Raw genomic sequence first — 144,179 nt, 5'->3', positions numbered from 1 at the left:
ATAGGGTCTAGTCTCCCATTCAGCTGGTGAAAACACGCTGGAAGGATAACATCAAAATGTAGATTGGAATGCAGGTGCGAAAAACTTCATATAAATAAGATATTTAACAACTGAGAGGATACCATGACTTGTAACAGGTTGTATTTTAAAGACATTTTGAAGTTAAATGTGTCATGTTCCACATTCCATTGAACACCAAGTGCTTTTTCCACAGGTAAGTGTTCTTTGTCCAAGTCTAGTTGCTTTACCTCTGTGACTTTGTGTTCTTCAGGTATAATTCCAAGTATGAGTCTGCTACTGCTAATCCAATTGGTACATTTGAAGCCTCCTTTGGAACAAAGGACTTTCAAGTCAGTATACAAAGCAATGGCTTGCTCTACACTTGGCACAGACTTAAGGTTGTCATCTACATAAAAGACTGTATCAATTGTTTCTTTGCAATATTTCTCCATGCCATAAAGATGTACATGGAGTGGTGGTGGTGGTGGCGGCGGCGGCGTAGTGGCTAAAGCACAGGGCTGTTAATCAGAAGATCACTGGTTCTAACCCCATGGCAAGGCACTTAACTCCAGGTTGCTCTGGGGGGGGTTGTCCCTGTAATAATTGCACTGTAAGTCGCTTTGGATAAAAGCGTCTGCCAAATGCGTAAATGTAAATGTACAGTCATTCTAAAGACTGTAAGTGCCTTACTGGTGTCATCATTGGGCCACCACATGACATGTAGGAAGTCTGTATCTTCTCTGGGCACCTTATCTTGGTGAAACATCCCTTCAATATCAGCCATTAATGCAACTGAAGAATCTGAGTAACACTCCTACTAAACTGCTGGTAAAATCTAGTCTGTTTTCTTGGGTGGTATACACCACACCTTTCAATCATCTTGGTTTAGTAATTCATTAGGTATGGCTTCTGCATATCCCCTTAGAATCACTTGATTCATGAATTCTTTGTATTCTTCAAAGAATCTAGATTTTGCTCAAAATGTTTTCAATAGATGCAGTGCCCAACTGTTTGGCATGGCTACCTTAGAGTTTCTAAATGGCAGCTTAAGGTAGTAATTATCATCATTCAGAGTAACTGATGCTTCCAAAAAAAACTCATAAACCTTTTGGTTCAGTTTATTCTTGACAACGCTCAATAAAATCCTGGTTGTACTTCTGTTCAAATAATTCTTCCAAACTGATGATGGATACTTTTTTAGCACAAAAAATAGGGTGACCATTTTCAGTTTTGTTTCCATTGTTACTAGTGATGAGTCGTTCATGAATGCTTCATTCATTTTTAACTAATCATTTATGTGACACAGATGAACGAGTAGTCTCGGAGAGTGATTTGTTCATTTCGTGTTGGCCGCGCATGCGCAACCTCCATTCGTTTGTTAAGTGAAAACCACATGGGCGCTGTAAAGGAAACAGAAATTATTAGTTCACCTTTCAACTCTTTTCATCCGAGTCATTAGTACTTTTGTCACGTAACAGCCGTAAACGCTATATACGGCTGTCACATGACAAAAGAACGAACGACTCGGATCAGATGAATCGAGAGGTGAACTAATCATTTATGTTTCCTGTGTGAGCAAAGCATAGCGTTTACGGCTGTTACGTGACAAAAGAACGAATGACTCGGACCAGATAACTCGAGAGGTGAACTAATAATTTCTGTTTTCTGTGTGAGCAAATCATAGCGTTTACGGCTGTCACGTGACAAAAGAACGAACAACTCAGACAAGAAGATTCCAGAGGTGGACTAATCATTCTGTTTCTCATCATTTGTCATTGGCTGCATTATAATTTCTTTCTTATTTTCTTTGACTATAATGAAAGTTTGTGTAAGTAGGCGTGTTGGGGGATTTGGCTATTGACATTTTTTAATTTAATTAAATTCTGCTCAAATGAATGAAAATGCTTGATTAAGGATTTGTTCATTTTGCTGAATGAGACTCAAAGATCCAAGGTCTTGGATCATTTACACCAATCAGTAATCCAGTTTTGGCATCAATGTGTCACCTGAGTATCTGGACATACTGACAGCTAGAATGCCAAGGATCTGCAAAGCTGTCATTGCTGCACATGGAGGATTTTTTGATGAGAAATCTTTAAAGTAGTTTAAGAAGTTCTGAATATTTCTTTCAAATTGTATTATTAATTTTTCATGTTATTAATGTCCTGAATATACATTATGATGAGTTGAATGCCTCTTTGGTAAGTAATAGTACCAATATCTCTCCATAAGAGCTTAATCTGTACATTATGTGGATGTGTTTCGCTAATGCTTGGGTAACCCCATCTGGTGGCTAGGCAGTTACCAGGGTGATACTCAAAAGGCTCCTTGCTAGCCTGAGTCAGATGACCAACGCAGAAGTCTCTACAATGTTCTGGTGCAGAGATATGTGTTTTTCTACTTGGTTGCTAGGGTGAGCTAATATGATTGCTAGGCAGTTAACAAGGTGATACTCAAAAGGCTCCTTGCCATCCTGAGTCAAACAAACAAAACCAGAAGTCTCTACAATGTTCTGGTGCAGAGATATGGCCTTTATAACTTGGTTGCTAGGGTAACCCCATCTGGTTGCTAGGCAGTTAACAAGGTGATACTCAAAATGCTCCTTGCTAAGTCTCTATGATGTTCTGGTGCAGAGATATTTTGTTACTTGGTTGCTATGGTAACCCCATCTGGTTGCTAGGCAGTTGCCAGGGTGATACTCAAAAGGCTCCTTGCCAGAATGAGTCAAATGAGCTACTATCTACATGTTGCTAGGCATTTCTATCATGTTTTAACTCTTCACTAGGTGTCACTAGTGTTGGGCCTCATGGGCTCAGAAAGGAGACAAAGGCAGGCCTACACACACTCAAAGCCTGATTACAAAAAACGGCACCAAAATTAAACAAAGGGAGTCCAAACAGACCACAGATTCCATCAAGCCTAGGTGTGAAATTCAGAAGGATCAAACTCTCAACTCCTATTGGATAAAATGCACAACAGAATGCATCCCTCAAGCATGATGTCATTGAGAGTATAAAACCCTGGAGATTCCTCCTAAGCTTGCTTCCAGAGACAATATTTTCTGCATCTAGTTACATCCCTGCTGTTCCCAGGTGTAGCCTCGCTGCCCAAGGAAGTAACGTACGTTCCTGAAGGAGACCACCGAGCAATGAGCATCTCACCCTTTGGCCTGCAGAAGTAAAGAAAGAAGATTTCTCTTCCTTCTTCAATTGAGTCGACTTCGCTGATATCACCACCAACCCATCCAGAATCAGCCGCCGAACTGCCCGCCGACAGAGTGAGCCGAGTCCGCTCATTGCTGCTAATGATACTCAAGGTATTACTGTAACTTACTGTTACCACAAATTAGATTTACTGTGTTGTCGTCTAACTACGTTGGGCTGTTTATGCATTTCCGCCATCGCGGGTGAGACCGGCACAGAGGTTATCGTTTATAGAACCAACGACCGCGGCAGATGGATTACGAGCCTTACGATTTTAGGCTTGTCTGTTACCATATCTAATCATGTTTCTGTTTACAACTGCATTGTATTGATTATTAATTGATATTACTGCATCAATAAATTTTGTTATACTTTAAAGAGAAGTGTTTTGTTATTGTTCTGCATACACCTGTGCCAAGAGCTGGCAGGGGATGTCAGTGCTCGGATTCAAGCCTTCATTGCTGTTCTATTTAATGTCCATGTTGTCCGGAAGAGAACAATCCTATATTGAGACTGCTATACTGTCTGGTTATTAGTCCCTGATTCAATATTAATTCTTGCTAATATTCTTTTGATTTTGATAATTGATAGTTACCTTTGATGATTGTTGATTTGAAGGATTAAAAAGCTAATGTTGTTTCTAATCAATGTTCTATTGATTTTAATGATTAATAATTATCTTTGCTAATTATTAATTATAGCTAATAACCAAACCCACTCCTGAATGAAGCCCCAACACTAGCATGAGTTTGCATGATGCTAGCATGTTGTTAGCACATTTAAGCACTCCGCTAGACATTGCTAGGATGTTGCTAGCATGTTTTAGCACTTAGCTACATATTGCTAGCTTCTTGCTAGGTGTTGGTGGCATGTTAATTGCTTGCTTGCCATCCCAAGTAAAATTATCCCATTCTCATTCCTCTACAATGTTCTGGTGCAGAGATGTTTGTATTGCTATTTGGTTGCCAGGATGCTTTGTATGGTTGCTAGGGCATGGCTAGCCAATACCAGAGTTATTGTTTTTGGCAAATTACTAACCTGCTATGATGTTTCCTAGGTGATAGTTCAAGAGCACTTGCCATCACGAGTCAATAGAGTCCACCCCCATGTCTCTATGAGATTTTGTTCCCATAAGTATGTGAGATTATAATAGCGATGCTTTGCTTCGCAAGCACCACTAATATAAAGTTTAAATAGTAGATCAGTAGGTTGGCTTTTTCAAGCTAACCTAAATAAAATCGATCTTGACTACTATCAGTTTTTCCTTCAATAGAATGCTCAAAAGCTCTTATGAATGATTTGAATTGAAGAGGATCTCCATATAACACTGGTATTTCTCTGGAAGGTAACAATGAGAGTGTATGCTTTTTAACCAGAAGTTCAGTGATGTCATTTTGTTTACGCGTGACATTTTCAAAAACTGAATTATCATCATCAATGCCTTCCAGTTCAGTTACTGATACCCCTGGTGATTTGCTCTGGGTATTAAAATGTATTGTGTTATGCTGTTGATCACTGGGCACACGACCATGTGAAGATGTTTGTCCAGATGTTTGATCTGCTGTGTGAGTAAACATAGAATGATCAGCAATATTAAAAGCTTCAAAACATTCAAGAGTTCTTGACTGTCTCCTTAGTAGGTTTATTTAAACGTTTGCCATTTCTTTTTTCTTTTGGGACTGAACTGTGTATTTTGCTTTGATAATGGAGGTTTCTTCATATTCATCCAACACTTTGAGTTTTGCAGCATTTACGGACAGTTAAGCTTCCAATTCCAGTTTCTCCATTTTTGCTTTAAGATGATTTTTTCTTGATTGCAGTAGCCTTGTCCATAAGAGCTGCACGATCAGCTTCAGCTTTAATTCACACAGAAGCTGCATGTGAATGTTTACTAGAAGCATTTGAAATACTGTCATTAGGGTGCACACTTTCCAATTTCAACACTTCAGTTGTAACTTCTTCAGATTCAACAGCCACATGTTTCAACCGTGGTTCCATTTCCTTCATACATTTTCTGAATTATATCAGCTTTGGTTCATACAAGTCTGTGTTATCCACTTTCCTTCCTGAAACAGGTAATGACTTATGCACAGACACCTGCATTCCCATAAAAGCAGCCATGTGATTTTCAAATGCTTCAAAATGATTGCAAACAACCTCCACACTTTCACCAGCATTTATCATTTATATGATTTCATTCTACTTTCGCGTGAGCACACCAAGCTTTGCTCTATGCAATCCAATCAATTTATACAATTACTCTTCATTAACCCCTTTGGGTAATTCATCGTCTTTTGTCACTTCCTCACTCCATTCCACTGTAAGCACAATGGCGGTCTTTCATACACAAACTTGTGTGCACACAATTTCTTCATAACATTGTACTGCTCTTGACACAGCAAAGCAAGCATGCAGCAAGCCAAGCAAAAATGTACTTTAGTTTTCAAATAAACTTCCAGTTTACTCACAGGTTTGCTGGTCAAAATGCATGTCCTGCTCCAGGAACATGCATGTTTTCGACTGATTGATTTTATTGTTTTATCCCCTTTTCTCCCAATTTGTAATGCCCAATTCCCACTATGTGGTGGGGCGGTTACTTATCTCAATCCGGGTCAAGTTGCCTCCACTTCTGAGACCACCAATCCACACATCTTATCACGTAGCTCGATGTGCATGACACTGGGAAGACTCCGCATGTGGAGGCTCATGCCTCTCTCCATGATCCACGCACAAATTTCCATATGCCCTATTGAGAGCAAGAACCACTAATTGCGACCATAAGGAGGTTACTCCATGTGACTCTACCCTCCCTAGCAACTGGGCCAATTTGGTTGCTTAGGAGACCAGGTTGGAGTCACTCAGCCCACCCTGGATTCGAACTCGTGACTCAAGGGGTGGTAGTCAGGGTCAATACTCGCTGCACTACCCAGGCCCCCTGTAGGGCCTTTCTTGATCCTTTTGTATTCCAAATTTAAAGTGCACACTTGGTTCAGAAGGTTGAGGGATTTCAGAAGAGTCACTGACTGCAGCCTGAGCATATGGTCCTTTCAAGCTTCGTTCTGTTGTGAATCCCCTGGACCTGATCTCTGCATTTGACATAGTCAAGTGCCCATTGACACTTGACTCTCAGCCTGAAATCTTACCTTCAGCACCCACTTTATGATCAAAATCTCAGCCTTACTCTTTGACATTTCCACTAGTATGACTGCTTAGTTGTACTTGGATGAAATGAAAGGTCTAGGAACCATTTGTGCAAGCACCTTAAGTTTTGTTTGAACTGCTTGTGATTTGTACCACAAGAACTATCAAACAAGGGTCAAGTAGTCTACAAGGGAGATTCTAAGATTTCAGACTCATGGGCGAAGCCCTCCATTGCATGAGATAATGTGATCTAGAGGTCTCAGAGGTCATGGGTCCTATTTTTATATGAACCAATTTAAACTGCAACCATTTGCCTTTCAATCTATATATTTAACTGTGTTGCATTTTATTTAGTGATTTCACAATGTAATATTTTTTAATGAAATAAATCCAAACAGCACATTGACAAAAGCATATCAAAATTTAGACAAGTATGGTAAATATCACTCTCTGTAGTGCTACTTCCATTTGAGAGAAAGCCAGCTTGCTTCACTGATTCATGATTTCCCACATTGGCTATAGAAAAGGAACATCCGCATCTGGGTACTGTCTTTAAACGTGAGAGAGCTATCTTTGATATTGGTGTCCTGCTACATTTCATTTGTGTATCTTAAAGATATGTCATTTTGATTAATGATAGCAATCATTCCATAAAAAAGTTGTTTGTTAAAACAGGGTCTGTGAGTACCAAAACAATAGTTTCCAAGCGTAATCGACATGCCATATTTTCCCATACCGAATACAGTTCATTGATTTTAATAACATGCATGAATAGCTGAGCGTCACACCAAGGAGATGAAATGACTGTAAAATATTTTCTTTCCTGTGACATTAGGAAGAAATTACTTGTTGGACACTTTTCCCTTTCTCTGTTCTGCCCACAACTCGTTTTTGTTCTCTTTGTCTTCTGTCTGTTGTGACAGAGAAGCAGATGATTGAACAAGAGGAAACTGTTGCGGGAGAATGACTTTCCATTTTCTGTACCTATACCATGTTAATAGTAAGATCCTTGTAGATCCTGAAATTAATTTTCTTTTCACTTACAGGGAACATTACACCAGTTAATTCAGCCATGGAGGAATATAAGTGGCAGGATATGTTTGAGAGGTTAAATCAATTTATTGTGTCAAGAGAGAGAGCTTCATCTCTAGTGGAGAGAAAGTGATATAGAGCAAGAAACAAAGAAGGCTTTGTGGATAAAAGTCCATTGTTGCCAAAGGTATGCCAGAGGTTCACCACTACCGATGAAGAGCTGCCAAACATTTGCGTTGAATCTAAAGCGCATTTGCATGTGAAAATAACAAGCAACAAATTTGAGGCTAGTTTAGATTTTTGCAAGACTATTAATCCCCCCATGCCATGGCTATTCAAGACAAACATTGCCTAGCCTCATATGATATTACTACAAGAAACATCTCCTGTCTCCAGTGTTGAGGCCATTCATTCTCTTACAGCTGGAATGAGACTAAGAAATGATACAGTTTGTCATTTCAGATTGTACTTCACATGACACTACACACACACACACACACTACCATAGGTGACTGTGATGAAGATGATGATGACAGATTGAGCTATGAAACAACACCTCAAATTGCATTCTGGGAAACGGAATGCCCAGTGAGTGGAATAGGCAATGCTGTATGTCCTTGATCGGAGACCGACACCTGATGATGCCACAGAACCTGAGGCTCAATCAAGGTGAATAATGCGACGTTTGGTCCATTGCTGAAAGTTGTGGTCTGCAACAGTATGATGGAGACAGATGAGAGCACGAGAGGACAGGGGAGATAGGGAGAGGGCACCATTCTTTGAGCTGATCTGAGAACAGATTTGATAGCCACCATTGTAGAGTGGCGTGGCGTGACACATGTTGGACTGAATTATATTTTGAAAATATATTTTTCAGCATTTTCATTATGTGTACATGGACAAAGGGACCAGTCATGAGTTCAAGATTTGGCTGGTGAGCATTGACCAACTAGCCCCTGCTGAGAAATGATGATGATGTATAGGGCAAAAAGCATCTTGCCACTTGCCACTTCAAGAGTCTGAGGTAGACTGAAATAATAAAGCTGTATAACTGTAAGAAAAATAAGACAGAAAAGCAGGTAGACACACACACACACAAAAAAGCACTGTTCATACATCGCTTGATGTCGATTGTTATCGATACAACGCATAAATATCGATGTAGACATTTTTTTAAGATGTACCTTTATTGGGGGCCTGGGTAGCTCAGCGAGTATTGCTGATGACTACAACCCCTGGAGACACAAGTTCAAATCCAGGGTGTGCTGAGTGACTCCAGCCAGGTCTCCTAAGCATCCAAATTGGCCCGGTTGCTAGGGAGGGTAGAGTCACATGGGGTAACCTCCTCGTAGCCACTATAATGTGGTTCTCGCTCTCAGTGGGACACATGGTGAGTTGTGCCTGGATGCCGCGGAGAATAGCGTAGGTCTCCACGGTATCACGCTCATCACGCTTTTTATATTGTTTATTTTATTGACCTTATTTACATTGTAACTGGACATTACATTGTAACATGTAACCTTGTTACATTGTCCCAATGTGTATACAGAGAGCTGAATAAAATAATCAAATTATATTTTGATTGCATTTGAGGGTAAAAAAATATATAACATTTATTGATTGTGTATTATAGGCACATAATATCGGAATATCAATCACAGTGCCCTGAATCAAATCGTATTGGATCGCAGGCCAAGAGAATCGATTCAAGATCGTATTGTGACGAAATGTCCGATTATCTAAAGGGAAAAACTAAATTGTAATGTTATAATTTGGATAATTGATCATAATTATTTGATGATTAAAAGAGGTAACGGTTATACATTTGATTAATTGATAATCACAATTCAATGATTTATCATTATCAATTATTGCATTACCATTAACCACATTTGTCGCATTTCATATGCCATACTTGCCTGCACTTGACGGCATTGTCTCATAGGAGATGTTTGATTCAAGCTCCAATGTTAAACTAAAGTTAAACTTTTTTCAACTTTCTGAAGTCACTGGACATGCCATTATATAGTCGCCAATGGTCACTGTCGCTTGTGTCGCTCATGTTGCTGGAAGTTGCCAGCTCTTTTTGAAAATGAATGAGATCATGTCATTTTATAGCTGCAAGTTGCTGCATGTGTGAAAGGGGCTTAAGAGGGATCTGCATAAATTGTATCTTATTTTTCAGTAATATGGTCATAATAAACAAATTGCATTACTGTGGTGCCCTCAATGACTTGTATTACAAGTATTATACAGCTAAATAATATGTCCATATACTGTGAAGCCACAGGAGAATGGCTCCTGTTCCCATCAAGGTTATCTTTCTTTTTTTGTATTGTGATAAGCTAGTGATAAGAATTACTTGACTTGTAAGGTTGTGTGTTGCTGTGGCAACAGAGGAAATTGTATTTGAAAAAATGTTTGACTGTATATGTAGGACAAATAGCAATGGAAACCTATTAATATATTAACTCAAATAAAGCTCTAATTTACCCCTCCTATGGAGCTTTAATGGATAAAGGTACTGTAGCTATAGGGCAGGATCTCTTTAAAAAGTGAGGATGGAGATGGAGAGGTGGTGGGATGCTGGAAGGACTCTCTTTAGAGTCAGGTAAGCAGTTGCTAATGCACAAAAAGAGTTTAGCCTAAAAAGTCTTATGTTGTGTACCATCTGCATAATTCATGAGTAGATTTGCATAGTCATTTGTAGGGCCATTTCATTGGCTGAGAGGGTTGAAGGTTAATTAACATAAGAGCCCAAATTACCTGAAAAATGGTAGGGAATGATCAGCTTGACTTCTCCATAAAATGCAGAGATTCCCATTTTATACAATAAGGTGTCACTGATTAGAGCCCCCTGAAACAGTGGAGTTCAGATGGAATATTCGGACTTTTCTAGATATTATTCTACACTAGTGATACCTCCTGAAGATCAAAATGTGTACTTTGTTCACTTACGATCCACTACAAGAAGAACATATACACTCTGGAATGATACTATGAGGGACACAAGGTAAGATATAGACAAATGTCATTAAGATCTCTTAGAAGAAACACCCAATTATAAGGGTTCTTGGATTTCTGAGTAGACAATTGGCTGAACCCCAGGCTTTTTCTAAAATGATGACTGTTTATAGATTTGATAATTAGAGACAATTTAGTGTGATGTTCAGTGGTTTATCCCAAAATTTGATTTTACAGCACCTATACACTTCCTGTTTGTAAAGCGTGGTATGTGTGGACGTGTTATAAACCAGGCTTGTGTAGCTTCTGTAAATCCAGTTTAAAGTAGTTTGAAACTTTGAAAAATACATCTCAAGACCCCTGTATTCTGTTGCGCACTATCCAGCTCTATTGGATGTAAGAATGTGTCATTTTTAAATGGCTCTTACTAATTTTTTCCTGCCTGCTCTCGGTAAATGCGGTTTGATGGGCCGTGTTGCATTTACTGTTGGGCTGCGCTGACTGCCCCCTTCTAACTGTAGACAAAAAATAAAGGTAGTACAAGCTTGAATTGATCTGTGTCACATCGTCATTGTCTTCACTCCTGCCACTTCGTCTTCATCATTACCCCTCTGTTCATAAGGACACTTATTTTGATACTGTTATTGTCTTCTGTTTTAGTTTGCCCCCATACTACAATTAACATGATGCACTGTTCTCATCACATCGATCTGTTCCCTGTTCACTCATCAGTCATCTGTATGTGTGTGTATATATTTGCCCTCATGTACTCTTGTTCTTTATCAGTTCTTGATCATTGTTATTATGCCTCCTACACACTACACTACATCGTGGTTCCATTCATATTACACAACTGTCATGGAAGTCTTAAGCGTTTTCAAATTGCATGACGAATCGGCGACAGGGGTGAACACATTACAAAACATTTCATTATTGACGAATCACAGACGACACTCCCTGGACTCCAAATTACGTTCCGCAACAGATTACACATGATAAGTGATATGAGATACGAAAACATAATCATACGTTATGCATTTCAGAATATTTAATTATATATTTTATTAGTTACAATATGAATAAGTACCTCCTACTGAAAAATCGACCTATTTGCTTACCTGACTGTCCAAGAGAATTTGCGATTTCTCTCCAACTCTTCTCTTTCACCCGGTTGTGGTAGAGTTCAAATGAAACATCAAATAGGCACTGGAGCTCCTGCCAATGTCCCACAAATGTTTCCTCCATTTCTTCAGTCCAATGAGACTTTCTTGATATCGCAGCCATGCTAGTTGATGTTCTGTTGCAGGTACATCAGTATCAATATTACCTCATCAGTCATCCCTGTGTATATATTTGCCCTCATGTTCTCTGTCAGTTCTTGATGAAGAAGTTGATACATTAAAAATGGAGGAATACAAAGAACTAAATATATACATCTAACGTTACATCACGTTAGATGTATATATTTAGTTCTTTGTATTCCTCCATTTTTAATGTATCACCTTCTTCGTTTCCATTAAACAAAGCCTGTGATTATATCCATTGCCTCATCTCTGCAAAACATTACAATCTGATGGTAGGGAATTTCCCAATGACAGAATTTATGTCCGGGAGAGGGAGCATGATTAATTGCATGATTATTTTAACATGTCATTTTTTTTATATAACTAATCGTACTAAATTTGTATTTAATCGACAGCCCCAACAACAATACGCAAGTACTTAATACCAACTGTAGCACGTGCTGGTAACTTTCCCATGGTAGGAAACTTTTTTTATTTTATTATTATTTTACTTTATTTTTTTTATAAGAGTTCAAGAATCCATCATTCATTAATTTCTCCAGTGCCTCCTCTGGCTACCACCTTTTAAGCTGACATAACGTCCTTAAATGGGGAAGGAAAATGGGCAGTAAATCTTAACAAGCACCTGTTGTAGAAATAGGCTTATTAGCCTTGAGCAGCCGCTCAGCATAAATAGCAATCAGACAGTGCTAATAAAGAGACATATTACCACTTCACCGCAGAGGTGAAACTCTTGTCCCCAATACTCTACTTGATTGGAGTTGATTAAAAAATATATTATATATTTTTTTTTCTTACATTATCACAGCAGAATTCTGACTATAACATAGAAGTGGTTCTGGGGGTCAGTTCCAGGTCAGTTTTTCAAAGTAAGGCAAAGCCCAGAGAAATTTCTCAGATGCCTGTTCTTCCACACATGAAGGGAATTTTTTAAGGATTTAATTTACTGTTTTGAAGTGACACAAAAATCTCAAGTGTCAGACATTCTCCTTGGGTTATTCTTGACATCTGGCCCTCTGTCAGTCATACAAATCTCACAGGTGAAGCTGCCAGGGAAGAGGTCACGTGTCACAGGGCTCTTGAATATGATTGATGAAGGATTCATCTCCAGCTCCCTTGTAAAGTAGTCAAGACACCAGCCAGGGAGTCAGCAATTTCTAGGGCTGACCCTTTCTCAAATCGTTCCAGTGTACTGAAATATTAACCCCTTAAAAATTCCCAAAATGCAATTGAAAAACAAGTGAGCATCCCTGCTCATTGTTACTTACCATAAATGTCATATCTTCCGTCTCTCAGGCTTTTACAGGATGAGCACAAGCATTTTTTAAGTCAAAGCATTCTTTTCTGTTTTTAAAATAACTTAGTTAATAATATTCTCATCACTAATGTGCATGAATAGGAAACAATCCTACAAACCTTTAGCCAACAAGTTAACAGGTATTAAGAGTTGTTTGAAGAAGATTAAAAACATCCCTTTCCTATTTTTATATGTATATGTTTGTTCATTTATTTATGTACAAAATTTAACAAATTACATATACAATTATATGAGCATATTACATCCCCAGCCCTGCTCCAACAGAGCCCCATCCCCATTAAACTATTACTGTACAGTTATTAATCAAATACAATTACTTCAGGAATTACTTATATAGACAATGTGACCAAGATTGCAAATAATATTCTGAAAAAGAAAAGAAAAAAAAAAGAAAAAGAAAATAAATACCTACATGTAACATGGGGTCGGCAGTATTAGACTGTACTCTCAACACCATCCATTTTAGGATAGGATCAACACTAGGCTTAAACTTGGCAGGTTTAGTTTTAGATCAGTGAAGACCTTAAATTGGATAACTGTATGTCGTAAACAAATTGAAGAGGAATGAATCCTGTCTAAAGCTTCCCTCCAAGTTCCATCAGAAAACTGTATCCCCAGCTCCACCTCCCACTGATTCCTTAACCGGGTCAAGGGTTCCAAATTATGACAATTTAATAGGGAGTAAATTGCCCCAATAGACCCCTTGGAACAAGGCTTAAGCCTCAAAATGGTGTCCAGAAGAGAGCTGGGTGATTGAAATGGGAAATAGTGGTGATAAAAGCTGAAGAGTTGTAAGAATCTGAAAAGGTGAGAGTGGGGGATATTAATCTTTAACATTAGCTGGTCAAAACATAAGAAAATATTATCAATACATAAGATCTCCTATTGTGTTGATCCCTCCTCTAACCCATGCATCAAAAGTTCCACCTGTTACTGATGGTGTAAATAAGTGATTTCTCACTATAGGAGCATAGACAGAAAGGTCCTTGAGTGAAAAAAAACTTCTGAATTGTGTCCAGATCTAAAAGGAATGCTTAACAACCGGGTTTGAGGTATACAAAGATATAGGCTCAGGCAGAGGGAGTTTTGAACAGAGAAAGGCATGTAGGGAAGCGGGGCCACAGGATAAGTTCTCTAATTGTAACCATTTGGGAGCAATGTCATAGGATGGGGACTCCTTCCAGTATAACATGGTCCTTAGATTAGCAGCCCAGTAATAAAACTGAAAATTAGGGAGAGATAATCCTCCATGTTGACGGTGCCGCTGTAACATCCCTTTACATGTACGAGGGTTTTTCTTATTCCAAATATATCCAGCTATTAATTTGTCTATGGACATAAAAAATTATGTTGATAAAAACACAGGAATGCATTGGAATACATATAAACATTTAGGTAGCATATTCATTTTGATTGTATTAATTCTTCCTCCTAATGATAAAGGTAGCAGATTCCAATGTTCCAGGTCTTGTTTCAGGCAAAGTAGTAGCAGGGGGAAGTTGACTTTAAAGAGGTCTTTAAAATCATGTGTGACCCAGATTCCCAAGTATTTGATTTTATATGTACTTATTTTAAGGGGGAATGCATTAAATGCTATCAGCTTGGCTGTAGCGTCCACTGGCATAATCTAAATTTTTTGTAAAGTGTTTTTGGTAGACTATTTAAGGGGTTAGATAGGTATAAAAGCATGTCTTCATACATTGAAGAAGGAATGGCGATCATCTAATACAATTGAGGGTAAAACAGCTTCCAAATGGCAGGCTAACATTTTAGAGAGAGTTTTACTATCCACATTTAGGAGTGAGATAGGGTGATAGGAGCTACGCTCTAGATCTAGACAGCAAAATAGGGGCAAGTTGTTTAGTAAACTTCGTAAAGAATTCACTTGGGAACCCATCAGGTCCTGGAGATTTTCCATTTTGCATCAAGTTGGCTGTGTCTATAAGCTCCTCCATAGAAAAGGGTTCTTCTAGAGCGTGCCTATATCATAATTTATCTCAGCTATAATTCGATCAGCATTCTTTTGACGGAGTTGGTGAGCAAGAATTTTCCCAGCTTTTTCATACGTCCTACTCTGTGTTTTATTAATAAGGTTTTCAGTGTGTTTGGTTGATAGGAGGTTGAACTCGATTTGAAGAACTAGTCATTGTTTGAATAAATCATTAGATGGGGCAGTGGCAATTGGAATGGTATACTTGGCCTACCCATCCTCCCCCAATTCGGAAATTATCAAAAGTTTGCAATTGTGTTTCCTGAAGAAATGCTAACCCTACGTTAAGTGTTTTGAGATGCGAAAGAACCTTTTAACAGGGTGGTTTAACATTCCAGCTCACAAAGGTTACATCGCTGCTGGTTGAACTGCTTGAAGAGCTTATGTTAGTTTTAAGGAGAAAAAATAACCAAAGGAATGTTGAGATTTATCACTTTTGAGTTTTCTATAGCACTGACAAATCCCCTTATTGAAAACAATAAAAAAAAAATAAAGAAATACAAAAATCATGTAAACCCGGTACATTAAGTTCCCAACCCTTCAGAACATGGTGACTTCCAAACCCCTCGCAACAGTGACTACACATTTAAGTGCTTGTAGGAGAATACACTAGCCTAGAGCCCGAAGCCATTTGTTTTGAGAATAATGGCTGGCTAGCCGGCTCAGCCAAAACCTAAATGGCTGCTGCAGCTGCCAAACTTTTCATAGCTGCAAATGGCTGAAGCTGCCACTTCATGTCTACAGATGTCTATGTTATACTGATTTACTAGATCTCAATATTTCCAAGCAATGCATGGCTTACACTATATTTCTACAAAATGCAATACAATGTAATAAAGAAAACACCAGATTTTACTTTCACAACGTATGTACATATTTATTTTGTAGTCTGTATGCTACTAAACATTTTCAAATAGCCTACAATGTGTTGTGTTTAAGCTAAATGTATGTAGGCTAAGTTGTATACAATAACTTGGCATTATCATGGATGAAGCTTATCATATTACACCTTGAAGGAGCAAGTGATGATCGTTTGCCATTAAGCAGTAGGCCAGTGGAACTAAACATGCATTCCACCGGCACACTACCTGCGTGACGGCAGAAATCACGGAGAAGTATGTTGATTAAGAATGCAAACTTTTGTTGAATTTATGAGAAATCTACAGACGCAAACAGACGAAGTGTAGTAAAATAAAGACCTAAATGTGTATTTCGGACTTTTTTTCACCACAAGTCTGAAAGAAGACATGTTATTGAAGGCAAATATCCCAAAATCTCAAAATTGACCAGTAAAAAAAAAAAACGATGTTTTTGCCTGCCGTGTCTCGCCTTAATATAAACACACACTGTTATCAGTAGCCTATTATTTTGGACAAAGTTTTGCACATTTCACTTCAATGTACAATGAAGCATGCGTCATGAATTAGCAATGTGGAAACGGTGGTTTGTTACTGCAGTAATATCACGTTCAGTGCTATAAATCTCTCCGTTCCAGAATATTTGGTTCATAACATCAATCTTTGATTCAGGTGTTTGTGCAACCGTGCCCTGAAGATTTAACAAAAGTCTGGGTAGGCCTAAGTTAAAAAAAAAAAGTAAGTAGGAATTAGGAAAGTATGTGAGAAGTGAGATCAAAATTACCTTGCTTGCTTCTTTCCGCCATTTCACCTCAGTGCGAGAAAAAACGCATCGCTTCTTCTGTACGGAAAACGAGCAATTTTAATTGGTCGTCAATTCACTGTGAGTCTGTGTATCAGTATCAACGAGCACAAGACTGTGCTGTTATGAATCCAGTGGGAAAATAGATCTCGTGTATTGTTTATATATTTCGTGTGTGTATGTCTCTATGTGATAGAATTATTATTTGATGCAAATAATTCTAGCCGCTCAGCCAAACTTTATCAGATGGCGGCTCAATTTGGCTTACGAAATTATTGGCTGGCGGCGGCTGAAATTCTAAATGGCGCAAATGGCGGCGCCTGGCGGCGGCTTCGGGGTCTACACTAGCCCTCATAGACAGTGCCCCACTGTATATGGAAAGTAATATTGTGTAAGGCACATTATTGTGTCAGATAGTTGGTATATATATATATATATAAAAAAAATCAACCCATAGGCAAAGGTCTTGCATAAAAAACTAAACCTCCCATCAAGGGGGAAAAAAAATCATGTAATAACTCAATCAAACGAAAGCACCCCCATATTAGTAGTCATTTAAAAGTACTTACTGAGGAGATATGTGTCAGTATTAATCGTTCCCTTAATTGTTGCCTTATATATTTTTAAATGAAAGGGAAGAGAGAATAACCTCCTTCATCTAAATTTAACTGCCTTATAAGCAGCGTACTTAATGTTAATACTATCTTGATGTGAAGGTAAAAAAAATTTAAATGGCAGAGTGAAATATTCAGTTACATCATTATCACTTTTAGCATAAAGATGTCCTGAACCTAATATATATATATGGGCTGTCAATCGATTACAATTTTTAATCAAATTAATTACATGGTGTCCCGATTAATTCATCGTGATTAATCGCATATACAAATATTTGCTGAGAAAGCCCCTCATATAAATATAATTCAATATATAATGATGAAATAATGATACATAGTAATCTTTAAATATTTAAAAGTATATATATATATATATATATATATATATATATATATATATATATAAAATAAAAAAATATTCAGATAATTAAAATGCATTACATTCTTGTGGCAGAAGAGTTAATCATTAATAAGACAATACAAAATCAACTTTAGATTACAATGTATTGTTTACTATCATATTATTGATCATAAGTCAATCATTGGCACACAGTTCATAGCAATCCATTTCACAAGTGAATTTGTCAATCAGTTGGAGATTTATTATGAGGGCTTGTTTAAGGACCCGTCAATGAACATCTGCATCAGACATGCTTGTGTAGCATCTTGGATGCTTTGCATCATAAACATAAAATTTTTTGTCACTGTGTCAAGTTAAATATAGTTTAATACTTAGAACACATCTTGAGATCCCTTAGTTTATACCGACTCAACAGTTGTCATTATGGATATGTTTACTGAAAATATCGCTCTATCCATGTGCTTGTTGTTGGATAGTCAGTCTAATGAATATTGTTTCTATATTATTTGTTAGAATTTGTTATTTGTTTTGAAGCCATTATTTCTGCCTTTACGAATAAGGCTTTGGGCACATCCCTATTTGAAATGCTATCTTATTGATTAATACCAGCTTTTTAGTGAACAAAAACCTTGCTAGTACCGAATATGTGATAATTACATAACTAGGGAGCAGGATAAGATGCGTCCAATGTCTTATATGAGGAACCGTGAGAAGTGGAGGAGGGAGAACTTTTTTTAAATCACAACTTTTATTTTTTTCACTCAACTGATTTAAAAGGAAATGTGTAATTTCAATACATTGGTTGACTAAACTGACTGACACCATAGGTTGAGCCAATGTTAGGATGTCTGGCTAGTCGAGATGCTCAGACAAACAGATCAATGTTTGATCGCATCACAAAGCCACACAGTTTCAACTTTTCAGGGAAACCAAATTACAAATGGATTAGCTACAATTTGTTCTACATATTAAGCTAGGAGTGGAGGAAATATTTTAACATAAAAAATATATATATTTTTTAAGATGTTTACATACCTTCCTGCCTGTATCAAGGGACCACACCCAGCCAACCTGATGCCAAAAAATGAGTGTGTCACATTAACCAAAATATTTTCACCCGCTACATTATAATTAAACTTTTTACATAAGTGATCAGAGAAAAATTTAGAGGGGCTAGCACTGAAAGGTTCTCATGCAACCCAGAGCACACTACAAACCATGTTATTATATGGGGCAATGTTACAACACATACAAAAATGGTTAATCCCTATCCTCTTAGATATTAATTCCATCAATTGTCCATTCTATCTGAAAGACTCAGGATGATTGGAAAAAATATGAATGTTGAGATATTTATAATGTTTGGCATAAGCCTTGTCTTATGGTTCAGCACTTAAGATACTTGCTTGAACCATCAGATCCTGCTGTAAGTTGATGACGGTAGGGGAGTGGAGCTTACCCTGATGTTAATATGAATGAAAGCATAAAGATCCTGAGTCTTCTACTAGAACTACTGCTTAAGCTTCCATTTCTATCAGAAAAGACTCGAGATGATTGGAATAAATACGAATGTGGAGATATTAATATCCATCCATCCATCCATCCATCGTCAACCGCTTATCCTGTGTACAGGGTTGCGGGGGGCTGGAGCCTATCCCAGCTAACATTGGGCGAAAGGCGGGGGACACCCTGGACAGGTCGCCAGTCCATCGCAGGGCCACACATAGACAGACATACACTCACACTCACCTCCACATCCACATCCACATCCACATCCACATCCACATCCACATCCACATCCACATCCACATCCACCCCTAGGGCAATTTTTTTGGAGACACCAATTAACCTAGCCTGCATGTCTTTTGGATGGTGGGAGGAAGCCAGAGTACCCGGAGAGAACCCACGCAGACACAGGGAGAACATGCACACTCCACACAGAAAGGCCGGGGCAACCAGGGTTTGAACCCACGACCTTCTTGCTGTGAGGCAACAGTGCTAACCACTGCACCACCGTGCCGCCCTTGAGAACCATCAGATCCTGCAGGAAGGTCAGGATCCTCCACTTCAATACTCTCTCTGCTTTATATATCTAGCAAAATGCTTCCCTGCTTTGTCCCCCAACTCAAAATATAATCTTGCCCTGAATAGCCAAAACTCCACCTTCTGCGACAAAATAGTATTATCTGTATTTCAGTCAGGTCAATTCTCTGAGGCCATCAGACAACATTTGGCGCTTCAACTCTGCCTTGGCACTTTTAATATTTACAATTACTAAGTAATTAACAGGCAGTAATGGATTTTAGTTTAAATTACTTATTTTTAACATGTTTTAAAAACTAGGAGTTATCTTGTGTTCTTGCACTATTCAATGGCACAGACTTCAGAGCCTTTTGCAATGTTGCTGTTTTGTTTTACAGTAATAATTGTTAGACATGCCCTTTTCCATTATAGTTGATTATTGTGAGTTCCCCGTCTGTCGCTCACTTCGACGTTGTGTTGAATAAAGCGACACTAGGGTACTTTCTTGAAGGCCTCGGTTACCTCTGAACTTGAGAAAAGGCCAATGAGAATTTGGCAGACAGCATTTGCATGTCCCTCCCCCGGACATACGAGTATAAAGGGAGGGAATCATGCATCTGTTCATTCAGATTTCTTCTTCAGAGCCGAGCGGTTGTGTGATCAACGAGCTGAGATCACTACTGTTCCACTAACCTCTGTAGAGCATTAGCTGCAGCTTTCTCCTCTGCACGGCAGTGCAGCGTTGCCCCTGGGCGCTTTGACAGTGCTTCCTTAAAGAGTAAAAGAGTATATTTTGAGTATACACATTGGCGATGAACATCTTTTAAAGATGTGTCTTTTTAAAGATGTCTTTCCACCTTTGTGTAGTTCCTGGCTGCGGCAGATATCTCTCCACTTCTGACGGTTGTAAGAGCTGCCTCGTGTGCCTGGGCTGCGATCACACACATGCAACGTTTTATGAATGGTTCATGTTCTCAGTGTGAGAACCTAACCATGGCAATGTTGCGGTCGCACCTTTCTTTCCTTCGAGATAAAGCCACTTCAGCCACACTTCGCCTCCTTCCTACAGGATTGGGGCTGGCGCGGCTAGCGATGAAGGTGATTTGGGGACTGCAGCGGGCTCAGTTTCACCGGGTAAATGCCCACGAACCACCCGCCCCCCAGCATGCTCGTTTGCTTCCATTCAGGCTCGAGGTGAGAGCGGCTCACCTCACAGCCAGTCAGTTTTACTCCCTCAGACCGCACGAGCTGGATGATGATTTCGCCGCTGCATCAGAGAGCGTCACAGTGCGTCTGATGCTGATTACTTGACTGGGCTGCCACCTTTGGGTCTGCTCGTCCAGTCTGAGCCTGACACGCAGATGTCCACTATGCTTTTCCTTTCTTCCCGGAGGTGCATGACGAGTTGACGAAGCCATAGAGGGCACCTTTTACTGCCCAAAACTGGCTTCCTCGCTCCTCCGCTCTCACTACCCTCCTTGGCGAAGTGGCCCCAAGTGGTATCCTCCCTGTATGCCAAATCCACCAGGCCAAGGCACTTAAAGATCTGCACTTAGGTAGTCTGGTCCCTGATGTGCTGCAGGAACTGCACTCGACAACCGATCGTGCCCCCTGAGTATGGATCAACCAAATCTGCTAAATGTCTATTGACCAGTTTCAGTAACATCACTTTTTCCTCGTAGCCGCCATAGTTGTGACCATTAGCGGGATAAAGCAATGGTGTTGTAGGGAAAAACACCTGTGAAAACATCAAAAATAGCTTTTGATTCATGCCCAGGAAAAGTGTATAGAGGTCTGATGAAATTAAAGTTTCACAGACATTTAAATTCGTTTTCTCCACAATGTAAACATGCATTGGAATTTTGAAACAACAAAAAGCCACTACGGATGGCCACGTGGAATGTTCGAACACTCACAGCGGAGGAGAGGCTGCCACTCCTCTGTCGGGAGCTGGACCGGTACCGCCTGGATCTTTGTGGTGTTCAGGAGGCCTGGTGGACCGGCTCTGGCTCTTGCCACTATGAGGGGTGGACTGTCCTCTACTCGGGGCAGGCGACTGCCAAACAACAGGGAGTGGCTCTTCTTCTGAACAAAAGGCAGTGTGGGAGCGTGGCGTGAGGAGAAGGCAGCGTGGGAGCGTGGTGGTGAGGTGTGGGAAGCTGTGAGCCCCAGGTTACTTTGGGTTCGCCTTCCCATCAACCAGAGGCGAGGAGTGGTGGTCGTGGTTATTTATGCCCCCACTGAAGACGAACATCCGTGGAGGGATGCGGGAAAGACCGAAGAGTCAGATGCCTTCTATGACCTCCTGTCACAGTTGTTGGCTAAAGTGGCCCCTCGGGATAGAATCATCATGTTGGGTGATTTCAATGCCCGAGTTGGTCATGATGCTAGCACCTGGTCAGGAGTGATTGGAAGACATGGGCCTGATCAGCTCAATAACAAAGGCAGGAGGCTGCTAGATTTTTGTGCAGCCCATGGGCTTGTAATTACCAACACGCTGTTCCAGCATCGGCGCATCCACACAACATCATGGATGCATGCCGGGTCCAAGCAAGAACATCTGCTGGACTACATAGTGACTGAACAGCGGATGCGGGCCCATGTCCTTGACACCAGGACCTACCGTGGAGCTGATCTGCCCACTGACCATCGACTTGTCATCTGTAAGATGCGCCTGCCATTCTTCCACTCCGGTGGTGGGTGTAAACCCAGGATCCCTTTCAAACCCATAGTGGCCTGGTCTAGGCTGGCTGATGAAAGTTGCAAGCGAGAATTTCAGCATCGCTTGCAGCTGGGGTTGGCATCATTCGGCTTACCGCAGCCTTCGCTCGGAGGTTCGGAGAGCCGTGAGGCGCTGCAAGGATGGTTGGTGGTCGCGGGTTGCTGAGGAGATGGCGTCTGTCTCAGTGGCCCACGATCACAAATCGCTCTTTAATTCTATCAAAAAAGTTACTTGCAGCACCACACCTATTACCATCATTAGGGGAAGAACGGTGATCCAATCTCTGACCCCCAGAAACAGGTTTGCAGATTTGCTATGCATTTCTGTGAGGTCCTGGGGAGGGGAAGTCCCTGAGCCTGGAAAACATTGTGGGACAAAGTGGGGATGACCCTGCTGGGGCTGCGGTGCCACAAATATTGGAGGAAGAAGTCGCTCCTTGTGGGTAGCTGGCTGAGGTGCCATCTTTGGAGGAAGTACTGAAGGCGATCTAGAGCCTGAGACCAGGAAAGGCACCGGGCAGAGATGATCTCCCCAGTGAAATGCTGAGGGAGGGTGATGTTTGTGCACAGACTGCCCTACATGATATCATAACAACAGTCTGGACCACTGGGCGGGTTCCACAGGATTGGAAGGATGCCCTGGTGGCCCCTCTCTTTAAAAAGGGGGACCGCTCAGATTGTAATAACTATAGGGGCATCTCACTCCTCAGTGTGCCGGGAAAGGTCCTGGCAAGGATTATTCAACATCGCCTTGCCAGGCACGCTGAGGAGAGACTTGCGGAGCCCCAGTGTGGTTTCAGGAAGGGGCGGACTTGCACAGATGCCATATTCTCTGTCCGTCTGCTACAGCAGAGGTGTAGGGAATTCCAGCAAGACCTACATCTCTGCTTTATTGACCTGGTCAAGGCCTATAATACCATCAGTAGGCCTGGGCTTTGGGTTGTTCTTCGTGCTTTCGGAGTCCCAGACCCGCTGCACGAGATCATTAAGGACCTTCATGATGGCGAGCGGGCCCGGGTAAAACTACGTGGTCGGGAGTCGGAGCCATTCCCTGTTCACCTTGGAGTGCGACAGGGATGTCCTCTGGCTCCCACATTATTTCATATCTATTTTGACCACGTGGTTCGAGAAGCCTTCGATGGCTGTACTGGAGGAATTTCCATCTGGTACAGATATAATGGGAGGTTGATCGATGCCCGGGTGCGGTCAAGGGATGGCTCCCTATTGGTCAACCACATTATGTATGCTGATGATCTGGTGATTGCTGCTCACTCAGAGGAGGAGTTGGGGGAGCTGCTGATGAACCTGGAGCTTGCCACTAAGAGATGGGGCCTTACCATCAGCCCAACCAAAACTAAGCACCTTCCTGGGTATTTTGTACCATTGGACACTCCACCCCCACAGCTCACAATTGGTGATGGGGCAGTTGTGGAGAGAGTGGAGTGTTTTCCATACCTGGGAAGTGTGCTTATGACCAGCTCCGGTTTGACAGCAGAGGTCTCACCCCGAATCAGTCAAGCGGCATTATCTTTTCATCGGTTGCGTAACGCTGTGTGGAAGCTACCCGGTTTGTCACTCCGCACAAAGCTTCAGGTATTCTCGGCCACGGTCATTCCCTCCCTTCTCTATGCTTGCGAGACGTGGACCCCCCCTAATGGAACATCCTCGCTGGTTAGAAACATTTAGGCTGGCTTGCCTAAGATCCATCCTGGGTTTAACCAGGCTGGATTGTGTGAGGAGCTCACAAATCTTTGAAAGATGTGGACAAAGTCCCATCGGTGAGCTCCTCCGGCAGGCAAGGTTGCGTTGGCTGGGTCATGTAGCCAGAATCCCTGGCCACCGCATGCCTAAACAGTTTTTGTTCGGCCAGATAGAGGGGGCTAAGCGGGCGCAGCACGGGCTGGAGAAGAGATGAAGTGATGTGGTACAGGAGGATGTGGAGCTGAGTGGACTTGCCGATGACTGGTACCAGCAGTGTCAAGATCGGCCTCTTTGGAGGAGGCTTGTGAAGGATGCTGCAGGCCAGTTGGAGGGCAGAGGAGCGACGCTCACAACAACGAGCAGAGCGCAAGGTGGCTAAAGCACAGTAAGTTGGCACAGTAGGGGGCACAGGTGGTGCATCAGCCAGTCATCTCAGTCATTCGACCCGTGTCACCTGTTGGATCTGTCCCATGACCTCCTGCCAGCGGGCGTTCGACACTTCACGTGGTCTTAACGTGCACATAGCCTGGCACAAGCGTCGTGGTGACGTCACCGCCACTTAGTGGCGAATGGCGGCGGTTGTTGTTGTTGTGTGTGTGTGTGTGTTCGGGCGCACGCACGTGCGTGTGTGTGTGTGTGTAAAATGCCTGCTTTCAGGGAGTGAGCCTTGTCTTTAATTTTTATTTAAATGGTATTGATGCGGGTGGAAGTGTATATGGTAAGCGAGTAGCTACAATGGTGCGCTTTACTTGAGTTGTCTTTCTCCAGCTCTCTTCTTCTCTGCATCTATTAATCCAATGATATGACAAACAGACAGCCAGTCAACCTCAGTTACTAAACATGTCATTAATGTCTGACAATATCACAGCACGGATTCTGATTTGGCTAGTGTCAAGGAAGAAGGAGACATAATTTCATCAAGTTATGATTAGTCATTCTCATTTAATTAATAAATTATTATTGTATATATTATAAAATTCTGTCCCATAATGCCAGAAACATTGTTATTTAGCTGTATTTGAGAGGTATTTAACCATAAATCCTGTATATGTTATGTAACATTAGAGAGAGATGTTTATCTGGAACATACTGTCTTTCTACATGGCCAAAAGCATACTGACAAACCCTACTTTTTTACGTGTGTGGCTATTTCAGCTACACCCATCTAACAGGTGCATTAAAAATAAGAATATAACCATGCAATCACATTTTAGAAGAATGGAGAATACCTTTCCTTTCCCAACATGATAATGCTCTTGTGAAGTGAGAGAGACTGCTGTCTTTTATAAGTACCCTGGTTTTGTCATTTCAGTTATGTTATGGATAATGGTGACTTATAATGCAACCTGCATTATACAGTGTGTATAAGAAGAGCACATCTGTCTGTTTTATTGTATCATGCCCCTCAGGCTTTGGTAGTTTATTAACTAACATTCTCTGAGCCTCATGCTGCTCCACCACCTAAGTGGCTTCACTCCCTAGTATTTTGTTTCCTGAATTTCCTAGTACTTTGCTTCCCAGTTCCTTGCTCTCTGAATCTCTTTGTACTTTGCTCCCTAATGCCTTGTTTTTTGAGTCCACAGCTTCTCTGGCCTCGGAGCCCTTTGAATCCCCAGCTTCATTAGCATCTGAGCACTCTGAACTCCTAGCTGCCCAGACCTCTATGTCCTCTGAATTCCCTGTTGCCCTAACTCATGAATTTCGTTTTTGCCCAGACCTCTTTCTGAGTCCCCTGTTATCCTGGCCTCTTGCTGCCCAGACCTCTAGACCATTTGTGTCTTGTGTTACCCTAGCCTTAGAGTTTCCGAGTCTCTGATCATGTAGTCCATTGTTTCCTTGACCCTTATTGTCTGGACACTGTCAGCATTTCATGTCGGTCCTCTCTGTTCTTATGGTCTTCCACCAGATCTCCCATAGTGACCTGCATGTCAACCACAGTCCACAGAACACACTCCAAGCCCTGGCACACCCTGTCTCTAGGCCAACCACCAAATGAATGCTTTGAATGAATGAATGCAAAAGTCTTATCTGATGTAGGTTGAAGTCTTGTAATGCAGCAAGATGTCCCAAATAGAAGAAATCCACAAACCCAAGTAAATACGCTCAATCCAGATATCTTCCAGACTCAACTTATATCTTCCAGACTCAAGATCAAAGTTCAAGGCAGTATGGAAATACAGATATGAGTAGTAGCAGAAAGTAACATGAATGTAGCTTGAATGCAGTTTGAAACATGCATTTTGTAAGCAATGAGAAATTAATATGCACTCACATACTTACCACACTGATTTTCCCTCCTCTCCATTTGATTTTCAGAGGAGTGGGTGCACATGCAGCCCCGATAGCCCATGGACAGTTTTACACACTACAATCCCCTGTTGCAGTCATATCCCGATCATACATAGTACACCACACACATTTTGTCCAATTTGTGTCGTGTATTCTGTTATTTGTTTGTCATGTGTCGTGAGTGTTTTGGTGTAGGCGGACTGGCTGGTGGCGCCGGCAAAACCGATTGTTTGAGAGGCGCATGCTTATGATGTCACTGTTGGCGCCGTGCCAATGCACTATGCCTGAAGTCCGGCAAAACCATTTGTGCTGTTTGTAGGGGGACTGACAAATAATGAAGAAAGTGTCAGTTATATGTGTTATTGTGTTTTTGTTTTGTGTTTTATTATGTTTATATGAGGATTTGTGTTTAAGCCTGTGTCTATTGTATATAGGTGAAGTTTGATGGAATATTGATGATTTTATTTACCCAAGAAATGGGATGTCCATAGAAGGGGCAGGGTCTGCCCTATAAAAGGGGAGGCCAGACTCAAATTTGGGACTTTTTGTTAACCAAGTCAAACGCGAAGGTGCAATTGTGGTGCCGTGATCTACCGAAGGGAGTATATTGAACATACCCTTTGTGTCTATTTTTGTATATATATTTTTCATCTTTATTTTCCAGTTTGTTGTTTCTTTGACACTATGTATTTTGGGGTTTTGAAGTTAACACTGTATAAATCTTTGTTGCTGTAAATAAATTACACCTTGCATGACAGGGCTGTTGTGGGTAGAGCCATCATAATTTTTTTCATCAATAGGCTACTATAATTTATTAAGTTGGCTTGTGAGAGCCAACTTACTGAAATCCTACTTAAACTTATTATTAAGTTGGCTTGTGAGAGCCAACTTACTGAAATCCTATTTAAACTTATTATTATTATTATTGTGTATTATTATTCTGAGACTAAAATTACAAGACTAACTCCTCCTAGAGCTTTTAAGCTACAGGCACCAAACTCGGCACAGACCTTCAGACTAATCCCGAATAGTGTGCTATATCTTTTCTAACTGATCGGACTTACGGTTTTCCTAAAAATGATGATCAAACTCGGAAAAAACTCCCATTGACTTAACATTGCTGGAATGTTCAGAAATTCAAATTCCAACTGACATTTTCACACACACAGACAAAAAGGGCCTGTCAGCCCTGCATCTCTCCCTCTCTCTCTCCCTCAGAGGATTTCTTTTATCAAGCAGCCAAAAAGTAATGACCTAAAATCTTCCTAGCCACACGCTAAAACATGCTAAAAGCGTGCTAGCATCTATCTGAGGGTCAATATCTATCTATCTATCTATCTATCTATCTATCTATCTATCTATCTATCTATCTATCTATCTGAGGGTAAATATCTATCTCTCTCTCTCTATCTATCTATATCTATCTCTCTATATATCTAAGGGTAAATATCTATCTATCTATCCTAGCAACTAAGTTAAACTTTTTTAACACTACACTGTAGAACTGGCTCATTAGAGTCATTCATTTGGGAATCAGACTGACACTGGTCACACTGTATGTTTCACACTGTAGATTCAAAAGAACTGGCTCATTAGAGTCATTCATTTGGGAATCAGACTACACTGGTCACACTGTATGTTTCACATTGTAGATTCAAAAGAACTGGCTCATTAGAGTCATTCATTTGGGAATCAGACTACACTGGTCACACTGTATGTTTCACACTGTAGAGTCAAAAGAACCGGCTCATTAGAGTCATTAATTTGGGAACACACACAGACAAAAAGGGCCTGTCAGCCCTGCATCTCTCCCTCTCTCTCTCCCTCATTGCATAGGGATTTTGTATTGAACATAGCTCTGGATCACAGTGTCATAGAGACAAGGGGCGGGCTCATTTTACTCAGACGACCAATCAGTCTCTCGGGATCATTGTGAAGCTATCAAGCCACGCCCTAGCAACAATTTAAAGCACCTTAGCAACAACTCCCATAGACTTCTAATGAAAGATATCAAAGGGATATCTCCGGATAGAAGTGTCATAGAAACACTAGGGTGGTCTCGTTTGACTCGGGGCAGCAAACAGCCAATCATGAATCACCTCAACACTTCCTAGCCCCTCCCTAGCAACCATTGTCGAGCACCTTAACAACCAAAATCCATAGAGGGATATCTTCCATTCTGAATGTCACAGAGGCATGGGAGTTGGTTTATATCATTCATACTGACAAGCAGCCTTTGGAGTTTCATGATTGGCAGCTGTCAAGCCACTCCTAGCAACTAAACAGAGTACCCTAGCAACCGTTTAGCAATAACTATATCTCTGCACCAGAAAATCAGAGAGACTTCTGGGTTCATTTATTTCAATCAGGATGGCAAGGAGACTTGATAAGTATCACTATGGTAACTGCCTAGAAACCACATGGGGTTACCCTAGCAACCGAGTAACAAATCACATATCTCTGCACCAGAAAATCAGAGAGACTTCTGGGTTGATTTATTTCAATCAGGATGGCAAGGAGACTTGATAAGTATCACTATGGTAACTGCCTAGCAACCACATGGGGTTACCTTAGCAACCGAGTAACAAATCAAATATCTCTGCATCAGAAAAACGTAGAGACTTCCAGATTGAATTATTTCAATCAGGATGGCAAAGAGACTTCATTAGTATCACTATGGTAACTGCCTAGCAACCAGATGTGGTTACCCTAGCAACCAAGTAACAAATCACATATCTCTGCACCAGAAAATCGTAGAGACTTCTGGGTTGGTTTTATTCAATCAGGATGTCAAGAACACTTGATAAGTATCACTATGGTGACTGCCTAACAACCAGATGGGGTTACCCTAGCAACCGAGTAACAAATCACATATCTCTGCAACAGAAAATCGTAGAGACATCTGGGTTGATTTATTTCAATCAGGATGGCAAGAAGACTTGATAAGTATCACTATGGTAACTACCTAGCAACCATATGGGGTTACCCTAGCAACCGAGTAACAAATCACATATCTCTGCAACAGAACAACATAAAGACTTCTGGCTTTGTTCATGGGACTCAGGGTAGCAAGGATCAATCAATCAATCCATCCATCCATCCATCCATCCATCCATCCATCCATCCATCTGAGGGTCAATATCTATCTATCTATCTATCTGTCTCTCTGTCTGTATGTTGTCTATCTATCTATCTATCTATCTGAGGGTAAATATCTATCTATCTATCTCTCTATCTATCTGAGTGTCTGTCTGTCTGTCTATCTATCTATCTATCTATCTAGCAACTAAGTTAAACTTTAAACTAATTTAAACTAAACTAATTTAAACTATAAACTACTTTAAACTAATTTAAACTATAAACAAATGTAAAATTCAAACTACTTTAAACTTCGTCAAACTTTCTGGTCCAAACTTTCACAAGCCAACTTAAAGTTTGTCTCAAGGAACTTTTTTTTCTAGTTATACCGATTCTTCTTATTCTTCTTAGCGGTGAAATTTCGGTATCTAACTCCTCCTAGAGCTTTTAAGCTACAGGCACCAAACTCGGCACAGACCTTCAGACTAATCCCGAATAGTGTGCTATATCTTTTCTAACTGATCGGACTTACGGTTTTCCTAAAAATGACGATCAAACTCGGAAAAAACTCCCATTGACTTAACATTGCGGAATGTTCAGAAATTCAAATTCCAACTGACATTTTCACACACACAGACAAAAAGGGCCTGTCAGCCCTGCATCTCTCCCTCTCTCTCTCCCTCAGAGGATTTCTTTTATCAAGCAGCCAAAAGTAATGACCTAAAATCTTCATAGCCACACGCTAAAACATGCTAAAAGCGTGCTAGCATCTATCTGAGGGTCAATATCTATCTATCTATCTATCTATCTATCTATCTATCTATCTATCTATCTATCTATCTATCTGAGGGTAAATATCTATCTCTCTCTCTCTCTATCTATCTATATCTATCTCTCTATATATCTAAGGGTAAATATCTATCTATCTATCTATCTATCTATCTATCTATCTATCTATCTATCTATCTATCTATCTATCTATCTATCTATCTATCTATCTAGCAACTAAGTTAAACTTTTTTAACACTACACTGTAGAACTGGCTCATTAGAGTCATTCATTTGGGAATCAGACTAAACTGGTCACACTGTATGTTTCACATTGTAGATTCAAAAGAACCGGCTCATTAGAGTCATTAATTTGGGAATCAGACTACACTGGTCACACTGTATGTTTCACACTGTAGAGTCAAAAGAACCGGTTCATTAGAGTAATTTGTTTGGGAATCAGACTACCCTGGTCACACTGTATGTTTCACACTTTAGATTCAAAAGAACTGGCTCATTAGAGTCATTAATGTTGTAATCAGATTACACTGGTCACACTGCATGTTTCACACTGTAGATTCAAAAGAACCGGCTCATTAGAGTCATTCATTTGGGAATCAGACTACACCGGTCACACTGTATGTTTCACATTTTAGATTCAAAAGAACTGGCTCATTAGAGTCATTAATTTGGGAATCAGACTACACTGGTCACACTGTATGTTTCACACTGTAGATTCAAAAGAACCGGCTCATTAGAGTCATTTGTTTGGGAATCATGCTAACACATTTTAGATTCAAAAGAACTGGCTCATTAGAGTCATTAATTTGGGAATCAGACTACACTGGTCACACTGTATGTTTCACACTGTAGATTCAAAAGAACCGGCTCATTAGAGTCATTTGTTTGGGAATCATGCTAACGCATCATAGCATCGCCTAGCGAAGTGCTAAAACATGCTAAAAGCGTGCATAGCATCATGCTTAACACATGCTTAGCATCGCCTAGCGAGTGCTTAAAACATGCTAAAAGCGTGCTTAGCATCATGCTTAACACATGCTAGCATCGCCTAGCGAAGTGCTTAAAACATGCTAAAAACGTCTTAGCATCATGCTAACACATGCTAGCATCGCCTAGCAAGTGCTAAAACATGCTAAAACGTATTAGCATCATGCTAGCACATGATAGCATGCTTAGCAGTGCTAAACATGCTAAAGCGTCTAGCATCATGCTAACACATCTTAGCATGCCTAGCAGTCGCTAAAATGCTAAACGTGTAGCATCATGCTAACACATGCTAGCATCGCCTAGCGAGTGCTAAAACATGCTAAAATGTGCTAGCATCATGCTAACACATGCTAGCATCGCCTAGCGAGTCTAAAACATGCTAAAACGTCTAGCATCATGCTAACACATGCTAGCATCGCCTAGCGAGTGCTAAAACATGCTAAAAGCGTCGCTAGCATCATGCTAACACATGCTAGCATCGCCTAGCGAAGTGCTAAAACATGCTAAAACGTGGTAGCATCATGCTTAACACATGCTAGCATCGCCTAGCGAAGTGCTTAAAACATGCTTAAAAGCGTCTTAGCATCATGCTTAACACATGCTAGCATCGCCTAGCGAAGTGCTTAAAACATGCTAAAATCGTGCTTAGCATCATGCTAACACATGCTAGCATTGCCTAGCGGAGTGCTAAAACATGCTAAAAACATGCTAGCATCATGCTAACACATGTTAGCATCACCTAGCGAAGTACTTAAAACATGCTAAAAGCGTGCTAGCATCATGCTAACACATGCTAGCATCGCCAAGCTAAGTGCTAAAAGATGCTAAAAACGTGCTAGCATCATGCTAACACATGCTAGTATCACCTAGCTGAAGTACTAAAAAATGCTAAAAACGTGCTAGCATCTATCTGTCTGTCTATCTATCTATCTATCTATCTGAGGGTCAATATCTATCTATCTATCTATCTATCTATCTATTTGAGGGTCAATATCTATCTATCTATCTATCTATCTATCTGAGGGTAAATATTTATCTATCTATATCTATCTATCTATCTGAGGGTAAATATCTATCTATCTATCTCTCTATCTATCTATCTGAGTGTCTATCTATCTATCTAGCAACTAAGTTAAACTTTTAACTACTTTAAACTACAAACTACTTTAAACTTTAAACTAATTTAAACTTTAAACTCATTTAAACTATAAACTACTTTAAACTTCAAACTACTTTAAACAATAAACTACTTTAAAATTCAAACTAATTTAAACTTTAGACTACTTTAAACTTTGAACTAATTTAATCTTCAAACTACTATAAAATTCAAACTAATTTAAACTTTAGACTAATTTAAACTTTAAACTAATTTAAAATTCAAACTAATTTAAACTTTAGACTAATTTAAACTTTAAACTAATTTAAACTTTAAACTAATTTAAACTATAAACTACTTTAAACTTCAAACTACTTTAAACTTCAAACTTTCTGGTCCAAACTTTCACAAGCCAACTTAAAGTTTGTCTCGATGAACTTTTTCTAGTTATTATTATTACTATTATTTAAGACTAGCTACACTGACTTAACCATGATTATGAGGAGCCTTTCCTCCTGTGTAATATGTATGCTCTGTTCGAATGATGTTTGAAATTAGGAAACAAACAGGATAATAATGGGCTCAAAACCTATAAATAAATATGCTCTTCAATTTTTAAAAGGGGGAGAGAAAACTTCAACAACAAAATAATGTCACTTTATGCATGCCCTTATACTTTTAAACCATGAAGAAAACTATGCAAGATAAAAGGAAATGCGAAGCAGGATACATTAAATGCAGGTTACGTTTTTACTATAGTGGATTGTTACTTGACTTCCAATATAAACTCTGGGTCCCCCCGAATCAAAACCAGTTGAGAACCACTGCTCTATACCACACCACAATTTACCCAAGGGTTAAGGCACTCTAGCAACCCTATCGGTGAGGAATACATTTGCATGCTAACATGCACAGCCATGTAACAGGCTGGTGACTGTTATAACATATATGGTAGATTTAATAATTTAAGTATTTGGGATTTTAAAACAGGAAGTAGAAAATGTGTTGATTGTATAACATTGTTTAACCCAATGGAAATCAACATATTCAACATAAGGTAAGCAAAGCAATTAGACCGATTTCAGTGAACGACGTGATTTTGACCAGCAGTGAAATTAAAAGGACGTTCAAAAGACTGGTAGTGACACCAAGACGTTCAGGAAATGTTCACAATGGTAATTCAGGGGACGTTCTGGAGATAATTTTTTGTTAGCTGGTTAAGATCACGGCAGACATGCCAGAAAAACTGTTTTACCTGTAAGATGTAAATAGACATTGTAGGAAATAATTTTTTGTAATCTGGTTGATAAAGTTTTTTTTTAGTAACTTCAGTGCAAAACTGAGTTAGTAGCTTGTAAGCAAGCTCAATGATATTATAGGCCTATATTTCTGCACTCTTTTTCAATTGTTTTCCTATGTTAACATGCGTTGGACGGTAGACGGACACATTTAACCATTATGCCATGTCTAGCTGTTGTTCAGCGTATCAAGCAGGAATGCCACATTTCTTATGACACCATGACAAGTTAAAAATAATGTCAATTGTTAAAAACGTGTTTCGAGACACCCGCGTTCAGTTCTATTCGTGCCACTGCGTCTAGCTTTTTTAATGCAAGGACGTGTTTGGTGTGAACCGCCACTTTCTCTTACTTAGATCCAACGGCAAATTTTTTATTTTATAAATTACATTTATTATACAGTAATAGTACATTTAACGTGAATTTATTTGTTTATTTGCCTATTTCTATTTTTTTTCTATATTTAGGGGGTGGTGAGCCAATTGATGTTGAGCAGTTTGTGGAGGGGGTGTTCGCTGTCCATTTCTGCATATTGCGGCGCCGTTTTGTGGTCCGTCCTGCATAACGCGGCAGCTCATTGTTACTTATCGCGGCCCATTCGGCAAGTTTCATGGCTGACCCACCGGCCTGCTCGGTTCTCCCGATGGACATTCCGCACCCTGATCGGCCCAAAAGTGCGTCGGCCCACCAGGAAAATGCCCGGTATGCCAGATTATGAGTCCAGCTCTGCCTATAAGCAACACCTGTTTACATTTAAAATGTATGTCAAAGACATACTTATCTATTAATCACTATATTTGTGTTACGATTCCCTGTTGTCTGCCCCGCGTTTCACATGTCAATGTCATGCACTACATTTCCCATAGTTCCCTGCCCTCACTACTGCCAGCATTCACTCATTGTTTTCACCTGATTGTCATTTGTGATCATGTGTCTGTATATAAACCCTGTTTGTTCTCCACTCCGTGTCGATCGTTGAATGTTACGTATGTTTCTCTCGTGGTTAAAGTTTCACTGTTCATGTCTACGCCGTTACCCTTCCAGGTGTGTTCATCCCGCCGTGTTTCCCTAGTTCCGTGTTCTTCCGATGTTTTCTTGTTTTAATTTCAGTTTTCCCATTGTGGATGTTTCTTTTGTTCCTGTTTGTTTGTTTTCACTCTTTTCTTAATAAAACCCGCATTTAGATCCCACCCCGTGTGCCCCCTTGGACTGCCTTCTTGCCTTCTGTGCCCCCTTGGACTTCCTGTCTGCCCTCTGTGCCCCCTCGGACTGCCTGTCTGCCCCTTGTGCCCCCTCTTACTCTCCATTTACCCCTTGTGCCCCCTTGGACTGTCTGTCTGCCCCTTGTGCTCCCTTGGACTGTCCGTTTGCCCCTTGTGCCCCTTGGACTGTCTGTCTGCCCCTTGTGCTCCCTTGGACTGTCTGTTTGCCCCTGGTGCCCTCTTTTGGTCTGCTAGCCCCCTCCATTCCCTGGACGATTTTGTTTTTGTGGGTTTTGTTTGTTTAGGATCGTCTGGAATCCGATCCTTTGAGGGGGGATTCTGTTACGATTCCCTGTTGTCTGCCCCGCGTTTCACATGTCACTGTCATGCACTACATTTCCCATAGAGTCGATCGTTGAATGTTACGTATGTTTCTCTCGTGGTTAATGTTTCACTGTTCATGTCTACGCCGTTACCCTTCCAGCTGTGTTCATCCCGCCGTGTTTCCCTAGTTCCGTGTTCTTCCGATGTTTTCTTGTTTTAATTTCAGTTTTCCCATTGTGGATGTTTCTTTTGTTCCTGTTTGTTTGTTTTCACTCTTTTCTTAATAAAACCCGCATTTAGATCCCACTCCTTGTCTGCCCTCGTCTGCATTATAACAGAACGATCGACCCACAATGGATCTAGCGGTTCAACAGGCGAACTTTAAACTCCTCTGCCTCAAACAAGAGGACCGTCCGGTTGAAGACCATATCTGCGATTTCCTCGAGCTGGCGAGTGTCGCGGACTTCCCGGACTCCTCCCTGGTGGCCTTTTTCCGGGGCAACCTGACCAGTTCGTTCAAGGAGCGGTTGCCACCGGCGACGCGCGGCTGGACGCTCCGCGATTTCGTGGAGGAGACTCTGCTGGCATGCGGCTCGCCGTTCACTGTGGGTGTTGTTGAGGAGGATCCTGCCTCTCCTCCCACGCCCTCCAGTCATCCATTGCTCGTCCTGTTTCGCCTGCCCCACCTGCCAGCAAGCCAACCTCCATGCCTGCCTTGATCAACGAGCCAGCACTGCCAAGTTCGTCCGCCCGGAGGAGGAGGAGGAGAAGAAAGGCTTCCGCTCCCCAGCTCACGCTTGCCACGGTCTGCGAGCTAGAGCCCATGCCTGCTACGGTCTGCGAGCCAGAGCCCACGCCAGCCACGGTCAGCGAGCCTGAGCCCATGCCAGCCACGGTCAGCGAGCCAGCGCCTACGCCTGTCACGCTCAGCGAGCCAGCGCCTGCAGCCCCTACCGTCAGAGAGCAAGTGCCTGTAGCCTCGACCGTCCCAGAGCCAGCGCCAATAGCCTTGACCGTCCAAGAGCCAGCGCATCTCGAGCCTCGACCGTCCAAGAGCCAGCGCCAGTAGCCTCGACCGTCCCAGAGCCAGCGCATCTCGAGCCTCCCAGGGCTCCGCCTCCAGAGCCATCCGGGGCTCCGCCTCCCGAGCCTCCCAGGGCTCGGCCTCCAGAGCCATCCAGGGCTCCGCCTCCCGATCCTCCTACGGCTCCGCCTCCCGAGCCTCCTATGACTCCGCCTCCCGAGTCTCCTACGGCTCCACCTCCCGAGCCTCCTACGATTTGCCTCCTGAGCCTTCCAGGGCTCTGCCTCTAGAGCCTTCCTCAGCTCCGCCACCCGAGCCTTCCTCAGCTCCGCCTCCTGAGCCTCCCACAGCTCCGTCTCTTGAGCCTCCCGAGCCTCCCTCGGCTCCACCTCCTGAGCCTCCCACAGCTCCGTCTCTTGAGCCTCCCGAGCCTCCCTCGGCTCCGCCTCTTGAGCCTCCCACAGCTCCGCCTCCTGAGCTTCCAGAGCCTCCCTCAGCTCTACCTCCTGAGCCTCCAGAGCCTCCCCCAGCTCCGTCTCCAGAGCCTCCCTCAGCTCCGCCTCCTGAGCCTCCCAAGACGCTGACTCCAGAGCCTTCTACGGTTCCACCTCCTGAGCCACCCATGGCTCTGCCACCTGGGTCTTCCACAGCTCCACCCTCTATGGCCCCGCTACCAGAAACTTCCATGGCTCCGTCTACCTCGGCTCCGCCCTCGGAGTTCCCCATGGCTGTCCTGTGGCCGCCTCCCAGGCCTCCTGAACCTGTCCCTGCCCCTTGGACTGCCTTCTTGCCCTCTGTGCCCTCTTTGACTTCCTGTTGCCCTCTGTGCACCCTTGGACTTCCTTCTTGCCCCCTGTGCCCCCTTGGACTGCCTTCTTGCCCTCTGTGCCCTCCTTGGACTTCCTTTTTTTCCCCGTGTGCCCCTTGGACTGCCTTCTTGCCTTCTGTGCCCCCTTGGACTTCCTGTCTGCCCTCTGTGCCCCCTCGGACTGCCTGTCTGCCCCTTGTGCCCCCTCTTACTCTCCATTTACCCCTTGTGCCCCCTTGGACTGTCTGTCTGCCCCTTGTGCTCCCTTGGACTGTCCGTTTGCCCCTTGTGCCCCTTGGACTGTCTGTCTGCCCCTTGTGCTCCCTTGGACTGTCTGTTTGCCCCTGGTGCCCTCTTTTTGGTCTGCTAGCCCCTCCATTCCCTGGGCGATTTTGTTTTTGTGGGTTTTGTTTGTTTAGGATGCGTCTGGAATCCGATCCTTTGAGGGGATTCTGTTCACGATTCCCTGTTGTCTGCCCCGCGTTTCACATGTCACTGTCATGCACTACATTTCCCATAGAGTCGATCGTTGAATGTTACGTGATGTTTCTCTCGTGGTTAATGTTTCACTGTTCATGTCTACGCCGTTACCCTTCCAGCTGTGTTCATCCCGCCGTGTTTCCCTAGTTCCGTGTTCTTCCGATGTTTTCTTGTTTTAATTTCAGTTTTCCCATTGTGGATGTTTCTTTTGTTCCTGTTTGTTTGTTTTCACTCTTTTCTTAATAAAACCCGCATTTAGATCCCACTCCTTGTCTGCCCTCGTCTGCATTATAACAGAACGATCGACCCACAATGGATCTAGCGGTTCAACAGGCGAACTTTAAACTCCTCTGCCTCAAACAAGAGGACCGTCCGGTTGAAGACCATATCCGCGATTTCCTCGAGCTGGCGAGTGTCGCGGACTTCCCGGACTCCTCCCTGGTGGCCTTTTTCCGGGGCAACCTGACCAGTTCGTTCAGGAGCGGTTGCCACCGGCGACGCGCGGCTGGACGCTCCGCGATTTCGTGGAGGAGACTCTGCTGGCATGCGGCTCGCCGTTCACTGTGGGTGTTGTTGAGGAGGATCCTGCCTCTCCTCCCACACCCTCCAGTCATCCATTGCTCGTCCTGTTTCGCCTGCCCCACCTGCCAGCAAGCCAACCTCCATGCCTGCCTTGATCAACGAGCCAGCACTGCCAAGTTCGTCCGCCCGGAGGAGGAGGAGGAGAAGAAAGGCTTCCGCTCCCCAGCTCACGCTTGCCACGGTCTGCGAGCCAGAGCCCATGCCTGCCACGGTCTGCGAGCCAGAGCCCACGCTTCCCATGGTCTGCGAGCCAGAGCCCACGCCAGCCACGGTCAGCGAGCCTGAGCCCATGCCAGCCACGGTCAGCGAGCCAGCGCCTACGCCTGTCACGCTCAGCGAGCCAGCGCCTGCAGCCCCTACCGTCAGAGAGCAAGTGCCTGTAGCCTCGACCGTCCCAGAGCCAGCGCCAATAGCCTTGACCGTCCAAGAGCCAGCGCATCTCGAGCCTCGACCGTCCAAGAGCCAGCGCCAGTAGCCTCGACCGTCCCAGAGCAGCGCCAGTAGCCTCGACCGTCCAAGAGCCAGCGCATCTCGAGCCTCCTAGGGCTCCGCCTCCAGAGCCATCCGGGGCTCCGCCTCCCGAGCCTCCCAGGGCTCGGCCTCCAGAGCCATCCAGGGCTCCGCCTCCCGATCCTCCTACGGCTCCGCCTCCTGAGCCTCCTATGACTCCGCCTCCCGAGTCTCCTACGGCTCCACCTCCCGAGCCTCCTACGATTTGCCTCCTGAGCCTTCCAGGGCTCTGCCTCTAGAGCCTTCCTCAGCTCCGCCACCCGAGCCTTCCTCAGCTCCGCCTCCTGAGCCTTCCTCGGCTCCGCCTCCTGAGCCTCCCACAGCTCCGTCTCTTGAGCCTCCCGAGCCTCCCTCGGCTCCACCTCCTGAGCCTCCCACAGCTCCGTCTCTTGAGCCTCCCGAGCCTCCCTCGGCTCCGCCTCTTGAGCCTCCCACAGCTCCGCCTCCTGAGCTTCCAGAGCCTCCCTCAGCTCCGAAACATCGGCTCTGACTCCAGAGCCTTCTACGGTTCCACCTCCTGAGCCACCCATGGCTCTGCCACCTGGGTCTTCCACAGCTCCACCCTCTATGGCCCCGCTACCAGAAACTTCCATGGCTCCGCCTACCTCGGCTCCGCCCTCGGAGTTCCCCATGGCTGTCCTGTGGCCGCCTCCCAGGCCTCCTGAACCTGTCCCTGCCCCTTGGACTGCCTTCTTGCCCTCTGTGCCCTCTTTGACTTCCTGTTGCCCTCTGTGCACCCTTGGACTTCCTTCTTGCCCCCTGTGCCCCCTTGGACTGCCTTCTTGCCCTCTGTGCCCTCCTTGGACTTCCTTTTTTCCCCCGTGTGCCCCCTTGGACTGCCTTCTTGCCTTCTGTGCCCCCTTGGACTTCCTGTCTGCCCTCTGTGCCCCCTCGGACTGCCTGTCTGCCCCTTGTGCCCCCTCTTACTCTCCATTTACCCCTTGTGCCCCCTTGGACTGTCTGTCTGCCCCTTGTGCTCCCTTGGACTGTCCGTTTGCCCCTTGTGCCCCTTGGACTGTCTGTCTGCCCCTTGTGCTCCCTTGGACTGTCTGTTTGCCCCTGGTGCCCTCTTTTTGGTCTGCTAGCCCCTCCATTCCCTGGACGATTTTGTTTTTGTGGGTTTTGTTTGTTTAGGATCGTCTGGAATCCGATCCTTTGAGGGGGATTCTGTTACGATTCCCTGTTGTCTGCCCACGTTTCACATGTCACTGTCATGCACTACATTTCCCATAGAGTCGATCGTTGAATGTTACGTATGTTTCTCTCGTGGTTAATGTTTCACTGTTCATGTCTACGCCGTTACCCTTCCAGCTGTGTTCATCCCGCCGTGTTTCCCTAGTTCCGTGTTCTTCCGATGTTTTCTTGTTTTAATTTCAGTTTTCCCATTGTGGATGTTTCTTTTGTTCCTGTTTGTTTGTTTTCACTCTTTTCTTAATAAAACCCGCATTTAGATCCCACTCCTTGTCTGCCCTCGTCTGCATTATAACAATTTGTGTCTGTGAGTAAAACAAATAGGCTTGTTGTATTATACTCTTTGAGGAATTTCAGATGACATACCTACAGTACGACACATGGCTATTTGATCAGTATTATGTTTGCACCAATTACAATAATACATACAGTGCAAAATTATTAATAAATTATCAAAATGGAACACTTCTAATTTGTCTGCAAATTTCAAAGCACTTATTCAGTTTTAGTCATAATGTCATCATGCATTGTAAAGAACATTAAACATTAAAACGATACCTATATTGTATTGGTCAAGACTTTTATTAATATATTTATAATTATTTATTTTCTGTCTGCACCACAGCTATAGACTGAAAACTGCAAACAAAAATGTGTCTGGGTGCTAAGGTCTTTGACGTTTTTTGCCTGTCAATCATGTTGCGCATTCTCATAGTGCTGTAGTTGAAGCGGATCATTAAGTTTAATGCCATATTCATATTCTGAATAGTTTAAAGTTGAGGGCGCTATTTTGCTACTTTTGTGTTTGACAACCGTAGGAACATGCACTAATTCTGCTTAGTGTCGGTCTTAACGGTTAAAAATACTGGTACATTTTGCAGCATCTGATCTTTGATTGTATCTGAGGCTGAGACAAAAACTAGTAGGACCTTTTAGTTTTAGTACAATTTAAACATTTACTATATAAATTACACCTCACAGATGTACCATTTAAGCTTTACATAGTAAAGTGTATTATATTCCAATATTTCATCAAATTATGGCCCCATACATTTCCACAAAGGTTTGGCCTAAATATTAACTGACCATAGAACTGCCCCTGCTTTTGGGATAAAATGTTGAACAAGGGTGTGGTGTTCAGGTTTCCACACACATTTGGCCATGTAGTGTAGCTCTGGAGACACCGATGGCACACCCATATCATGTGTGTTGTATAGAATATAAAAAATCTGTGACAACCATTTTACAGTGGAGAGGTCAGAATTTAATGAATAGTTTAATGCATTTGCCAATCAAGTCAGTCAAGTGTCTGCTGAGTATGCAAGTGTGTAATGAATGAATGAATTAGTACAGAAGCTAAAAATGTTGCAAATGGAAAAACAGATGAGTGTGTCAACATTTTGTTCCACCACAACCCTCCGCTCCCCCAAAATGCATGCTGGGACAGAAGAGACCCACAAATTAGTCTGTGTCAAAAGGAAAAGATCACTCCCAAACATTTTGCCCTAAACATCCCTTCCTGTCTGTCGCCATATGAAGCAGAATCAATCAAAATTACCACACAGGAGACAGTCCCAGACAGAGTGGAGACAGGCTGTATGTGTGTGTGTTAGAGAGAGAGAGAGAGAGAGAGAGAGAGAGGGTTGGAGGTGAGGATTGTGATGGTCATTTGGGGGGTACTTGGTGTGATTTCACACTTGCACAGGCTCGAATTCAAAAGTTCAGTTCATTTGGATGATGTGAACGCTGTTCAATTTGGTCTGGTGTTGCGGTTCATTTCAGGCCCCCGATCATAATTACTTTGGCTTCTCATGGCTGCTTGTGTCCAAATAAATCCACTTCAGAGAGTAGCTCACATTCTTCACATCTGTTGAACAATGTTAAGTTATAAATGCTAACATTTATCACTGCATTGCACATTCAAACATAAGTGTCCTTTTATACATGTAAAGTTTGGTGGTAAATAGAGAGACAAATACTTTAATAACAGTGAAACTGACGTTTTCTTGAGTTGTTACCTAATTACTGTAAAATCTGTAGGAACAAGGCACGAGAAGGAGGACCTAAGTGCAGGCTTTATTCACAAAACTAAACAGATGTAACTCAAAACATAACAGAGGAACAATCCAAACATCCATTCAGGTTTAATAACTCAAAGACAGAGAGTACACAAGGGTAATAAATACACAGACAAGGGAAACACATGACAAAGACAACCAATGACGAGACTTAACCAATAACAAGACTACTAAAAAGAAACCACAAAACAGTACTGATAAGTTACCAAAATAAGAAACCAATGAGAACAAGACACATGAACATGAGGGAAACAGAATCACATGCCAAGACAAGGAATACACAGTAATTCAAATTAAGAGACTTAAACTTAACCTAGCGACAACTAGTGGCTGCTAGGGCAAATATCCCTCCCTTTAAGGAGTGACTCCTGGTGCTCCTAATCATAACACACAAAAAAAGAATTGTTCATGGGAGTAGCAGGACATCATGGAACCAGCAATCCAAGAAAGCACAAGGAAAATGAGAGGGCAAAATTGGCCAGGTGGAACGAACGGGGAGTCTGAAGACCGATGTGAACCAGGAGACCAAGCAGGCCAGGGCAGACCAGGTGGTTGGCCAGAAGACCAAGGAGAACAGGGCAGAGCCAGTGGCCAGGCATGTGGTTCCATGAAGGGAGCAGGGTCTGGAGGTTTGGGAGGTGGCTCCAGGACTAGAGTGTAGTCCAGTGTTTTGAGAGACAGTTCCAGGAAGGGAGCAGGGTTTGGCGGTTTGGGAGGTGGATCCAGGAAAGGAACTGCCGGAGGGTCAGGAGACCAGGATGAAGCTGGCAGAGGGTCAGGAGGCAGAGGAGCAGGAGGCAAAGGCCCAGGGATTGAGTCGGAGGTTGAGTGGGTGGAGCCGCTGGAGGATCAGGAATTTGAGTCACATGGGGTGGAGCCGGAGATGGAGTGGGCAGAGCCGATGGAGGCTCGGAGGGAGGACCCATGGAAGGCTCAGAGTGCGAAGCCGTGGAAGGCTCAAAATATCAGAGCTGCTCGGGGATCTGTGGTCAAGGCACTAGGGGACTCGGAGAGATCAGAGGCCAGGGAAGCTGAGGATTTGAGGGGCATAGCCAAGGAGGACTCAAGGGGCAGAACGGACTTAAGGAACTGGACAGACTCGGGGAAACTGGACAGGCTCGTCGACAGCCTCGGGGAACTGGAAAGGCTTGTCAATGACCACAGTGTTCAGGAGCACAGGCAGTGACAGGTGAACAGCCTCTGTGGACTTGATTTTAGGCAGTGAAAGGGGAACGGCCTCCATGGCCATGAGCACAGGCAGCGACAGGGGAATGGCCTCCGTGGCCACAAGCGTGGGCAGCGACAAGAGAATGGCCTCCATGGCCGAGAGCGCAGGCAATGATTGGGGAGTAGGAGTCCTTCTCTAGGTCGTGGCCACAGGCGCTGGGACGGTCGAAGCCACAGATGCTGACTCGTTGACCGTGGCAGGTGTGGCCGCTTGCTCGTTGACCATGGCAGGTGTGGCCGCTGGCAGTGGCACTGGGTTCCTGCCATACCCCCCAGTGTAAGGAGAGAATGTGAGCCTCAAAGCATTGTCAATTAATTCAACTAAAGCGAGATCACACCTGCCTCCTTGCAGACATGACTTCACTGGCTGGTTGAGTCAGATCCAATAATAGCCCGTAAATTCAGTATCTTACCATTTAAGATCCTGGGCGAGACCACAGAACTGCTCAGTATACTGCTCGATAGTCCCTTCTTCCTTTTATAGATCAAACAGACGAAAAGCCACTAGATCCATAGTAGAGCTGAGTTGTTCTGTTACATCTGTAGGAATGAGGGGTGAGAAGGAGGATCTATATGCAGGCCTTATTCACAAAACTCAGAAAACTAAACAGATGTAACTCAAAGCATTACAGTGGAACAAATCAAACATCCATACAGGTTTAACAACTCACAAAGACAGAGAACATAAGAGCAACATAAACACAGACAAGGAAACCAATGACAAAACTTAACTAATAACAAGATAACAAGACTACTCAACATAAACCAATCACAAAACAGAGCTGATAACAAGCTGACAAGAAAATAAACCAATGAAAACAAGACACATGAAAATGAGGGGAAAAGGATATCACATGGCCAGACAAGGAATACACAGAACTTCAAATGAAGAGTCTTAAACTTAACCTAGCGACCTCTAGTGGCCACTAGGGCAAATGTCCCAAGTGTTACAGTTACAGTGGTAAACAGCTGCTGCTTGTACCCACGTTGATGACGTTTGGACCCAAATAATATGATGTGAACAGAGTGGGAACCAGTGGGAGCAGGGGGAGGGGGGAGGAAACAAACTCTGGTTTGGTCCAAGCAATCAAACCACGCGTGCAATCCCCCTTAGCCAGACCTTTGAACAAAACAGCAAAGGTCTGTACCATATAGCAGCTTAAACCTGCCAAGCACCACGCACTTAGACAGGAAACTCCCTCTAACTGACATGTAAAGCGATGAATCATGCATGCATGCACCCCTACACACAAACAAAGTATGCATAGCCAAAAAAACCCCACCGCGAGCGGAAGACTTTATGAAAGTGGCGCGCGTGCCTACTACAGTATATGCACCCCCACCCATAAGCGCTGCCCATACAGTTTCAAACAGTTCTCTGTCTCATGCACGCAAACATCACAGATGTGATCGCTAAGCCAAGAGACTCCCGCTAAGAGCGGAAGCTTTATGAATGTGGCGCGCGTGCCTATTACGATGTATGCACCCCCACCCGAAAACTCTGTCCATACAGTTTCAAGCATTTCTCCGACTCATGCTGCAAGCATTTCAGAGATAGCGCGCGTGCTTGTACTCTCACACGCACCCCTGCACTCGGCACTCAACACGGCTGCTCAGCGCGCACCTGCGCCTCTGAGAGCTGTAAACTCAGTGTTAGCACAAGGCAATTTGCCGGTGGGGCCCATACGTCACTGCGACACGCCCCCAGCCAGCATTCAGCCCATATCTGTGCGAGCAAAATCCTGGGAAAAAATCCCCGACATGCCGAAATGGGTTTTGAACATAATAAAACACGGTTACTCACTTCAATTCGCTCGCAGACCACCCCGCTTTTCAGCGGTGGTCGAGACGAAAGTGAGGAAAGATGTGTCACATGTTCTACGCACCGAGGTGCTCAAACTGATAGAGAAGGGCGCTATAGAAACTGTTCCTCCCTCTATGAGCGAGGCGGGTTTTTACAGCCGCTATTTTCTCGTCCGAAAAGGACGGTGGCCTCCGCCCCATCCTAGATCTCAGACATCTGAACAAAGCTTTAATGATTCGGCTCGTTCAGAATGTTAACAACCAAACATATCCTTGCGCAAGTTCAGCCCGGGGATTGGTTTCTATCAGTGGATTTGAAAGACGCTTACTTTCACATTCGATAGCGCCTCATCACAGGCCTTTTCTGAGATTCAGCTTCGAAGGACAGTCATACCAGTACACAGTACTACCATTCGGCCTATCATTGGCCCCCCATACATTCACAAAATGTATGGACGCGGCACTTTCCCCCCTGAGACAGCGGGGAGTGCGAATACTGAATTACCTCGACGATTGGCTAATCATAGCACAATCAGAGGGTCAGTTAACGATGCACAGATCTTGGATTATCAGCCATCTAGAATGACTGGGTCTGAGAATCAATTTTGCAAAGAGCGTGCTATCCCCCAGCCAGAATATCTCTTTTCTGGGAATAGTGCTAGACCCAGTGCAGATGACAGCACGCCTCTCATCAGAGCGCGCACTCTCTATTCGACGCCTTGCAACATCATTCAGAACGCGTAGCGCCCGTCAAACGATTTCAAAGAATGCTCGGTCTCATGGCCTCGGCATCAGCTGTACTCCAGCTAGGATTGTTGCACATGCGTCCTCTCCAGCGCTGGCTCAAGAGCCGTGTCCCCACTCACGCGTGGCGCTCGGGCCACTTTTTGATCAGAGCGAATCACGGCTGTATAAAAGCCCTGACGCCCTGGAAAGCCGTCAACTGGTATCAAACCGGCGTGAGTCTGGGCGTGAATACGCGGAGAAAAATGATCACGACAGATGCCTCCAAAATAGGATGGGGGGCCCTTTACGAGGGCAGGTCTGTCTCCGGCTTTTGGTCAAACCCGGAAAAGCGCCTACATATAAACTGTCTGGAAATGAAAGCGGTCGCCTTGGCTCTCAGAGCCCTGCTTCCGTACCTGAAAAACGAAGACGTCCTGGTCCGAACGGACAACATGACAGTAGTTTCATATATAAATCGCCAGGGTGGACTCAGGTCGAGCTCCCTGCACTCTATGGCCAGGGAGCTCATCTTATGGTCACAGCACCACCTGCGCTCGCTGAGAGCAGCGCATGTGCCAGGCGCCCTGAACCAGGGATCGGACATGCTGTCCAGAGACAAGGTTCTCCCAGGAGAATGGTCTCTCCACCCCCGGACGGTTCAGTGGTTATGGCAAACCTTTGGCGAGGCAGAGGTCGACCTCTTCGCCTCCAGGGAAAATGCGCACTGCCCCTTTTCTTCTCAAAGAGCACGGACGTGCTTCGCCCAAGTCTGGCCGAGCAGCCCCTTGTATGTTTTTCCCCGATCGCGATGCTACCTCAGGTCATCAGTCGGATCAGGGAAGTGAAATGTGCAGTGCTCCTGGTAGCCCCACTCTGGAAAAACCAGGCGTGGTTTCCAGAACTGATGCAGATGATGCAATCTGCCCCATGGCCGATTCCGTTGAGGCTAGACCTCCTCAGGCAGGCCAGCGGGATGATTCTTCATCCCGCCCCGATCTGTGGGCCCTCCATGCATGGCCCCTCAACGGGTTCCCGAGAACCTCCCCAGTGGAGTTTTGAGAACCATCACTGAGGCGCGGCGCCCTCTACGAGGCTTATATGCCCAAAAGTGGAAAGTGTTCAGTGACTGGTGTGATACCAAGAGCTTGAACCCCAAATCGTCGCGAGATACCAAGTGTACTCGCCTTTTTTGCAAGAGCTGCTGGAGGCGGGCGCACACCCTCCACGCTCAAAGTCTATGTGGCTGCCATAGCGGCGTCACACAATCCTGATAAAGGGCGTTCATTAGGGAAAAGCGACCTAATCATTCGTTTCCTAAGAGGCTAGGAGGATGAACCCTCCTCGCCCCCTCGGTGCCGATCTGGGACCTGGCCACGGTCCTGGACGCACTCAAGAGTGCCCGTTCGAACCTCTCCGAACCGTGCACCTTAAACAGCTCTCGCTCAAAACTGCGCTCTTGCTGGCGCTCGCCTCAGTCAAGAGAGTGGGCGACCTGCACGCGCTGTCATCAAGCGCTGCTTGCCTGGAATTTGGACCTAACGACTGCAGAGTTGTCCTTAGGCCAAAGCACGGGTATATTCCTAAAGTGCTCTCCACACCCTTCAGAGTACAGGTGATATCTCTGGCAGCGCTATCGTCCCCAGCAGACGAAAGCGACGCTAATTTACTCTGCCCGGTCAGGGCGCTCAGAGTATATTTGGAACGTTCTGCCCTGTTCAGACAGACGGAACAATTATTCGTATGCTTTGGCGGCCGCACTAAAGGTCTCGCAGTTTCAAAGCAAAGAATATCGCGCTGGATAGTGGATGCTATAGCGCTGGCTTATGAAGCTAAGGGCCTTCAATGCCCCTTAGGCGTCAGAGCTCACTCTATGAGGAGCATGGCCTCCTCGTGGGCGTGGTCGAGTGGGATACCCATTGAAGATATTTGTGCGGCGGCAGACTGGGCCTCACCTTCGACATTTATCAGGTTTTATAACCTACAGGTCCCCTCATTGCATTCCAACATTCTATCAGCCTGACTATAGAATGGACTGGAGTATGTATATGCTGAGCATTATCTCCTCCCTTATAGGTCCGTCTCTGATTGACTTAAAGGATTTTTTATGCATATCAGTACATAAAAAACTCAGTACATAAGATATGTGCTTGTGTTTGTACTATGAGCACCCCACCATGGACCACCTTGGAAGGCGCTCTATACTATCCCATTATGTAGCTCGCAGTTGGCCGGCTCGTGGAATAATCACTTTGCTTTAAGGCTCAGGCATCTGCCTCTGGCTTTATAGAGCGAAGTTAGCACGCACGGCGTTTTGCATGGTGTTCCCATAGCGTAAACTACTTACGCAATAGGAGAGACCTCTCGATAGGGAACGACTCGGTTACTAACGTAACCTCGGTTCCCTGAGAGGAGGGAACGAGTATTGCATAAGCTGCCGTGCTAGTGCTTGGTCAGTTCAGCTTCAGTCGATTGAACCTAAAGAACTCTCATGACGGGCGCCTAATATATAGCCCTAAGCCACGCCCATCTTGGCGGGCTCTGAGCCGTGGCGTGAAGCACGCGCCCATTGGCGCGCGTTCAGAGTCGCCCCGTCATTGGTTCGAGCAAGTTGCTGCAGCACAGCCAATGACCGAGTTGCCTCGCTCATTGCTGTCTGCTGTGCAGCTGCAATGCGTTTTACATAAAGACTTCAATATTTCTCGAGAAACTGAGTTTTCCCATAGCGTAAGCTACTTACGCAATACTCGTTCCCTCCTCTCAGGGAACCGAGGTTACGTTAGTAACCGAGTCATTTTAGAGGAAAACAGATGTCAGTTAGACAGATATATAAAAAAAAAAACTCCTTCCTGAAGTTCACTCTCAGAAAATGTTTAAAGAAATCTAGTTTAAAAGACATACAATGTTGCACTAAGTTCCACAATGTTTTCTAATAACATTGTGTGAGCTTTTATAGAATACTGTTAACATATTAAGGATGTTCCAATATTTGAACAATGTTTGTTCCTAACCTTTGGTAAATGTTAGTCAAAGCTGTTGGAACATTCCCGGTTAGGTGGGTATTTTAAATGCCTTTTAAGCAGAAGTGCAGCTCTACTTGAAATACTTTTTTTTGTCCATTTAAGAAAACCATCATAGACCACACAATATGGAAATCTCAATTTCAATGAGCTCTTGGCATGTGGACTGAGACTGTGCTATATCATTGTAAGTTGTAGGTGACTCACTTGGCATTTGTTACAGAATTTCATTTGTCAAAGAAACACTTAATGTTGAACAACACCTGGCTAAGAGTTCAATCTGCTGAAGTGCCACAGACTATCATTGCAATATGGAGCCATGCGTACACTCTCACATGGCATGAATATGAGAAATTCAGTGAATAAGTAGGCAAACCTTTTAATGAAATAGAATTGGAACAGGTATGTTATTTTAAAATTATATTTCTACACCCTTGAAGGGCACAGTGTGCATGGAATGATCTTCGTACAATCATAATAAAACAAAAGTGAGCAATGAAACCATTCTACAAAGGTCCTTTCAACAAGGCAGTTGGGAAAGTGTAACTTTAATTTTGCTGTTTGTGATCATGTGATCCAAAGTTTTGATTCAATGCCTTAGGTCTAACCTTGTATTTCAAAACCCACAATTGCTTTTGTGTAACAAAGGACCACCAGCTTAGCTACACCCAAAGTGTAATGATGCAGCAAAGGCACTATTTGATGCAAAGAGGCAATTAAACTTATACAACCTTCTGGCAGATCTCTTGCTCTCAACTGAAGGAGGAAGCGGAAGCCGGGTAAATATCCAAACGTAAGACACTTATTTTACACACACTTTTCAGTGTCACACATAACGGCATGCTTTTCAGCACCATATAAATACACGCACTGCTTTTCAGCAGTCACGTTACACACATTGACACACATACACACACACACACACACACACACACACACACACACCACATATATTTCAGTCTCGTTCAGAGAAGCAGTATATCTAGATGGAAATTTGCATACTACTATTACTACTACTATTATATTTATAATACCTTATGATAGGGTGACCATATTTTGATTACCAAAAACCAGGACACTTGGCCCGGCAATGAGATACTCAAATGATACTCGAATTTACTCAAAGATGCCTTGTTAATTTGAATACATTTAAAGTAGGCTATGCCTCTGTATGGACACAAAAAAGATGGCCAGGACAGGACGTGAAAACAGGACATGTCCTGGTAAAACAGGACGTTTGGTCACCCTACCTTATGATTACTTTAACAGATATTTATCCACTCTCCTTTTCACACTCACTGGAGAATACAGAGTATACAGTAGTTTAATCTCTTCTCTGTTAGGTTTACGTCATATTTACAACACCAAAATTTACAATAATAACAGACTGTACGTCTATCCATCACAGTCTCGTTGTCGTTCCTGTCAAAAATAAAAGATGGCGCTGCTGCGAATAAGGTCATAGTCTGCGCACTTTTAAGTGGGTTCAGGCCCACATGTGCTTCAAAAATTACATACATTCCATTAAATTATAATCAATATTACACAGCAGACTCACTTAAAAATAGCCAATTTGACAGGCGATAAGCATCAGCATTCCCTCAATGGTTTTCTTTGTCTCCACACTTTCGTTTCCAAGTTACTTACCTCAATACGTCCTTTAAAGTGTTTTATTCATCATAATGACTGCCTACCATGATATTGCTAATTTGTACATTAAATGGCACTGTGTACTGATTTAAAACATGTTGTATTCATGTACTGTATGTTGTTGGTTCACAATTCATCTACTGTATGCTTCACAATAGTCAGCTGTCATTATTTCTTACCAACTGTTCAATATATCAAACCTCAAAAAAGGAACTTTGACTTCAGGGACAAAATGTAAACCATCACACAGCACAAGATATTCCCCTTTATCATTTTATGGTTAATTATCTGATTTGTAATCAGACACTTTATAACTTCACCTTTCACCACTTCAGTGTTTTGCTTAAAAGAAAAAAGTTTTTTTCCACATAAAATATCCCAGGCTGTTAGTGCCCCCATGTGGTGGAGATTTAAACCATGAATTGATCTGTACTGAGAAAGAAACTTTATTGCACTAAGTGAATATACATAAAATATGTAAAGACATCATCCAAGGCTTTGGATTACAAAAATATATTAATCCTTCAATTACGTTGTCATAATACCACTTGATTATCTTACACAGTACAGGTTATTTATGTATTCTAAAATACGCAGTACTTATTCTGTCAAATGAATTTTGGTCTGCAGATTTGGTTACATTTGTGAAATAAACAGACTCTTAGAAGCACACAGTCTGTAAATTAATCTAAAAGAAAATCACTATTCAGATCTAAAATTCATTTTAAAATCATTCACAACTGTGATTAAATAGTGCAGCTAATAATCACATTCTTCAATAAGGCTCAAATTAGTCATAATGTGTACTCACTTTGCACTGCATGTTCCTATCTTGTAAGATCGAACAGGTCAGTCTAACATCTAGTGTGACTTATTCGCTATTTAAACTGACTAAAACTGGTTAAACAGGCTGCAATGGCACCTGTTTACATACGTGTGTATCGCTCATGCTCAGTATATTTATTCCTCAATAGGAGCTGCACTTAAATGTCCAGCGCATACATTCTCAATATAAAACAGAGATAATCTTGTCACAGCCCACAAATTCACAGTGCCAGCATGAGCTGCACATACACAAACAAAGTGACTTTAAGCCAGCATGTTATTGGTGACATACACACTTGCCAAGAAACAAATGCAGATATGCCTAAATGAAAGAACGAGTTTGTATTAGGTCACACAACAAGGTATTAGTCTTTAGTTTGTACTTACCCAGATAGAACATGTACATTTCCGAGATGTCTGTTTGAGCATTTCATCTGAAAAGCATGACATTTTAAATAACATCTGCTAAACATCTTAAAAAGACCAAATTTACAAACAATCTAAATTATAAACTTCTCCAAGACATCTGCTGAATGTCTTATTGACATCTGAAAGGCAACGTCGTATAGATGTATTTCAGATGAGCAAACAACATCTTCCAGATGTAAACACACACATCAAATAGACGTCTGGATGATGTACATGTGCCATCAGGGTACTAGAGTCTAGAGCCAGGGTACTAAGAAAATACTCTTTGGGAAAAATGGGAAGCTGGATCCATTCACTCTAAAACAGCATCTTAAGTTTGCTTGCCAAAAACTTGCATTTGGCTCATCTGCGGTGAAGTTGAGTTTTTAAGCAGTAGTGGTTTTTCTTTAGTTTAGTAGCGGCTTGCATCGTCGTAAGAGCTGACGTCAGGCTCAAAGAAGTCCTCCAGTTCCCACTGCAGCGTTTCAAAGGTGGGTCTGTCTGCAGGCACCTCCCTCCAGCAATCACACATGATCTCATACAGATATTTTGGGCAGGAAAGGGGGCATGACATCCTGTAGCCAGTCTGCAACTTTTGTACCACCTGATAATTTGTCAGAGCTGGTGAAAGAAGGAAAATCCATATTAAAACTCTTCAATGATGTGATGAGGCTGAAAATCATTGCAGTACCAGTAAAAAATGGCGGAACTTGCATGCATTTACATAAATATAAACACAGATGAAGTCATTTTACATACAATTTAGCCAAATACATTTATTCATGACATTTAATCGTGGGAAAACATTGCCTGTCTTCAGGTCAGTTAGGATTACTATATTTTAAGAATGTGAAATGTCAGAATAATAGAAGAGAGAATGATTTATTTCAGCATTTTTTTTTTCTTTCATCACATTCCCAGTGGGTCAGAAGTTTACATACACTGTTTTTATTTGGTAGCATTGCCTTTATATTGTTTAACTTTGGTCGAACGTTTTGGGTAGCCTTCCACAAGCTTCTCACAATAAGTTGCTGGAATGTTGGCCCATTACTCCAGACAGAACTGGTGTAACTGAGTCAGGTTTGTAGGCCTCCTTGCTCACACGCACTTTCTCAGTTCTGCCCATAAATTTTCTATCAGATTGAGGTCAGGGCTTTGTGTTGGCCACTCCAATATCTTGACTTTGTTGTCCTTAAGCCATTTTGACACAAATTTGGAGGTATGTTTGGGGTCATTGTCCATTTGGAAGACCCATTAGTGACCTAGCTTTAACTTCCTGGCTGATGTCTTGAGATGTTGCTTCAATATATCCACATAAATTTCCTTCCTCATGATGCCATCTATTTTGTGAAGTGCACCAGTCCCTCCTGCAGCAAAGCACCCCCACAACATGATGCTGCCACAGCTCATGCTTCACGGTTGGGATGGTGATCTTCAGCTTGCAAGCCTCACCCTTTTTCCTCCAAACTTAACCATGGTCATTATGGCCAAATCTTTTATGGTTGTGTTCCTTGCAGAGCAGACTTTTAGGTTATGTTGATATAGTACTCGTTTTCCTGTGGATATAGATACTTGTCTACCTGTTTCTTCCAGCATCTTCACAATGTCCTTTGCTGTTGTACTGGGATTTATTTGCAGTTTTCACACCAAACTATGTTCATCTCTAGGAGACAGAATGTGTTTCCTTACTGAGCGGTATGATGGCTCCGTGGTCCCATGGGGTTTATACTTGTGTACTATTGTTTTTACGGACAAACTTTGTAACTTCAGGCATTTGGAAATTGCTCCCAAGGATGAACCAGACTTGTGGAGGTCCACAATTTTTTTTTTCTGAGGTCAAGCAAAGAGGCACTGAGTTTGAAAGTAGGCCTTAAAATACATCCACAGGTACAGCTCCAATTGACTCTAATTAGACAATTAGTCTATCAGATGTTAAATGGCTAATTGCCTAAAGGCTTGACATCATTTTCCAAGCTGCTTAAAGGCACAGTTAACTTCATGCAAGTAGATGTCCTAAACGACTTGCCAAAACTGATAGAGATAGAGATAGAGATAGAGATAGAGATAGAGATAGAGATAGCAGAACCAAAGAGAAGATTTTTAGAAGCATATTTCAGCTCTGTATGTCTAAACAATGCAAGTAAATGGCTGCCATCAGGCTGCTGGCTATTTGACGGTCCAAAAGTTATATTAAGGCAGCATAAAAGTAATCCATAGGACTCCAGTTGATCAATTAATGTCTTCAGAAGAAAATTGATAGGTTGATGTAAGAAACAAATTGATAATTAAAATGTTTTTAACTTTAAATCATTGCTTCTGGCCAGCGCTGGATTGCTGTTTGAAATTACCTGACTCTCATGTGATGTTCGTTCCTCTGTTGTATACAAAGCGTGCGTTCCAACTTCACGTGTGAATGTGCCATTGCGATTATGTCACGTGATGTGTCGACTCATGGCAGGAAGTGATTTTTTTTAAAGTTAATTACATTTTAATTATCTATTTATTTTTTATACATGCCTATCAATTTGCTTTTGAAGACATTAATTGATCAACTGGAGTTGTGTGGATTACTTTTATGATGCCAAAATATGCCTTTTGGATGGTCAAAAAGCCAGCAACTCGATGGGTAAGTCAACCTGATGGCACCTGTTTACTTAAAAATCTTCACTTCGGTTCTGCTGAAGAATGAAAGTCATACACATCAGGGATGGCTTAAAGGTAAGTCAATCATGAGAGTATTTTCATTTTTTTAAGAAGGGGTTAGAAGAACGTACCAAACGTTTAAGCAAGCTGTTAGTACACAAGAATAATTCTCGGTACTCTGAAAAGCATAGCACATTATTGTCAGTACAGCATACCAGTAAATACTGGCCCACTTTGAACCATGTGTAGAACATAGTATGAAACATTATGAAATGTTACTATTTTGCAATAATGTGAAAATCATGCATCCTTACACGTATGACTTGTAAGTATGACTTCAATATCAACAATAATCTTGTTGAGAACAGCCTGATGGATTTGTAGTTACTGAAGTTTATGCAAATATGAATTCATTTCAGTGTAGAAATTCTGCACCACTTGAGAGATTTGGCTTAAAGAAATATACTAGGTTCAATAACAGTTAAGGTCAGTCAAAAGCATTTGTGGGATGATGTTGATTACCACAAAAAAATGATTTTGATTTGGCCCATCTTTTTTGAGGTTACAGTTAGTGAATGGAAGTGAATGGGCCAGTTTTTGTAGGATTTAAAGGCAGTCTTGTAACTATACTTTTGAAATGGTGAGAAATGTAATGTTTACAGATTCGCCCCATTCACTTCCACTGTAAGTGCCTCACTTGCAACCCAGATATAATTTTATTTATTTTTTTAAAAAATGAGGGTTGAGTCAAAATAATTTTTGTGGTAATCAAATGCCTTCGATTGAACTTTACTTGAAACTGGAATATTCCTTTAAATGTTGTAATATGTTAAATACATTTTTACTTTTTGTTCCTTTTGAGATAAGAAATATTTAGTATTTAAGTTCCTCCAAAAACATCACTGATTGAAAATAAACAGGAAAATCCACTCATTCAAGTACAGTTCAAGTTTCAGAAATCTAAATCACACAATTTGGTGGGGAGGAGGGTACTGAAAAAAAAAAAGAAATCATTATATTTTATGCAAGTAGTTTGCTTTCTCTAAACATTATGCAAACGAGTCTCAAATGAAGCATCGTCACATTTACAGGGATAGTTCACCCAAAAATGTAAATGCTCTCAAAATTTACTCAAACTCATGCCATCCTAGATATTTATGACTTTCTTTCTTCTGCTGAACACCAACTAAGAATATTTCAGATTTGCAAGTCCTTACAATGCAAGTGAAAGGGTACCAAAATTTAGATCACAGATCAGACCACAATTTAAGTCCTTTTTAACTATAAATATTCCTCCCTGCCAGTAGGTGGCGATATGCACAAAGAATGCAAATTGCCAAAAAAGAAGAAGCATGTGAAAGTGAAACGGGATTGATTGTACAAACGGACTTTTCATATCGCTTCTGAAGACATGGATTTAACCACAGGAGTCGTATGGATTAATTTTATGCTGCCTTTATATGCTTTTTGAACCTTCAACATTTTGGTACACATTCACTTGCATTGTGTGGACTTACAGAGCTGAAATATTATTTTAAAAATCTTTGTGTTCAGGACAAGGAAAAAAAAAAATCATAAACATCTAGGTTTGCATGAGGTTGAGTAAAAGGTGAACTATCCCTTTAAGAGATCAATCAGCGTGATCAAAGAAAGTGACTCATCACTGCCTTTTTGTCTGCTTTATTCTAGACCACATTATATTATTCAAACTAAAACTCCACCCCAGTAAGTACAATGATACAGCAGAATGACATACTTGGGTAAGGCATCTGTCCAAAAGTCACAATTTCATATAACAAGATGCCGAAAGACCAGACGTCAGATTTTATGGTAAATTTGTTCTCGTGCATGGCCTCGGGTGCAGTCCATTTCACTGGAAACTTGGTTCCTTCCTTTGCCTCATAAACATTCTCACCAGTGTCCTTCTGAAGAGCAAATGAAATGGGGAATTTAAAAGTACAGTTTTTGTATTCTTTTCATAAACATCTCTGCATAACCTTTACCACAGTGATTCTCAACTGGTTTTAGTTCAGGTTTTACCTTGGACATAATTTGAAACATAATTTGAACAAAAATGAAAACTGCATAAGCCAAAAAAAGATGCAAAATTATTAAATGACATAGGCTGAATAGGGAAACTGAAATTGTATTAGTTCATACCACGGGGCTGTTGAATGCTTGATTCTGATTGGTTGACGAAAGGTCAAAGGTGAGCAATTATTTTTCAGTAAACACACGGCTACGGTTCCATATCACTTTGCCAAATTATTTCAGTTATTTCAAAAAGCCCTACAGGCTACCACAGCAAAATAACCATGTAAAACAAAGACACTGGCTAAGTACATCAGAAAAGAACAGCAATGTCTATAATATCCTAAATTTATTTTTATTTCAGTTGAACAGCACCCTCATGCTCCCCCCTCTCTCTTTTTTTGCTCTCGTCTCACAGTGATACACACATATACACTGATACATAGGCATAAAAACCGTTGTGCACCAAGAAAGCTATATTCAAGAATGGCGACATTGAGAATTATACATACATTTTAAGCAATGCTTCTGCTGATGAGAGCCCAAACACAGGTGATCCAACACACAATCTCTCTGTTTTCTTTCTTTCTCTTGCTTTCGCTCATGTGCACACAAACACACACACACACACACGCTCTTCCTTGTTACTCCAGCAAGTGCTCAGTAAAGCATCGCAATCCTCCACTGCTAGTTCTAAAATGACGTCTTCGAACAGGAAACAGCGGCATGGGCTGTATAAAAACATGACGCTGAATCCATGGCAGAAGAAAGTAGTTCCACTGACATAGTTTACTGACGAAAAACAGAAAATGTCTTGATATAAAACCCTGAATGATGTCTTAAGATGTGGTAATTGTAGTATAAAAGGAATAATTGATTCTGGCTCGTTGAATTATTTAAAAATAATGCACAAACAAAATATGTGTGAAGCCTTACCTTTTTAACATTAACAAACCTATTTATTTTGTTATCCTAATTATGCACCGATATACTATATGATTAGATGTATTTATTTGTTTTGCATTGTTTTTTTTTTCCTTTCCGAAAGATCTTTGACCCACCAGTTGAGAAGCATTGTCCTATGGGTAGGGCTGGGCGATATGGCCAAAATTGTTATCACGATAATCTTTTTCATATTGTTCAATATCGATATTTATCATGATATACATTTACACATTGCACTTTCTTTTTTTTATTTCAAAGTTGATTGAAGAATAGAAGAAAAAATAAATTCTAAACAGTCAAAATAGTCTTTACAAAACTGCAGAGGGGGTCCAGAGTCAGCCAAAGCAATGGGGTCTTCAGGATCTTTTACCGTCTTTTACCGTTTATCAATTGAAAATGAACGTTAAAAGATCATCTGTTTGTTCTGAAGAATAGTGACAGCAGTCCAGTATTTGTTGGAATATTTTTACATTCAAATTAAATATTTTTTATATTTCTTTAGATTCAGATACCCAAGTATGGGGCATAGAATCCCTTGTGACTGTGGAATGATGATGAATGTGGGTTCAGGGGTGTCCTGAAAGAAAAAAATTTTTATATTTTTTTTTATTTAAAAAACATTTGCATATTTTCATTGAAGTGAGAGAGTAGTCTACCAACTAGTAATTTTAGTCTTTCCTTATCCATTCCAGACATCTAATTAATTTTCACAAAATTAAAACAGAAATCGATTTGTTTATTATTAAAGGATCAAAATATGCTGATTAATAAAGATACATTTAGAAGGGAAAAACGTTTTGGTCTAAAACGTGCTTTGAAACCACGTTAACTCATGCGGTGCTTCGTGTCTGCACACATGCAGGGAAAAGAGGCAACGCGTGCGGAGCGGGACAGGGCAGAAATGATGCATGTTTGGTGCTAGAGGACACTATTCAAGATTACAGCGCAGAAAAATCAGAGCTGTTGTCCACATCACTATTGTTCTGTCGCGCTCTTCACTAGAGACGATGAGAGGGTGCAGACGTTGTCATGAAGTCTTGCGGTGCGGATGGAATCAATCCGGTGTCCGACGTAGCCTAATCGTTAGCAAGGCAGCTAGCATTAGCAAGTTCATCCAGTATGACCCTACGTTACCACTGGCGTGTTGTGAGCGAAGCTGAGAGCGTTTTCAATTCATTCCTATGAAAGCCGAGCGTCATGCTCGCAAGGTGGATCGTAGGATTGGCAGCGGTGCGGAGCAAGCTCTCTCCTAGCGCTGTGAGCGCCTTTGAGCGGATTTCATCCGCCCCAGTGGAATCGCAGCCTGAGAAACCCGAAATGCTTGTGTTTTAGCGACGCAGTACATATCGAAAATTCCTCAAAAGCTCATCGTTGATATCGTGGATTTTCTTTATCATGATAAATATCGATATCGCTTTATCGCCCAGCCCTACCTATGGGCTAGCAGAGGGTTTGTGGTTAAACTTTTCTTTTCTTGAGGATATTTCTCACCTGAAATACTCGTGCTAGGCCAAAGTCGGCCACCTTGCACACATTGTTTTCTCCAACCAGAACGTTTCGTGCTGCAAGATCTCTGTGGATGTAGTTCTGCAACTCGAGGTATGCCATGCCAGCTGCCACCTGTGATCCCAATTCTACCTGTGTAGGCAGACGCAAACAAGCACCTCTATCTTCTGTATAAAAGAGAGAGAGAGAGAAATATGGACAGGGAATGAATACAATTTTCACAATATTGTGGCATACAATTTACACGTCAGACTTTGATAAACTTTGATAAACTGAGTGGGCTGCTAACCCTCCCTCGGATTTAGGTTTGGCTCAAATATGTGTGAACAAGTTTGGGGAAAGGTCTCGATGACCTTGGCTCTGAACTTCAGCCTGATTGTTAGAGAGAACAAAGAAACAAAGAGAAAAACACAGCCTGGTGTATTAAGGGTTGGCTATAGTACATGTGCACACACAATTTAAAGATTTATTTATATCTACTCATCACTTTCTAAAGTTAAGATGCATGTTTACAGAAACATTGTAGTTAAACATGTCAGCACTTAATCATTAATATTAAGGATAGAAATACCAACGCCACCTCCACACACTGCGGCATTTATAGCTCCAATTATAGCTGATACGGAACTGTGTATGGCAAGCTTTTTGGATTTCTGGCATACCTGTGATTCGTGTATCACAAACGCTTTTATGCTTAATTAACCGTGAGATGCAGAAACCTTGATCATGGTTAAAATACAATTAATTGTGCAGCTCTATATAACATGTTTTTTCCCCACTTTTTTCCCCAGACATTTTTAGCAGAACGGGAGAGAGAGAGATAGTTTACGGACATGTCCATCACATGTGTGTGTTTGTCTTTTGTTTCAGTTTTATATTAAACTATTATTTATATTGACAAGCCGGTTCTCGCCTCCTCCTTGCCCGTCTATATCACGTTACACTGGACACACACACACGACGGACATGTCCGTAAACGATCTCTCTCTCCCGCACAATCCTCTGCAGTCGGTCTTTATCCCTCTCGGAGGCTTGATTAGCCTGATAAGGGACCGGGTGCGTAGATTCACAACCTGGCCCCGCCCCCCGCCCTGCCACAACCAACTATTGTGTCTCACGTTCGCATATATGCACTTAAGTACACTGGGAGAATCCCAGAGTTTTACAAAAGAAGGAAACCTACTATTGCACTGGAAAGTTACGGAAACGAACACAGCAACAACTCTGCCTTGGATCCCAGGTTTTATTTTACAGAAGCGTTGCAGGGAAATTATGCTGCTGTGCACTGTATAACACATAGAGGTCGGGCAAAGAGGAGGCGGGAACTGGCTGAACAATAAACTAAATTTAATGGTAAACTTAAATCCAACATCAACGAACATGCAGTGTGGCCACATGCATCTCTCTCTCACTCGAACTGGCACCTCCGGCCACCCCATTTATCTTGCTCTAACGCTGATCGGCTGATTCAGCACTGGCCATGCTCAATCACGGCCCGGCCACGTCCTCCTCCTCGTCACAAGCTGCTTTTTGATTGAGCTGCATTTTTACGTGAGTAAAGAGAAAGTCTATAGCATAGTGCATGTAAACGCGTATGTCGATTTCCAGTCTTAAGCAGCTTTCTCTGAATAAACGGCTTCCTGATGTCCATGTAAATTAGCTAATTGACTCAAATAATGGCATGAGTTTGGGGTGGGACTACAGTAAATGGCTCAAACAATGGCACATGCTATGAGAGTTCGGAAAGTCAGTTTTCCATTTGGAGACACTAGTGGTGCAGATTTGAAACATTTAAACATTAAAGGTTGTTAACCATGTTAAAATCAGTTTGAGTGGCTTGTTGCTTTTATAAAATTGCATCAACAGCTATATGGTAAAAGACACCAATGATCAATAAATAATTAAATGCATTATTAATAACAATCACAATAAACAATTCTAATACCATTTATTGCAGTTTAGACAAACAATTAACTTTGTGCATTTATATAGAATTCAACTAATGTCCAGTACCATGTCTTTATCAGCTGTTTTCCAATGGCTTTGAATGTGGTAATCAGAATTTAGAGCCTGAACTATCTTATTTATATAAATCCTTAAATGATCTGTATACGTTTGAGACCTGTAGCATGTATGTGTATGCCATATACTTGTGCATGTGTCTTACTCTTCAGGTATTCCAGAAGGCTTCCATTGCTCATAAGCTCTGTGATAATGTAGATTGGTTCCTCCATAGTGCAGACAGCATACAGCTGTATTAGTTTAGGGTGACGGAGTCTCTTCATGATCTGAGCTTCTTGCAGGAAGTCCTTTGCATCCATTGTTCCTGCCACACATAGATGAAAAGTATAAGCTTGTGAACCAAAGCATGTGATCTCAGATGTGCAAGATTCAGTATGTTTGTGTCTAGGAGACATTTGGAGTTTATGTCTTTCAGTATGTCTTTCAGTGTGTACCCATATTGACCATTTTGTCTGTGTGTGTTGGTGTTTGTACCTGGTTTGAGTGTTTTGACAGCGACAGCTGTTGTGTCATTCCATATGCCTTCAAACACCTCCCCAAACTGCCCTGCTCCCAACTTCCTCAGGAGTTTCACAGAGGTACGTGGTATCTCCCATTGATCCACTGTATTATAAGATAGACCGTTGGTCTCTGGAGCTATTGTCTAATACAAACACACAAGCAAGGAACTATGAATTGAATTATTAGACATTATTAGACTGCTGTTCACTTATCTTTACTCTCCTTCGCCAAACCCATCAATCACAAAATGCACTCACTGAGCACTTTATTAGAAACACCTGTACACCTACTTATTCAGGCAATTATCGAATCAGCCAATCATGTGGCAGCAGAGCACTGCATAAAATCACACAGATACATGTCAGAAGCTTCAGTTAATTTTCACATCAACCATCAGAATGGGGGGGGTATTTCAGCGATTTGGACCGTTTCTTTGTTGGTGCGAGATGGGCTGGTTTGAGTATTTCTGTAACTGCTGATGTGCTGGTATTTTCACACACAACAGTCTTTAGAATTTACTCAGAACGGTGCTAAAAACAAAAAACATCCAGTGAGTGTCAGTTCTGCGGATGGAAATCAGCCTTGCTGATGAGAGAGGTCAACTGAGAATGGCCAGACTGGTTTGAACTGACAGAAGGCTACAGTAACTCAGATAACCTCTCTGTACAATTATAGTGAGCAGAATAGCATTTCAAAATACAGAACACATCAAACCTTGAGGCAGTAGGGTTACAAAAGCAAAATACCATGTTGGGCACTTTATTGGACTAATAAAGTGCTCAGTGAGTGTATTTCATCATATTATATATGTTTATGATTATTTCAAACCCAATATATTAAAAATATCTCAACAGAGCTATAAGCAGGACCAGACCAAATATACAAATTTTTTTTATTAAATTACATTTTCTGCACTAATTTTAGGAAAATCAAGAAACTAAATAGAAAATTCATTTAAATATGGTAAAATGTGTTTTTTTTTTAATGCTGAGAGTACTTCACTCAGATCGGTAGCTAAAAGCTTTTTCAAATCAACCAAAATATTTAATCAATAAACATGCAAGTGTAGGACTTTGTGAATTATGGGGGTTTCAGTTCTTCAGAAATCTGTGGACCTTTCGACAGATGTCTGAAGTCTTGGTCTCATTCACCCTTCCACAGGGCCATGTGTGAAACTCACATGTGCAATGTACGAAGGACATCTCACATAGAGGCCACTCCCAAACCAAGAAACTTGCAATTTGTCAATGCTACGAATTATATTGTCACAGTTTACCAAATTGAACCCCATGCAAAATTTAAGTAGGAACATATTTTCACCACCGGAAGTCCATCAGGCAAAATTCCTGATCGAGCAGATTCTCATAGAGATTACTTTTGTGTATCGCAACTGGAATTTCACTTTGCAAGGGTAAATGTGACAGTGCCATGAGGTCACAAATTCTACAGCTTATCATCCTCAAAACAACAGTGTGTTGTATCTATAGCAACCATTGCTCTATGACAATTAATATTAATACAATAGTAAATGTTACACACTTTTTTACAGGGTTCTCTGAGATGGATATAGAGGCCATCATCATTGTTGGTGTAGTGCTCCACTAGTTCTCTCAGTGTGGAAAAATTCTGAGACTTTGACAGGAAGTAGCCACCGTTATCCAACTTTTTGATCTTATAATGCTTCACCTTGGAGTTGTCCAGCACTGCAAGTCAGAAAGTACATGGAAGCATTCAGTAAAAGCATTCAGAAGACATACAATCACATATTGTACAACTGGACTCGCACTGAATAACATTACTGTATACAATAGGCCAGTTCTGAAGCACATAGGCCAGTTCTAGATCTTTACTAAAGGCCTGAGTATAATTGGTTGTTGGCGTTGCTGATCACACCACAATTTTCATCAGCACAGTCCGTGAGCAGGACATTCCTCGTCTGTGCACATGCTGTTGACTTTACTAAAAAGCTTTAACTGAAATCGTGTCAGAGGACTGTTTTTGATTATGCCCACATTTCTCGGCCTGTAAAATAATTAATTATTTAGGTATGCATGCCAGTAGTATGAATAGATTCCAAGCATACTTCATTCCGGTCAAACCGGGACCCCATAACCCGAATAAATGATGTAATATTAGCATTAACAAATGTAACAATTTTAACACATTAAAATAATCTGCTCTGGTTTTGTTAAACAAGCACCATTTAAGCACAAGGAACAACTTTCTTGGTATATATAGCATTATATAGCACAGTTGAAATGAGCTGCTTGATTCATGGTTAACGGCTTGAGTCATGGCTGGGGTTTTTTAAATCCAGCCTTTTGAGCTTGACGTCTCCTCAGCTCCCATGGCATTATGGGATAGTAAAGTGTTCAATCAATTCGCACTGCATAATCTCAATAGAAATAGTAGTTCTTCTGGGATTTTCTCGCTTACTGCATATGAATATGGAGTATTATAACAGACTGCACTATTGACATACTGTTTTTGGCATAGTAAGGAAGTAAGGATATAAGAAAGGATATGCAGCAAAAAGAGTATCACAAAGCAGTCGTAGTGCGCATGCGTCAAACACGTTCGTATTCACTCGCGGTCAAATGTGTATTCTTTGAAAGTCAACGCAGTTGACCGGGAGCAATCTGATTCGGAATGCAGAAAAGTATACTGGAGCCTTAAAAGAAATGTACTTCTTATCATTTTGTGTAGCCAGATCTCTCTACCAAAGAAGCACTTGAGTTCTTGTGTTGTTAACTAATAAAATGTCAAATATGTCAAGTTTTCCTGTTATTTTTTTGTACAAGGGCAATTCTCAAGATATGGTGCCATTTATGACAATGATATGCCTAGATTTGTTTTTTCTTACATAATTTTTTCATTTAATTTGAAATGGTTAATGATGAACTTTCAAGAAATCATATTTTACCACCTGAGGCCCAAAGTACTAAAACCATAACTGCCATAGACATGGAGGACCATCAAAGAGGGATGCATCCTGTCCAATATTCAGTTTAGTGGACAACAAAGAAGGTTTTTTTAATGGTCGATTCTTAAGCCATTATCTCCAACCTTAAATGATCATTACTAACCATAAAGGTGCACTCCGTAATTTTTTTAAATGTATGTCGAAATGGCTTACAATGGCTTACACTGACACCTAGTGACCTGAATGCTGCATCAATCAAAAACAGTAGTTTTCAGTAACCAATGGCATTTTAGAAATTCACAATGTGCTGTAAACCAGGATAAATTTAATCCATGAGTGAAAGTGTCCAAAAACAGGGCAGTTACTGAGATTAAGCGAGTAGTATTCAGCTGGTCATGTGATGCTAACACGACAGCCCACATGAGGCACCCCTGATCCATGAAGATAAATAACTTTTATATGGTTACTGAAATGACTAATATCTAGGCTTGGGATCAATGCTTTTTTAACACATTGATAATCGGAAGATTTTCCTGATGATTATCAATATAATATATTTGGATTTTTTTCATATATAAATAGGGCTGCTCGTTGCACACTAATCTATTGTCTCTTCAGACATTTTTCTCAACACAACTTTAATAAAGAGTGAGTGGCAGGGTCAATTAAAGGGGGTCGCACACCGGACGCATCTGGCGGAAGACATTGCACATTCTTTAGAAACAATTATTTATTTTCTACAAAATGTACGCACACACCACAACATTCTGAAGTGCCATGGAGCGCAACTCGCAGTTTTCCATTAAATTCTACCCAAATCATTATCAAAGGACAACAATTATTTACTCTAGCCATCACTGGATGACCTATTGTGAACATGTATCTTTCATATAGCCTACACAATGTATTTTCAGTTACAAGTATGTCATTTTGTGGTTAGACAGCTTGAATGAAAGATCTATTCAATCTACATATAGAGAAATTGCATAATAAACATAGCTTTTTCTAATTGTTCAGTTTGCGCTGTTACAACAGTTTCACTAACCATCATCAACGCTACTTTGTTCATTCTTGAAGAAGTACCGAAACTTTTGTAACTTTGGGCTACCATCTCCGGTGCCACTTCAGCTCGTCCTGTGTGTTTGTGTGCTTCAATAAATGGTATATCGCCATCTTGTGGTCTCCTAATGCTATTAGGACAGACTGTTAAACAGAGGCCAACTGAGTGTATTGGAAAACATGCAAAATGGGGTTCTAATTTAAATGTAGGCGAATTTTTATATATTAATGCCTCAAAAATACACTGCCTGGCCAAAAAAAAAACTAAGTCCCCATTTGGATTTAAATAAGCAGATACTTAAGAGCCTATGATTAGATAATTTTTGATTAATATGTTTCGGCTGGCAACAATTCTTAACCCTAACTGATGCATTGTGTAGCTTCTCATTTCTTTAACAACCAAGACGTTTCCTGTGCTCATGGAAAAGATGTTCCTGTGTTTCAGAAGGGGCAAATTATTGGTCTGCATCAAGCAAAGAAAACAACTAAGAAGATTGCTGAAATCACTGGAATTGGTTTAAGAAGGATGCAAATCTGGAAGGATAGTGGTGAATTGTCAGTTTTGCGGAAGAAATGTGATAGGATAAAAATCTTGGATGTTCATGATCGTAGATCACAAAATACTTGTTGAAGTCACATAGTAAAAAATAGACAGTATAACTCATGGATATGTTTTTGTTGGCATTTCCAACACAATGTGACGAGAACTTACAGGATTGGGACTAAACAGCTGTGTGGCCCCAATAAAGCCACTTATTAGTGAGGCAAATTGGAAAAAACAGCTTCTGGGGAGCATAAAGATTGGGCTGTGGAGCACTGGAAAAAGGTAATGTGGTCTAATGAGTCCAGATTTACCCTATTCCAAAGTAATTGACATGTCAGGGTTTGAAGGGAAGAGTTAAATCTGTAAAATAATATGACTACCGTATCCTTTTAAGTAAATCAGTAATAAGACATTGGGACTCAAAGAACACAGATGGCACTGTTTCAACAGAATGTCCCACAACATGTTGAATTCATCTGACAACAAAGTGCACAAACTGTGCTCAAACGTGAGACAGTAATGATATTATTATATTCAATCATTGGACTGAGGCGTCAGTCTGAGCCTGAGCTTTTTGTGTACTGTAGCTTATTGTGACCGACCTGTGATACAGGGAGTGGCAATGAAAGCTCAGGGCACAGTCCAGTTTCAAAGCGTTATTGAGTATAATCAGCCAGTGCCATGTTTCATGTGTTGTTGGTTGGCATTGTTTGTTGCTATAACTGGGCATCTTGGGTATTACTCATCAGAATGTCATGTGTCATGATCCTAAACTGTCACTCAATTGAAGAGTATGATTTAGCAATTGAAACACAGGGGAAATTATTCAAAGTATCTGGAATGAGAACACACTGATTTATTGTTCCTGTAACTAACCAGGAAGCAGAGGACTAGTTACTACCAGCACAATATTTGCTTTCGGGAATGTTTGCAAAACCTTGAAAGTGAGAGATGATGGTTGGATAGTTCACTCAACCTGGAGTAATTTCAATTACAAGCTTTTAAAAACAATGTAATTTTAAACAAAATGAAAGCGTAATAATTTAAAAGTTCTCAGCAAACTAGTCATTTACATCCCTCTGTTAGACAGATAGCATTTCATATTGTATTTTGAGGCCATCTACAGCACACTCACTAAATAGAAATGTCCATTATAACTACCAGAAAAGCATTTGACAGTGAGTAATTCTTACATGCACAGTGACTTGCTAAATTTTTAGTTTGGCTTTTTTAAGAGTTTGGAACACTTTGTTTTAATCTTGTCATTTTGTGCCTTTTTAAAATTTGCTATCCATCTTATTTCATGTATTGTTATAATGCTTTTCTCCAATACATCCTCAACTGTGGTGCAATCATCTTTGTTCCTGTGAATGCTATCGGGTCCTGGAATACCTTATAACGTGCCAGTAAGGAAAGCCGTTGAAGTTTCTGGGTAAGATGGTGCACTTATAAGGAGTTTCCCTACACTAACTGTGTAATATCCATATAGGGAGTGGCAGTGCTGCAAAGATGTACTAGGCATTAATCAGTGGTTATAAATATAATTTTAAACCAAATCCCCTCCCAATTCACATCCCCATTTCACGCCATTAGTTGAGTGAATGTTGTTGTGTCGGGCTGAATGGGTTGCTCAAAACAGAGTCAAAAAAGTGCCACAGAGACACAGTGTTTCACGTTTTAGAGACAATTAACCTACAAATGGCTGACTTATAGTTGTCTCTGCATATTAGCTGCAACAAGAAATTATTTATCTTTTTTTATTTTTAAAAGTGACATACTTTTACTTTAAAAGTGCTATTCTGGATATTGTTGGATGTACTCACTCAAACAAGATTGATTCTTTGTTTTTCCTGTTTTTTGTTTTTTTTTATACCTTTGCCGAAAGATTCTTAAGTATTACCAAAGACAGGGTGATACATGTAAACCTGTGGGACAACTCATGTGGCAACCAACAAATTCTCCAGGTTTTTGCACTGAGCAACCCTAAAGTGTGCTGTATACCAGTGGTTCATATCCAGGGGGCCGGGACCCACTAGGGGGCCTCAGCACACTTCCAAGGGGGCCTCAAGTTGACTTAAAATGTATTTAAAATAAGAAATATTAAAATAATTAAAATAATTCAACTTAATTAAAAAGCAAAAAAATAATTTAAGATGTATGCCTACAAATTATAAACAGACTCTGTCTGAAACTTCTACAATCAAAGATTATCCATGATTCATTTATTTATATTTTAATCAGACACTTCTAGTTTCGGGTAAGGGGGTCTTCAAATATTGTCTTGGAATAAACTATCTAACAGTGGGGGGCCTTTGAGTCAAAAAGGTTGGGAATCACTGCCGTATACAATTCCTTTCGTGGTGTTGTCAAAGACACCATTCTGCAAAGTCACTACTTGTGACTCAAGTCAAACTCTGCCTGAACCTTACCTAACTTATCTCTGATACTACTTCTGATTTGAGAGCCATAGACATTTTTAGAGTTTCACAGCTGCACGGGTCGAAATTTTCATTGAGAAAATGACTGAAGCATGCTAGAAACGTCTACCGTAGCTACATGTGAAAAAATGCAAGCAACACCTAGCAACTTGCTATGCCAGAATTTAATAGATAGTTCACCTAAAAACGACTTTATTTACTATTTTGTTGCTCCAAACCTGTATTTCTTTCATTGGAACACAAAAGGAACCTTTTAAATATCTTTACTTTAGCCGCTATATTTGATTTGGCTGCTGCAAATGGTCAATGGAAGCAGGTCGATTATTAGATTTGAGAGTGAATAACAACAATATTTCAATCTGTTCAGCATACAAGATGATCGTGTGGCTTCAGAAGACTTGGAATATTGGGCATAATGAGTCGATTTCTTTAAATCTGGCTTTATTTCGGTTTTGTTTTGTCCTTTTTGGAGCTTGAAAGCCATTAGGGTGAGTAAATAATAACAGACTCTTCATTTTGTGGTGACCTGTTTCTTGAAGGGGCATAGGTTAAGGTACCTGAAAGTGAGAGCTCCCCTGTCTGGCTTTCACAGTTTCTAATAAGAAAAGATCCATTCTGGTTCTCATCAGACAGCAGCATCTTTTCAGCATCCAAGCGCTTTGTTTCTGGAAAATACCATCTGCAGTGGAAAAGCAGCAAAAAAAGTTGATTTTCACACATCATTTGAAAATTACTTGATCTAGAAACCAGTCAACATTTGATGTCACACTTTGAATGTCATTCTCCTTTTGTAGTTTTTCCTTGATCAAATTGTAGTTAAGATGGGTAGGAACATAAAATAAATACAGGCTTTTCAACTTTTAAAAGGAAAGAGAAAAAGCTTCCTAAAAAAGTTGTTGATGACAACAAAGTCTATATGTCCAATTAAACTCTACAGTGTCATGGCACAAATTCACCCGTCACTTAGTAATATGGCTAATATTAATACAATATTTATAACATGTGTTGAGCTGGTAAGTCACATTTCAGCTGTTGTTTCTGGATTTACAAAATTACAGATTATGTTATGTTAATAATTTAACATAATGTTGGACCTATGCAGTTTGCTTCAACATTATTGAAATGTATGATTTTAATAAATGTTGTAACATTTGTATGCTAAACAATTTTTTAAAATGAAACTTGATTTCCAATGTAAAAATATTGAAAATCAATATAGCCCCCCATAGATCACTTACAAAAGGTAAATACATTTTTTTTTTTCATCTGACCATACTGTCAATAAACTGTAATAAGGCCCAACAAAGTATGCAGCAGTCACATGAAAGCATGACAGTCAACACTCAGACACGTAATGGAGTTCTTTAAGCCGGAAAAACTGGAAAGTCCTTATCTCGGTGAAACGCCACCCTTACAAATTCCATTCATCAAAAACTACTTAAGGCACCAAAATTACACAAAAAACTCACAGCCCTCAAGTGTGTGACGTCATGAGTGATACTGATGATCGCTATCTGTTTTGTTCTAATCAAGTGAGTTACTGGGTCTGCCTTAGGCTCATACCCTCTTACAGTACCACAATATTCTCTATAACACATCTACCGGGGGTCTTTTTTGAAGAAGAAAAAGAAGAATTTGTTTTTATTCTCATCATTAATTAGTATGCAGGGTTATAATCACTGTAAATGATTTTATTGATTTATGACATCCATAGTACACAAAGCCTTGGAATCATTAACAGACTTAAAATACTTCCTGGTTGGCCACTGAAAATGAACCAGCTTCCCCTTAAGTAAAAAACAGAGATCACAGACAAACCTGTGTTTCCAACTCCCTCAGAGTGAATGACAAATCCCTCATTATAAAATCTCTTTTAACCTTGAGGGCCAACTCACTGTTTCTGTCTGTGTACAAAATAATGAAATTCCACAGCAACTTATTCAAGAACATTACACATATTCATCCCAGAAGCCAAAGTTTTTGTCTACTAATGGCACAACACCTATTTGACCTATTTAGCATCTGATTAACAAATGACACAATGACATAATTAAGTGTTTAGTAAGTAGGTATACTTCAGCATCTAAGACACTGTCATGTGTCAGCCCAATGTCCTGCACCTGTTCTGCTGCAACCCATTCTGTAATCTTAAAGAACTTCAAAATCAAAATCAAGTTATCAATCTTTCCTTAATAATGGTTTTACCAAGTGTGAATGATGGGAGCATGGGCCTGTACAGTATGATTCATGCTAAGATGGTTTAAAAAACAGGAAGTTGGAAGACAGGTGATCAACACGATCAATTATCCTAGAAAATCCTTTCTAACCAATCACACCACATTTGCTCCATTACACCTTATTCCCCAACCAAAACTATTACAAAATATTAAGAATTTGAAACCTTTTCAAATTTTACGCAAACACATTTTCCTCCCCTTACAAAAAAAGTACAGTGCTGTGCCCAGGGTTGAGGAGAAACGTAATACAGAGAAGTATGTTTGAAGTAAGTTTTGACCAGCAGAAATAGAAACAAACATTGTTTAAATTGTCATACACCTGTTATCAGGCACAATCTTTTTTATTAAGAAAATCCTCATTAGATCACATTTTATATTTTTTTCTCTAGTAAAACCTTTGATATAAGGGCAAAAATGTTATTCTTGAAGATGTTTTTCTGTAAAAATATAACAAAAATCCATAAAACAAGATCAATTTGATTTGTCTTGTTTTAGAAACACTGCATAAGATATTTAGGTTTTTCAGAGAATGTATTTTTAACATGTGTATTTTGTCTTACTGTACGGCAGAGTTTATAGTCAAAACAAGTGAAAAAATCTACCAGTGCTGAAGAAGTCATTTAGATTACATTACTGACATTAAGTAATCTAACATACTACATTACAAATTACATTTACAGCATGTATTCTGTAATCTGTAGTGAAATTATTTAAAAAGTAGCCCTACCAACCCTGGCTGTACCATAGTGTCAGATGTAAATATCATGTTATTTTGATTTATAGTACCTTGGGTACTGTAGGCCTACAAAAAGACAAATAAAGATTTTTGCTGCTTGTTCAATTTACTAAATGAAAATGAACTAAAGAAACACAATTCTAGAACATTTTGTCACAACTTGATTTAATTGTGTTCTAACCATTTAAATTTGTAAAATGGAAATGGAATCAATTTGAGTTGGGCCAACATGAATCCTTTTTGTGGTGTTAATGAAGCGTTGATGAAAGTAGGCAGTGGATTTCCATTTCAGCTTTACATGGTACTTTATAGGAAGAGAAACTGTTAAAATTAAGTGGTGTTTTATGTGTTTTGTTTTTGAATATAAAGGGGGAATACTTGTTAGTGTTTAATGTATTGTTATGTTGAGATTTAAAAGAGTTTCTGTTATGTTGGAGTTTTGGGATACCATTATTGTGAGTGAAGCTTAGTGAGGACAGGTATATGTCATGCATGAATTTGATTGCTTGCTTTGTTGAGCAAATCCTGTGCTAAACATAGGATAGTAATAAACTGCACTCTGTACTAGTGCTTCCAACCAGCATGTTTTGAGCATGCTAACATTCACTTTCATTTAGAAGGTATATAAAGAAATAAAATAGATTTATTTGAGTTGACACATCTAATTTGTTTGGGTTTACCCAATTCAGCTATGTTCTTTCTATACAAAGTGTTTGTTTTGAGATTACATAGTAAAGTTAAGTTAAGTTAAGAAAACTCATTTCAAACATGTGAAAACCACTGTCTACTGAATCAAGTTCAGCCAAAGAGCTATTTTTTATTTACACCCAATGTACTTCATGGTAGAAAATCATGATAGTACCATGGTACCATGTCCATAAATAATAGGCCTACCCATAAATGATACTTTGCCTCCTTCTATAGAATTCCCACACTTATTGATCAATTAATTTCTGATTGTTCCATTCATTTAATGGAAAATGGTAACACTTTACAATAAGGTTCCATTCGTTAACATTAGTTAATGCATTAGGTCTTATGAACTAGCAATAAGCAATATATGTTTTATATAATGTTAATGAAAGTAATAAATCTTATGTTTAAGTGTTACCGGGAAATAATTTAAAGAGCAAACTCTAGCCGATATTATGCCTTTTGGGGGATAAACATGTTTTAGACATTTCCATGACTTTTTAATATTTTGTTCTGAAAATTACCATTTTAAATTCCATGCCATTTCAAGGATTTGAATGCCCATGTAAACCCTGTGTATACAGTGCGACAGAAACTCACGGTTCAGCGTCGAGGCTTTTGACTGGCACAACATAATTCGCAGGAACGTAGCCTTGCTTGTTGGCTGAAATCCCGGTGATTCCTCTCACGTACCACCAATCTTCGCTTTTATTTATTGGCTCCAGTTTATCCCCTGCGTGAAAACTCAAATCATCGTCCGTGCGGGCCATGTAGTCGTATAGAGCAAGGTAAACGCATTTCGGTTTCTCCGCAGGTATCGGCGGTATGACCCTGGCGGGGGGCTCCGTGTGTACATTTGGAATCACTTCAATATCGTATTTCTTGATGTCAGATGGAGGGACAGTCTCCCGCTCTTTAAAACAGGAAAAAGTATTTTGACAGCACATTATAAACCTCTCTCGGAGATCACCCATCGTGAAGTTACTCGTTAACTCCGTGTGTGTGTGCGTTAAATTCAATTTAAACAGCAAATCGCACTTGACTCATCCATTCAATCCATATATCGACGTTTCATTTAATTCCATTAAGTTTTGGTCAAAGTGTGACAAAGCGTGAACTCCATTCTGTGATCTTGTGAAAACCCTTGGACCGGCGAGACAGCACAGCTCTGACGACAGTAAAGCATACGATTTACTGCTCACAGACAAATATCCTTTCGCATTTCCTGGTCACATTATACCTCAGACACCTTTCAAGACTCAAAGTTCCGCACCGTGCGCTCTAAAGAATCCAGAGATAGCCTACAATTAATAAAGCTCATGCAGAGAGGCTTGTAAACAACATAGTTGGACTCAATACAATGACAACGTATTAAAAGTGAATCATAAAGGCTCTTTTCCAATTTGATTGTAGTTTGGCAGGTTAGGCTATATTCCAAAGACAGTGTCTGACAGACGCACGTTAAAGGAATATTCCCGGTTCAATACAAGTTAAGCTCAATCGACAGCATTTGTGGCATAATGTTGATTACCACAAAAATATATTTAGACTTGCCCCTCCTTTTCTTTAAGAAAAGAAAATATCTTACAATGGAAGTGAATGGCGCCAATCCTTAAAGGTTAAAATAGCCTACTAAAGCTTAGCTACCACAGCAACTTAATTAATAAATTAATAAATACTAAATTAAAGGTATCCACAATAACTAAATGCGCGTTAACATGATTTTACGGATATATTTGATTAACTTTTCTTTGTAAAGTTATAGCCAATTTTTCAACTTCATTGCCATGATGATGTAATGTCAACAAACACCTAGCCTAATAAAAACGCCCTAAATAAAAATTACGATTTAAACAACATTACATCTTAAATAATACATGAGTTTTAACAGAATAATGATTGTAGGCCTAATTGCTTTTATAAAATTATAAGCTTCATATTTCTGCCTTTAAACCCGCCAAAAATTGGCCACAATCACTTCCATTGTAAGTGCCTCACTGGAACTTAGATTGTTTTATCTTTTTTTTTCCCGCTTCTTTTTTTTTTTTTTTTTTTTAAGAAAATGAAGTAGGCCTCTACTTGTCGAATTATTTATTTATGTATTTATTTATTTTTGTGGTAATCAACACTATACCACAAATGCTGTCGATTGAGCTTAACTTGTGTTGAACCCAGAATATTCCTTTAATTGAAAATAGTTTTTGTTTGATCCATGTCTGTTTTGAGTAAACTGTTGATTTTTTTTTTGTCACCATTTCGATAATATTTCCCATATGATAATATTTCATGTTTGTCGTCAAAGACTGGGAAATAATCTGAAAGAAATTAAAAGCGATATTATTTTATGATAGACCTACTTTATTCATTTCACAATTGTAACGATAAGAACATTTTAAATAAACAACTTACTCAAACAGACGTAACTGACTAGCATAACTGTCCAATAATCTAGAAATCATGTCATCCCACCAAACAAAGAACGTTCCCCTAACGTTAGCATTAGGCCTATGTTCCCGTTTGGTTATTTATTACGGAACCAATTCCTAACATTTCTAACGTTTTTTTTTTTTTTGCAACCGTAAACTAACGTTCCTAGAACGTTGCAGGGAGCTTTTTGTGTAACAACCTAATAAGAACGTACACAGAACGTTCCCTAATGGTTATTTTTAGGTTTTATTTGCAACCAAACAATGGCTGGGATACAGGAGCTATAAGGAGCATTTTGTTAACATTATTATGGTAACAGTACCCGGAAATGTTCAAATATTCTTCACGTTCACACAAGCACGCATGATAAATATATTCGTGTTGTTCGTATGAATGAATCCATATAACTACTGCTGTAGTATTGCCGCATTAAATGCAGATACACGTTTGGTGCAGAAGATATACGCTCAACACGATTTGTAGTCTTTTTGTGACATTGTTGCCGCCGCTGCTGCCCCACGTGTTGTAGGACCGACAAACACATTGGAGGCTCACGCTACCGAGCGAGCTGCATCGACAGCTTTGAGTCATCTCTGTCATTGCGAGACATTTACGAGCCTGTAATCTCCACGGTTCTCACATTTCTTTCCCTATCAAGCGGATACCATGAGTGAGTACTTCTCGCTGTCGGAGTGTGATGTAATTGGCTTTGATCTGGATCATACTCTCTGTCGATACCATTTGAAGGAGACCTCCAGGGTGAGTCGAAATGGCATCGTGCATATCTAACACGCGACCTGAAAAACGTTAGTAGGGCTTACGCAATTCGAAGATTTACACCTCTACTACCAAACATACAGCATTAGCCATTTAGTGTTGAACTTTATGGATGCGGAGGTTTTAATAAGCCAGAAATGTATGCGCTTTGACGTGTTCCGTCTTCATTACATTACTGGACCTGATCGGAACAGTCGCATGAAAGTGCTTGCATGATGCGCTGATGTAAAAGCTTGATCTGTTTGACAGGCCCTGTTAGAACACCATAAGAACGTGAGAGTGGTGTCTCATTTATCTGTCAATCAAGGAGGATGTTCATGCAAACATAATTTGCATTAAATGCATCTGATGGTTAATTTGTGTAGAGCAAGACAATGTCTACATCTAATAGCGCGAGATGAAGCTTAAGTAATGGTAATAGGCCATCTGCATGTGATGGTACCTCTTGTCAGTGCTCTCATTTATTTCTCCATCCCTCTGTGTGCAGCTGATCTATGAGAGTTTTGCACGGTATCTGGTGGAACATAAAGGTTATGACAAAGATCTGCTTCATTTGACACCTGCTACTTGGGATTTCTGGTGAGTTATTGCAGCAAAACACTTATGCACGGTTATTATAAGTATTGAGAGTACTTGCATGAAACCAGGCTCTTCATAACTGGTTAGTTTCAACACAAACTTATCAAATAGTGATTTACTATGACACTTCATAATAGCCTAATAATCATAAGTGAATTGCAATCATAATTGAATACGAATCAGAATTAATTATTAAAATGAAATGCCTGCACAAAGTAGATGATGATGTAGATGTTGTGAAAATGCTGGGACATCAGTGACATCATCAGTGGCATTACAGGGCTTCCAGAGATCCCAAGGCAAAGACTTGCCTAAAGATTTGCTCAAAAAACAAACAAACAAAGAACCACGGTGATGTTTGCACCTTATTTTCCCTAAAGTCCATTACTTGCTCATCCTTAATAGATATAATACCAGGTGTAAACAGGCATGAGGCATAATTCAGGGGCATGTCATTCAGTCAGGATTCTGGATATATAGGAAGTCTTTCATGCTTCATCAAGGACCTGAAACGCATCTCAGGGTCAACGTATCACAGATCTGAAATTGCATGTTCTTTCCTAACCATTTTCTAAATGCCAGTGCCATTAAAGTTGGAATCAAAATGAACAATGAAGTTTGGAGCGGAAGCAATAGAAACAAACCTTGTGTAAATTGTCAGCTTTATGCTAAGCTAAAATGCTATTTCTAGCCATATTACATGCACGTGTTATATGATCATATTTTTTATCAAGAAAATTCACGTTGGGATATAATTTCTTTTTTTCTTGTAAGACCGTTGATATTAGGGCAAAACATCATATTCTTGATAATAATTTTTGTATTGTTTTCCTGTAAAAATATCTAAAAATCCTTAAAACAAGTTCAGTTTGATTAATCTTGTTTTAGAAACAACGCTGCATAAGATATTTAGGTTTTTCAGAGAATGTATTTTTAACATGTGTATTTTGTCTTATGGCAGATATTTTATAGTCAAAATACGTGAAAAAATCTACCAGTACTGAAGAAGTAATCCAAAGTATTTAGAATACTTTACTGACCTTGAGTAACCTAATGAAATACATTACGAATTACATTTTACAGCATGTATTCTGTAATCTGTAGTGGAATACATTTCAAAAGTAACCCTCCCAACCCTGTCTGTATGTCATTTATTTTGGCTGCTTGTTTCCAAAGTACTAAATTTTTACTTTAGTGTGAGCATGTTTGTCTCTCTAGTACACAAATACAGTTGCATGATGTCATGTGACCAGTTTTAAAGGTCTTGTGGTGGATCTTGAGGAGGGGAACCTGATCAAGTTGGCAGTGGATGGTACTGTCTTGCGGTAAGTCATTTTAAATTTCAGTGCGTATTTGTGTAACAGTCTAAAATAGAATACTCTTTTTGTTTATTAATCTATTTATAAACATACCTACTTGTAGGGCAACTCATGGCACTAAAACCCTTAGCAATGATGACATAAGAAAGCTTTATGGTCCTAAAAGAGAATGGAAGCATTTTAATAGCCTGAATACCTCATACACACGATCTGGTAAGTTTTTAAGATTTTATTATCTTTTAAGTTGAGAGGATAATATTAACAATTTCTTGAATCTGAGAATTTTAATTTATGATGTATTATTATTATTATACAGTTATACTTAAAGCTGATGTGTGAAATTTGTTCGATGTTAAAAACCCAGCTTAAAGGTGCACTCATTTTTTCCTCATTAAAATTGTAACTCCTAAAGTCATGAATTGTAATTTTATAATATATGTGGGAAATCAAGAGCACTCACATTAAAATAAAGACTCCAGTCATATCAGTAACCTTATAAAAGCTGTTTTATTCTACATGGAGAGGGTCTGCACATGGGGGCAGCCATGTTAGAATCACATGACCAGCCGAACACTACTCCCTTAATCTCAGTAACTGTCCTGTTATTTGACACTTTCACTCATTGATTAAAGTAATCATGGCTGACTGTGAATACTAAATTTCTACAGTGACGTCTGAAATGGAAAACTGTTGATTTTAAATGATGCTGCATCCAAGCTGCTAGGTGACAGTGCAAGTCCAAGATGAGACAAAGACAAAAGTTACTGACCATTTGTAACCAATGGTATGAATTTGGGGGTTATATCTGTCTGAACGACCAATGGAAGCCAGAGGGTGTTGTCTGGAATCTGTCTAAACAGTGATTCTTTTCAATTCTATTTGGTGATGCTAGTGTCAAAGAAATTACACACTTCAGCTTTAAGTTTGGCTTTTGACATAAAGCATTATTTTCAAATAGCTGTCCTTACCTTGCAGCAAAATACTATTTTTATGACAACTATTTTGACCTCCCTGGTGCCCTTCTCTGTGCCAGAGTGGTGGACATGTTAAATAAGGTAACAATAATTACATTATTTTCTAAAATGATATATATCTTTTTCACTTTATTAGCAATATGGTTAAAATTTGTATGGGTCAGTCAATATGTGTTAACTATACACCGATCACAAACAGCATTAAAACAACCTGCCTAATATTGCGTAAGTACCAACCCGCGTCTCAGAATAGAAATTCTTCTCACCACAATTGTACAGATCGGTTATCTGAGTCACCTTAGACTTTGTCAGTTCAAACCAGTCTGGTCCAAAATCACTGAGATCAAATTTTTTCCCCTTTCTGATGGTTGATGTGAAAATTAACTGAAGCTCCTGACCCATATCTGCATGATTAAATGAACTGCACTGCTGCTACATGACTGGCTGATTAGATAATAGCATGAATGATTGTTGGTGCCAGACGGACTGGTTTGGGTATGTGTGTAACTGCTGATCTCCTGGGATTTTCACACACAACAGTCTCTAGAGTTTACTCAGAATGATGCCAAAAACAAAAAACATCCAGAGAGGGGCAGTTCTGCGGATGGAAATGCCTTGTGATAGAGGTCAACAGAGAATGGCCAGACTGGTTCAAGCTGACAAATTCTACGGTAATTCAGATGACTGCTCTGTACAATCAAGGATAACATGGGTTGGTGCTGTTTTGATGGCAAAAGGGTACCTGCACATTATTAGGCAGGTGGTTTTTATGTTGTGGCTCATCAGTGTAGTTAAACATCTGTTTAAATGTGCTTTTTTTTTTACTATAGCGAGGAGCTGAAATCACGTCTGACATTTGGAAAGACATTGTTGCTGCCATTGACCATAATTACAACACATCTGCTTTTCGGGGTATGTAGAGATAACCCTTGTTTATTATCAATATGTTGTACAATGTAATTAAATTCTGATACAGTATAATCTAAGATCTTATTCATATAGTGTGCCAAACTGAGTTATAGTCTGAATTATCAAAATTACTATAATTTTTTCAGAAGTTAGCCTGAGTTAGCCCAAATGTTTGCTTTTTTGTAGAAAGATTTTGTGGTCAGTGTTTGAAGGTAAGAGGCACTTACATTTGTGAGAAAGAAAGGAGCACTTGACTTTGGATAGCATTAGCTCTGACTACAGTAAAGACAAGAAGCAAAACTGGCACGAAAACTTTATTTGTGTTGGGTATTATAATGCACATAAAATTAAAATCCTTGTGAGATATTAAAGAGTTAAATGGAAAAAAAAAACATGATGCACTTTTTAATCCATTTATACATACATTTCTAAATATCCTGGCTCACTGAATGTGTCTTAAAGAGGCCATTGTGTGCTAAGAGACCAGGTCTTCCAAACACAAAAACATAGGAAACTTATGCTGAAACATGAGCACCAAAAAAGGCAAACACAGAGCACCATTTCAGTACATCAGCACCAGTTCAGTTTATTAGGCAGATGCGATAGGTCCTTTGTCTAATTACTTGAATAGTTTTTTATGTTGTTATTTCCATAACAATTGAGATTCCAAAAATATTTCCATAAAAATAGGGCTTAAGTAGATGCACAAGAAGTTAATTCAAGCTACAGAAAATATATTTCTAAATTATTCATCCTTTTATATTCTCTTTGACTTTCACTTATGGCAACGGGAAAATTTGGACAATTGTTTAATTTGAAAGTTTGAGGTTTTCTTGAGCGTGTTTATCACGTTGAGGCAATCAAGAACCCAGAGAAAGAACAGTGAACATTTTCATCAGCATAAATACCATTGGACTGGTCATCTGGAGCCTGGATGTACACCGTGTCATGGGTATGCAGCATAAGGACAGTACTGCCTGACATCTGATCAAGAAAACCTTTGTTGTACTCATCATAAGAGAACAAGACTGGCTCTCTATTTTTATAAAGTGCTACCAAAGCATTTGCTCCATTGACATGCATATGGAAAGAAAAGTAGTAAAGTCCTGGAACCTGACATGTGAAAACACCAGTGTTAGGATCATAGTGGTTCTCTCCATTGTACACAATCTGGCTAAATACAATTGGTGTTCCAGCATTAGGATAAGCTGTGGTAAGAAGAGCTGTAAAAGCTGACATAGGTGCCTTCATCATCTCATGACTAACAGGCATTACCATCTCATGGGATTTAATTGGCATGCTTTTCTCGTAGTGGTAACCAAACTCGCCTGGGGGTCCGGGGGGCCCAGGAGGTCCTGGTAGACCTGGGACACCATCCTGACCTCTGGAACCGGGGTTCCCAGGAGGACCTTGTGGTCCAGAAATCCCTTTAGTCGTGAATCCTGCTGGGCCAGGGGGCCCGGGAAGTCCTGGATTGCCCTTCAGCCCAGATGGACCAGCTGGTCCAACTGGGCCTACAGGTCCTCTTGCTCCAGGGATACCATTTTCACCCCTGCCACCTGGTTGCCCTTGAAGACCTGGATGTCCCTTATCTCCTGGTGGTCCTTTGTTTCCTGGGATACCTGGAGCACCAGTAAATCCTTGTTCTCCCTTGGAACCTTGATGTCCCATATGACCCATTGGGCCTGCGGGACCTGCTGCACCTGGAATACCGGGTTTTCCTGTGAAGCCTTGTGCACCTTGCTCACCTTTTGAACCTCTCGGCCCTGGTGCCCCAACCATACCAATATCACCTTTAGCTCCCTGTGCACCTGCCTCTCCTTGGAATCCCCTAGAACCCTGAGGACCAGGTGGACCTATTGGCCCAATAGCACCTGGATGACCTGTATGACCTGTTGGCCCTGGCTCTCCCTTTTGGCCTGTGGTACCTGAGGATCCTGGTACTCCTCTGTCTCCTGGAAGTCCATTTGATCCAGGTTTGCCAGTACCTGGAAGACCAGGAGCTCCTGGTTGACCTGCTGGTCCTTGAGGACCTTTTTGTCCCATTGGTCCAGGCATACCTGCAGCACCATTCCCTCCTGGTTTTCCTGGTGCTCCTATTCCTGGTGCCCCTGTGTGACCCTTTGGACCTGCAATCCCCATAGGACCTGGTGATCCATCCCTACCTGGCATTCCTGGCTTTCCAGGCTCTCCAGGAAATCCAACTGGTCCAGACTTTCCAATTCCAGGCTGACCAGGCTGACCGGAAGGCCCCTGAGGGCCCATTGGACCTTGGCTTCCAGGTTCTCCTGGTATGCCATGGCCAGGTTCTCCTTTCTGACCTGGTAACCCAGGAATTCCAGGATGCCCCTTTAGGCCAGATTCTCCACGTGGGCCCATTGCCCCTGGAAGACCGTGTGGTCCAGGTTTTCCAGGAGAAGAAATGCCAGCTGGTCCTGGGATTCCAGGTGATCCTGGTGCTCCTCGTGCACCTTGGGGTCCTGCAGGCCCAGAATGTCCCTTCTCACCTGGAAATCCAGGTGCACCCGGTTTTCCAGGTGAACCTGGGCTACCAGGTTTACCAGGTGAGGAGTAGCCTGCTGGACCTGATGGTCCAGGCGGGCCCATTGGTCCGGTGTGTCCAACACCGTTTTTTCCAGGAATGCCTGGTGGGCCTGGTGGGCCAGGTGGGCCAGGGGCCCCAGGTTCACCTGGGGAACCAGGGGTACCAGGTATACCAGCAACAGCTAAAAAAATAAGAAATAAGACAATTCTGATTACATCACATGAATTTATCTCTAATATACTGTAATTAATATAGTAAAACTCTCTTTTTTAAAATTGCTTTAAGAAATTTCTTAAATGTGATATGCCATGACTAATCTTAGATGTATCTATTAAGACAAGATCAATTGTCATGCTCATTGTCACTATTTTATTTATTTAATCATTAAAATTAAATTATTTATTGATTACATTGTTATTTACAGTATATGAAGTTAGACATAAGTTAAATATTTGTTTGGTTCTTTGCTAATGTTATCTGATTCTGTCAACTTGTATTGATAATGAAAGCCATCATGGTCCACCGGCTTTAAGGATTGATCAGATGGCCCATTTTCTGTGCCACTTCATCTCACTAGTCATTTAGCAAACATGTTTAGGGAAAAAATAAATGTTGAACTAATAAATTAGGGTATTTCTTTTACTTTAAACTTAAGTTAAAAATGGAATTAATCTATTTATGTTGTTTGATTTATGATGAGGTATTTGGTTAAATGAGAGGTTGTGATGTAGCAGGGCTTATGGACAGAAAGAGACTTCATATCTTGGATTTAAATCATCTGGTTATGTCTTTCCTAACCTAATCCTCCTACTGCTCCTAAAAAGGATAAGGATTAGGTTAAGAAAGACATAACCAGATGATATAAATCCAGAGTAGCTGCTCTAAAATATTTGTTAGACTATAGCTGTCCAGCAGGCAGACTTTTTATTAAAATTTAAAGAATGGCTGTGGTGGAGAGGTAAACCTTCTGTATGTGTTTGCACCCAGGAGATTTCAAGCACTGTGGCTATAGGCAAGTGTATTTTTGTAAAAATTTTTATATACGTAGGTACATACATTTTAGTACATTAATGATGAAAAATTGTGAAAGTTTACCTTGGAAAAGAAAAAATTCAGGCTGACATAAGTGTTGGTTTTGAAATTTGTAATTTTCAGTTTCATAAAACCACATAGCACTATGGGCCAATGCTGAATTACCAGACATTACCCAAACTGCAAGTGACTCCTTAAACTGTGGTCAGCAGCTGATTGAACTTGAACTGAACCCTGACTTGAACATCTGAGTGTGTATTATGATTTATAACAACATATTTAACTTCCTGCACCCACAGTTTTTGTGATAAAATATACATTTTAGTTAATTTGGCTTATTTTGGGTGTGCCTGTTGTAATGTGGTAACATCTGTTTTGGAGATATTCCAATTCACAGACGTAGTAGATGGTAGAACAGTGATTGTAGTCATGCACGTTGCACAGTTTTGAGAGGCTTGATTACTCATTCTGGTAGAGTTAACACATTCTGGGCAGTGCATGCAGTTTGGCAAATGGGGTGGATATTCAAAGTATTGTTTGATATGTTTGTTGAATTTGGATAAGGATTCGGTTTTAGGCATGCACATGATCATATGGATATTTTGTCTAAAGGTGAAGTAAACATTATCAAAGCAGCAAGAAATTATCTGAAGTAGCCTGGCCCCAATGAGAATGGCTCATTTAATTTTCATTTGTATAAATGCGCATATATATATATATATATATATATATATTGGCACCCTTTGTATGCAAAACTCCAGTAGTGTAGTGTCTTCTAACATTGCACTTCAAGGTGCTGTTCTTCTATAGAAAAATTCTGATTTGTTCCATGTGACGGAGCATAACAGCGATAAGAAGTAAACAGAAGTTGAAAACTCACCATGAGATTTTGTAGGATAAGGCTGTTTCTTGTTCACATGATAATATCTCTCAGGGGTTGCCTCAGCCAATACCACAAGGAGAAGAAGAATGCTTGTTACTCTGAGGTCCATTTTCTGAAGCTAAACCTGCAAATAAATTATTAAATGAGTGTAAGAAGAATAAAAATGAAATGTAACACATGTCCCTCTCCTAGCAATCAAAATGTAAAGCTTTAGAAGCACATTATTACAGTATATCTAAAGATACTGCATACAATGAACACGAAGACCAAATTACTTAAAGCATCAAGTACACACTCATGTCAGCCTCCCATTCAGACTGAAGAGACAATGAATGCGGCCCTGGAACATCATACATAGGCACCATAGCATCTAAATATAAATCTCCCACCCGACCCAGCAATACCAGATGTTCCCACTACAGTATTCAGCCAGAGCAGAGGGCCATAGAGTGGCTGTACCCACCAGCAGGCTGGAGCTCCAGAAGTCAAAGGGGTCAGATTGTGGTCCTGGACAATCTGTGTATCCTTAAGGTTCCAGTCTGTCCTTGGAACTCTTGTTGTTTACAGGAATGGATTCCAGTATTTATACCAAATTTGCCTCTCCAGCAGCACCCAGAATCTCCCTCCTCTTTCTGTGATGTCAGTCTTAATGAAGGGTATAGTGTCCCTTGTGAACGCATGGCAGTTTAGCATAATTTGAATCTAAATCCATGCTTTCTTTGATCCTTTCTGTCAATCTTCACAAATGTTTTAATTCAATAGGTGTTTTGTATATGTAGTTATAGATGCAATAAGCTAATTAAAGTGACCGTTCACTCATAAATGGAATTTCTGTCATCTTTTAATCACTCTAATGTTGTTCTAAACCCTGATGACTATTTTTCTTCTTTGAAACACATATGGACATATTATAGGCAGAATGTTATCCTTAGTCACCATTCATTTTCATTGTATGAAAATAATTAAATTAAAGTGAATGGAAGAAAGAAAGTCATGTGGGTTTGGAACAACATGAGGGTGAGTAAATGAACAGAAATGACAGAAGTTTCATTTTTGAGTTAACTTTCTCTTTATAAATCGATAGATCCTTCTAGGCATGCAGTTTTAGATAACTTGTGAGAAGAATAGCCTTATTGATTCAATGCCTTTTCCACCTTTGTTCCTCTCTGGTGATTTATATCTTTATAAATATCTCAGGAACTGTCAAACCACTCAGAATGAATGTGTGGATGTGTGGTTAAATCTACCCTTGAACAGCAGAGGGCAGAGTTGAAGTCTTTTTTTTTTTTTTGGCCACATGTTGTAACTGTTTGGCACACTGGCCACAGGGTTCATGATTTGAGTTATTTTTAGGATCTTGATAATAGGCAAGTGTCAGATAAAATACAGTGTTGAAGTTGAGTTGTACTTCTGTAATTAAGGTTAATACACAGCATCTGTCAATTACATGTTCCAAACATTTCCCCATGCTGTTTGGACATTTCATTTTCACACATTGAATTTGTTTCAACCTTTTTTGTTTTTACCTGGAATGTGGAATGCATTTGAGCTCACTGTCTTTATTGTAAGGGCTTTAATGCACGTGTCCAGGTTCACCTGTTCAATTAATGTAGGAGGGCTGATGCTGTAGACAGGAACCAGTGGTTTCTGGCTGTTTCCTAGAGCAGGTGTACTTTTCAATGATATATAAAGCAGCACCTCACTTTCCATCTTCTTTACTTGGATGCTGTATTCTGACTTTTAGAAATAAAGGCTGTGAAAGATTTTTTTTAAACTAATTAATCGCATAGTTTTCTGCGATTGATTGCAATTAATCATGGTACATTAATGCAAACATTAAAATATTCTCATAAATGCTGTCAATTTACATTAGACATTATACTTCAAAGAACTTGCAAGAATTTGGTTGGTCATCATTTATTTAAATTATTTTAATATGTACATGCTAAAATGTTTCGTTTTTGTGGAAAGACAGGTATAAATAAATCTTTAATACTAGTATATGTTTACGTGCCATAAAATCAGTTGGCAGGCTGTAATAAAAGTTGGGCAAAATTTTCTGGGTTTTTTTTTCCAGTAGACTTAAAAAAAAAAGGATCAAATTGGCTGATTCAATTAACACAAGCTTTATTGGTGGAGTGAGAATCACTCTGGCACCATTGAAATAAACTGGGCCTCACACAAGACACCAAAGTAGTGAATGTGGTGATTTTTGACCACACTTCATTTAAAGTGTATGTGTCTGTTATTATTAATATCAGACGGACGCTCCCTCCATCCTAGGGGCACTAGCTAAGGAGTTCTCCTTAACTGTATAAAAATGATCCAAATGGACCATTCAGTAAATTAAAAATATGTAAATTGGAGGGAGTTGGTCATCTAAATAATCTGATTGATTCTAGAGCAGCCTAACCCTTTAGAGCTCTTCTTTATCATCAACACTAGGAACACACAGTTGCAATAAAATTTGTTTTATTTACAAAAAGATAAACAAGAATAACCAACAAAACCTACAATATGGTACTAATAAAATAAAGTGCATAGGATGGAAAGTGGTTGAATTGGATGCAGAAATGGCAAAGTATGACTATTATCCTATGGAAAGATCAATTGCTGTTTCTCTGTTAATTAATAAGATGAAAACCTTATTTCTATTTAAACAAATAAATAATTTGCTATCTGAAACACGCAGATATATGGCCCATATGTCGGTGCAAGATGTGCAGATGCACAAATCTTGAAGAGAAGGTTTGCTCACCAGAGCTAAAACTTGTTGCGAACTGGGCGCTGCAATAGTCTCTTGTAGTGAGACGCGGTACTTGTTCGATCTTCTTCTGTCTCTCGGATGGACACTAAGAATGTTGGATAATCTGTTATCCTCTCGCTCATGGAGGGAGACCAGAAGGGAGAAGTGTTATAGAAGTGTATCCTGTTAACGGCCCATTGAACAGGTACTCAAGACAAACTCAGGTGGGGTTGGAATTCCCAATGAGCTCCAAGTCCTTGTGGCGTAATGACTTGCCTCAATTCGGATGGCGGAGGGCGAACCTCAGTTGACTCTGCGTCTGAGACAGTAAATCCACACATCTTATCACGTGAGCGCGTTACTGTTAAGACATATCGTTGACGAGGCTTCACGCTATTCACTGCAGCATCCACACACAACTTGCCACGCGCCCAACCGAGACCGAGAACCACATTATTTACATTTACATTTATGCATTTGGCAACTTGCATGCAGCTTTGGATAAAAGCAACCTGGAGTTAAGTGCCTTGCTCAAGGGCCCAACAGTGGCATCTTGGTGGTGCTGGGGCTTGAACCCTTGACCTGGTCAGTAACCCTGAGCCTCAACCACTAAGCCACCAAACCCCCCATACATTATAGTGACCATGGGGAGGTTACCCCATGTGACTCTACCCTGCCTAGCAACCGGGCTAATTTGGTTGCTTAGGAGACCTGACTGGAGTCACTCAGCATACCCTGGATTTGAATTCGCAACTCCAGGGTTGGTAGTCAGCATATTTACTTGCTTGTCTACCCAGGCCCCAAGGAAAAATGTGTTTTAGAAGTGTGTCCTGTTAATGATTCTCTGGACAGGGATTCAGCACAAAGGTGTGGCTGATTGTAAGGATGTCTATACCTTCCTGATGAGGAGGAGATTTCAGTTTGGTGCTTCTTGTTTCAGGGTTATGATTGGCAGCTGACATCAGAGGGGACCCACACAGTGTGGCACACCCTCCAACGTTTGCATATTTTAAAGTACCTAGATAAAAAAAAATGTCTTCATTCATCCATGCATTGTTCCTTTTCCAAACCTGTTCAAAAATACTCGAGGCATTTTTATGAAGCTATAGAAACCAAAAATAATAATGAAAGATTGCATATTACACATTCATTAATTTATACCACAATAGTTCAGTTTGTGTGAACTATTGTGCTAATTAAACAACTCCAATTTACTTTAAACAGTTCTGTGAACAAACATGGTATGGATGTGTTGCAGTTGGTAGTAATGTTAGGAGTAAAAGTTTGTGTGTAAATATTTATCTTTGTGGCTTCTTTGATTAAACTTTTGCCACATGGTAGGTTAATGCTGCTTCGAGAGGTCTTGAAGAATATTTATGGTCCTTCTCACCTCTTAGGGAAATCCTTTGGGTGGGGGGTTTAAGAGGTTGCTAAGAAACCACTCATGGACCAATGAGAAGACTTTCCCAACGTTGAAAGGTCCGTGGCCTTACTTTCTGAAGGATCTGGTAGTTGTCCGAGCAGCTTATCTGATGACATTTGTTTGTGTCGTTCCTGCCACAATCCAATCAAAATCACTCTTCTTTACCTTGACAGTTAGAGAGGGCTCTGCCATAAACTGGCTCCTGGAATGTCATCTGGTCTGATTGTTTACCGCATTGGCAAGATAAACTTAAGTGTGCATTGCTAATGTATTTTAAGACACTATGTATAGAGATATTAAATTGGAGTGTCAGTCGATACAAATTTTTAATCAAATTAATCACAATAATTTGCATCATAAATATTTGCAGAGAAAGCCCCTCAAATAACAATTGATTCAATATGTAATTATTAAATAATTAAAATAGCTATATTTAAATAATTAAAAATTAAATGCATTAAAAAAGACAATACAAAAATTGGCTTTAAAATGCAATATATTATTTATTTCCATATCATTGAACATATTGAATAATTGAATAGACTTCAGTTATTCTTTTGAATCTTGAAGAGGGTGTCACCATAAACTGCCATTTTATGACATCACTGAGCACAATCTTTTTTCACAATTTCTCCCTTTGTGTTAAGAAAAAGAAAGTAAGTACCAGTAGAGTTATATCAACACAGGGTTGAGTAAATGATGACTGAATTTTCATGAACTAATGATCGATTGAGGCGAAGACCATTATAATTGGGCATATATCAATATGGGCAATGTAGTCGACTGCAGTTTCAGCATTTAATAAAAAATACATAAAAATACAGTAGTTACATTTTAGGATCTGATTTAGAAGCCACTCAGATTTACAGCTCACAACTGTCCACCAACACAATCATGCTCCTCCTGACAGCCCCACATTTCAACAGATCTCAAGAGTTGAAGTCTCTCTTTTCTGCGCTGAGTCCTGTCTCTAGAACCTTAAAGAGAAGACCGCACAGTGGCAACGTTTTCTCCTTTTCCTCCACATTTTATTTGTCTTATCAAAATTAATGCATTCCATTTTAAAAACACTGTTTATATATTCAATTGGAAGCACTTGTGCAGCTCAAAGGAATGTTTTCTTCTGTGGATTTATGTTCCATGTTTTTCAGGTTTTACTGCAACTTTGAGGCCGAATTAAATTTCACTCCAAGGATTACATATTTACATGAACATTTTGACAGTCTAACCCTTTACTCCTTTGTGACAGATTCACAAAGAGTCAGAAACTCACCAGAAAGGGTGCCCAAAATGAGTTCTGGTGTGGTTCACCCAGGAGTTTGGGTTTTGCTGTCTGGTGAGATCATCTACCTCTTCTGTGATGTGGTCTTCATCTGAGTTTCTGTGTAGTCTTAAGTGGAGAGGTGGTGCTGGAAAACCTATGATTTAATGCTCATTTTACTGAGCTCCTATATATAGTCAAATGCACCCCCGTCACTTTCCATATGTGATATAGTAATTTGCTTTCACTACGTTGAATCCCAACATTGTCATGGAAACATTTGTTTTTGTCAAAAAAAATTCCACATTGCTCAAAACTCTTTTTATTAAAGTGTAAAAATTAACACAAAGTTGCTTTGAATAAAATACCCCAAAACTTAATGCCCTGTTTGGGCCGTTGGATGGTGCCCGGATGGAAAGACATTAGAGAGGTCAGAGACGAGTAATAAAATATAATCTGCGTAAAGCAAAAGCTTATGTCCCATACCTTCTGCGACCACCCCTGGAAAATCTTCCTTTCTCACTATCCAGAGTAAAATAATCTGAAATTAATCCATTTGTTTATACTGCCTCTACCAGGTGTCTATAAAGTAACTTAATCCATCCAGAAAACTTACTCCCAAACCTGTAAAATTCCTAAATCTTAAAAAGATAATCCCATGCTACCATATCAAACGCCTTTTTGGCATCAAGCGAGATGGCAATTCTGTAGTATAAGATCTTAAAGGTTCAGCGGCAAAGCCATCAGACCCCGGAGCCTTGCCTGTAGGCAAGGCCTTAATTACCACGCCCAAACTCCTCCAAGGTTATCTCGGAATCAAGATAATTTCTTTACTCAGTCGTCAGTTTAGGGAGTTTTATGGTTCCACAAAGTTTCATAATATCTTCATCAGTAGACAAAGACACGGAACTATAGAGATCAAGATAGAATTCTTTAAAAGCATTATTAATATCAATGGCCGAGGGAATGATAGAAAAAGACAATCTGTGCTTTATATACCTAGCCAAACATTTTCCTGCTTTTTTTCCCAACTCAAAGTATGACTGTCTTGCCCTGAATAGCCAAAACTCCACCTTCTGCAACAAAATAGTATTATATCTGTATTTCAGTCAGGCCAGTTTTCTGAGGCCATCAGATGACATTCGGCGCTTCAGCTCTGCCTCAGCACGTTTAATATTCCCTTCAAACTCCACGAGTTCTCGTGCTTTGGATTTTTTGATGAATGAGGCATACTGTATGATCCGACACCTAAGAACCGCCTATAGTGCCTCCCAAGCTACGCCAGCAGAGGATACCGAGGACCAGTTGGTCTATAAACATTGATTTCAGCCTTTAACATTTGTTGGAAATCATGATTTTACAAAAGGGTATTAAAGCGATATAATATCTGTAAGACCAAGATTTTTACAAAGCCTATGAATCATTAATGTTGCTCTACACACTTTTGCTTCACTATGATCAAGGACTGAGTCCATCAAATTATAAAAATCTCATCCCAATATTATATCACATCACTCCAATGTCAGAAAATTGGCCAGAATTAATCAGGGCCTGTTTCCCTCAGTGGATCACCGAGCCGTAACCCTGTGAGCTCGCTCGATTTCCATCTTATGGCCTGTTATGTTGAGCAGACTCGGAAAGAGCCCATCCAGAAATTCCACCATATTCTGACCCTATGCTTGCTCAGGAATTCCAACAATTAGGACGTTGTTTCGCCGGTTACGATTCTCAAGGTCTTCCAACTTTTCCCAAACATGCGGATTAGCAGCTAATTCCCTCTCCAATGACTCCAGATAATCAATCCGTTCCTCAACATCCGACACTCTTGTAACCAACTCGGTGAATTTCATCTCCATGGCAGTGATTGATCAACGTATTACAGCAAGATTCTCCAAATCAGCAATGACCAAATTGAGTCCTGGGTTTCTGGCCCGTTGCTCAGGGGCTTCAGCTTGAGCATGTAAGTGACTTTTAATGTCTCCAGATATATATTTAAAATTGCAGCAATGACATTCAAGTACAATTATTTAAGACATTTTAGAGGAAGTCGTGCTTCCAATGGCATTTTAAAGGGGTCATGAAGAGCTGTTTTTATAATTGTATTATTTTCCCTGAGGTCCATTGATAATGGGATGAAAGTTTTTTTTTTTCAAAACAGGCACAATTTAGAAATATATGATAATTTTCCACCCTGTTTTTGGCCCTCTTTCTGAAATTCTCTGTTTTGGCCTAAACACCTCCTTAAAACTTCAACGTAACACCCACTGTTCTGATTGACTAATATCATGCAGACCCTCAAATTCAGCAAACTCAATAGGAAGAACATAACAGAAAATTGCAGGGTTTACACATAATGCACATCCGACATATTCCATCTGAATATATTAAACTGTTCTCAATCTCAAGCAAAACTGTTAACACTCAGCACCATCAAATTTCAAACAGTCATGACATTTGAAATATTCATGAATGAAACTGTTTACTTACATTTTTTAAGGGTTTTTAACTGCCCCCTTCTTCAATAAGTTCCTTTGCAAAGCTTGAATCGTATTATGACGGTTCACAAACAATTGACACTGACATGAGTTGAAAAAAATGCACACACCATAGTTCAAAGAATGGTGAAATTCTGCACACACTGAAGGTGCACTGTGGCAGGGCCGTCTCTAGGCATAGGCTCCTGCTGGGTGGGCGACAAAGAAGCCATGGGTCTGTCTGGGATACATGAAGAGACAGAAGCAGTTGAGACTGCATAAATAGATAGAAGAACTGTGGCAAATTCTCCAAGAAGCTTGAAACATCCTATCTGCCAACAACCAGATTTTTTTCCAGGTGTACTTAGGAGAGTTGGTGCTGTTTTGAAGGCAAATATTGTCACACCAAATATTGATGTAGATTTTTTTATGTTTACTGGACTTTGTGTGAAGTTAATTGATAAATGAAAATTATGGCATTGTTTTTGAAGACATCCTCACTATACAACATTTTTCACAAGTGCCTAAAACATTTGCACAGTACTGTATGTCTAAGTAACAAGAAAAATTAGATTCTCCATTTCATGACCCCTTTAAAGCAATCGCCACTGATTATCTTGTATGAGACAAAAACCACGTGGTCACGTGAACATGGTACATCTTTAACACCAACTTGTCGACTTGTCGTTTTTGAAAATTGGTGGTTTTGCACATCCCTTTATCATAGCTAGAATTAATTTTCATGTCTGCAAATGTGAAATCTGAAATTGGATATTAGCTTAAAGATTTAGTTTTGGGGTAATGTAGATGCACACTACGTGGCCAAAAGTATGTAGACACCCTTGTCTAATTAACTGTTTTGTTTATTTCAGCTACACCTATTACTAACAAGTGCACAAAACCAAGCACACCTACATGCAATCTCCTTAGAAAAATTTTGGGACCAAAAGTTCTCTTCCAGCATGACCAGGTTTATGGGGTAGTATGGTGTGAAATAATTTGACTAGCCTGGACAAAGCCTAGACATGGACGCTACTCTACACGTTCATGTTAGAAATGCTGACTGCGAGCCAGTGTCACCCAATATTAGTGCCTAATGTTCCAACATCTAGTAGAAAGCCTTCCCAGAAGAGTAGAAGCTCATATAGCAGCAAAGTGAGGTCCATAATGAAAGGTTTATGGAGTAGTATGGCGTGAAAGAACTTGAATAGCCTTGACAAAGCCTAAATCTGGACACCACTGAACACCTTTGTGTTAGAAATGCTGACTGCGGGCCAGGGTCACCCAACATTAGTGCCTAATGTTCCAACATCTCATAGAAAGCTTCCCCAGAAGAGTGGAAGCTACTATAGCAGCAAAGGAACCAACTCTCTCTTAATGCCTATGGTTTTTAAATTAAATGTTCAACAAGCAAATATGGGGTTTGGTAGTCCACATACTGTACATTTGCAATGTAGTGTAGGTAACACTTAATGTAGTGTTAAGGATGCAGGCTTAGGTCTAAAGGGCGTTTTGATGGATGACTCCCTTAATGAAACCTTAAAACATTTGTATTGTCACCCCAACAATGCAAATCATGATTCAAAATAGTAGTATATGATAACATTGAAGGAAATGCAACTCCCAATTTTTCTACATGTAGACATATGTCTAGACTTGTGTATTATCATTATTTATTTATTTTTGTTGATTTGAAGTGAGCTGGCTGTTTTTAGAGTGCTGGAAAGTAGATGATGCCACACAGACTAGAGGGAGGAGAGAGTAATTATAGGGTGATGAGTCTTCCACACTTAGCGGAGAGTAAATGCTAAAGTTAGATAAATACAAATTTAACGTTTTAATAAACCCAATGTGCCACTAAGAGGCATTTGAAATTTTATGAATGGAGGGATTGATGGAAGAGCTCCAGGCAGAGAGTTGGTGCAATTACAGAGACCAAATGACAAACTTCCAAATCTCAGCCAGAAGTAAGGAAATCTGCATTCTCATTTACATGACGTTTCAGAACACTGCTTTCTGCAAAAACCCTAGACTAAACCGTTTTCTTAAGTGCATTTAAATGTGGTCATTGTATGGAAAGAAGTTGCAATGAAAGTGATTGGTGACTGAGGCTAATTTACAGTCTAACAAATCTCCTTTTGTTTTCCGCGGAAAAAGAAATTCGTCAACTTGAGGGTGAATGTAAATGATGGTGAAATGTTCATTTTTGGGTGAACTGTTCCTTAAACACACATGGTATGTGAGACAGCAGGCAGCAAGCTTTGCTATATTGTATTATCTGTATTATCTGTTTTTGTTTAAAAAAAATTACAAAATTATCAAAATGGTATTTATTTCAAATAAGATGAATATATATCCATGAACTGATATCAGCCTAAATTATTGTGATTGGTGGGCAGATTCAAAGAAACATCATAGAACTTTGGGAGATTTATGTTCTTTCTCAATGTTGTTCTTTGACCACATAAAAACTAGATCCTGTTTGATTGATGTGAATAAAATCACCTCTGATTTGGGGCTTGGCGGTATGACGTACTTGTATATTCTGTGTACCAGTATAAATGTTTCCCAGACTTTTCTGGGTATCTACATTGTTGCCCTCAAAAGCTGCTCAAACTTCTTTTGAAGAGGTGCCATATCCAAACAAATATAATTAACTATGCTCAAAACTGTTTTTGCAACAAGTAGACAAAATAAAACCTGTAATCATGGGCGTCATGGGCATTTGTTTTAAAACGTGGTGAGGAATTTTTTTGTGTGGGTATGAGGGGGTGTTGTGATGTCATAAATATTAAAAAGGTTATGTGCAGATAATTTCAAATTATTTTTTTATGTTTTGATGAAGTCATTCTTGATTACCGATTTAAACCCTCCAATAAATATTTCACAATTAATTTGATAACTTGATCCTAACATCTATCACTCTCAGTAGTGGATTTGTTTTTAGTGAATAAATACATGAATCAGTGAGCTTTAGAAGGACCCTATGAAATCCACTACAATTTTTTCTCAAATTCCATAATTTTTTTTATTCCATTTTTTTCATCTGTTTCATCATTTTTAACCAATTTCTACTTGTAAAAAGTCAACTAAATTACTTATAAAATGACTTCTAATACTTCTTCCAAATAGACTAATGTGCCTTAGGTGTTGATAGGCCTATTAGAAATGCACATGAATTACGAGCAGCAGTGAGCTAAATCAAAGTTATAGAATACCTAGCCATTGTTAAGTTACTACAATAAAAGCCAACGCTAATGTAATAAACACTCACCTATTATAATGTTTAGGACACTCCGATCTAGGTTGTCTGAAGTTTCAAGGAAGATTTTCTTTCCACGGATTTCTTGCAGTACTTTTTGCATGTGTTGGTCAAAGACGTGCCAAAGGTGAATCTGTCTTAGGCTACTTTCGTTTTCTGGTAGTACGCCTCCTTGTTTGAAATGCTTCACAAGAAAGGGACGCAGAATGCTTCTTAATTTTCTCAAGTGGTATGTCCGTGGGAGTCCAGTCAATAGTGTGTTGGTAAAACATACAGAAAAGCTGTTGGCCAGACTCATTGTAGTCACTGGGATATTGTTCCACCTGGTACTTGGCAGTTAATTGTGTTTCTTAATTTTTTAGATGTGGTTGTCTTATCGAAGGGAAGTCGTTTAGACATGTTTCTAATCAATGATGGCAATTCATGTGTGAATGTGAATATTCGAGACATGGTTACTAGGCAACATTGACTCATTTGGCCATATTTTAGCAGGATTCAAAAGTCTAACTGGTAATGTTTGCGAGTATTTTATCGTCAGTTATGTGAAACACTTAGGAATACTAACACAGAAAAATATGCAAATTTCGCGAGATTAAACGATTATAAGTAAATTCCGTTTTTATGTATAGATTCCCTGATTCCATCTGTGTTTTCCGCAACGCGAATACTTAAGCCAAAATGACTGATTTCGTACTAATGGTAAAGATTTTGTCACTAATACAAGGAGGTCCGGGTTCTAATCCACTGTAATATAACTTCTTAATTTAGTAGATTGCAACTGTATGTCAGTGGATGTATTTCATGAATGGAGACACATCTGTTTACATTTTGCTTTGTGATTTAACTGGAAAGGAGCGCAAGATGTGGAGCGAGTAGAGAACGTATCTGGATGCACGAGAGAACAGCACTGGCCGCTGTCACTCAAACGCCACTGATAACAGCTACAATGATAGAATCATAACATAAAAAATCGTAAACTCCAGTGCTGGATCGATACTTCTTTTAACACACAGGAATGAAATAGAAACTCCTGCAAAAGAACTGCATTAGACACGTACTTGACGAAAGCTATTGCAAAAAGCAGTGGGGGAAAAAATGACAAGCAAAAAGTGGTAGGGACATGACCTACCTGTCCCACCCAATAAATGTGTTATGTCAGATTGCAAGTGCATCTACATGTGCAACTTCGATTAGCTAACACTGCGCTTGAAAGCGTTGCTTTTACATTTCATATGCTTTGTTGTAAGTCCCACCCATTTGAGAGCTCGACCAATCATCATATAAAGAAGTCGTGCTTTCAGGCAGGACAAAATTACATTGATTGAAGCCCAATGTCCAATAGGAAATCAAATGCAGATCCAAGGCATATAATGTCCAAAAGCTCCTTAGCTCCTTAATTTGAATGATTTTGATTTGAATTGATTTGATCTCTCCTTGATTTGAAAAGATACATTTCTTTTATCTGGCACAGTGTGTGTCGATAACAGTTATGCATGACCAATAGGTAGGATTGTCGTGAATGAATGAGCTTGGCAAATGTGCTGCTTTCAGTACTGCCTCCGATTTTACCTCCTGCCATCTCCCACCTATTGAATATGAACTGGGCAAACTCTTCTTTTTTTTTACCACATTCTGTGGATAACGGCCTTTACACAATGTTATATCTTCTAAAGTTCACTGTGTCTTTACTCTTCGTCCAGTTTCTAAAAACAGGGCTGCCACACACACACACATGCGAGCATGCCCACCCAAGTTAAAGAGGACCCACATGTCCTCAAAACATATATTTTTATTCATCCTAAGAACTGCTGGACTTGGCAGCAGCCCAGACTGGAGCATCTGCCTTCAGACGAAGTACAGGAAGTTTGTGAGCCTCTTTAAGTGGTGGTTCACCCAAAAAGAAAAATTCTCTCATTTACTCAACCTCATTCCATCCCAGATTTGTATGAATTTCTTTCTTCTGAAGAACACTAACAAAGATTTGTTGAAGAATATCGCAGCTCTTTTGGTCCATACAATGCAAGAGAATGATGGGCAACTTTGAATCTCCTAAAAACATATAAAGGCAGCATAAAAGTAATCCATAAGACTCCATTGGTTAAATCCATATCTTCATAAGCTATATGATGTATGTAGGTTAGAACCAGATCAATATTTTAGTCCTTTTTTTACTATAAATCTCCAGTTTCACCTTTACTTAATTATTCTTCTTTTGTTTTTGCCAATTTGCATTCTTCGTGCATATCACCACCTACTGGGCAGGAAGGATAATTATAGTAAAAAAAAAGATGTGGATTGAACAACTGGAGTCATATGGATTACTTTTATGCTGCCTTTTTATATGCTTTTTGGACATTTAAAGTTATAATTCTGTACTGTATTAAGATAATTTGACTTTTTTGATTTTGTAGTTTTGTGCTCTTAAAATGGGCAATTATCTTCATTGAAGTACAGTAGTAAAACAATTAAACTTTTTCCATTTGTGAGAAGCTAAATTATGTGTCAATTATTTACTTCTTTTGGATTTTTATTTCTGTGGACATATAATTTCAGTAGAACTAAGCCTCCAATGAATCTTTAGGAAAGATCAACAATGACCAAGACGGTTTAAAAAAAGAAAATACTGCTTTTTTCCTCTTGAAGGTTAATTTGACCTTTTTTTCCCAGATTCTGTATCAACTCTTCAGCTCCTAATGTCCAGTGACTGCATAACTGAAACCTTGTAGGTACACAAAACATTGAATGATGGTGTTGGCTTAGAGTTCAGAACACTTAAAGACAGTGTTGACGTGCCATGCTTCCCAAAATGAATACTTCACATGTCCAGCAGCCATTTCCAGATTGTTTCGCATGCCAAGATAGTTGCTGGCTGTTGGACTGCTATTGTATCCTGGGGCAGTTTGGTAACTAGGTGTGAATTACATGTAGAAGTTCTCATTTACCTCCAGAGGCATCAACAAGATGGTTACAACCTGTCCAGCTTTGATGTTAATGGTGTTCACTTTTTGGTTGTCTGTAAACAATTCCTTAAGGACAGATTATGATTTTCGTCCTTGCAGTGACTGTAACAGGGAGTTGTAGAAGCAGACATTGACCATTAATGGTAGGTTGTTCAAATGAGTCAAGTCACCATATGAAGGGATTATATAAAGGAATGAATTATTCTTCCTCAAATAAACCAATCACTGGCTAGCTAGAGAAATTTTGCAATCATAGATTCTAAAATTGTTCTGTAATAACCACTGGCAAAAGGCTTTGGTTAACATGTGGATCCATCCTCCCAACATCAAATTTATGAATTAACTCAAGAGGGCAAGCAGCAAAGTTTAAGAAAATAAGTCTACATAATACTTCTTTGATTGAGTGAGTCTCTTCAGTACTGGCTTGAGTGTTTGACCATTATTTAACTGTAATTTTTCGTTAGTACTGGCTACACAGTAGAACTTGTTCATATTATGTCTCTTTAGTCATCCATATCTGTTCTTAGACATCAAGATATCTTTGTACAACCAATAAAATGGTAAATGGGTTGCACTTATATAGCACTTTATTTAACCTTAGAGGTTATCAAAGCGCTTTACACTGTGTCCCAATCACCTATTCACACACACACTCATACACCAATGACAGCAGAGCTGCCATGCAAGGCACTAGCCTGCCATTGGGAGCAACTTTGGGTTCAGTGCCTTGCCCAAGGAAACTTCGGCATGTGGAGTTGTGTGGGCCGGGAATCGAACCACCAACCCTGCAATTAGTAGCCGACCCACCCCAATAAAAGATGGAGCAGACAAAACATACTTTAAATTGATTTTGCAGACACAGATAACTACGGTGGGGAAAACAGGTCAATTGCTGATTTATCATCTGATTTTTTTTTAAATCAATAGTATAAATGAAAACATTCCACTCATTATAAAATAGTTCTGAACTTATTTTAACAAATTTAATAGAGAGGTAAAGGCCAATGTGGAGAGGCAGTGGGAGAGAAGAAAAAAAAACACTTACTCGCCGGTTGACCGATACGCCATAGCTCGAACCTCGGCCACTCCTCCACCCTCTAATGGACGACAGGCAGTCCTCCGACGCCTGGCTGGATGGTACGCCCTGCCACTTTCTTGGGGAATAGCCCCTGGCAGCGGTCCTCCCGCTCCAGGCGGTCGGCCAGGAGCCCCTCCCCGCTCGTGGGGATAAATAAAAAATAGACATATGCATCAGAACTGAACCAAAAACACTTCAAATAACATGAATAAAAATAGTTACATACAAAATTAATCAAAGATTGCTCAAATAACCCAATATAATCTGAATGTGTAAGAATTAAACAGGTGAATCTTAAACAGTCCTTTAAAAAAATTAAAAATTACTGTAACAACAAAACCTCATGTTTTTAACCTTACTGTAACAAATTTGACCCCCTCAACCCCCGAAAATAAAACTTATCAGATCTGCCAGAATCATTAGTTATTTTTTATTTTTTTCATTCAAAACAAATATTATTTGAAAAACAAAATCTGGAACTACTGATTTTTGTTTGCAGATAACTGATCGTGCAGATTATTCGGTAAAATCGATATATCGGTTAACCTCTAATATTTATAGATGTATACAGAATAAAGTACATTTTTGTAGAATCTATTTAGTAAAATATATCTTGTAAATCTATATTTTATGTAGATTGTTTTTCTCTTTGCTGGTTACCTACATGTCTCTTGTATCGCCTTCATTGAGGCCCAACATTATACAAGGTACTTTATAGCCATTTTACAGTCAATGGAAGGAACAGCAGGCCAAACAATAAAGTTTAATTTTGCTTGTTAAGTCAGAGGAGTATTTCAACCTCTACTTCTTCGGTACTAGTCCTAATGAATATATAAATTATAAGAAGTTTTCTGAAAATTTCTGGCCCTAAAATCTTTTATTTGGACAATTTATTTTTGGGGGGAAGTACTTTTCCACTAAGGCTGTGGCGGTCTGACTGTCCCCAACAGAAATATTTTAAAGTCAAAAAGACAAGAAAATTGTCATAGCGGTTTAGATTAATATATTATAATCTTTAACTGTTTTTGCACACATCTGAGTTGAATAAGCAAAAATAATTTAGCTCTTGGTTCAGTCATGGTCCTGTTCTAGAGCTTTGCACAGTTGTCACTCTGTTTTCCTCTCTATTTAAAGCCAAATGTTCCACTTCAAATCATATGTGGTGAGGACACATGTAATTATGGCATGCTTTGTTTACATCCTTATTTTCTACTTCTGTTTACCTTTTTTAAAAGGATGATGACTCATGCTTGTCTGCTGATGTAGCTCAGGAGTGGTTTGATGTTTCAAAAATTAAGTCATTCATTTATTACTGAGAACAGCAACCATGACCCACAATGATTTTTCTACTTCATTTTGCAGCACCCATTTACAGTATAGCATACACAGTTATATTAATAATACACCTTCCTTATGCACATACACCGATCAGACACGGCATTAAATCCACCTGCCTAATATTGTGTAGGTCCCCATCCTGCTGCCAAAACAGCGCCATCCCGCATCTCAGAATAGCTTTCTGAGATGTTATTTTTCACCCCAATTGTACAAAGTGGTTATCTGAGTTACCGTAGACTTGAATCAGTCTGGCCATTCTCTGTTGACCTCTCTCATCAACAAGGTGTTTCCATCTGCAGAACTGCCACTCACTGGATGGTTTTTTTCAACGGAGAATGGCCAGACTGGTTCGAATTGACAAAGTCTACAGTAACTCCGATAACCGCCCTGTACAATTGTGGTGAAAAGAATATCAACTCAGGATACTATTCTGAGATACGGGTTGGCGCTGTTTTGGTGGCACGTGGGGTACCTACACAATATTAGGCAGGTGGTTTTAATGTTGTGGCTGATCGGTGTAAATTACGTAGTTGTACGCTGATTACAATGTGTGTGGAAAGAAGTCAAGCTCTATTTTTGAAGGTACTGTTTAGGTAATCTAGCCTTTCTAAAAATATGCAAATAGTTTTAATGCTAGATAATGTTAATGTAATAAAGAGTCAGGCAAAATTGCAAAATACATTTTGATTGGAAGATGCTCTCGATGGTGAACTCCTCAAAAAGTCTGGTTCCACTCTGGTATGGAACACCCCCTTTTCACAGCCCAATCAATTCCTGGGGAATAAAATCAAGACATATCTTACCTTTTTTTCAATGTTATATATAACTCGTTAATGTGCCATGTTATCATTTAAGTAAAATTTGTTGTAAATGTTTCATTTTGACTTTAATGCCGGATTCACGCAGCTTGCATAAAATGTAAAATGCATATTCACCCAACCTCTGTTACACTGTAGCTTTCACACAGTTTTGCTATGAATCACATTGTGCATCACATTACATATCACATTATATCTTTCATCCATCTTCAGCTATAGATGTTAAAAGTGAACACATGTTGACATGGCAACTTTCCCCTGTTTATATTTAGACATATGTTTAAGTTGTCTGATGAAGTCATGGAACGATGATGAAAACTTTTATGACTCGAGTAATTATACAGAGGAAAGATCAGCATGTTAGCCTCTGCTTTGTCTAAATTTATTAGCGAGAGAAAGAGACTTAGGAACCCAAAACGCTCCCACATGAACACAGCCAAACTAATGGCATTGGGGAGACATTTGAGGAAAACTTAGATATCAGGATCTAGGCCTAAGATTTTGTCACCAAATATCTGCGAAACACACACGCAAACACTTGTCATCATTCAAAAGCTTATCTTGAAATCTAAACCCTATTTTTCACAAATCCCATTCAAATTCAGGTAGGAATCATTCACCATAGTCAACAAATCAACTAGTCGTCCAAAAACCAACTAGTTTTAGTGTTAACCCTACAATGTACTCCTTGGGTCTTCAGTGACCTGGGACCTCATTCCATCCTTTAACTCGTCCATTTTTTTAATGGTGTAACAATAAATAAAAATGCCAAAATTGCACCAATTATTTTTTTATAATAATCTAATTGCTTAATTACAAAGGTGTATTGGTGACCCCAGATATTTAATAGTGTTGCAATTTATATTTGCGCTTCCATAAATCATATTTTTATGATTATTTCATACCTATACAAGTTTACCATCACATAATATCCATTTATTTGTTTATTACTTGACAAATGAGTAGTATTTTCATACAAATGAAAATTATAGGCTCTATTTTCAATTAGCACAACAAAGTTATGAATTCGATTTTTTATTTGTGTGTCAGTAGATCAATATGATAAGTAATAACAATAAAAATAATAATGTTTATTTTGTATAGTGCCTTTCCAAAGCTCAAGGACACTGTACAGAAATAAAACATAAGATACATTACAAAACAATGAACAATGGGAGAGCAGCAAAGCATGTTTCAAGTGTCCTGTAACATTGTCAAGACCGTAGGTGAGACACAGATGAGCAGGATGTGAGCAAACAGTCCCAGAGAGGTCGATAGAGAACACATACAACACATACATACATCGTGGTCCAGTTTGATGGGGATCAAAATATATTATAGGACGCAGATTGTGCAAGAACCAGAGAAGAACCTCCTAAATAAATTGCACTTGATATAACACATTAGCATTTTGTGCACGCATTTTCGCCAACCCACTTGCATACAGACTAAGCACATGCTTGCAGGAAAATCTCAAAACTTCAGAGCCATGCCCACTGACTTTATGTGTATGATGTATCGCATAGCGCAGTGCTATTAAAATAGGGCCAGTTTTTGACCATTAAAATTGTAACATTTTGGAACGCAATATTCAGTAAAAATATTAACACGTGTCATTTACAATGCGTGTACAGTACAATTATTAGGCAAGTGAGTATTCTGATCTTATCATTATTTCCATGCAAATTTTACAACTCCAAACCATATAAACTTGAATGCTTATTGGATTGAATCATTTTCAGGTGATATATATTTGTGCAGTGATGGAGGGTGTGGCGAAAGTGACTAACACCTTATATCAAGGTGTGCATAATCATTAGGCAGCTTCATTACCTCAGGTAAAAAGAGATTTAATTGGCACTGAAAAGTACACATTTTTTAAATGTCTTCAGACGGATGCAACACTCTTAAAACAGCTAAGCTATTGATTTGTGACCACCGGACAATCAAAGGTAATGTTGCGAATAGTCAACTGGGGCGCAAATGCACGCAGAGAAGAAAAGGAAACAAATTAAGTGGAAAAGACTTGAGAAGAATTAAACGTGAAGCTACCAGGAACCCATTATCCTCCAGTGCTACCATATTCCAGAACTGCAACCTACCTGGAGTTTCCAGAAGTACAAGGTGAAAAGTGCTCAGAGACACAGCCAAGGTCAAGAAAGCTGAAATACGACAACCACAGAATATATTCACAGGTTGAAGCATCAAGATTGGGCAAAGAAATCCCTGAAGACAGATTTTTCAAAGGTTTTATGGACATATGAAATGAGAGTGACTCTTGATGGACCAGATGGATAGGCCCGTGGCTGGATCAATAATGGACACAGGGCACCACTTTGAGTCAGGCGCCAACAAGGTGCAGGAGGGGTAATGGTGTGGGCTGCTATCATTATGGATGAAGTAGTTAGAACTTTTTGAGTTGAAGATGGACTGAAACTCAACTCCTATTACCAACTGCCAGTTTCTGGAAAGTACTTTCTTCAAGCAGTGGTACAGGAAGAATTCCTCAGCATTCAAGAAGGCCATGATCTTTATGCAGGACAATGCTCCATCACATGAATACAAGCACTCCACTGCTTGGCTAGCCAGCAAGGGCCTCAAAGATGCCCAAATAATGAATTTGCCCCCTTCCTCGCTTGACTTAAATCCTATTGAGAACTTGTGGGCCCTCCTCAAATGTGAGATTTACAGCGAGGGAAGACAATACACCTCTTTAAACAGCATTTGGGAGGCTGTGGTTGCTGCTTCAGTGAAAGTTGATCGTGAACAGTTCAAGAAACTGACAGACTCAATGAATGGAAGGCTCACAGTAGTTATTGAAAAGAAGGGTAGCTATGTTGGCTACTGAATATTTTTGAAAGGCTAAAAAATTTATTTAATTGTAATTTTGTGTTACTTATTTGTTGCACTTACTCTAAAAATTAACAATTGAGTTGGGAGAAATTATTTTTTTAATTTAGTTGCCTAATAATTGTGCACACTTCAATATTACCCTATGAAAGACAAAACTCACCTTTCCTTAGTTAAACATTCAGGTTTGAGGTTCAATAACATTTTGAATTGACTGAGAGCATTGTGTTTCTTCAACAATTAAATGAATCCTGAGGAATACAATTTGCCAAATAACTGTGCACACAGTGTAGTTGATGCCATAAGTGTACAGTGTGACAACATGCCAATGATAACAGCGCTTCACTGCCACAGAGGAATTAACTTTCCCAAAGTTTGCATAGTACTACAGCAGGTTGTATCCCGCACACTGGCAAATGCAGCCTGTGTTATTCCCATTTCACATGCCTACAGTGAGAAGATTCTTACTTCAGTATCACATTAAAACAGCCTTGTGTTGCCGTCTCCTGGAGAGAATGACACCAGGCTTCTGTGAACCTCAAGTTGTAGAGACTGGACTTGATTGTGTCATTATTAGCCTATAATAATGTATTATCGAAGTCCGTTGCGTTTACTGTGCAAAATAAACAGCAAAATAAGATGACCATTTTATTTTTTATTTTTTTTATTTTCTTTTCCCGCAAACTTAATCATTCTTGGACATGTTGGTGGCACCAAATTTCTTAGTGAAAACTCTGGCGTGGACACATGAATATTATACATGCTATTTGCTACTCAAGGTGGCACGGTTGTTTCAGTGATTAGTCTAGTTTCCATCCACTTTTCATGCTAGTTTGTTATGGACAAAGTGAAAATGCGTAATGTTTTTTGCTAAATTTGCCGTCTTCTGCCTGTTTCCATTTAAATGGCCATCTATCGATAAAAATGGTGTGCGTGATGACGTCATGAAATGTAAATTGCGTTATGATGCACAAATTAATTTTAGAAGATAATCAAGGAGAAATATGCAGGACATAACATCCAAGGTAAAGAGGATTAGATTTACAATATTTAAAACTTTTTTTAATATGAGTAGTTTCTATTCTTGAAAAAAAGTGTAGAACATTCTGAGAATGTCATTCAGCCAACGTTTTTCATCTACAGAACAGGGTATGGCCAATTTAAGTATGTGTAAAGAAAATGCATATATAGGTCTAAAAATATATATTTTTTAAAATTTGTTTGGTAATTTATTTTTTTTATTTAATGCTTTTTTCATTTGGTAATTTATTTAATTTAATACAGGGAATTTTGCCGGCATGTTCTCAAAAATAAGCTAAACAATAATTTAATAGAATTAGGAGACACATAGAATGTGTTTGAAAAAAGCACTGATGTTTCCCGTCTGTCGCACTCTCGACATTGTGTCGAAGAAGCGACACTAGGGGTCTCTCTTGAGTGCCGGATATCCTCTGATCTATGAAAAAAGGCCAATGAGAAGTTGGCAGACAGTATTTGCATACCCCGCCCCCGGACATACGGGTATAAAGGCGAGGAAATACGTCGAGTTCATTCAGAAATTTTCTTCGGAGCCGATGGTTGTGTATGCAGTCTGCTGTGAGTCACACCCGTTCCTGTTTTCCTCTGACGCTCTGCATGCTGTTGGATCGACGGCGCATTACAGCGGCTATTTCTCCTTCTTTGCAAGGCAGTGCAATTTGCCCTGGGCGCTTCGACAGAGCAGAGAATCTCTAAAGAGTTGTTTAAAAGAGTGATTTCCCTACTAAAAAGAGTATATTTCACTAAAAGAGCTATGCACTGCGGCGTTGAATGTCCTTTTCAGGACACGTCTTTTTAAAGGTGCCTTTCCACCCCTGTGTAGTTCCTGGATGCGGTAGAGTGCTCTCCGCTTCAGACGGCCACAGGCGTTGTCTCGTGTGTCTGGGCAGCAATCACACTGATGCTGCGTTTGTGGATGGTTCATGCTCTCACTGCGAGGGCATGACCATGGCAACGTTGCGGTCGCAGCTCACTTTCAACAGAAAGCATGCCACTCCAGCCGCCCCCCGCATTGCTCCTTCTTCCCACGGGATTGAGGACGATGCGGCTGGCGATGGAGGCGATCTGGGGGTGGCAGTGGGTGCAGCTCCGCCGGGTATGCCCCCTCGGACTACCCACCCCCAGCACGCTCGTTGACACCCGTCCATGCTCGAGGTAACAGCGGCTCGCCTCACAGCCAGCCTGTCTATCCTCTCGAGCTTGAAGTGGATGAGCTCGCCGCTGCATCGGAGAGCGCGGCATCTGATGCTGACGACTCCCCTGGGCTGCCGCCTTCGGGCCAGCACGCCCAGGCTGAGGCCGATGCGCAGGTGACCAACATGCTTTCCGGGGCCGCCGCTAGTGTGGGGCTGGATTGGAACCCTCCATCCTCCCCACAGCCATCGCGGTTGGATGACTGGTTCCTGGGGTCCGGGCGCCGCTCACAGCCTCGCCCTCCCCAGTTCCGTTTTTCCCGGAGGTGCATGATGAGCTGACGTCATCGTGGAGAGCACCCCTCTCCACCCGTCACAAAGCCACTCGCTCATCCGCTCTCATTACCCTCGATGACGGAGCAGCCCACGGGTACACGCTGATTCCCCAGGTGGATACACCTATGTCCCGGTGGAACGTGTGAAAGGCTTTTGCTGCAGATGACAAATGAGTGAGTATTTGAGTAGATTTCCTTTTTAAGACTAGTTAAACAAAAAACAAAAAAATCGCATGACATGGTCTTGGGAAATACATGAACGATCGAACAGATGTAGTTAAATTTGCACCAGCTTGCTAATAACACATGCCGGTGTGTTCATGTCGACTGATCTTAACTGACTGAACAATGTAAACAAAGTAGGTGGAGCTTCAGGTCATGCTTTCCAATGACATGGACCAATATAAACTTTGAACAAAAATATAAACATCCAACTCTGTACATAGCAAACTACAGAAGTAAAGATATGATATATGATGCAACCATGTATTTCCCTTATGTCATGAGAAGAAAAAAAACTTAAAATTAAGCTCCCCCAAAGCTTTTTTCTACAAAAAAAAACTTGTAGAAACTGATTGAGTAAGGATCTGTTTCGTGCATTTGTGGGTTGTTACGTGCATATGTTGGAGGTTACGATACTGTTTTCACTCAATAAGTATCTCACCAAATGTAAACAAAAGCTCTTTTATGGCTAGACATAATTGTTAGACACTCACTTAACACTTAATTAGGAACACTATAGTCCCAATTATGTTCCCGACGTGATCTGCTGCTGTTAAATAGCTCAACTGCCTTGAGGTTTGACTGTTGTGCATTCTGAGATGCTATTCTGCTCACTACAATTGTACAGAGGGGTTAATGAGTTACCGTAGCCTTTCTGTCGGCTCAAACTAGTCTGGCAATTCTCAGTTGACCTCTCCCATCAACAAGGTGTTTCTGTGTGCAGAACTGCCGCTAAATGGATGTTTTTTGTTTTTGGCACCATTCTGAGTAAACTCTAGAGATTGTTGCACGTGAAAATTCCAGGAGATCAGCAGTTACAGAAATACTCTAACTAGCCCGTCTGGCACCAACAATCATGCCACACTCGAAATCACTGAGATCACATGTTTCCCCATTCTGATGGTTGATGTGAACATTAACTGATGCTCCTGACTCGTATCCGCATTTTATGCATTGCACTACTGCCACACGATTGGTTGATTAGGTAATCACATGAATAAGTAGGTGTACAGGTGCTCCTATTAAAGTGCTCAGTGAGTGTACGTACAGGCAGATTTATTCGTCAATGTTTCTGTTATCGGATCTGATCAAGTAACAGTTACTGTTCACATTTTTTGGCTGAAATTTAGGTGCAAAGAAGTTCATTTAACTTCCTGGTCTGAGGTGCTATGAAGACGCGCACTGATAGAGACGCTTTACCATTGTATTCACATGTATTCCGGCCATTCATAAAGTCAACATTGCACAACCAAAGATGCAGGAGATCCCGCTACATATATGTGCAGAACTCGCATGGCTTGCATAGGCTATTGTGTGCTCTGGCAGAATGTTTGGGAAACCTTTAACAATAAATGTTTAATATTTGAAAATCTGCTTGCTGCTAATGGGTTAGAAATGACACACATCACCTTTAAATACTTGTATAAATATGAACTATAAACTCAGCACTTGCCCTGTTGCCTTGCCAATTGCATTGGAAACCATGGTTCTAAGGTTGATGTTTTGGTTTGAAAAACTAACCAAAGTTCTTAAAGATCTAATAAATCTGTTCAGTTACCCATGTTACCCTGACCAAAACAGTTATTGTTGATAGAGTGTGAAGGAGGGGAAGAGCTTGGCTTAGTTATGCTTTTAATGTTTTCTTCAGCTGGACTGCATGTTGAACCTGCTGGTTTGTTTTAGATGTTTATAAAATGATTATATGCCCCCCCCCATATAATCACAAAAGTCCATAAGCACCCTGCTGTTATGGTTGAAGAACTCCACACGAAGGCAACGTTTAACGGTGTTAGAAATACTTGGATTGCATTTGTTTTATATATTCAATTATGTTTACTGCGTTATTTCAAATCCTGTGTCAAATATAGATCTTTCTAGAAGTTAATCTTTTCCATTTGGGGTGGATTTAGCTTTGTCTGTCATTTAACATAAGGTACTGTCTTTTCCATTATATTTTAATGACTGACTGTGAGAGAGAGAAAGTGTTTAATTTAAGAAGGAATTACCATCTTAGTGACTCATACAGCAGTTACAGTCACCACTGGCTGGGTTTAAGGGAGGCTTGCCTTTTTCAACGTCAACAAAAAGAATTGTTATGGTGATTGTATCATTTAATTGCAGTGTCATTCATCAGAAGGATTTCCACAATTCATGTTGATTTCATGGCATGTGGGCAAGGTCTGTATGGACTTCTCTTGTGGACCAGTTAATTTCTTCTTAATCTATGTCCATTAAAACAGCATTTTCTTTATGGCTGTTGATCGGTGTATAAATACATTCTTTTTAGACATGGCACGTGTCCTTGGGCTTTTGGTTGCAACTCCAACGTGTTGGTTTAGAGCAGTGTCAGGGCTAATGGTAAGGATTGTTTTCTGTTGTAATTCAGATCAGGAAAAGAAATTCACTGGCTAATTTTCATTTTTAGCAATGTATTTTGGACATAGCACAAATAGCTTTTATTATTTTCATTAAATTTAGTTTTCTTGACAAAAAAAGTGCAACAACAATGTTCAATACATGAATTAAATTATGACAAACTGGCCTGGATTTTAGTGTGTATGTAGTGGGATAAAATAAGATAAATGTCCTACTCTACATGAATCCTAAAGACTTTTCCCTTCACTCTCAGAGATTTGAAGGTTTGGTTGGGGTTTCTGAAATGTCAGATTGCTACGTCCACACTTTTCCACAGCCTAAGGGAAGGAGTTAAAGGAAGAGTGACTTTGAAACTGGCGTCTGAGACTATGAAGTCTTTCCCGACTTCCACCCAAAACCCAACATCCTCTTTCTGTCATATGCATCCATTCTCTCATATCATTTCTCATCTATTGAGATTTTAATTGCACATTTCTTGTGCAATGTATAGTCCTGCCTGGCATGAGATCTTTATTCTAAGATTTTATGTGAGCAAGAATAAGAAGTACACACAAAGGAAAAAATACCACTACAAATCTCCAAAGATAGAGCTTATGGTGGGGCACTTTATTAATGCGTGACCTTTATTTCATCTCGTAGTTCACTGTTAAAGAGCTGTATATGTTCAGATGTGTCTTATTTGGCTGGGCTTTACATCGAATATTCACTTTATATTTACAATGATTTTGCTGGCAATGTTATCGATGTCGTAAATATGACTTCCTGGGCGTGCATACTCTTTAGTCAGTTTGTTGGTCAGTATCTTTTTGAATCATGTGTTTATGAGGAGGTAACTGCTCTCTTGCCATAAACTGTGGTGTGATTGGTTCTGAATAGAGTTGCAAACATGTTTCTTCATCTGGCATTTAGTGTCAGAATACTGTTTTAAACTAGTCTTCTTTAGTTAGTCTTCTAAAATGTTGGTCTTAAATTTTCAGTCCGTTGCATAAAAACTTAGATCAGTCTAATTTAAGACTAAAAAGTAAGACAGCACACCCCTAAGCTAACTTTTGTTAACATTTTAAGTTGCCATAGAAAATAACTGTCTGCTGAGCCACTGGGGGCTTCAGTTGAGAGCTAAAAGGGGCTTGAGTTGAGACTTCGTAGAAGAATTTGACTTCAACGATGGTTATGGCTATGTTAATAAGATTAAAGTTAATGGCTATGTTTATGCTACCGGCCCCAGGTCATCTCAGACCAATCCTGCACAATGCTAAAACAGAGTAAAGTGAGTTAATAGAAGGTTGCCGATTCGATTCCCACAGCCACCACCATTGTGTCCTTGAGCAAGGCACTTAACTCCAGGTTGCTCCAGGGGGATAAGTGCACTGTAAGTCGCTTTGGATAAAAGCGTCTGCCAAATGCATAAATGTAAATATTGCAATCAATGTTTTCAGCAGTGTTTTATTTGGCTATGAAGTTTCCAGAGCCTTTCGCACACTACACGACTGAAGCTCATCACTTTGAATGTTTGAATCAGCGACTAGTTTGCTAGACGTCTCAGATCGCAGCATGTGCCCGTCGCCGTTTTGTAGTGTGCACACTTCTGAGACTGTCTACGACAGATTTCAAACTTGTAAATACATGAATATGATTAAATAAGCATACTTCCATGTTCATTGAGTGAAAAACTGTGTGGAAAAACATGCCTTAGTTATTTTTAATTACCTTTTTACTGTATTTTAGTTCTTGCGTGTAACATTGTGAATCTACTTATTTGGTTGATTGATGTTTCATCACCCTTTTAAGCCATGTCTGTGCAAATACATAAATAGTCAGATATTTACCAAATATATCCAAAAGGCTATATCCTGTCATAGTGGTGTGTAATGGTCTCTCAGATTTGGCTTTTCAAAAGTGTTTTGCCTCAGCTGGGTTTTATGATAGCCCTGAGGGACTGCACATTAACTTTCCCTCTTGTCTTTTAGCAACCACAGTAAAATGCCACATGGGACACATGCACTCATTAGTGGCCTTGCTGCTAAAAATGGTGAGGGTGGTTTCTTCAAACATTTTTTCCAGGGTTCAAACAGGTGTACAAAGAAAGGGATGCAAAGTCAAATAAGGTCACTGCATCTGCATTCAAACATTATACAATTGATCCTACAGCAGGTAACATGGTCTATATGGGACGTAAAGCTATTGGCTGATTCTCTTGTTCCAGTTTGGCTTAAACACAGTTTGGTTGCTGTAAAATACAAATAGTTTTATATTGTCCAAGATGAATAGCATGTCTTCCTGGGCGTGCATACTATTTAGAGTTTGTTGGTCAGTATCTTTTTGAATCATGTGTTTATGAGGAGGTAACTGCTCTCTTCCCATAAACTGTGGTGTGATTGGTTCTGAATAGAGTTGCATACATGTTTCTTCATCTGGCATTTAGTGTCATAATACTGTTTTAGACTAGTCTTACTAGTTAGTCTTCTAAAATGTTGGTCTTAATTTTTCAGTCAGTTACATAAAAACTTAGATCAGTCTAATTTAAGACTAAAATGTAAGACAGCACACCTCTAGGCTAACTTTTGTTAACATTTAGTGGGGACTTCAGTTGAGAGCTAAAAGGGGCTTGTGTTGAGACTTTGTAGAAGACTTTCACTTCAAAGATGGTAACAGAATGTCATGCGTTTTTTTTTTTATTATTTGAGTTAAAATCACAAAATGTTTTCATTAGAATAATTTTGAGCACTGCGGTCCTCCTAATAAGCAAATATATTCAGTGAATGAAAACTGTATTGAGCGTCCATTTTTTTTTTTAAAGCTTTTTTAAAGTTTAGCTAGTCAGACTAATTGTTAGATGCAGTCTTAAGTTAATGGCTATGTTTATGCTACCGGCCCCAGGTCATCTCAGGCCAATCCTGCACCATGCTAAAACAGAGTATAGTGAGATAACACCTATTAAGTCACAGTTTAAGAATGACACAAAAAACCAGTGGAGTAAAATCCAGAATGGGATAACATGAGCAATCTTTACCTGATTGAAGACCAGACACGCTGCTTCATTCTAGATCAACTGCAGTGGCTTTATCGTGCTAGCTGGGAGGCCTGTTAACAGAGCATTACAGTAGTCCAATCTTGAGATGACCAGATCAGGAGCTGTGCTACATATTTAGACAGGAATGGACTGATTTTCCTGATGTTGTAAATTGCGAATCTGCAAGACCGGCAGTTGATGAGATGTGGGCAATGAAGTTAAGCTGGTTAAGCAGATTCTGAGTAGTCCTGGTTGGTATTAGTGTAGTTGAAACAAGATGAATACTGAGGTTGTGATCAACATACAGGTTGGCTGGGATCAAGAGGAGTTTGCTTGGCAAGGCTGAGCTGAATGTGGCATTCTTTGAGCCATTCGAAATATCCAAAAGGCAGGCAGAGATACAAATTGTAGATCGAGAAGAGGAGGGTTCCAAGCACTGATCCCTGAGGAACACCAGTGGTCAGTGGTTACACGGTGACCTTAATGGATGTGCCTGTGAGCTACGACTCAAACCATCCAAGTGCAGTTCCTGTTATGCCTAGGTCTGAGAGAGTGGACAGGTGAATCTGGTGGTCCACTGTGTTAAAAGCAGCAGGAGGAATATAGATGTTCATCAAAGTCATGTGACTCTGCCTCAACAAGCAATGCGAATACATAATTCGCTCTGAGAATATACTCGCATAGCATCTGAAATGTTGCTGTACTGTAGCTATTCTAAAATGTCAAGGCCTATCATCAGATTGATTTGCTATTAGTACCTCCCAGAACTCTCTGACAATCTTTAGCTTCCTGACATAAAGCATCTGCCATTGAACTCAAGCAAACACAAAGTTCATCAGAGTGTTTTGTGTGCTGGCTCTAAACTGCAAATAATATATTTTATTTAATAAAAGAGCCACAGTGGTTTCAACTTCTATTTTCATTTCTATACTGAGCCAATTTCCACAGAGGTGATGATTTTCTTCTCTTAAACACATGGGATGGAAACGCTGCTTAATTTGCAACTTGATTTTGCGATATTCAAATGTTTTGCATGCATTACATTCACAACTTAGATGGAAACAGAGCTAGTGTGAGCGGCTGTGATTTTTGGCCTTTTTATTATTTTAGTCTTGATATCCAAGCAGCAGCAATATTAGGCCTTAAATTAGGCCGGAATCGCAATGTTTGTTCAAATAATCGGCACCTACTCGTTATGAATAGTTTTGATGTGAAAAGTTTGACTAGTTGGCCAACAATTGACTAATCGATTAGTAGGTTTGATTATTTTATCTTGATTTATCAGTATATTCCTTCATTTATTTTTAATACTAATGTTTTTCTGTTGTACTTTAGCTGTTTAAGACATTTTTGCACACTTAAACCCTCTCCGAAATGTTCTCAAATATTTCTACATTAAAACAGTGCCACCATCAACCCTCTACAGTCATGTTGGGGAAAGAATCACCATTGGCTAGTACATTTTTGTTTTTACTCACCAGACTTTGACGACATGTAAGAGTAATGTAACTGGAAAAAAGGTTGAGGCATAGTCACATGACTACTTTGATGCACATCTATATTCCTCTTTAAGCAAACCGAGAAAGGGGGCCTCTTCCTATATACAACTTCACACAGTATAGTATATTGTACATTTTATTTTTATATTTTGCCTTCTCATTTTAATCATATTTTTGTTTTTTAAAATGGGCAAATTTTACATTCTATCCATTTTTATGATGTCATTTTTAATAATATACAATCATTCTCACTCGCTCTCAAGAAAACGTCCAAGATTGTGCATGCGGGTGGTCACTGACTTCGCTCGGTCCTCAAAACAACAAAGTATTGTTGTTTTTGTTTGTTAGAAATGCAATGTTTCTGTGAATGCTTACTGCTCCCATCAGAGCGTTGGATAAAATCATGGTCCACCCAGAGGACGTCACACCTGCTGTCTCATTGGGGCTTGTGTTTGTTTGTATGTACAAGACATTTGTGTATGTTGTATTTGATTGCTTTAGATCAATTATCTCTTGTAAGTTTCGTGTGTATTTGTGCACGTTTGTGTTCAACTTTTGTGTGAGTTTGGGTAAATTCAGTAGTTCCGTGGTAGCATGTGTCTGTTTCAGAAAGTCTGTCTCTTTAGGCGAATGCAGTAGCATGTATCAGCTGGTACGGGCAGGAGTGAATGTGTGCTCATACAAGAGCGCTCTCTGCTGTTTCTTAAAAGTGGCTGTGAGTGATTTTGCTAGACATGACACTCAGGGGGGACCCCAACCCTCAGACACACACACACATATATATATATTGATTATTGTTTATTTTTAAATGTGCAGCTTACCAACTGAGCCCACACTTTAGTGCATAAATGTTGGCACAGATATTCAAACAACACTATCAATTGTTTTTCATTGCTAGACCCTGTTTTCACCTGTTATAAACATCCATCTTGGGTGATCAAAAATGATCAGAACTAGTGTTTTGTGATTATGATTACAGAAACATATGTAACCACACATTTATAGTGTTGGGCAACACAATGAACAAATATGTGCAGTGTGGCAGGGAGCATTATCCTGCTGAAACATGCCAATACTGTCAGGGAATACCACTAACATACCATGATGTACCTGGTCTGCAACTATGTTTAGGCTGGTGGCACGTGTCTAATTGATGTCCACATGAATGCCTGAACCCAGAGCAGCAAAACATTGGCCACTGGGGGGGGCGTTGCTTCCAATGGAAGGATGAATGGACAGTTTTGGAGAGGATCAGGATGGACTCATTGGCCCTTTTTCCACCTGGTATTAAGATGCGTTTTCTGTGATCTGATCACATGTGGTCAGCCAAGACATTCCTGTTTCCACCTGGTATTACTATGCATCTCAAGTCAGTCTCCGGTGACCACTTGTGTTCGGATTTCGAGAGGAGGGTCTCTGATTTAATGAGGACATCCGCCAGTCACTACATCAGAGTTCTACTACATGACAATAAACCGAAATTTTTTTTATAAGACAAACAAAAAAGGACACACTTTTACTCCCAGGTGTAGCTGAAATTTGAGCTACTGTACATATTGATATCAGACATACAGTTCTCATGCTTGTGCATGTATTCACTCTTTCAAATTTTCTGATCGGACACTTATTTCCTTTTAAAGTAAAAAAAAATTAACCTTCAAAACTTCAAGGTAAAAAAAAACCTCTTGTTTTAGTGCAGTAGTTGATTGACGGGTGAAGGGTGGTGCTGTCCGTAATGCATTCAGGATGGATTATTTTTAGACCTCAAATGTGATGTCATGACGTGTTTTGAATAACTCTGTGTGTGTGTGTGTGTGTGTGTGTGTGTGTGTGTGTGTGTGTGTGTGTGTGTGTGTGTGTGTGTGTGTGTGTGTGTGTGTGTGTGTGTGTGTGTGTGTGGTGTGTGTGTGTGTGTGGTTTCAGTGATCTGTTTTTGGGCCCCATTTCTACCTGTATTTAGTGCTGACCACTTGATCTGATCACCAAAAGCACATCTTAATACCAGGAGGAAATGTGGCCTTTGACCCCATTTACAAGTGGTTTACAAGATCAGATCATTAAATCAGAGACTCCCCTCAAAATCAGAACACATGTGGTTTAATTTTCAGACTCCTTTTAGCAACTAGGTGTAAACAGCTAAGTGTCTCGTCTTGCAACATGTGATCAAATCACTCAAGATGCATCTTAATACCAGGTGTAAATGTGCTCTTTGATTGAGGTGCAGATCTGGATCCAATATTCAGTTTTAGTAGATTTTCTTAAAACCTCTTTTGGGGTTGAGGGCTGAGTTATATGATTTCACTAAATGAGTGCTAATGTAATTGTATAATTTAGAAGGTTAAAAGTATCAATTTGATTGAGCAGCTGAGAATTCATAAAAATACAACACATAATATGTTCAGTCAGTGTCAAGAAGGTTTTCAAACTTTTAAGGGTTCACCAAAAACCATTTACTCACCCTCATTCCATCTAATATGTGTATGACTTAATATCTCAGCTCTGTATGTCCATACAATGCAAGTGAATAGTGATCAGGCCTTTGAAGAGCCAAAAAGAAGATAAAGTCAGCATAAAAGTAATCATTTTTGGAGCTTTTTGTTTTTTTTTTTTCAATAGAAACTTATAGACAAATAAATATAAAGACATAGACAACTGACAGGACATTACAGATGATATCTGGGCATTATGAAATGTAACCTACGTATATTACATACTTTAAATACATAGAGGAGTTATTAGCAATCATCACTTTTTTTCTTAGATGGCCTGAGGGCGAGGAAATGATGAGAACATTAAAATTTTTGGGTGAACTATCCCTTTAACAATGGACAGATGCAAAAACTGGCAAATCTTGGAATGTTTTGCTATGTATTATTAAGTAACACATATTAAGAATGTCTCAATGGATATAGATAGTAAGGAAAAAGTGTGGATGCATTTTTTCAAACATAACAAATAATCTGTACACTTTTAAGCAAGTGTAGGACTAAAATGTGATGTTCACCTCATGGGGGCAGTACTGTAATATAAATATTGTAGGATGACTTCACTCTCATGATTTGTTTTGGATGTTGATGCTTCTTTTTATTTTGTGCATATTTGCAGTCTGACTGATATAACTGAATACAACAGAACCTTTGTTTCTTAAGGTAAATCACTGAACATTTCTTGTGGCACTGTATTTTAAATGCACCTATTTTAATTAAGTTAAACTTGTGTAAATTCAGGGATTATTTAGTCTTTGTCAAATATTTGTTTTATTTAGTAATGGCATTCATATACTGTATATACGTATACAATATGTAGAAATCAATATTTGATGGAATAACTCTGATTTTCAATCACAGCTTTCATGCGTCTTGACTTACTCTCTCTGCCAGTCTTTTACATTGCTGTTGGGTGACTTTATGCCACTCCTGGTTCAAAAATTCAAGCAGATCGGCTTTGTTTGATAGTTTGTGGCATCGTCCCGCTTGATAAACCAATCCCCCGAGGATTGTTTTATCCAGCAGGACAATGCTCCATGATACACAGCCAGGTCAATCAAGGTGTGGATGGAGGACCATCGGATCAAGACCCTGTCATGGCCAGCCCAATCTCCAGACCTGAACCCCATTGAAATCTTCTGGAATGTGATCAAGAGGAAGATGGATGGCCACAAGCCATCAAACAAGGCTGAGCTGCTTTACTTTTTGCGCCAGGAGTGGCATAAAGTCACCCAACAGCAATGTGAAAGACTGGCAGAGAGAGTATGCCAAGAAACAAGAAAGCTGTGATTGAAAATCAGGGTTATTCCACCAAATACTGACTTCTAAACTCTTCCTAAGTTCAAACATTAGTATTGTGTTGTTTAAAAATTAACATGAACTTGTTTTTGCATTATTTGAGGTCTGAAACCACTGCAGCTTTTTTGTTATTTTGACCAGTTGTCATTTTCTGCAAATAAATGCTCTAAATGAAAATATTTGTATTTGAAATTTCGGAGAAATGTTGTCAGTACTTTATAGAATAAAACAAAAAAATTTCATTTTACTCAAACACATACCTATAAATAGTAAATCCAGAGAAACTGATCATTTTGCAGTGGTCTGTATATACACACACACACACACACACACACACACACACACACTTTAAAACCCCTTCTCAGAAGAATTCTGTGTTTAATGTATGTTGAACTCAAATGAGGTAAGCTGAGAGACCTCGCCGTAAATGTGTGTGAGATGAGTTGAAGGCTCTGAGACGTGGCTGTGTATACAGTATGTGTGTATGTGGTGCAGTAGTATTTGCCAGTATAAACTGAAGGTTTGTGAAAATGCCTGATTTCATAAGTCTCCTTTTCTCCTGCGCATGAAATAAAGACACGGTACTTCTCACATATGGGGCACATTCCTGCACTCCAGGCAAGCACAACCCATTTCCTGTTTTAGTAAGCTCGCAACCCTGTATATACTGATACTTTTACTAACAACTCGGCCACTTACACACTCCAGTGACTGTCTCCTTATTGCTCTTTGGTTTTATGTCTCAAGAAATGTATATATGGGTATATTTTGTTTGTAAATTCTAATTGGATTAGACTGTCTCACGCAGCAGATTGCAGAGAATTTTTCAGCTTCAGAGATAAACAGATTAATTTTACAGATTTGTTGTTTAGATCTGAATGTTTAGGAGGAGAGTTTGAGTTCAGTGTGTTTGTGTAATGTAAAGGGCTGAATGTGGTTTCAGTTTGATGCTCAAGGAGACCTGAGATCACACAAAACTGTGTGTGAACATTTGTTCTTGACATATGAGCTGTGGAAAACTCTTTGAGCACGAGGTATATGTGTGTGATTGATGTAAACCATATGAGCTGGGTTAGGTCAGACAGAAAGGCAGGTTAAAGCTGAAGTTTTTAGTTTTTTTTTAATGTTAAAATACTCCTATCCCAGCTTAATATGCAGAGAACTATTATTAAGCCGTTTGCAAGTTGATTTCCCTAAAAAGTATAAACACTGGGAATCTCTGATGCTATCAGAACACGATCTGTTTGTTTGAGCTCCAAAAAATGGGTACATAGCAACATCTGTTATTCTATTTTTTTATATTTCCTTTTATATCTTGCTATGTTATTGTATATATTATATACTGTAACGGGTTCAGGATGGGCAAGAAGGAGGGGGCGGGAACCGGCAGAACAGTCAACAGAACTTTAATGACATAAATTAACTTACACACACACACACACACACACACACACACAGCGGCCACGTCTCTCTCTCGCTCTCTCTCTCTCTCTCGCTCTCTCTCTCTCTCTCTCTCTCTCTCAAACTGCCGTCTCCAGCTCCCCTTTATTTCTCTCTCCTGCTGATTATGTGACTCAGTGCTGGCTGTGCACCCTCACGGCCCGGCCACACCCTCCTCCTTGTCACACTCCTCCCCCGATCGATTCCGACTGATTCCGGACTAGCCTACTCTCTCCCCCCATCTCTGGAGGGGAGACGCTGCCCTTATAGCTGTTCTGCCAGCCGATGGTCCACCCCACCTCCTGGGAATCTGGGGAGGGATGAGGAAAGGGAAAGGGCGAGCGGGAGGGAAACAGAGAGAGGAAAGAGAGAGAGAAACTTGCTAGCCGGTCCCTGGACCAAGCGACAGCATGTCCAGGGACCGGCTAGCATCTGGCGGACGACAGCCGCTCCTCCTCGGGAAAACGGCAGCAGGTCCTCCGACCCCTGGCGGACGGAATGGCTCCTCCCCTTCCTGGCAGTTGGCAGCAGTTCCTCTGTCTCCGGCTCCTCTTTATCTCTCTCTCCCGCTGATTAATTGACTCTGCGCCGGCCGTGCACCCTCACATCCCGGCCACGCCCTCCTCCTCGTCACACATACGTAATATACATTTTTATATTTTTTACGTTTTGCAATTAAAATTTGTATATTTACACTACTACTTTTAAATGGCCATTAAAGGAAAATAGTGCTTTTTGCCCCAGAATGGTGTTGTTACGGCCCTTGAAAAGTTATGATCAGTGATTGATGGTTATTGAGTGCGAAGTCTGATGCATTTGTGTATGTGTTTGTGTTGGATGATTAGAGGATGCAGGGACGTATTTCCCTAGTGTGAAGCGTAATCCCGGCCGTTACCTACAGCCCTGCTCAGATGCGGTGAAGAGATGGTTGAGGACCATGAAAAACAGTGGTAAAATCTTGCTGCTCATCACGAGCTCACACTCCGATTACTGCAGACTAGTGTGTGAGCACATACTGGGGTGAGTTTTACATACATGCACAGATGTACAAACAAAGAGAAGAAAAATGGCCATTTCCATAATGGAAATGAAAGAAATCTAAAAACAGATTTTTTTTTTGCTGACTTTAAGTAGTTGAAGTCTTATTTTGCAGCATATTGTGTTTTGTTGTAGAGTGTAGAGACATTTATGCCCATATTGGTCATTAGTGTGCTTTAACACACACACACAATTCTGGCTTTGATGGACAGTTCAGCCAACATATATAATTTTAGACACTTGCCCATAGCACAACTGTTTGTCTTGAATCCAAGGAAAATATTAGCCTAGTTTCATTTTTTTAATTCCAAGTTAACTGAATGCTAGTTAGCTTGTGTTAGCAATTCCAAGGCTTATCCAACCTTTTGTCCAATAAGTGAAAAATGTCATTATGTTCACTCATGTTTTGAAATATCCATACCAGAGTCCACTTGAAGGCCATTTAAAGCCATAATCAACTTTTTTTTCCAGAACAGAAATGCTTTAACAGTCGGCTTTTGTCCATCTCTGAGACTTAATTAGCCCGATTAGGGGCCGGATGTGCAGAATCACGACCCGCCCTCCGCCCTACCATATTCATCCCTCGTTCTCTCATGCCGGGGAGCCCCCAGCATGACGTAGACACCCTCCTCCCCCTTTTCCTGGGGCGGGCCATGCCTTCCACAACATCTGCCGGAAGGTCATCCCTGTCTACCTGGGTGAGAGAGAGGACAAGTGGAGAGAAAAAAAGAAAAAAAAAGTGTGGCACCTACACGCCATAACGGTGATCGTGCCAAATTAAGAAAACCGCTCTGTACATGTAGTGAGTAGAATATCATCTCAGAATGCACAACACGTCACACCTTGAGGCGGATGGGTTACAACAGCAGAAGACCTCGTCAGGCACTTAACTAGGACCTCAGTGAGTTTATATCCATGATGTAGTTACAGACAAATGATATAGAACAGTGAAATCGATGACAACAACAACTCCCAAGTCTTTCATGCACTCGGCTCCATTATCTCAAAGGAGACAGATGACCTGAGCTCCACTGTCTTCTCTCATTAGTAGTCGCTGCGCTCCACATTTTTATAAAGTTCAACCTTTCTCAACTATGTCGTGTCTCTTGTCACGCCCACATCCTGTCGCTCGTGTCACCAGAAGTAGCTAGCTCTCATTGAAAATGAAAAGTCTCCAAAAATCACTGACAGTGTGAACGGGGCTTAAAACTTTGTTGCATCAAAAACGATAAATATCCCAAAATGTTTTTGTCAAAATGTTCGTGTTTTTCCAAAAACGGCCCATTGCAGCCTACGACTCATTTTGATGGAGCGTGTCATCAAGTTTATTCAATCTGATTTTTGCAGGAAGGACTTTGAGGAGCTGTTTGACATCATTATCACTAATGCTCTGAAACCTGGATTCTTCTCTCTTGTTCCACAGCAAAGACCTTTCAGAACACTGGGTGAGTAGCGCACACACACACACACACAAAGTAACTGTTGCAAAGTGCAGTCTTACTCTTACATGTTATATTTAGCATTCTATATAATAGTACTAACATTCTATAATAACTTTGCCAACAATCATTACTTCCACACAGATGGTTTTTTATCACTTAAATGCAACATGGAATACAATATTTACAGTACTCACATTATTCTGAAATACTCGTTTTTTTATTTTCCATTGAGCAGATGCATTTACTGGCATTGTTGCGTTTGAGCTACATATTTCCTAGATTGCAAAAGCTGGTCTTTACCACATATTGTTTAAAATACCCTTAAGCCTCTTGACATTGAGTTACTTCTTGAGTTAACACTGTTAATCATGTCACATGTGAAGAATAGCCTTTACGCCCCCCGGTAAGTCTGTTTCATATTGTGTTCACAGGGCGTGAGACACGCAACCGTGTGGCTTTAACAGCAGGCTCACATTCAGCTTTGACTGGCAGTATACAGAGCTGTGGTTCTGTTCAGTAAATACAGTTCTATAGATTCACACATTGAGTTTAACCTGTGATAATGGCCATAAACTATAAAATATATATATATATATATATATATATATATATATATATATATATATATATATATATATATATATATTGGATGTTAGAATCAATTCCCCCTTTCCTGCAAAAACATCATCCACTCTTCAGGGAGCTTTCCACAATACAATATACAGTATGTAACATGGCTGCAGGTATTTTCTCCCATTCAGACACGAGCATCAGTGAAGTCAGGCACTGATGTTTGGCGATGAGGCCTGGCTCACAGTTGGCCCTATATGTCCAGGGTGCTTCAGGACTGGGCTTTGTTCAGGCCAGTCAAATTTGTCCACACGAGACTCATTACATTATTATTTTATGGACCTCGCTATATGCACATGGGCATTGTCATGATGCAAAAGGCTCTCCCCAACCTTTACCGCAAAGTTGAAAGCACACAATGCTCTAAAATGTCATTAGATTCAGTATCATTATGATTTGTCTTCAATTAAATTCATGGAGGATCTAAACTCGTTAATAAGAAATGGGGTGTCCAGGTGTCTTGGCCATATAGTATATTATGAATGAACAATAGACTGATTCAAAATGGGAACTTGTGAGTTCGACACTGATTCATGAGACTCTTTGACAAACGTCCGAAAATAATTTAGTCATAAATTCAGTTCCAGTTATTTTTTTAAATGGAAACCATTCTGAATAAGGAGGAAAAAAAAGTATAAATATAAAACAATATGTTAATAATTTCTTATTTCTTACTCTGCTGAAAAAGCTGATGCCAGAGGTTTATCTCTCAGGGCTTCTATTGTAATACTCCCTGCCTTTTTGTCATCAGAAATGAATTGAGTCACAATGTTTGTTCACATTCAAATATTTCAAGTGTATTTTGGCAGGGGTGAAGTTATGTAACAAAACAGAAGAGGACACAAGTGAATTTTGAAATCTCACAGCTGTTACGCTGTACGTGTGTGTACAGTGTTTGGCGGAAGTTTCTAAGACTAAAGTATTATATTTTATACTCCCAAATCCATCATTTCTGTTTATCTGACACTGGTTGATCTTGCAGGAGAACCAGTACAGAGTTTAATCATCCTCTTGCAAAGCCATTTGGTCTTTTCCTTCTTTTAGTTTTTTCTTTTAAAAGATAGTTCATCTTAAACTTGAAGTTTTATTATGATTTCCTCGCCTTCATGTTGTTCCAAAGCCATATGACTTTCTTACAAACCAAATGTAAGTTGTTATTCAGTGAAAATCATGATGACTTGAAGTAATGATTTCTGATTCATGAACAAATAATTTAGACCGGAATTTATGAACTGGAATAATTGATGAATTGTAAAGATCTAATTAAAAAAACAGTTTGTTCATTAAGCAAAGGAGGGATTTTCTCTAAATAATAACTTACATTTTGGTCTGTTTTTCCCCCAAACATCACTCACATGTGACATGCTAACCTGTTGATACGCACACCTTTTTGAGCACAAACCATGAAAATGACATACCTGAACATGTTTACTGGACACTTTGGAGTATGAACACAGTTATAGTTTCTTTTGAAATAAGACACTTTGGGCTTTATATCCCAAGTTTCAGAATGAATATATGTTGTTACTTTTTAAAGTTTGTTTTATATCAAATATCAAAAAGTCCCATTTTGATATTGCATGTTTTCATATGTACTCCTGGCACAAATAACTAAATAGCTTGGAGCATTGCTATCGTGAAACAGAGATTGGATATCAATGTTGAACACTTAGACATTTGCAAATATGTATATTTGTTAACATTAATTACATTTATAGATGGTAAATTATATATTAAATGTAAGCAGAGTAACATCACTCCCGAGTGCGGTGAAATTGCGTAGCAACAGGTTAAGCCAATCGGCTCGCATGGCGTAAGCGGATTGGTTCTCTGACTTGTATCGGATAGCCACATCTTGCGTCTACCTCATTTAAATGGCTCAATTTTGCAGTTTAGCTGGTTACTCTGCAGCACGCTGTGAGTTTTTTTTAGCTGGAACCCACCTCCACTCCAGCTTCCACCTGTCTAAATCTGCTACACAGGGATTTTTTATGTCTATTTATGCTCGATGCAGCATGTCTTGCATTTTGTCTCATTGTGCAGCAGCAACATGTCCATATGCTACCTCTGTATGTATGTTTTTCTAGGAGTTGGAATATGGAAGTCTCCATATCTTGCATAAAATTAAATGTTTGTGTATTGTACTGTTAATGTGGAGTTTCACACACAACAAGGTAATGTAGAAACAGCGCGAGCTGTGAAACGGTCTTTATATTGGTTCATGGCAGCAGCTTCACAATCTCGGGCATAGTCGTCTCAATAATAACGCGAGATACAAGATGTGGTGTTATTCAAACATCTTTATGAAATAACTCCCTATTAAAAGGCATTAACAAAATAGTGATGTCAATTTATGCGTTACCTGGAAGTCTAATTCACCATGGCTTCCCTCTGGATTTTCCTATGGGTTTTTATAATGGGGTTTTTGAACTTATGGATAAAATAAGGTCTGTGGTAAACATTACTTGACAATACGTGGACATTTTGTTCTACAACATAAATTACACACTTTCATACCTCAAACGTGAATTCTGAAGCTGCCGTGCGTTTGAAAAAAATATATAATTAATGAACATGTGTAATTTATGTTGTAGAGCAAAACATCCACGTATCATCAAGTAATGTTTACAACAGACCTTATTTTAAGTTCAAAAAAACCATTATAAAAACCCATTGGAAAATCCAGAGGGAAACCATGGTCAATCCTCTTCCGGGTTTTTATACTACAAGATAAACCGCTCAAGTAGCACCTGCAGAGTCCAGAAACATGCACTCTTTCTCCACGTTTTTCTTGCACTCATGAAAGAGTGTGTGTTCTCCTAATTAAAGTTCAAGCAGTAAAAAGTGAAAAATGTACTATAAATACAGTCATTCTACTAAATCTTTTTATTCTGCCCTCACTGTTAGACTCAGACACAGCTATGCAGATAGATAAACTCCTCGACAATTGACAGTTGTAATGTCCTTTTATTGACGTATCCTTCAACAATCGACAGAGTGAAACAACAAAAAGAAACAAATAAACAACATGTATTCTAATGTATGTTCACATGTAATAAACAGCATGTATTAATGCAAAGTCTGGCTAACATTCATCAAAACTAAAAACTATCAAATATAATCTTGATTAACATAAATGTTCACAAATATTGTTTTTCAAGACTCATATTAAACATAAAATACTCACAAGCAATGCTTTCTGTAAGACAACAAAGAAGGAATAATGTAGATCACGTCAGAAGTGGATTCTGCTGTCAGTCATATTTCAACATTGACTGCTGTATTTTCTTACTCTCATCCTAGTAAAGGTTAAACATAACACTTGTAACAACTACAACGCCTCCTGCTGGAGGGAGAGAAAACTACTTCAGCACACTCCCCGCCTGACGTCCATAGGATGTCACCGTTAATTCTTGGACCGTTGGCTACGTTCATTGGAGTTGCGCAGAAGAAGTACAGTCTCTGTAACCGGTCTCAAGAAAGATTTGCACGAACCCCCAGAAGCAACTTTTATCTCTACTTTCCTGACTTTTCCATCTCGGCTGGGGAAGGTATTGATCACAACTCCCATGGGCCATTGGCATCTTTTGGCTTGGTTGTCTTTGAGAAGTACAAGATCTCCTACTTGTAGATTTGGCTTGTTCGACTGCCATTTCCTTCGATCTTGCAACGTTGGCAAGTATTGAGTTCTCCAGCGGTGCCAAAAGACATTAGAAAGATGCTGCACCTGTCTCCACTGGCGTCCGTACAAGTCTGACTTGCCAAAGCTTCCAGGAGGGATAGGTGGAGATCCAGTCTTCTGGGTAAGGAGTGTAGCAGGTGTAAGAATGAAGGGACAGTCGGGATCAGATGAGACAGGAATGAGAGGTCGAGAGTTCACAATGGCGGTTACTTCTGCAAGAAGGGTTACGAGAACTTCATGGGTCAGCAGCTGAACTGAGTTGGTAGTTAACATTGAGTCGAGAATACGCTTCACAATCCCAATCATGCGCTCCCAACTTCCTCCCATGTAAGGGGCATGAGGTGGGTTAAAGACCCAAGTGCATTCACTCTTATCCAAGAAATCTCGTATCTCTGGGTTATCACACTGGTTTGAGGTTATACCAAGCTCCTTGCATGCACCCAGGAAGTTGGTTCCGCAATCAGACCTGAGTTGCTTTACTGGTCCACGAATGGAGATGAACCGTCGTAAGGCGTTGATGAAACCGGATGATTCCATTGACTCGATTACCTCAACATGGATGGCCCTGGTACCCAAGCAGGTAAAAATGACGGCCCAGCGCTTACTATTGGCAAGACCTCCGCGGGTTCGATGAGAACTGATAGTCCAGGGTCCGAAAACATAGACACCAACGTAAGTAAATGGTGGGCAGACAGTTACGCGATCAATAGGTAGGTCGGACATCTTTTGGGTTTCTGTGTTCCATCTCAGTTTGCGACATTTGACACAGTGGTGAATGATGGAGCTGATGCAATGTTTTCCGCCAACAATCCATAATCCGGCTGTTCTTACAGCGCCCTCTGTGAAATGGCGTCCCTGATGCTGTACTTGTTGGTGATAATGCCGTACCAGTAGTGTACTCACGTGGTGCTTTCCTGGGATGATGAAAGGATGTGCTTCATCATTTTGCATGTCGGCTTGTGAAAGACGACCTCCAACTCTAAGGCAGTCAGCGTCATCTTTGAAGGGCGACAGGTTTCTGAGTGGATTTTGCTTTGGTATCTCTTTCTGGGCTTCGATGCATGCAAAGACTTCAGGATAAGTCTTGTGTTGAAGACAGCTCAGAATAACGCTTTTTGCTTTCCCATAGTCCTCTGGGGTGATACTTTTACAAATATGCCAACCTTGACACTTGCTTCCAGAAGCATTTCCCTTGTAGCATCTGGTGATATGAATGAGTCTTGCCATTGCTCTAAGCAGTGATGTCCAAGTTGAGAAGGACTCAAAGCTGACTTGGATCTAGGAAAGAGTCTGTGAGACGAGTTGCAAAGGCCGATCACGGTAGGGCTGAATCTCAGGGTCAGAGTCTGGACTGAGTAACTCAAAACAGCCCTTGGTCTCCTTTGCGTGCGCTCGTACCAGGAAATCTGGTCCTTTGAGCCACATGCTGGATATCAGGGTGTTTGCTGGAATGGACCTGGAAGCTACATCGGCTGGGTTTAAATCTGTCTGCACGTAGTTCCATTGTTCTGGGCTGCATGATTTCCTAATCCTTTGAACTCGGTTACACACGTAGACATAGAATCTTCTGGATTCATTTTGTATGTATCCAAGTACTACTTTGCTGTCTGTGAAGAACCTTGTACAATGGAATGGAACATCGATCTCCTCTGAAATCAAGTCTGCAATCTCGATGGCAAGAACAGCTGCACATAGTTCCAGCCTCGGGATAGTTATCTCTTGTTGTGGGGCAAGTTTATCTTTGCCAAACACAAATCCAAGTTCGCTCTTGCCTTCTGTATCCGTGACCTTTGCATAAGCTACGGCAGTAATAGCTTTGGTGGACGCGTCGCAGAATATACAGAGCTCCCTTTTGGCTGCACCACAGAAGGATATGGATGTATACATTCTTGGTATTCGCACTTGTTCGAGATGCTTCAGGGATTCCTTCCATGTACTCCATTCTTCTCGCATTCGTTCTGGAAGTGGGTCATCCCATTCACCTGCATCTGTTGAAAGCTCTCTCAAAAGGGCCCTGCCTTTGATGCTGACCGGAGCTGCGAAGCCTAGAGGGTCGTACAAGCTGTTAATGATTGATGGTACCCCTCTACGAGTGTAGGGCTTCTCAGCGGAAGACACTTGGAAGGTGAACTCATCTGTTGCAATGTCCCAGCTTATTCCAAGGCTCCTTTGCATTGGTGGACTGTCTGCTCCTAGGTCGAGATCTTTCAGACCCTTTGCGAGATCCTCCTTGGAGAATGCTTTCATTACTGTGATGTCATTAGAGGCGATCTTATGCAGCCTCAAGTTAGATGAGGCCAGGGTTTCTTGAGCCTTTTGAATGACAGAGATGGCCTCGGTACTTGATGGCAAGGAGACAAGCCCGTCATCGACATAAAAATGACGTTCCACAAGATGTTTTGTTGTATTGTCTCTTTTCTCTTGATCTTCTGATGCCCTCCTGAGTCCATAAGTTGCTACTGCAGGCGATGGGCTGTTGCCGAAGACGTGTACCGTCATTCGGTACTCCACAATTGATTGTTCCATGTCGTTATTCTGGTGCCAGAGAAAACGCAAAAAGTTCCTATGGTCCTCCCTGACCTCAAAGCAGTGGAACATTTGCTTAATATCAGCTGTAACAGCTACCTTCTCTTCACGGAGCCGCATGAGCACTCCCAGCAGGCTGTTGTTGAGATTCGGACCGATAAGAAGGACGTCATTGAGGGACACTCCTTCATATCGTGCGCTAGAGTCGAAGACAACCCTTATTTGGTCCAGCTTGCGGGGGTGATACACTCCGAAGAAGGGAAGATACCAACACTCTTCTTGTTCAGTAAGGGGTGGCGCTACTTCCGCATGGCCGTTGTCAAAAAGGGTTTGCATGAATTCCTGGAAGTGACTTTTCATGTGAGGACGTTTGTTCAGCATATGACGAACTGAAGCTAGGCGTTGGACGGCTTGCTGCTTGTTATTGGAAAGGCGTGGCCTAGGTGAACGAAAGGGCAGCGGAGCAACCCAACTATTTGTATTGTCCTGATAGACTTCCTTATTCATTATCTGCATGAAGGCTGTTTCTTCTTGAGAGTAACCTGGTCTCTCATCCAAACTTGTTTGTTGGAACACGGTTTCTCCTATGGACGTGTTCTCAATATGGTTAGGGAAACTGACCTTATTGTGGCTTTGTGGGATGATGCGTTCCTTTACTTGGATGAAGTTCTTGCATGGAAGGAAGTGACTCGGGCGACCATTGTCCAAAATGTTTGTCTTGAAAACGCTTGCCTGTACGGGTTTGTGAGCTCCACCCAAACAAATGTTTCCAATAATCACCCATCCTAGAGCTAGCTTCTGAGCCGAAGGGTGCATTTGGAGGTCCATTGCGTTGGTCAAGAACTTTGTGTGCTTGAATAACATCCCTACCAATGAGAAGCAGGATCTTAGCGTCAGGATCAACATCTGGAATGTCGGATGCAATGTCTTGGAGGTGGGAATGGTTACGAGCAGCTTCAGGTCTAGGAATCTCATTGCGATTGTCCGGCAGCATGTCACATTCAATAAGTGTTTGGAGCTTTAGGCGTGACTTGCTATCAACAGATTCGACAATGAAGTTGTATGCTCTCCTCCCCGTAGCTTCCTCAAGGCCTGCACAGGTTCTCAGCTTGTATGGGAAGCAGCCTTTGGTGATGCCGAACGTATCGAAAATTGAAGATCTGGCAAGTGACCTGTTGCTTTGATCGTCCAAAATAGCGTAGGTTTTGAGTTTCTTCTCAGGGAAGCCCTGTGGATAAATGAATACAGGACTGATCTTGCCACATGAGTGACTTTCGACTTCACTCCCACAGACTTGCGTACATGAAGACGTGGCCGTAGGTAAAGCTATATTGCACTCCCCGCCGTTGTCGGAAGCAGGCTCTGTGGTGGTTGCCCACGGTGCAGGACCAGGATGAAGAGCAGTAATGTGTGAGTTGGAGTTACATTCTGCACAAAAGGTCTCGGCTTTACATATTTTTGCCTGATGATTAGTGGATGCACAACACCGGAAACATATCAGATTCCTCTTCAAATAGACCTTACGCTCCTCCAGAGGCATTTCTCTGAAAGCTCTGCATTTTTAAGCGCGTGAGGTTTTTTGTGGATTGGGCATTCTTTATTTGGGTCATAGATGTTTGTTCCTGCAGTTGGATTTGGCTCAGTGCTGACCACTTCGGTCCGAATGACTGAGATTGCTTCTCTCTTACTCTGCTTGTCCTGAAACCTCATCTTAATGGGTACAAGACCGGGTTGCACTGAGTGCTTAAAGCTTGGGTCGTTGCGCATTTTTGATTCTGTGCTAATGAAGGCAACAAATGCTGAGAATGGTGGAAACGATACAGAATGCTCCTTCTTGAATTTAGACCCATACGTCATCCACTTTTCTTGCATACCGAAGGGTAACTTCTCCACAACAGGATGAATGCCCCTTGCAGTGTCGCGGTACAGTAGGCCTGGGATATAGCCTTCGTCCTTTGCAGCCTCTATCTCTAGGAGAAGATCCTGAAGTTCTCTTAAGAGGTATGGGTCTTTGTTGGAGATTCTCGGAAAACACTCAAGTCTGTCGAGTAGCGCCTTCTCCAGGGCTTCGGGGGAGCCGTAACACTCGTCCAGTCTTTCCCATACTTTGCCCAATCCTTCGGAGGGTCTGTTAATATACACTGCTCTCAGACGTTTTGCATATTGAATGGACTCTGCTCCGAGCCATTTGATCAATAAGTCAAATTGTTCGCTAGCAGACAGGTTCAAATCATCAATAACATTGTTAAATGAAGATTTCCATCCCCAATAGTCACCTGGCATGTCACTGAACTTTCTGAGGCCGCCAGTAAGCAAATCACGTCGTGCTAGAAACCTAGCTATATCAGTCATATTGCCATGTTGTGGAGTGTATCCCGTACTTTGATGTGTCGGTAATGCTCCAAATGAAAGTTTCCGCACAGGAATGTTTTGGGAAAGTTGGGGAACATCTTTACGTTTGTCTGCACTCGGGGGTCGATGGATGTACTCTGTGTCCGTAGGCTGGCCTAGTTCTTGTTTTGGTGGCTCGTATGGGACAGTTGTTGCTAGAGTATCATTGTGCTCTGTGTTGTAAAATGGACTTGAATCTGCCTTTAGGATTATTTGGTGTTTTACATAGTCGCGAGTACGTTCTGTGGAATCTACCTTCACGGACCCCGATGCAGATTCTTCTTCAAGATCAGTGGCCGCTTTCTCAAAGACAAACGCCTCAGCTTGTGCGGCTTCCGCATCACACTGCTGTTGTAATGCTTGTAGTGTGGCATCCAGGCGCACCTCTTCTACTTTAAGCTCCGCTTTCTTAACTTTCATTTCAATTTCCATTTTTGCAAATTCTGCTCTTGTACGAGCTGCTTCAGCTTTAGCTCGAGCATTGAGAGCGGCTATACTGGCAGCTGATTTAACTGAACCTTTAGAGCTCTTGGAGTGATGCGATTTCTTGGAGCAGACAGACGCTGAGCTTTTTCTCCCTTCTTCAGACATAGTTGATTATGCTGAGGCTGATGTAACATCCACTTGTTGTCGCGTAGATAGGTGCTTTTTCACTATTCTGCCCTCACTGTTAGACTCAGACACAGCTATGCAGATAGATAAACTCCTCGACAATTGACAGTTGTAATGTCCTTTTATTGACGTATCCTTCAACAATCGACAGAGTGAAACTACAAAAAGAAACAAATAAACAACATGTATTCTAATGTATGTTCACATGTAATAAACAGCATGTATTAATGCAAAGTCTGGCTAACATTCATCAAAACTAAAAACTATCAAATATAATCTTGATTAACATAAATGTTCACAAATATTGTTTTTTCAAGACTCATATTAAACATAAAATACTCACAAGCAATGCTTTCTGTAAGACAACAAAGAAGGAATAATGTAGATCACGTCAGAAGTGGATTCTGCTGTCAGTCATATTTCAACATTGACTGCTGTATTTTCTTACTCTCATCCTAGTAAAGGTTAAACATAACACTTGTAACAACTACAACGCCTCCTGCTGGAGGGAGAGAAAACTACTTCAGCACACTTTTTAATAAGTCTTTTCAACTTTTTTGTCAGCAAAAACTAGGCAAAGTGATATTACTGGGAGGAGGAAAATTCTAATAATAGTGACCGTGTGCAGAATGCTTAAACTGTATATAGCCAGTTATGACAGTGATCTTGATAAAAGGTGAAATGATCTGGATCGGCTGACCAGGTGACGAGATGAATGGCTTTTCCCCATTCTGATGGTTGATGTGAACATTAACTGAAGCTCCTGACCCGTATCTACATGGTTTTACGCACTGCTGCCACATGATTGGCTGATTAGATAATCGCATGGATGATTGTTGGTGCCTCCACACACAAACTATGTCTACGTGGCAATGCGCTCAACAAGCCATGTGATTAAGATGCACAGGTTGACTGTCTCAGACGCGGATGTAGCTGGTAATAGTCCTCTGCCACCCGTATTGAGGCGAGTCACTACGTGACCACAAGGACTTAAAAGCGCATTGGGAATTGGGCATTCCAAATTTTGGGGAAATCTCCTGTCCAACACAAATATATATATATATATATATATATATATATATATATATATATATATATATATATATATATATATATAGTAGGTTTTGTCTGTTTAAAACTCCATAGAGCATTAACCTTAAAAACATAATCTATTTGGGAGAACATTTAACTTGCTTTTAGTGCCCCTCAGTGGACATTTCACCTCAAACTGCAGTAATACAGATAAATAACAATGTAATTTCATTTTGCAAAGATTTTGTCATAGTCACATCATTTTCTTTAGATCAGACTGCATTTCTTGTAAATGCATGGAAATGACAAGCAGGCCTACATTATCTAAATCCATTCCTTTAGTGATGAACGGAAGAAAGTAAGTCATAAACTCATAAAATACGTTTTGATGTATTTTCAACTGAAACAGGAAGTGGGGTCAGGTCATGTTGTCTCTTTTAAAAAAAAAATAGTCAATAGGCTTTAGTTTAAAATATAGCTCACCTCTCATTTCTTTCTCTATAGTGGATGATGTTGAAGATAGTGAGGGTTTGCCATCTCTGGAAAAACCTGGTTGGTATTCTCAGGGCAACTGGCCTCATCTACATGAACTATTGAAGATCATGAGCAACAAATCAGAGCCAAAGGTAAGGCGGGACTGTTGGATTGCCTCTGAATTCTAAGCAGACAATCCTTTTGTGTGCCCTGTAGTTTTAAGATGTAATGCAGTGTTTCAAAGGTATAGCAGTAACAGTCGTGTGTGTTTGGATGGGAAGGAGCCTCAAGCTTTAAATTTGTGAAATCTACCTACAATACTCCAAGGCGTTCAGATTTCCCCTGCCACAGGCATGTTTGAGAGAGTTATAACATGCTGACAGGTGTGTCAGAGCACAAACTCAGGACACAACCTCTTTCCTACAGTCATACCTAAACAGCAGAGAACACACATAAGAGCTTTTTTTTGCCTATACTTCAGGGAACCCTTCTACATCAGATAACTTTTTAGAAAAAGGAGAAGGTCTGTATTACTTGGAGTTGCTCAAATATTACATATTTAGGGTAAAACTTTGTAATAAGGTTAGATTTGTTCTGAAAACTTGTAAGCTACCTATAAAGCCTTCACAAAAAGTGCACTCCCAATGCGAAGGCTGTTTCATAAGGTAGGCTGCATAATTATGCTCCCTCCAAAGATACCTTCTTTAGGCCAGTTTATAAGATAGCATTGCATCTATTCTTCATGGAGGTAAGTGCATTTAGTGTGGATGGGTCAAGTGCTCTGGGAAAAGATGTGTTTTCAGCTGGTTCTTGAATGTTGAGATGGTTTCAGTAGATCGTATGGAGGTTGGAAGCTTCTTCCACCACAGAGCAACAGAGAAAGTGAATGATCATGAAATACACTTTGTACCACTATGCACTGGAACCACCAGGCACCACCCGTTCATTGACTGCAGAAAGCAAGTTGGGACGTAGACCTGGAGGAGCGAATTGAAGAGGGTGCTGTTCCATTGGCTGTCTTGAAGGCCAGTGTCACAGCCTTGAATTTGATGCTGGCAGGTACAAGTAACCAGTGGAGTGAAATCCAATATGAATATTTATGAAAATTAGTGCTGACAATCAATGAAAATCGATGTAAAATGACATTAATTACATGACATGTCAGTTAATTCGCAATTGATCGCATTCAGTGTTTGCTGGGATAGGCTCGCAAATAAAGATATTTCAATGTATAATAATCAAAATAATTATACATAGACCTATACTATAATAAAATACAATAATTCCGATAATTCAAACTGACATTGTGGCATATAATTAAAGCATTGATTAGACAATACAAAAAGTGGCTTTAGAAGACAATCTGTTGTTTGAGTTATTTCCATATCATTAAACACAAGCTATCCCAAAACTAACAGTCCACAGCAATCCATTTATCAATTTTCAACACCTCTATCCATAAACGGCACATTTTTATGACACTGTGTCAAGTTAAATTTAGTCTCGAGACCCGTTTCTGCTCTTTCCTGCTGTCTGTATGTATAGCTGCACATTGAGCTTACTGCCCCCAGCTGAATCGGATTTGCAAAAACATGAAGGCTGCACTTCATCCTTGAATTGAGCCTTTGGTAGGAAAATTGCTTGTTATAGAATTTACAAAAGGACATAATTAATTGCCTTAATTTTTACTCTTTTATTTTATTTTTTATTTATTTTTTTTTTTTTTCATATAATAAATCACACAGAATTAACATGTTAAATGGACAGCCTTAATAAAATATAAGAATCAAAGTTTCATGACATTCTAAACAATTGGAATGTTTGAAAGCATTGCATCATTTAATAACAATATAATAATGTTTCTCAATGTTATTAATCAAAGTTATTATAAAGTGTTCCTGTAGTTAGTAATTAACTGTTATTGTATATTTACTTCCTTTATTGAATGTGCGTGTGTCTAAGCATGCATTTGTGTGTGTGTGTGTGTGTGTGTGTGTGTGTGTGTTTATGCTATAAATGTGGTTTATGAAGACATTTCTAGTGTCCCCATAATTCAAATTGCTTAAACATACTGAACTTTGTGTTTTTTGAAAATGTAAAAATGCAGAAAGTTTTTTTTGTGAGGGTTAGGGGATAGAATTGCCGCACCGACATGAGTGTGTGTGTTGTGTGTGTGTGTGTGTGTGTGTCTTTGGTGGTGCAGGTGGTGTACTTTGGAGACAGCATGCGCTCAGACATGTTCCCGGCCTGTAGCTTTGGAAAGTGGGAGACGGTGATGATTGTGGAGGAGATTGAGGGGGAGGGGACCCCCTGTAACAGCCTCGCCCCAAGTGAAGGTCCTGTAGAGAAGAAGGGCAAATTTGAGGTGAGAGTGAAAGGCTGTTTCTGTTTAGTCAAGCTCAAGATCTTTTCCACACTCAAGAATACTATGAATAGGAATTCTGTGTACGTGTCAAAGTAATGAAGGTTTTTCTGAAACACTCTGTTCTGGAGCTTTATCCAGAAATCCTTTAGGAATTTCAGTTTATCCAGTATGATCTTATTTGTTGCTTGGAATCATTTTTAATTTTGTGTAATCTTCTATAAATATCTAAGCATACTTAAACAAATCTTTGGTAAAGAAAGGTAAACAAACGTCACTAAAGAAGAAAATCAATTTGCCAATAATTTACCTTACCATGCACAATTTTGCTTAATAAGTGAATTGAACTTGTTTAAATATGTTTATTGGAAATCAAGGCAATATGAGTAAGACAATTATTTTTACATTTACATTTATGCATTTGGCAGACGCTTTTATCCAAAGCGACTTACAGTGCACTTATTACAGGGACAATCCCCCCGGAGCGACCTGGAGTTAAGTGCCTTGCTCAAGGGCCCAACAGTGGCATCTTGGTGGTGCTGGGGCTTGAACCCCTGACCTTCTGGTCCGTAACCCTGAGCCTCAACCACTGAGCCACCACTGCCCCATTTCAGCCCAAAAACCTGCATCTCATTCACTAAGCTTTCTCAATCCAGTTTAACCAGTTTTTCACTCTGTAGTTTTTGTTTTGAGTTTCCTTGGAATTCATTAAGAAAAAGTTCATCGTTATCTTTTAGCAATGTTCCGAATTATGGTAGGGATTCCAATTACATAAAGTTTTTTTATTATTTGTGTTTGATCACAGAGCTGCAAATTAAAAGCTTACATCTTTGCTTACAATGAGTTATTCAGTTACACAGACAGTGTAAGGAGAAAAGACATGCAATGGAAAGAGGAAGTTGAGAATCACAGGAAAGTTAGAGGATGTTCATGGAAAAAATGTGATGATACAGCAAAAATGTCATTTTAGAGGACACTCAGCCCCACTGTGTGTGTTATACAGGGTTTATGATTCCTGTTTTCTATTTGATATGAATGCACAGTTTTACATTTCTTTTGAAAAAGTTCTGTAGTTTTGACTGCTTCGGAAAGCCAGCTCTGTTTAAAACACTCCTTCATTTTCTGCTTATTTATTATGTTCTGGGTCCTGGAAATAAACAGTGAACTCACTCATGCAAAAGAGGGTTGAGACACTTTTTCTTGTGGTATTTCAGCCCAAAAACCTGCAACTCATTCACTAAGCTCTCTCAATCCAGTTTAACCAGTTGCTAAATGTGCTCAAATTATACTGCACCATGTGCATTGAAATGAAGATCTACTCAGTTCCGCTCAGATTTGTTTACACTTCAGTAAAATCATTGCTTTGGTGTTGTCTGACAGTGATTATCGTATCAAATGTATATAGCTTAATATGTGTATAAAGGTTGTGTGGCAGTTTGCACAAATATACATTTTCATATTAGTGGCGCATTAGTGGATACTTCCATTAAATTCTGTATTATAGTTATGTGATGTTGTGGAAAGGTCAAATGTGTTTATATTTCTTGAGAAAAATTCACATAGAGCCAGTGTATGGTTTATTCAAACTGTGGGGATTCTGATCAAACGATCCTTTTTTCCAAAGATCTAAGAGTTTGTGTTTGATCTTTATTAATGTCATTCTATTGAAGTCCTTGTCTCTGTTTAAGAGGTTTTACTTGGAGTTTAAATTATGCCTTGTCCAAGCAGTTATGATGATTCAGATTTCCGAGAAAAATATTAAGATAAATGTGAAACTATGAGTAAAAACAGAACATCTTTGCATACCACACATCCTTCCTCTGTGATAAAACTGTACAAATGTCTAATATCAAAGTCTAATGCTGTGGGACTGGTTTTGCTTTTATGGGGAACTAACTGAGTACCAAATTAGTTTATTGTATAAAAGAAAAGAAAATGTCCATAAAAGCATAACATATATTCTTATTATTTATTTTACTAGATTTATTATAACAGTATTTAACTGAGAACATATGCAGACAGTGGAATGCTCAAAAATCTTTATTGAAAAAAGAATATAACAAAATGCAAAACTGGGTGCAAACTTAAACATAAAACATAACACAAAACAACCAGACAAAAAAACAACAAAACTCAGTTACTAGAACTGAAAATAAAAAAAAATAAGGATCCTGCCCAAAAAGTGTAAGAAAAGACCAGACAGAGATGGCAAGATCCTGACACTTACTGCACAAAACACATTGTGGTCCGCACAAACAATGTGTATCCTTGGTTTAAGTGGACCCATATTTCATTTTGTTAAATATAATAATGCAGAAGCCAAATATTATACCAGAGTACATCAAAAACTGCTAATATAACCAAACCACTAGCTATTTTCATGTCATAGGTTTACATGTTTTTTGAAGTCTTACAGATTATAGTGATTAAAGTGGCCTAATTTATTTTTTGAAATAGTTTTTAGTTCCCTCTCTATACCTTTGTCCATCCCTTAAGAAAATTAACCATGAGGTTTCACTATAGTAATCCTGCACTAACCATGTAACCATTTTTAGTGGTAAGAACCATGGTTTTTGAAAACCATAGTACGTGTACCACAAATTAACCATAGGCCCTTTTCCACTGCAGGAACAAATAGTTTATAGTGCATTTTCAACATGTGTTCCACTTAGTTCAGCATGTGCTGTGTGGTTAAAATAGGCTGAGCACCTCATCTTTCCTCTCACTGTGGCTTGAAGGATGCTCACGCACCCAGTGTAAAGACTGTAACCCAAAGACACAAGTTGTGTTAAACAGCTCTAACAAACGTTTAGCTCCGGTCCTGGCATCCTCAATCAGTTTTCTTGATTTTTCCCTGCATTTCAAACAGCTAAATCCACCTCCTAAAGGCAATTTGAAGTTAAAACTATCATGATTGTCATGCTGTAAGATCGCTTCAAACTGAATTTCCATTAAAAATATTGAGCCTCCACACCTTTCAGCCTTCCAAAGCTCACATCCACATTAGTGTGTAAAGCTTATGCTGTGGCTGGCCAAGCTGGTTCAGCCCTGCACACCATGGTGGTTTTGCAGGCCTACCAAGCAAACCTACTAAAAGGCATGGGTAAAAATGGCAGAGAAACCGAGTCCTTCAAAGGGTTGAGCATCATCTCTGGCTGAATTTGTCAGAGATACGCAACAAGGACAAAACAGTGTTGCTCGACGCTCCGGTGTCACAGCAAGGACTCTTTGGTGAAGCCATGAGTTTCACAGAGCGATTCCAGTCGGCTTAGATGTCGATTGACTACAGGCACATCTCTTTGAGGCGAGGTAACATTGTAGCACAGCCGGTTCACACGTGCTCTTCCTCTGGGCAGTGTCCCATGAAACAAATGGCCACCAACAATCTAGTTCTCCTCTAGAAGGCGGAGACTGAGCCAGCAGTGAGGCCCCTGCGTCCATGGCCTAAATGGAAAATTCTGGTTCTTGTTCCAGTGGAAAACCTCCTGGACGGGGCAAGCATTCCTTATGGTCAGAGGACCATGAATCGGGAATTAGAGCCTACAGTACAGTCCATGCAGCCCATACTGGATGTAAGGCAATTGAACCAAACTTTCTGCAAGTCTTCGTTCAAGATTTTCTTTCCTCAGAGACACATTTTGTCTTATGACTGGTTTGTGATGATTGACCCGAAAGATGCATACTTTTATGTTCAAATAGCCCCTCGTCATAGGTCATTCTTTAGATTCACTTTCGAGGGGACTGCACACCAGTTCAAAGTCCTGACCTTCGGCTTGTCCTTTGCTCTCTGCACATTTACCAAATGTGTCAATGCGGTGCTCACTCCGCTGAGGCTTAGCACCATCCATGCATTGAACTACTCGACGCTTGGTTGCTTTTATCACGATCAGAGGACCTGGTGTGCAAGCACAGGGACCTGTTTCTTATGCACTTGGAGCATTTGGGCCTCAAAGTCAACTGGGCAAAGAACGTTTTGGTGCATTCTTAGGATTGAAACTTGACTCAGTTACCATGTCAGCACTTCTAAACGATGCTCACATTCAGTCTATAATTCTTGATGAAATTTAAGCTGTGAGTAGCCTTACCGCTGTGACAGTTCCAGTGGATGCTGGGGTTAATGCCTGCCACGGCCATCCCATTTGGTTTGTTACATCGAGGCCAATCTAGTGCTGGGTCAAATCGAGAGTGCCTCATCACATGGCACTTACATCTCCTAGTGATGTGGCGTTGTCTGTTTCTCACTAACTATTGAGAGAAAGTCCTCATTCTACCAGATGTACATTGCATTCTGCCAAGAGGTCTCAATGGAGTGCCCTGGTGGTTATTTAGCATTCGGCACCTGAACAGATGTGCAAATGGTGAGCACATAAATCGCCTAGAACAGTTGGTTGTACTTCTGGCTCGGAGAGCTTTTTGGACAGATATGCAAGGCTTTTACATTCTAATCCAAACAGAGAGTACTGCGGTGATGGCATACATAAATAGCCAGTGGGGAGTTCCTTTGCTCCCAATGTTGGCTCGGGCGCATTGAGTTCTCCTCTGGAACAAGTCTCCTCTCCTGTTGATACACTGAAGTTGGTACTTTTGTTACTGTTGTTTTCTTCTAACCAACAAAAAGATTGAGATGTCAAGTAAGCTCCCCTTAAGACATTGTTGTGTTCCTGGTTGTGGAAAAATCTCTGCATAGCCTTCTGAAGGATCCCAATGTTAGGAACGAATGGCTTATTTAAATTAGTTCCTGAATGCATCAATGTGGGATTATATATTTTGTTCAGCACATTTCTCTAAGGATTCTTTTGAGAACTATTATGATTCAGACGTTGCAAAGAAACTTGTATTGAAAGATGCCACTATATGTGGAAAGTACCAAAATTATCCCACGGTTAAATAAGAATTATGTCTTACACTGCACACATGGGTTTGTTGAGGCTGATTAAGCTTTCTCTATCCCTCTGTCTCTATCTTTGACTGTGTTTCATTTTCATGATTTTTCTCTAAGGATCAGGGAATGAAGTCTCCTTCAGCTGTGTCAAATCAGTGGGGCTCATATTTTGTCGATGTGCAAAAGAATGAAGGAGAGGAGACACAGAGTCTCACCTGGTGTTGCCACAGTATCCACACATATAGCACCATGGCTATACCAAGCATTGAGGCTATAGCAGGTATGTGTATTATTATGTACAGTGGTGTCCAAATATCTGAAGTGTCCTGAAAAAGGGACGATTTATTTATTTATTTATTTATTTTATTTTCAGCAAAACTATTTGATAGAAAAGTTGAATGTCTATTAATAATTTCTGTTCCTTTAAGCTACTATTCCTTTAAATATGTCAGTGCCATGCAAACCCCATGTAAGCTGTGCAACTGATAAATAAATCAACTTTCCTGCATCTGTCTTTCAGACCTTCCTTTAGACTTTAAGTTCCAGAGATTTTCTCCAGAAAAGCCCAGCACAACAGGTTATTACCCCAGACCTCCGGACTCGCTGCTGAAACGTGAACAGAGCCAGTCCTGAATTCTCACACCTGTTCAGCACAGTCCAGGAGATTGTCCCACTATTGAGTTCTCCAGATTCACTTAGAGCTAGGCCATCCATTCTTTCCAACCAGTGATTAAAGCTGTGTGAATGTAACACCCTGGACAGTGTCTGTGTATTATCTTCTTACCCCTACAAGCACAAGTACAGTTGAAGTCAGAAGTTTACATGCACCTTTGCCAAATGCATTTAAACTCAGTTTTTCACAATTCCTGACATTTAATCGTAGAAAACATTTCCTGTCTTAGGTCATAGGATCACTACTTTAATAATTTTAAATGTCAGAATAATAGTAGAGAGAATTATTTCTTTCATCACATTCCCAGTGGGTCAGAAGTTTACATACACTTGCCTTATAATTGTTAACTTGGGTCACCCATTTTTGGTAGCCTTCCACATGCTTCTTACAATAAGTTGCTGGAATTTTGGCTCATTCCTCCAGACAGAACTGGTATGAGTCAGGATTGTAGGCCTCCTTGCTCGCTCATGCTTTCTCAGTTCTGCCCACAAATTTTCTATCAGATTGAGGTCAGTGCTTTGTGATGGCCACTCCAATACCTTGACTTTGTTGTCCTTAAGCCATTTTTCCACAACTTTGGAGGTATGCTTGGGGACATTGTCGATTTGGAAGACCCATTAGTGACCTAGCTTTAACTTCCTGGCTGATGTCTTGAGATGTTGCTTCAATATATCCACATCATTTTCCTGCCTCATGATGCCATCTATTTTGTGAAGTGCACCAGTTCCACCTATAGCAAAACATCCCCACAACATGATGCTGCCACCCCCCTGCTTCACGGTTGGGATGGGGTTCTTCGGCTTGCAAGCCTCAACAATGGTTATTATGGCCAAAATGTTGGAAAAATCTTTGTCCCCATGTGCACTTGTAAAGTATTGTCTGGCTTTTTTATGGGGGTTTTGGAGCAGTGGCTTCTTCCTTGCTGAGCAGCTTTTCAGGTTATGTCAATACAGGACTCATTTTACTGTGGATATAGATACTTGTCTACCTGTTTCCTCCAGCATCTTCACAAGGTCCTTTGCTGTTGTTCTGGGAAGGATTTGCACTTTTCGCACCAAACTACATTCATATCTAGGAGACAGAATGTGCTTCCTTCCTGAGCAGTATGATGGCTGCGTGGTCGCATGTTGTTTATACTTGCATACTATTGATTATACAGATGAACGTGGTACCTTCAGGCATTTGGAAATGGCTCCCATGGATGAACCATCTTGTGGAGGTCTTGGCTGATTTCTTTTGATTTTCCCATGATGTCAAGCATTAGTTTGAAGGTAGGCCTTAAAATACATCTACAGGTACACCTCCAATTGACTCCATTTAGCCTATCAGAAGCTAATTGTCTAAAACTTGACATTTTCTGGAATTTTCTTAGTCAATGTAAACTTCTGACCCACTGTAATTGTGATATAGTCAATTAAAAGTGGAACAATCTGTCTGTAAACAATTGGTGGAAAAATTACTCATGTCTTCCACAAAGTAGATGTCCTAAACAACTTACCAAATCTATAGTTTGCTAATATGAAATCTACGGAGTTTTAATGACTTCAACCTAAGTGTATGTAAACTTCTGACTTCACCTTTATACTGTAACTGAAGGTGTTTGTCTGTTTGTGACTAGACATGCATTGATCATCGGATGTACAAGGAAGTTACCATCTATTGTGTCTGACACAGTTTACTCACAACAACACATATTTGTAATCAGTAGAGCGTTCTCACTACCATTGAACTACTAAAGGTATAGTTCACCCAAAAATGACATTTCTGTCATCATTTGCTCATCCTCATTTTGCATATACTGTAATGAAAGCAATGTTGACTGGGTCTGTCAAGCTCCAAAATGACAAAAATGCACAATAAAATTATCATAAAATTACTCCATATACTGTAGATAGTAAATGATGACAAAAGCTTCATTTGTGGGCAAACTTTACCTTCAAGGAGTACAAAATAAAAACATAGTTTACCCATGAGCTGTGTATTTAACCTCGAAGGACGTGTTTTGGCAATACACTGTGCTTTTATGTAATTTCTTTCTGCAAGAAAGCCAGGCACAAATGACGTTGAATATCCATGCGACCAAGAAACTGCCGTGAGTTCTTTGCTTTTCTTGTGATTGTTGAAAGTGTTGCAAGTGAACTGCGGGTGCTGAAACTGGTTCACATTAGGGCCAGTGTATTGTAGTATATTGAAGATTGTTTACTTTCCTGCATTTGATTGTGATTCCTCACCCAACTCTTTATTAAAGTTATTTACTGTACTCTTTGAGAGTTGCTATGAGAAATGAGAGAGATGGTGTGTACAGTTCATTATATTCCCTAATGCAGATGAATTATTAAGTGTCCACTTGACTTCTTGCACAAATGCCTTTTGTTTCAGGTCTTCGTTGTTATTGAATGAAAAAGGGTGAATACTTAAGAATTTCTCTGTGTATGTAATGTTATAGTAAAGGTGTAAAACATATTGTGTTGTTGGGTGATATTCAATGTAAACAGCCAACGTTCTCTCATGCACAGTGGCAGTGTTGAATGGTGCCATGCTTTACCCAGCCATTTAGTGGTTTTATGTGTCAGAGCACATGTCCATCTAAATCCCATTACTTGTTTCATGTGTGTGCTGGTCCTGAACATTGATAATGATTTGTTAAATAAATGTAAGTGGATTTTATGTTTTTATGTTGAGTGGTCTGATGGGGTTTTCATAGTGGTAGGCTGTAATGGTTTTAACATAAAAAAAAAAAATGGTACAGTGTTAAAAGACAAACTGCATGTGATTTTGTTGTTTAACAAAGTTGAGTTTTAAGTGACGTGTTCCATCACTGGGCAGCTTCATAAAGTACAGCGGTGTGGAAATCCTCATCAGAGCTATGACCTACTTTTCTCTGTTGATTAAAACAAATTATATATATATATATATCTTCTGCTGTATGTGGTGAACAGCACTCGTGATTGTTAATTGAGTACAGGGAAAGTGTTCATATGTGCAGAAATAAAAAAAAATAAAAAATGTACATGAATTTTAAGGGGTTTCATGTGTTTTCTCCTCTCCCAAATGCTGTTGAATAAATGTAAAACAATTTGTTATACGTACAATATGTGCTATTGTAATGAACTTTTGTTGAACTCTTTAACCTATAAGTTCAAGTATAATATGGTTCAAGAAGTAGAAGAGCATTTTATATGTATTTTTCTATAGGAGGAGACTTCTGTGATAGATGCTGTGCTGAAGCTAATTAGAAATGTATAGTTATGTTGCTTATTTGTAATAATGAAATAATAATTCAGATAATTAAAATGCATTATAGTGGCAGTCTAGTAAAGCATTAATTAGACAATACAAAAAGAGGCTTTATAAGGCAATAAATAGTTTATTTCCATATTGTTAAGCATAAGCCTATCATTGACCTACAGTCCACAGAATTTGTCAATCTGTCCAAGGTTATGAGCTTTTCTAAGGACGTGTCAATGTACACATGCGTCAGACAGACGCTTTTGGATCGTCTCACTTTGTGCGTTGTGCTAGTTGGTTTAAACAGTTAATCGATGACAGTTAATCGAGTGTACTCTGGGGAAACATTGCAGACAGTTATCCAAAATAAAAAATTTCTTGAACTCTCTGTTGATCGCGCTGCCTGTCCCATCTGCGAGACTGTGACATTGAAGTACCCGTGAAACATGCTTGATGAAATCAGTTGATGGACCATTTTAATATAAACAATTGTTCCATTTACTGCAGACACTGTCCAACATTACAATAAGCACTATCTATGATCATCTGCCCTGTCATCCTTGCTTGAAGTGAACAGGCTTGTACTCTCTTCAGTATTCAGATTAAATGTCTGACTGACACGTTAAACCAATCACATTTCTCTTTCTTGCATGATGTTTTGGGGTGTGTATATAGGGTTGCCACTTTTGAAGTTATAAAATATGGGACACTCACTGTAGAGTTGTTGACAGGGCCAGCCCAAGCCTTTATGGGGCCCTAAGCAGAATTTGATTTGGGGGCCCTTCAGGGCCGCCTATATGATTGACTATTGTCAATGCTTAATTATTCGCACACTATAAATCTAACACACCCATTATCAATTTTATTAGTTGTAGCTGTGTTGCTTACATCATACCAATGTCTGCCTGGCATGATTTTACCCTGCTACGGTTTTTAATTGTAAAAGTAGCACACCTTTATTTACCCAATCCTGTTGACCCTCTGTTACCAGTTTTGTGGACTTCCTGGAGAA

The 144,179-nt window shown here is 40.2% G+C and overlaps 3 protein-coding genes across 3 annotated transcripts; 1 reads left to right on the top strand and 2 right to left on the bottom strand.

The window, feature by feature from the left end:
- Positions 1 to 50,630: 50,630 nt before the first annotated feature.
- frk (fyn-related Src family tyrosine kinase) lies at positions 50,631 to 73,070 on the bottom strand. Its single transcript, XM_052096285.1, has 8 exons — positions 72,303 to 73,070; positions 68,594 to 68,715; positions 62,612 to 62,775; positions 61,046 to 61,214; positions 60,717 to 60,875; positions 58,535 to 58,716; positions 55,824 to 55,992; positions 50,631 to 52,045 (listed from the first exon to the last, which is right to left on the bottom strand). Exons 1-8 carry the CDS (start codon positions 72,674 to 72,676, stop codon positions 51,837 to 51,839), a joined length of 1,548 nt encoding a protein of 515 aa, XP_051952245.1. The 5' UTR covers positions 72,677 to 73,070; the 3' UTR covers positions 50,631 to 51,836.
- A 1,600-nt stretch (positions 73,071 to 74,670) lies between these two features.
- Positions 74,671 to 142,949, top strand: nt5dc1 (5'-nucleotidase domain containing 1). The gene is made up of 12 exons (XM_052095563.1): positions 74,671 to 74,888; positions 75,394 to 75,485; positions 76,739 to 76,810; positions 76,908 to 77,017; positions 77,780 to 77,859; positions 78,609 to 78,690; positions 119,041 to 119,215; positions 120,581 to 120,678; positions 132,053 to 132,174; positions 134,226 to 134,387; positions 139,384 to 139,546; positions 139,787 to 142,949. The coding sequence occupies exons 1-12, from the start codon at positions 74,796 to 74,798 to the stop codon at positions 139,897 to 139,899; spliced, it is 1,362 nt and encodes a 453-aa protein (XP_051951523.1). The 5' UTR covers positions 74,671 to 74,795; the 3' UTR covers positions 139,900 to 142,949.
- Positions 78,989 to 83,746, bottom strand: col10a1b (collagen, type X, alpha 1b). The gene is made up of 3 exons (XM_052095562.1): positions 83,611 to 83,746; positions 83,145 to 83,271; positions 78,989 to 81,413 (listed from the first exon to the last, which is right to left on the bottom strand). Exons 2-3 carry the CDS (start codon positions 83,254 to 83,256, stop codon positions 79,534 to 79,536), a joined length of 1,992 nt encoding a protein of 663 aa, XP_051951522.1. The 5' UTR covers positions 83,257 to 83,271; positions 83,611 to 83,746; the 3' UTR covers positions 78,989 to 79,533.
- Positions 142,950 to 144,179: the final 1,230 nt, after the last annotated feature.

The sequence above is a fragment of the Xyrauchen texanus genome, chromosome 28, assembly GCF_025860055.1.
Source record: "Xyrauchen texanus isolate HMW12.3.18 chromosome 28, RBS_HiC_50CHRs, whole genome shotgun sequence".
NCBI lineage: Eukaryota > Metazoa > Chordata > Actinopteri > Cypriniformes > Catostomidae > Xyrauchen > Xyrauchen texanus.
The sequence above is the reverse complement of the archived record's forward strand: the minus strand, read 5'-3'. Positions and strand labels throughout refer to the sequence as shown.

Excerpts from the sequence above, each read along its gene's own strand:
- frk (XM_052096285.1), bottom strand. The coding sequence starts at position 72,676 with ATGGGTGATCTCCGAGAGAGGTTTATAATGTGCTGTCAAAATACTTTT. Across the intron at positions 62,776-68,593 it reads AGGGGAGCTCTCACTTTCAG|TGCTGGACAACTCCAAGGTG; the intron begins GTACCTTAACCT and ends TCTGACTTGCAG. Across the intron at positions 58,717-60,716 it reads CCTTCTGGAATACCTGAAGA|AAGATAGAGGTGCTTGTTTG; the intron begins GTAAGACACATG and ends TCTTTTATACAG.
- nt5dc1 (XM_052095563.1), top strand. The coding sequence starts at position 74,796 with ATGAGTGAGTACTTCTCGCTGTCGGAGTGTGATGTAATTGGCTTTGAT. Across the intron at positions 74,889-75,393 it reads ATTTGAAGGAGACCTCCAGG|CTGATCTATGAGAGTTTTGC; the intron begins GTGAGTCGAAAT and ends CTCTGTGTGCAG. Across the intron at positions 134,388-139,383 it reads AGAAGAAGGGCAAATTTGAG|GATCAGGGAATGAAGTCTCC; the intron begins GTGAGAGTGAAA and ends TTTTTCTCTAAG.
- col10a1b (XM_052095562.1), bottom strand. The coding sequence starts at position 83,256 with ATGGACCTCAGAGTAACAAGCATTCTTCTTCTCCTTGTGGTATTGGCT. Across the intron at positions 81,414-83,144 it reads TTATCCTACAAAATCTCATG|CTGTTGCTGGTATACCTGGT; the intron begins GTGAGTTTTCAA and ends TTATTTTTTTAG.